The 138,659-nt window shown below is 60.9% G+C and overlaps 2 protein-coding genes across 5 annotated transcripts in view; one reads left to right on the top strand and one right to left on the bottom strand.

Moving 5' to 3' along the window:
- The window catches only part of MOB2 (MOB kinase activator 2), a 51,123-nt gene extending 4,995 nt beyond the window's left edge, over positions 1-46,128 (top strand). The window contains exons 1-5 of one of the 2 annotated variants that reach the window (XM_082627198.1): positions 4,043-4,408; positions 35,193-35,353; positions 36,102-36,195; positions 44,687-44,811; positions 45,287-46,128. In XM_082627198.1, the coding sequence (XP_082483324.1) occupies positions 36,179-36,195; positions 44,687-44,811; positions 45,287-45,591 (447 nt within the window). In that variant the 5' untranslated portion in view covers positions 4,043-4,408; positions 35,193-35,353; positions 36,102-36,178 and the 3' untranslated portion in view covers positions 45,592-46,128. Of the gene's footprint in view, positions 1-4,042; positions 4,409-35,192; positions 35,354-36,101; positions 36,196-44,686; positions 44,812-45,286 lie in introns of those variants that run through there. The other variant, XM_082627197.1, reaches the window with a different exon arrangement.
- A 5,032-nt stretch (positions 46,129-51,160) lies between these two features.
- BRSK2 (BR serine/threonine kinase 2) lies at positions 51,161-115,911 on the bottom strand (the record flags this gene model as incomplete). 3 transcript variants are annotated; one of them, XM_082627186.1, is made up of 21 exons in its annotated part: positions 51,161-53,684; positions 54,867-54,914; positions 57,202-57,291; positions 57,402-57,582; positions 58,931-59,054; positions 62,493-62,541; positions 63,260-63,836; positions 64,193-64,253; positions 66,193-66,258; positions 67,983-68,133; positions 68,209-68,306; positions 68,416-68,580; positions 68,894-68,925; positions 69,762-69,908; positions 69,998-70,066; positions 70,281-70,314; positions 71,044-71,160; positions 71,662-71,802; positions 74,296-74,381; positions 75,421-75,515; positions 115,818-115,911. In XM_082627186.1, 21 exons carry the CDS (start codon positions 115,909-115,911, stop codon positions 53,461-53,463), a joined length of 2,649 nt encoding a protein of 882 aa, XP_082483312.1. In that variant the 3' UTR covers positions 51,161-53,460. The 3 variants fall into 3 exon arrangements, with proteins under 3 accessions (XP_082483312.1, XP_082483313.1, XP_082483314.1); XM_082627187.1 differs by having other exon boundaries at positions 51,161-53,636; positions 63,260-63,467; XM_082627188.1 differs by lacking the exon at positions 66,193-66,258 and having other exon boundaries at positions 51,161-53,636; positions 63,260-63,467.
- Between the last annotated feature and the right edge of the window lie 22,748 nt (positions 115,912-138,659).

The raw sequence follows: 138,659 nt of genomic DNA, 5'->3' as shown, positions 1-138,659 counted from the left end.
CCCCAGGTGTCACTGTCTGCTGGGCTCACTGAGGCCTCTTCTCAGGATGCTGGGATAGCCGGGCGGCACTGGGGCGCTGGCTGCTGGACTTGTTGTCCAGAGCTCATGGTGTCCTGGGAGGGGTTCCCTCGAGGGGGTGCTGGAGGCTGCCTCTGTGGGGATGCCTCTGTCGATATTCTCGCTGTCCCAGCCTGTCCCACATTGTCCTTGCTGTGGTCCTGGAAACTTAGACGCACCCAAGCGCACGTTCTTGATTCTGTCGGGGACGGGCCTGCATGGCCTGGGAGGGAGGCCGAGCCCAGGCATAGGTGTGCTCGGCGGGGCACCCTCTTTGCCTGTGTTGGGTGCGTCGGCCCCGCAGTCTGGTCTGGGAGCTGGTCTCAGTGCCCAGCGGTGACTTCTGTGCGTGTCCCCCGCCAGCAGTGGCTGTGTCCGGAAGAGGCGGTGGCGCGGGCTGTTCCCAGCTGACTTGGCTGGAGGGCCTGCCGTTCTTTGTCTTCCTCGTGTTTGTTTTTCTTTCTGCACAGGATTTCTCCCGGCCCGGGTACCCCCGGCGGTGTGCAGGGCTGTTCTGTGAGATGGACCCTGGGGACATGGGACTAGGAACAGTTGGAACCGGAGGATAGAATGCGGATACTTAAGGAGAAGACGAGGAGGTCGTTGGTGGGTGACTGGGCCACGTGTGACCCATGGTCCTGTTTGAGCGGAGCCGTGTGGCTTTGGGCCGTGGCCACGTTCTCGTCGCCTGGTTTTCTTCTCTTTGAAGAAGTTTCCTTTGCCGGTGGGAGAGAGCTGCTGTGCACGGTCACCCGTGGTGGAACATGCGTGCGTCCTCCCTGCAGTGGTTTGCATGTGTGTCCCGGGGATGATGCCGCACGGAGGCGCGGAGCTCCCACGGAGGGATCCAGGCCATGCTGGGAAGCAGGGTGGAATCCGGTGGGCGGGTGCTCGAGAGCCATTTTAGTAGGGCTTCTGGAGCATCTTTGAAAAGGTGCCATTTGAGCTAAGACCTGGGGAGGTGAGAGATGGGAACAGGGCTCGGGGGCTGGATGGTTTGGGGTTTGTATCCCGACTACAGCTTCACGAGTCATCCTGTTTTACCTCGCCAAGCCTCAGTTTCATTGTCTGTGAAATGGGCATAGTAGTAACCTTCCCAGCGGGTGGTGGTGGGATTTTATGAGGTGTCCACCGTGGAGAAGGCCCTGTGTCCCCTCAGAGTGAGGTGGGGCTTACCTGGCAAGGCGGCGCCTGCATGAAAATTGAGTGCAAGGGCTCCGCACCCTGCGGCCCCCAGGCCACCTTGTCACTATCACCTCTGCCCTGCCCTTGGAGTGCTGCTGTGGCAAGGACCCAGCCCTGTGTCCCGATGCACGGCTGCCCTCAGCCCCGCAGCCCAGGCTTCTGCAGTAGGTCTGGCTCTCAGGGTGACTTGGGCAGAAGGCGAGGGGTCGAGGGGTCAGGGGCTTGGCCCCCTGGAGGCCGCTTGATCCCATTCCCTGCCGATGGCGCCTTCCATCTGTAACCTGCCCGCTCCCGGTCCCCTGGTGGTGCCACACCCACCTTCCCCCCGCCAGATGCCAGTGCTGAGTGTCGCTCTGGCGCTGATCCCGGGGTGGCGGGAAGGGCGTGGCCTGAACTGGCTCACCCGGTCCGCTCTCCCGCCCCCCGGGTGCTGCGGGAGCGCCCTGGCCACCCCTCGTGTCTCCTCTCCTGCCGGGATGGCGGAGCTCGGAATGGAAGGTAGAAGGTGCTGTGGTGGCCTGCTGTCGGTCCACGCCTGCTGCACTGAGAGTCTGTCCTGGGCTGCCAGAGGGCCATGTGCAGAGGGCGCGGGCCCTGCCAGGCTGGCTCTCCAGCAGCTGTGTCCTCCTCAGATCCCACACTCGGATCCCCGCGTTGGTGCGGTCCAGCTGTGGTCGTGACAGGCCTCTTTGGCCTGTTCCCTGGGTTCCTCAGGACTGAGGGTTGCAGAGGGGGCATAGAGGAAGCGGTTATCACCTGTCCCAGCTGCTCATTAGTGAGACGCTTCCAAAATAAATAGGCCTCTGGGCGGTGGCAGTTTTTATTCCACAGGGTGGGGCTGCCTCCCTCTTCCTGCCAGCCTGCAGGCTGATGGGAGCCACAGACCCCCGGGCAGAGCCTCTTCCTGCAGGCTTCTCAGAAGTGATGCTGGGCCCTATCTCCCACGGGGAGGGCGTTCTCGGGGCGCGCCGGGGGCTGCAGAGGAGGCCTCCACGCTGGGTTCTCTAGCTGAGTGTGGACTCCTCCTTCCCTACTTCCAGGCTGGCTCAGCAGGTGTCACGGCCCGAGCAGGTCCTCAGCGTGGCCCGGGGAACGCCCTCAGGGAGGAAGAGTGTCTGGAGGCGTGGGGCTGCGCCCACTCTGGCCCTCACCGCCTCAGCCAAGGCTTCTGAGTGGAAGGAAAATGTGGAAACCTTACGACAGGGGCTTCGGAGTGGCCGGGCTGCTCCCACAGGACGGGGCTCGCCGCGCCTCCAGAGTGCTCACTGCCTGCTCAGAGATCTTCGTGCTTTTCAGTGGTTTGGGTCAGGCCTCTCCTCGGGGCAGCTCTCCCTGTCGGGCCCTTTCTCTGCACCCCTATGGGCTGCTTAACCCGGCTTGGCTTCCTTGGCTGCTCATCAAAACAGACCCGTGACTTGTTTACAAGGACTCTTCTGATTCAACAGATGGAGATGCCGGCCCAGTGGCCCCCGGGCAGGGCGGGGGACGGAGGTGCCTGGAGGTGATGTTTACTGAGTGGGGTCCCCCCAGCCCAGCAGGCGGACGGGAGACAGCCGGACGCCCCCACCACTGCAGCTTTATCTCGGTGGGGCCTTCCTAACAGCTGCTGGGGGCTGGGAGCAGAGGCATGGGGAGTGGGGTGGGCAGGAGGACCCAGCTCGTGGCCTTCATAACATCCCTTACCCCGCCACCCACGCCCCGTAGGAGTGGGAGGGAGCCAGTTCCCTTGCCGGGGCGGGTGGAGGGCATGGTCCCACACGATCCAGAGGCCCCTGACGCAGGCTGGGGGGCCGCCAGTGAGGACCGGCGAGGTTGGCGTTCTTTGTATGTCCCCGTGTGCATTAGTGCTGGTAGGGACCGGAGGAGAGGTGGGCTTAGCGGGCACTCGGCCCCTGCACTCTGCTGGCCTCGGCGGGCGGGGGGAAGACGGCGCTCTCGGGGTGTCGTCAGCCCGCTGGAAACTGAGTCTCTGGCTGCTCAGAGAGGGGGACCTGAGGCGCTGAGTTCTCTTCTCAGACTGTTTCCTGTGGCCCCGCGTTGATGCCGCGAAGGGGCCCAGAGACACTGAGCCTGGCGGCACCGAGTTGCTTTCCTCGCCTACCGGGCTGTGCCTGTGAAGGGCCAGCGCTGACTCGTGCCCACTTTTGGCTCCAGGGACTGGTGCGTTGGCAGCTCGGGACCTGGTCCCTGCGTCAGGTGAGGGACCCTCCCGTTGCCGTCCCCACGAGCGGGCTGCGTGCTGGTGGGTCTCCACCTGGAGCGCTCTCACCTTCCAGGGACACTGGGCGGGACCTGGAGGTGTGGGGGGGCGTTGCTGCTGGCCCCTAGTGGGTGGGGGCCAGGGATGCTGCTCGGCATCCTGCAGTGCAGGTGAGGAAGGTGCGGGTTAGTCTGCGTCTCCTCGCGGGAGGGCTGGAGCGGGAGCTGCTCGTGTGCGCGGGCCGCCCGGGCTTCCCTAGTGCGTCGTCGGCCTGCTCTTGGCTCCGTGGTCTAGCTTCTTATGCCTGGGGTGAGTGCTTTCTACTTTAACGGTATTGAATCCCAGGTATTAAGATGATAGGACTTGTTCTTAAAGAGACAGCTAAGAGCAGAGAGAGGAACTGGGAGCTGCTGGAACCCGGGCAGGGGGTGCTGTCTCACCGGCCCCTCCTGGCCAGCTGTGCTTCCCTCGGGCATGAGTTCTGCTGGCAGACGAGGGGACGGTGGGTGCGGCTGTGCTGGGAACCTGACCAGGGAACACAGACGGGTCGGGGCTGTCTGTGCACCAGGAGGCCCGAGTGAGCCGTGGGACCGCGAGTTGCATGTGCGTGTGTCTGGGCCAGGAGAGCCCCGGGACCTGTGTGTGCGTCTCTGGGCTGTGGCCTGGGCAGGGCTGTAGGGACAGACCAGAGCTTGTGTGCCCTGCCCTTTTCCTTCCTGGCTGCGTGTGAGCCCACACACGTGCACACACACACACACACACACACACAGGCATGGGGACTGTGTGCGCCGTTTAGTTGATTCTGTTGGGAAAGAAATTCCATCCGTGCTGCCATCACGAAACGTTCAGGAGGCCCTTGCTGGTCGGGGCTGCGTGTGGTTGCCGAGGCCGTGGAGAAGATGGCAGGCAGTGGGCGCAGTGGTGACACGGAGAGCTTGGAGCAGTGTCGTCCTCCAAGGAGCCCAGGTGAGCTTGGGATGCCCCCAGGCCCCTCTCGGGAGCTCTGCACGTCAGGAGTTCAGGGCTGAGCCGTCCCGAGCCTGGCGTTCACCAACCCTGCAGAACACTCACGCGCGCCACCCTCTTCCCCGTCCCACTGCCCTTGTTCTCTCTTAGCTGTTGAAGGTGACGAATGAACAGAAAAGGAGTCAAAAGAAGAAAATCCAGGCCTTGGATCACCCCCTGGGCTGCCGTGCCTTTCACTCCTCCCCGGAGGGCTGGCGTCCTCTCAGAGGAACTTCTTGCTGAGAGTGTGGGGCGGGTCATGCTTGGTGACTTTCCTTCCGTGTCCTGGATGAGCTGCGTGGCATCCAGGGGCCGGAGGGGCTTCAGCGGGCGTGCAGGGCTGAGCCTACCCATCTTCCTGGGAATCACCGACACGGGGTGTGCACTGGGGACCGCTGGGGCCGCGGCTTTTTCACAGGACAGGGCTCGCTCTCTGCCATGAGAGGAGTGTTTTCTGTTGGCCGAGGGTCCTGTGCCCTGCTCGCCCGACGATACCTGTAGCAGGTGCTTCCCATTTCGGGTGTTCGTCTTCTCTCCCAGACCCACAGGTAGCCTCGCTCCCTCGGCACGGGAGCAGGCAGGCAGGCACCAGGGCACCCCGAGCCAGCCTGTGGGCAGCTGGCTGCGGGGCATCAGCCCTGCAGGGTCCGGTCCCAGGAGGGGGTGCCGGCCAGGAGGGCTGAGCGCCCACTCCGTGTGCCGTCTGCAGGTCAGGTGATCTTGGGGTCACGGTTGCTTTCCGAGCTCGGGCACCCGGATCAGGGGAGGGGGCTCCCAGCCCCTGCCCTGCAGACTGGTTTTGGCTGGGACATGTTTTCTGGGAGGTGCCTGCTATGTGGCAGGTGTTCTTGTGACCGCGGTCAGGCTTACTAGCTTCAGGGATGCAGACGTGCTCACGCCCCATGGAGCATTAAAAGCACCGAGTGCATATGCGCTGGTGGTCTCGCGGGTCGTGCCCGTCATCACGCAGGCTGTCCCTGCTGCCTCCCTGCCCGGCCTGCTGCCTGCCTCCGAAGCAGAGCGTCGGACTGGATCCGGGTTGCCACCTGCAGCGGGCCCTGGGTCTCAGGGTGCTGTTTGCAGAGCGCTGCACCGCCCCACATCCGCTCTGTGCTGTCCGAGTGAGACCCAGGCGCTTCTCTGGACGTGGGCACTGCAGCAGGGACTGAGAAATGCCTTGTGGTAAAAAACCCTTGTTTTCTAGTACATTCTCGTGTTCCCGCTGGAAGGCCTCCTACCTTTTTGGCTGAAGAAGTGCAGGGCTCAGCTGAGTTCTGTCAGGAGCTCCCGGCATTTATAATTCATGTGAAAATAAATGTGTCCTCTTGTCATGACCTTGCTGGCTTTCATGCACTCCCTCCCAGGCCAACCTAGTGCAGCCGGGTTTTAAGGATGCGTGATCGTCAGCCCCACGAGGCAGGAACGATCCGTACATCCTTGCTCGTGTGAAGCCGCGGCGGGGTTGGGGGAGCTGTGCTTCCTCTTGGGGCGCTTTGTTTTTTCTTGTGTGTCACCTCCTCATGGGACTTGTGGTTGTAGGTGGGAGCATTGGTCGTTTGCCGGCCCCTGAGTCTGAACTGTCACCAGGACGGCAGTGGGGCCTGTTGTTCACGGCAGATGTCCCCTCTCTCCTGAGATGGCTCCACGCCAGGGCGCAGCGCTGCCACCCTGATGGTGGAGCCTGTGCCCCTGGGGGCGTCAGTGGAGCTCATGTCCCACTCATGCAAGATCCAGGGCCTGCCCAGACACCAAGCTGGAGTCCCTCCCTGCCTCGCCCCACCGGGGCCCCGCGTGGCCATCCACACAGCACGGGGTTGGGGGGACGTGCATAACGCCGACCTGGAAGCAGGTCTGTGCCCCCTGGAAGCCCTCCCTTCTCTGCTCTGCTCGGGGACCGGGGCGATTCCAGTTTACCTCCCAGCTGGAGACCTCCCCAGGCTGCACGTGTGCTCCGTGGGACCTGCGTGGTCTTTTTCTGGATGGAGCAGCTCTGCTGTGTGCCGGGGGCGTGGGGTTGGAGTGGCAGGGGCCTGAGGGGTCTGCTGTCGGCATCCGCCCTGCCTCAGGTCCACCTCCTCCTGCGTGCAGATCCTCCCTGCTCCCATCAGCACAGGCAGGACCCGTGGGGACAGGGCTGGCCGAGGGCTGGTGTTGGTGGCAGTGCGTGTGGTGGTCAGAGACACTGCCTCTGCCATCTCACAGACTGGCCTCCGGTCCCCCGTCCACCACCAGCTGTGTGACCTTGGCTGCTGTGTCAGGTCTCCAAGCCTCAAGCACTCCCAATGTGTGGGGGCGTTGGCACCTCGCTGGCAGGCGGCGGTGTCCTGGTGTCTGTTCCTGTCATGCCTGCTGCGGTGACTGTGTGGTGGGAACAGGCACTGCTGTGAGGGATGTGGTGGCCACGTCTCCACGGTGCCCTCTCCCTGCGTTTACCCGCGGTGGGGGGATGTCAGGGCTGGGCGCACAGCTGTGCTTCCACGGCATACGTGGACCTTCAGGAATCAGCGCCTGTGGCGCTACAGGGGGGCGATGCCGGTGCTGGGCTTGGGCTGGCTGTCCCCAGGGGAGGGGGGCCATGGGACTGGACGGTGGGGTGGCGGTGTAGTGAGGGAGCTGCCCCGCCCTGTGACTCTTCCCAGAGCCGGGGAACTATGGGACCACAGGTCACTGGTCTTTGAGTCGGCTCTGATAGTTCAGGTGTAGGATCAGGACACTGCACCTGCATATGTCCCCAGCTTTCTGCTGATTCGCTGTAGTTGGGGTCACAGGATCCTCCTGGTCACACAGCAGATGGGAGAGCAGTGGTAATCACGGGCCCCTGCTGGCCTCCAGGAGCTGCGTGTACCTGCCAGGAGCAGTTCACAGGCAGCACGGCACTGCGCTTTTCCGTCTCTCATCCCTTTCCCGGAAGTCCGGGTCACTTGGTTTCTAACAAAAACAATAAAATGTCCCCTAAAATGACGTTTGGAGTGTCTGGGGTGGAGACTGCACTCTTTGGTCTGTGTGCCTGGGCCTAGAGCCTGACTGCTCACACACCCCACGGTCCTGGTCACAGGGCCTGATTCAGAAGCCAGTTGTGGGTGGTGTGACCACATGAGGGTCACAACTTCACTGTGCTCCCTCCAGGCAGGCCCATGGTTCCCTGGGCTGACCCAGCTCCCGGGCCACAGGCTCTTCTAGACCCGGGCACCCGTGGGTGGAGTTGGGGAGCGTGTCTTTGTCTTTGGCTCAGATCTTCCGCAAACCACCAGAGTACTGACCGTGTTGTACTCCTGCTTAAAAGACCCTCTGAGGCTTCCCTGGTGGCGCAGTGGTTGAGAGCCCACCTGCCGATGCAGGGGACGCGGGTTCGTGCCTCAGTCCAGGAGGATCCCACATGCCGCGGAGTGGCTGGGCCCGTGAGCCATGGCCGCTGAGCCTGCGCGTCCGGACCCTGTGCTCCGCAACAGGAGATGCCACAACAGTGAGAGGCCCACATACCTCAAAAAAAAAAAAAAGACCCTCTGGGGCTTCCCTGGTGGCGCAGTGGTTGAGAGTCTGCCTGCCGATGCAGGGGACACGGGTTCGTGCCCCGGTCCGCGAAGATCCCACGTGCCGCGGAGCAGCTGGGCCCGTGAGCCATGGCCGCTGAGCCTGAGCGTCCGGAGCCTGTGCTCCACAACAGGAGACGCCACAACAGTGAGAGGCCCGCGTACCGCAAAAAAACAAACAAAAAAGACCCTCTGGACCTCCTTGCCTAAGGGATGAAGTCCCCATTTCCCTCCATCCCTGACCCCCAACCCATGGGTGCCCGTTGCACTACAGCCTGGTCAGGCCTCTGATGTATCCTCTTCAGCCAAGACCCCTGGCCTGTGCTCACGCTGTCTCCTTGGCCTGGAGAGCCTGCCATCTGCCTGCCTGACTCCTGTGTGGCTTTCTGGCCATGGGCTCCTAGAACATTTGACCTCCAGCTTCAGGGCCCAGTCACAAATGGGGGCAAGAATGAAGCTTCCCACCTGTCTTCTTAAAGATGCTTGCCCTGTCTGTTAGAAAGAGAAATTAAGAAAATGATCGCATTTGCAATAACATCAAAAAGAATAAAATGTTTATGAATAAACTAAGCAGGTGAAAGATCTGTATGCTGAAAACTATAAGACATTGATGAAAGAAATTGAAGAAGACATAAAAGATATTCTGTGTTCATGGATTGGAAGAATTAATATTGTTAAAATGTCCACACTACTCAAAGCAGTCTACAGATTCGGTGTAATCACTATCAAAATTCCAATGGCATTTTTCACAGAAATATAAAAAATAATTCTAAAATTTGTATGGAGCCACAAAAGACCCCAAAGCAATCTTGAGAGAGAAGAACAAAATTGGAGGGATCACCGTCAGTTATTTCAAACTATATTATAAAGCTACAATAATCAAAACAGTATGGTATTGGCATAAAAACAGACATAAAGATCAATGGAACGGAAGACAGAGCCCAGAAATGAACCCATGTGTATATGGTCAACTAATTCACAACAAAGGAGCCAAGAATATACAGTGGGGAGAGGACAGTCTCTTTAATAAACGGTACTGGGAAAACTTGACATCCACATTGAAAAGAATTAAACTGGACCACTTTCTTATGCCACACACAAAAATGAACTCAAAATGGATTAGAGATTTGAACGTAAAACCTGAAACCATAAAACTTATAGAAGAAAACATAGGCAGTATGTTGACATTGGTCTTGGTGATGATTTTTTTGCATCTGACACCAAAAGTAAAGGCAACAAAAGCAAAAATAAACAAGTGGGACTACACGAAGCTAAAACCATCTGCATGGCAAAGGAGACCATCAGCAAATGAAAAGACAACCTAGGGAATGGGAGAAAATATTGGCAAACCACACATGTGATAAGAAAGTTAATATCCAAAATATACAAAGAGCTAAAATGTACAAAAGACCTAAATAGACGTTTCTCCAAAGAAGATACACAGATGGCCAAGAGGTATATGAAAAGATGCTCAACATCGCCAATCATCAGGAAAACACAAATCAAAACCACAAAGCGATACCACCTCACAGCTGTCAGAATGGCCATCATCAGAAAGAGAAGAGGCATCAAGAGTTGGCGTGGGTGTAGAGAGAGGGGAAGCCTCGTGCCCTGCTGGTGGGAGCGTAACTCGGTGCAGCCACTGTGGAGAACAGGATGGAGGCTCCTCAAGAAACTACAAATGGAATTACTGTATGATGCAGCAGTCTCACTTCTGGGAGTACATCTGAAGGAAATCATTACCTTGAAGAGATTTCTGTACTTCCACATGCACTGCAGCACTATTCACAATTGCCAAGGTATGGAAATAACCTAAGTGTCCATTGATGGATGAATGGATAAAGAAAACATGGTACGTGTGTATGTATATATAGATCCTTCAAGAGGGAAAAGGCCGGCCACCGGGGGACGCATAGTGCACACGTCAGTGACAGAAGGCGCATCCAGACCCTGTCAGATCACAGAGAAACGGGCAAGAGGCTCCGCGAACGGACACCTCACAGGAGAGGACACGCTCTTGCCCTGATCAGAGGAAGGGGCCCGGCCACGCTGCTCACCGCCATGGGCAAGGGGCTGCCCAGGGCTCAGGGTCGCCTGTCTCTGCTGACTTCACGTAACTGGACAACCAGACCTACGTAAATAGTCTTTCCTTTTAACCCTTTTACACTTAGTGTGCACACGTTTAGGTTCCACCCTTGCCGAGCTGTGGGCCGAAGCCCCACTCACGTCGAGGCACACGTGCACCTTCAGCTCCTGAGGCGCCGGGCAGTGTGGACAGAAGGGGGAGAACGCGGTGCCAGGAGAAGCCCGGCCGCTGCCTCTGGGGCCAGAGGCAGAGAAGCTGCAAAACAAGAGGGGCCCCAGACAAACGTCGGCTGCGTGACTGGCATGGCCCACGTCTCTTACTGAAGGATTTTGAAAGCAGCCTTTGTTCATGAAAATCAGTAAGATCCTTCCTTTTCATCTCGGCTGATTCTGGAGTATTTAGGGTGAAGTTGTCTAAAACAGAAGGCCCACTCTCCTCGCTCCTGTCTGCAGGCTCTGCCCTTGCTCCGTGTCGCTGGTCGGTCATGTCAGAGCCCCTTTGCCTGGCTGTGATGTCGGGGATGCCAGCATCCGCTGGGATTTCTGAACAGGCTTTGCTCCAGTGAGTGTCCTTCTCCATCAGACCTCACGTGAACACCTGGGCTCTGGTGGCCCTCCCGATAGAAATCTGCTCTGTGTCATGGTGGGGCCCACACTAGTGCCCATGGCATCCCCCTCACAGATTTCCAGAATGTGCTGGGCCCCACTGGTAGCTTCTCCCTCTGTTCTGTGTCCAGTGTCTTCTTGGTGCCACAGTCTGTCTGCTCCACTCCTCCACCGGGGTGGCTGGAGGCCGCCCAGAAAGGCCCCCATCCCCGGTCTCCTGTGCTACCGCGGTGTTCTGGCCTCCCTCCAGCCTCTGTTCCTTCTGTCGGCTCCCCTTGCTGGCCATCCCTTTGGAGGCAGGGCAGTGAGGTCTTGGGTCTGTGAACCAGGGTCTCTTGTGGTCGGCCTCGGGGTGGGGGTGCCCGGTGCCGCATGCATCTCGGTCCCCTCTGCTGGCATCTCCTGGCCTCTTGCTAGCATCCCAGAGAGGCGGCGGGGCCCTTCCTGCACGCCAGCCTGCCCGTGGCCAGAGTGCCCGGCAAGACAGGTCTGCCTGGCCATCTGCCTTGGAGGAGCCCCAGCAAGGCACCTTGTGAGGCGAGTAGCTGGACACCCAGCGCGAGCTTCCTGGGTCAGGTGTTAGAGGGGATCCCGAGGCTGCCTTCTTTGTGTATCCCGTGTGGCTGTAAGGACCCAGCACTGCAGAGCTTCTTGTGAGCCACTGGGGTCTGAGGGCATGAAAGCAGCCACTTTGTACAGGGGACCGTGGCATGTAGTGGGCACCATGGCAGCTCAGGACATTGCGACCTTGCCCCCTCTCGCTCGCTCATCCACCCTGGGTGACTGGGGATTCTGGGGAGAGGGAAATAAACCCTTAGCCCCATCAGAGCTGACGGACAGATGAGCAAGGCCCCGTGGGACAGCTGACCACTTCCTCTTGCGCTCCAAGCATCCTCTGGGCCCGCAGAGGGCCCATCCTCGCACATGGCCCATTCTCTGCCCACAGAGGTGATGGGAGAGAGGCGATGCCAGGCTCTCACAGTGGCCACAGGCAGGCCAGGAGCTTGGTCTAGAAGACATCTGACACAGACCTCTCTGTGTGCTGGCCAGGAAACCTCCCTTCTCAGAGCTCACAGTCTTTGTGTGGTCCCCACTCGCCTCCAAGGTCAGTGCTGGGCACTTACTTTTGTTTGCTTTGTGTCTCATTTTCTCCTCATTGGGTGAGAGGGAGAGAATAGGAAGATGTGAGCCTTCCCCTTTCTGAGGTGTAGACGCACTGGTGAAGGCTGCGTGCCAGTGTAACCCGTGGGAGTGTAGCAGAGTTTACCTGAGGTGGTTGTTTCCTGTGTGCTGGTCATAAACAGCGTGGTGGGTCCATCTCTCTTTGCTACTTGTTTTGTAGGAAGCCAGTTGGGGGCCCTCCCTTGATGCTACATCCTGTCACAGGCTTTCTGTTACCGGCTGCCTGCTGGGTGGCCCAGGCCCTGCCCTGGCTGGCGCTGTCTTTTATGGTCCTCCATTTGATGGGTGAAGTGTCAAGTCCACTCTCACCGTGTTTCTTCTTAGTGGGGCTGAGCCTATTTTGATGTCTTTTATTACCTTTTAAGAGCTTTCCTCTGTGAACTGCTCGGCACAGTCTCGGGATGCTGTTCAGGTCCGCGTGCTGTGCTCACTGCTGGGAAAGGGATTTTTTCTTGCCCGTGCTTCCCGCGCAGAGGGACTTCCCTCCGGTGCCAGGAGCTGGTGCCACACTCAAATGTAGTAAGACCTTGGAAGCAGCTGGGCTTGGCGCCTTCTCTTTGCACAGCAGGGAGATTTCACTTTTCTACCCGCAGACACGCTTGCCGGGGCTCTTCTTTCTCTCACCGCGTCAGTTCCATTCATTTGGAAAATGCTCCCTCCCATCGTGTGCCCGAGGCTCCCGTGCTCTCCTGGCCAGGCCCGGGGTGTCCAGGAGCCAGTCGGCCTCCGGCCCGAGCCCCACACTCTGCGAGTGGGGACACGCTGGACTGGTGGGCAGCTGTCATTTCACAGACGGAAGGAGGCACAGAGTTGGGCAGCTGCCCCGTCCGGAGGCCGGGAATTGACGGCCCCCTTTCTGCTCGGAGCCCACCGAGCCTGCTCTTGAGGCCTCTGGGCTGTGTCTAGGGCCCCCCAGGAGGCGGACCGACCCACCTCGCAGCCCTGGGTTCTCTCTCCAACACAGGCTCTGGGCCGGGGATGGGGGTGGGGGGCGGGGGGGGCACGTGGAGCGCTTTGCGGGACTTGCAGGAGGAGAGAGGGAGGCTCCGCAGGTTGAAAGCGCCGCTTTTTCTCCCCGCGTGTGGCTCCTGCGTCCACCAGAGGGCGCGCCGGGCGCGCCGGAGGCCGCCAGCGGGGCCTGGGGCCCGGGGCGGGGCTTGCGGCCACCGGCCACCGGGAGAGAGGAGAGGCGCGAGCTGGAGCGAGCTGGAGCGCGCAGGCGCTGAGTGGTCCCTCCTGCTACCGGCCGCCCCTCACGTCCGCGCGGGCTGCTGGCTGCTCCCGGTCCGCCGGGTGGCCCATATCATACGGCGGACCGGCAGCGGCCGGTGGGCTTGGCTGGAACCGCCCGATCGCCTGGGAAGGTGGGAGCCGCGGGCGGACGCTGGGCCTGCACGTGATTCCCACTCCCACCTGCGCGGGGGCGGTGGGCGCCCCGCCACATCCCCTCTGATGCTGGGCGGCCTCAGTGTTTCAGTCTCTGAGTGGAAGGTGAAACAGGTGTTTTGTTGTCTCAGGCGGTCCACTGCTGGCCTGTTCATTTTACCCTGCTTCCCGCTCCCCTGCCCCATGCTGGGATTTTGTTTCGGGGATTCTAGACCACCTGTGCCCACTCCGTCTGGTGGCACCCGTCAGGGTGACGGACCTCAGGGGAATGTGTCCATTTTGTGCCCGTGTTTGGTTCCCTGCTTAGCTCTGAGCTCTGGGGAGGCCCAGCTCCGGGCCCACCACCACTGTCTGGCTGTAATAGGTGCCAGTGTTTGAGCACCTTTCTAAGGGGCCACCAAGAGGAGAGTCTGCATTTTGCTGCTCACTGACCTTGAGTGAAGTGTTTACTTCTCAGGGTCCTCATGAAAACAGCAACCCAACACAGAGCTTACTGTCCACTTGGCCATTCTGTCGTGATGGCCTGAGGCCTGGGACAGGGGCACTGCCAGGACCAGGGACTCTGCCTGTGGCCCCAGCAGAGGGGGTGGGGACCTCTCTGAGACACACAGGCCTTTTCCAAGGAGTGTCAGAATCTCGAGAGAGGATAGGGTGTGGCTGGTGGCAGTGCGGTCCCACAAACGCGAGGTGCCGTGTGCACCGGGGCTCGCCAGGGGCCCCCCTTTCTGAGCAGGCCTCCCATATGCCGCGCCCTCCCTGTGCAGGCAGGAGCCTGGGTAGCAGCCTTGGCCGGGCTCCGGGTGGAGAGTCCAGTGGGCGACAGATGTGTCCTTTGTCCTTGATCTCTGGACACATCTCCACAGAGACAGTGGTGTCCGTTTGGAAGCCTTGGGCTGGGACTTGGGTTATATCCCATGGCCTTGGACAGGGTGCAACTCACTCTCAGGGTTGGGTCAACGGGTTTTCTTTATTTTATTTTATTTTTTTAAAGAGAAAGGTGAGGATATGATTCAATTTTTATTTTATTTATTTATTTATTTATTTATTTATTTATTTATTTATTTATTTATTTATGGCTGTATTGGGTCTTCATTTCTGTGCAAGGGCTTTCTCTAGTTGCGGCGAGCGGGGGCCACTCCTCATCGCGGTGCGCTCACTGTCGCGGTCTCTCCTGTTGCAGAGCACAAGCTCCAGACGCGCAGGCTCAGTAGTTGTGGCTCACGGACCCAGTTACTCCGCGGCATGTGTGATCCTCCCAGACCAGGGCTCGAACCCGTGTCCCCTGCATTAGCAGGCAGACTCTCAACCACTGCGCCACCAGGGAAGCCCCCAAGGGGTTTTCTGACTCCCTGGCATTGGAAGGTGGGGGATGAAGGGAGGGGTTATCCTGAGGTGCTGCCTGGGGCGGGGGGTTGGGCAGGGGCTGAGCTGTGCTGGGAGACTGTCTGGAAGAGGCCAGCCAGCCCCGCAGGCAGGGCAGGGCCTGCCTCTGTGAATCTGCCTTAGCTGGGTGGGAAGCCCTGCCCACAGACGGGCACAGGAGCTGTGGGCATCAATTGGTAGCCGAGTGTGGGGGCCGTCAGGAAGGGGAGAGCCCAGGGGGCCCTTGACGGAAGGGGAGCCGGGGGCCACCTGCCAGTATCCTGTGTTGCGGTTGGCCCTGATGCCTAAGTAGACTGGACTGGACTTGTGTGTGGAACCTAACCCCTGCCCAGGCCCACTGGTATGAGAGCTGAGAGTTCTGGAAAGGCAGAGACCCACGGGAACAAAGGTGGGAGACAACAGCAGACAGAGGAGGAAGTTGGAAAGCTGGTGAGCAAGTGGAACGCAGGCTTGAGGGAGCTGGAACCTGAGAGAGCTGGGACGTTTCTCCTGAGGAACCTCTGGATGGCTTCCGGATCTGTGGGCCCTCGGAGCCTCCGAAGGAGCCAGTTGGAGGTCTGGAGGTCTGGAGGTGTGCAGGAGAAGCAGCTGGACACCCTGCTCCCTCCCACCTACCTTGAATCTGAGGGTCACTGTCTGGAGAGCATGAGTCCCAGCACTGCACCAGGGCCAGCAGCATGCAGATCAAGCCTTGAGGACATCCCGCAGCCACAGTGGTGAGCTTCCCCAACCCAGTCTTGGACCCCAAGACCTGGCAACTGCAGTCCACTCTCCAGGTAGGAGAATGCCTGGAGTCTGACCCACCCAAGAGAAAAGACCTCCAGACACTGACAGTGGAGGGCCCGGCGGACATCACCCGTGCTACCTGCTATAGGGAGGCACACGGTCCCCCAGTGACATGCCCTGAGTGCCGCCCGCACACTCAGAAATGTCAGGGAGCTCTTCAGTGCCACCTTTAAGTATGAGTGGGTGGCCAGGGCCACCAGGTGTTTTGTGGAACGTGTGAACAGGAACGGCAGAGACCAAAACCAAAAGAAAAAGAGGGAGCAGACTCCGAACAACCAAGTAAAATGGGGCTGTCATTAGTTTCCTCAGAGACTTACAGACCATGGAGAACCCCGGCAGATAAGAACTGACTGGTACAAAGAAGGAACATCCAGAGAATTAAAAAGAACGCTTGCAGGTTAGAGGTGCGATAACAAATTAAAAACCTGATAAAGGGATAGGAGATAAAATGTGGGTGGATTTCCCAGCAAGTAGAACAGGTATGGACACCGGGAGTGCAGGAGTAAAGACATCAGAGCATCAGTGCAGGGGGCTCTGCGGCCACAGGGGAATTCCAGAAAGAGCAGGAAACAGAAAGAGGGAATTTTAAGCAACTCAAAAATTTTCCAGAATCACAGGAAGTGAGTTCACCCCATGCCCCACACACACAGTGAATGCTCCCTGTTCCCACAGCAGGGAACACGGTTGTGACATTTCAGAGCACAAGGGATAAAGAAAGGATTTCAGAAGCTTCCAGAGAGAGGAACAAAACAAAACAAACCAGGAATCCGAACAAAATTCCAACCCGGAAACTAAAAAATAATCATTAAGAGACTGTCAGAAAAGGACTTGCAACATGGACTTCTTTTCACATCAGCCAACCGTTAATCCTGTGTGAGGATAGAATAAAACTTGCATGTAAATTCTGAAAAAAATATTGCATCTCATCAGCCCCCTTTCAGGAAACCTCTGAGGAGACCCAGTGCCGAAGGGAGAGGAAGGGGGTCTTCGGCCGTGGGAGCGACAGCAGCCCCACAGAGGGCTGGGGAGCCGCCTGGTCAGAGCTGGTCACCTCCGGGGGTGCAGGGAGGGGCCGCAGCTGAAGAGCCCCGGCTGAGACTTCCATTCCGGGCTCCCCGTCAGGCAACCACTCAGAAAATACTGAGGGTGGCTCAGGTTACTTCCGAGGCATTGGATCCAATCGTATGTCTTGTTTGGGGCCTGTCCTTATACAGATCTCCCTCAGCCTGCCATGGGAATCACATCCTGACAAACCCATCCTAAGTTGAAAATATTGAAAGTTGAAAATGCATTCAATACACCTGACCTCCTTGCCTACCTTAAATGTGCTCAGAACACACAAATTAGCTTACAGTTGGGCCAGATCATCTCACACAAAGCCTGTCGTATAATAAAGTGTTGAATGTCTCGTGTGATTGGTTGAATATTGTACTGAAAGTGGAAACTAGATGGTTGTGTAGGTCCAGAATGGTTGTGGGTCAGGTTCACCCTTGTGACTGCGGGCTGACTGGGGGCTGCACTGCTGCCCCGCGTCACTGCTGGGAACAGGTCAAAATGCCACATTCCACGTACAGTGTCTACTGAACGCGTTTTGCCTTTGCACTGTCATAAAGTCAAAGAAAATCACAACTCGAACCATAAGTCAGGGATTCTTAATTTTCCCAATTAATAATTCCTGGCTTCAGTTTTTAGTCACACCACATTAAACCTAACTCCGTGTGGTCGGCGTGCCGTGCCTGGGGTGGCTGTCAGCTCGCAGACACGCGTGTCCACATTGCTCCCCCAGCATCTTTCTGTCCTTCCTCATCCGACGTGCAGTGCTTACTTTTTAAAGACATTTTTTGGAAAAGGTATGACCAGTGGAGGGAAGCTCACCCGTAATCCTGTATTTCATCGTGAAGTGAGTTCTGATAACGTCGGTCACCTGGACCCTGGGCGCAGGCATCCACCTTTGTGAACACCTTTGGGTTCACCTGGCGGGCGCAGGTCACAGGCTGGACATCCTCTAGGCCTGTCTTGGTAGCGATCAGCCCCGCTCTTGTCTCCGAAGTTACGGGATTGCATTGGAAAAGCGTGTGTGTGTGTGAGAGTGATATGAGTGGTGTTGAGGTGTAATTTACGTTCCACGGCGTCCTCCGAGATGAAGTGCGCCCCTCGATGAGATGGATTCTCGTGAGCAATGGCGTTCCCTTCGAGGCGCTGCCTCCCCACGCCCTCCTGCCGCTCCTCTGCTTTCTGGACTAGTTCTGCCTCTGGTCTGTGGTCACCGGCAGCCGTGCAGCAGTTCCTTCTCTTGATTGCAGAGCAGAGTCTGTTGTGTGGCGGGGCCAACTTGCAGTGGTGGGCGTTGCCGTCTGGACCCCTGTCCCGCAAGCGCCTCTTCCCTGCCGCTCCTCTGGCCTGAGCGCTGCCCTCCTGCCAGCCGGGCCTCCCCTGGAGGAATCTGAAGTCTGGGCTGCGGCATATCTCGCTCTGGCTTTCCTCTGACTTTCTGACACTCCCACGTCGGATGCCTTCCCTCTAATTTAGAGAAGAAAACAGATCTCCAGTCGGAGGCGAATATTGCCATGGGGACTGCTTGACTGCCGGCCTCCCTTTGACCTTGGTGAGCCGGGTGTCCAGAGGAAGAGTCTCTGCCTTCTCCTGCGTGACCGGCTGCGTCCCCTTGTTTCTCCCATATAAAACCCCCAGGTCCAGGCCTGATGGCCACAGTGGGAAGTGGACAACGCAGGACACCAGCCCGGCAGGGTGGCTGGAGCTCTTTGGTGATCGTTGACCCTCACGGCCTTCTGAGTGCCGTGACCCAGGTGTGGCCAGGTTTGTAACTGTGCCGTGAAGCTGCTCAGCTGGCTCAGCGCATCTTATGCACACGTGGGACGTGTGGACATCTTCAGGTCTGCAGCTCTGACAGTGGCCGCGAGTTCTCCCCAGACCCCCAACAGGTGGCGTTCCTGGTGGTGGTGAGGGAACAGCCTGGGGCCCGCAGGTGGGGGGCTGTGGGCAGAAACTCATTCTCCGCCTCCACTGGGCTCCTAGCCTGACCTCTCTTGGGGTCCTTCCCTCTCTGGAAACTTCCCTACAGCCCTTCCTCGTGCAGTGGACCTCTTCCATCTCTCTCTGACGTTTTTCTCAGGAAAGGCTGTTTCTTGACTGGATTTTAGTGTTTTGGGTGGGGGGAGGTTCCCAGTGTTGGGGCTGGAGTGCCTGCGGGGACAGGCCTGTGCTGGGACAGGCGCAGGCGGCTCCCTTCTGTGTGCACTCCAAGCCTCCTTCCTGTGGACTGAGCCGGGGCTAAATCTTGCCTCCGAGCTTTTTATACCAGCGGGGAGGGCGGGGCGACTTGGCAGGACCCACATCACCCTTTATCACCCTTTTCTTAGGCGGCCTGGGCTCCGTGCCAGCTTGGCTTGTGAAGACTGGGCGGGGGGGCAACAGTGTCCCAGTCCCTAGCCATGAGCTGGCCTCTCTGTGGGCGTGGAGCGCACTGGGGAGTGTTGCTCCTGGTGCCCCCAGGCCCTCGCTGGTCACCACCTGGCTCTGCATCTGCTCGTCTGGCAGCCAGAGCTGCAGGGGTCAGACGTGGCTACTGCGCGGTCTGGGCGCCCCTGTGGTCGGTGGTGGCCAGGGGCCCAGCAGACCGACTAGGCTCCACCAGCCACTCCCACTGGGTGGCATTTGGCTGGACTTGAACCTGAAATGCCACCATGACGTGTGGGGCATTTCTCTGCCTTGTAACTTTGTGCTGCTCTCCTGGCCCTGAGCCCGGCAGGGGTGCAGCCTGCCTCCCCCACTGCTTTTCCAGGCACTCTTCCTGCCTGGCCTCCACCCTGCTCCAGCATCTGGGCATTTCCACGCTCACCCTGGCATCTGGGCTCCAGGCCGGCGCTTGACCTCCACCCTGACCCCACAGGGTGCTGTGTATGGGCGTTGGACAGGTGTGTGAGCGATGTAGGGTGAGCCCTGGAGGGCGATGGGCTGGAGCCCAGCCCCGTTCTCCCCCAGCCCCAGCAGACCTGGTCGCGCTCAGGCTTGGAAGGGGCGAGCCCAGCAGGGGTTTCTCACACCAGAGAGGAGAAAGGTGCAGCACCCCTTTCTCCTCTCTGGTATGAGATGTGTTGGCAGTTTCCTGGGAGCGGTGGTGGATTCGGGGCTTCTAACTCCAGCCACTTCCTCTGCCAAGCAGCGCTGGGAGAGAGGCGGGGATCCGGCCCTTGCAAGTCGGACTCACCCACCTGCCTCCTGAGCAGCTGCCTGGGCTGTTTGTGACGAGCCGCCGAGGGCCCTGCGTTCTGCCGGGGCAGCTGAGCTTTAGCCAAGCATAGAAATAAGCTTCCTTCCCTTCCAAAGGTGCCTGTCCCCTCGGGGGAGGGGGTTGGTGTTAAGAGCAGAGGGTCTGGAGCAGGTGGCCTGTCTCGGCTGTGCCTCCATTTCCTCCACTGCAGGATGGGGACGTAAGGGTTCAAGTGAGTGAACACTGGGAAGTCATCGGAGCACTCGGGGAGGCCACAGGAATGGAGTTGGGGCACCGAGGCCCAGGAGTTGGGGTTCCGGGCGGTCATTTCCTGTCTGTCGTCGCTGGTGCACGTGCACGGGGCTCCCAGGCCAGCGCCGTCTCGGGAAGCAGAGCGAGGCTCTTGCCACCCGGCTCGGGATGTAGCAGGTCCACTCACGAGCCGGGGGAGGTGAGGAGCTGGCCTCAGCCCGCTGTGGGAGGGGCTTCTCCTTCCTCCTCTGTCCCCTGGGTGGTGTGGGATGGGGACCTCTGGCCTCAGGAGGCAGTTTCTGTCCCTGCACCAGAGGGTGTCGCTGCAGAAACCCTTCCACTCCTGCCTCTCCCACCACTGCCGCGTGTGTCCTGAGTGTTCTTCCCTTGATCCCAAGCTGGTTTCTTGGAGTGGAACTCTAGTTTTCCCCTCTGAGATCCAGCGTGGTTACCCCATGGAGTGGTGATGCCATGGGGTAGCATTGGCTGCGACATTGGCAAGGCGTCCCAGCACTTCTGACTGAAGTCACAGAAGCACCTTTTTCAGTCACTCCCGGGACCTTTCCATTCATGAGAATAGTGACTTTACCCCAGCAGTTTTCCCATACTCCAGGGCATGAGCTGGCTAGGCTGTTTGGGGCATCTGGATGTGGCCCCAGCGTGGGTGGGTGGCAGTGGGGGATGGGCTCAGGAGCCTGCAGGGGGAGGGGCGGACGCTGTCTGCGGGCCTGTGCGCTCCTGGTGCTGAGGAGAGAGGGCAGGCCCGTGAGAAGATAGCCTCTGTGTGGTCGTTCCAGTCCCCTAAAACCTTTGCCTACTTTTTCATTTTTGAAAACGTAGACGAAGCTATTTGTTACCGGGAAACGGATCAGTCCTACAAAAGGAGTTGAGAAAGTGGTGGTCAGCCTAGTAAGTGCCGTCCAGTGTAGAAATAAGGCATCCCAACGCACTTGTCTTCTTTTTCTTTCCTATATTTTTAAAGGGAATCGTTCACTGCAGCATAACACATGCAGAGAAAGCACGACTCCGAGTGCACGTGTGTGTGCAGGTCTCAGGTTAGCGCACCATGCCCTGCCCACGTCACAGAACTGGAAAGGAGGCAGCACGCAGAGGCCCTGCGACCCTCCTGTCCCCTCCTGACATCGGGCACCTGGTTGCCCTTGGGTGTTCTGTGAGTGGAATCCCGTGCCAGTGAACCTGTGGGCGGTGGCTTCTTTCACTCACGCAGGCCTGCGGGACTCCCTGCTGGCGCACCAGCAGGAGTTCCTGCCCTCTTGTCGGTGTGTTTGCCTCTGGTCAGCTTTTACAGAGGTGTGGTTTACATTCCACTGAATCTAAAGCGTGAATTCCAACAGAGGTGCCTAGCCTATGACCACCCACAGGGACAGTATAGAACGCTGGACGTCCCCTCAACACACCCTCGGGCCTTGGCAACCACTGACCTGTCGCCTGCCTTCTGCTCTGGCTGAACTCCACCTGGAGGATCCCCGAGGGTCTGGCGTGCGGGGTCTGCCGCTTCTGAGCCTGCTGCTTTGAGGCTCACCCAGGTGCCTGTGTGTGGCTGCACTTTCTTCCTTTTGTGGCTGAGAATTGGTCTCTTTCACAGATAAGGCAGTTGGCTCAGGCGGCACCAGCGGAGGCCGTTACCGCTGTCGCCCACGCGTTCACAGATCATGAATCGCACTGCCGTGGGCACTGACGGTGTGTTCGTGTGCCCGACGCCTTCATTCCTCCCGCAGAAAGGAGAAGAGTTGCTGGGTCGCTGGGGAAGGGCGTGTGTGGCTCTGGAAGACTTTTGCCCTGTCCTCTCCATCCCCTCCAGCGGCCCCGGTTTCTCCACGTCCTGCTCAGCCCTTGTTAGCCTCCACGGTCGGACTTTGGCCGTCCTGGTGGGTGTGGGGTGTAGTTTCTCTGGGGAAATGTCTATTACAGTCTCTTGGCCATTTTTCAGTTGTTGCGTTTTGAGAGTGCTTTGTCTGTTGGGGACAGAAGTCCTGTATCAGTGCGTGATTTGCAGATCTCCTCTCCCAGTCTGTGGCTTGTCTTTTCATTTTCTTACTGGTGTCTCTTGGGGCACAAACATTGTTACGGTCGACGATGTCCAGCTCCCCATCACCTTCCGTGGACTGTAAGTCGCCCTTGGCGACTTGCTCTGTTACGTGCAAGGACTGAGCGTTCGTTCCCGCTGCTTCCGAACAGAATTCCCAGTTTGGCACGTGGCCCTTTCTGCATGTCTGGGGCTGGCCTCCTGGAGGGGTCAGGGGCAGGCAGGCAGGGTGCCTGGGTGGACGTGAGCACCTGAGTCTGTGTCTGCGTCCTTTACCTGGACCTCAAGCATGTAAAAGAGGTGCAACTGGGAGGGCGAGGAGAGACGCATTCTGACACCAGCCATGTACCTGTGAAGCAGTGGGAGGGCCGTGGCCCCCGGCAGCATGAGCTCGTTCACAGTGCCGTCAGGGGCCGGCGGGGCAAGCCTGGGGTGGGGGGCAGGGGCACTGGGGGTGGCCAGGGGAGGAAGGGTGGGAAGAAAGGGCACCATTGCCCGGCAGCTGTACTCACAACTCACACGTGTGCTCATAAACACACACATACACTCACAACACAGACTTACCCACATAAATGCACATACCTCACACATACGCTTATAAGTACACACACACACTCACAACACACACTCGCATAGACACACAACTCACATTCATACACACTCGCATATACACACATATATACACGACTCACACGTACAAATACTCACATACATACACACACACCACTTTATTTTGTTTTTAAAAACCCTAGTTTTTCCCCCAATTTTTTTTTTTTTTAATTTATTTATTTATATTTTTTTGGCTGCGTTGGGTCTTCGTTGCTGTGCGCGGGCTTCTCATTGCCGGGGCTTCTCTTGTTGTGGAGCACGGGCTCTAGGTTCGTGGGCTTCAGTAGTTGTGGCGCACAGGCTTAGTTACTCCCCGGCATGTGGGATTTCCTGGACCAGGGCTCGAACCTGTGTCCCCTGCGTTGGCAGGCGGATTCTTAACCACTGCGCCACCAGGGACGTCCCCAGGGTACCTTTTGTCTCAGATATTTTAGTTTCCATATCTACAAGTTCCATTCAGATCTTCAAAAAAAAAAAACCACGTTTTTTTAAAATCTCCTTATCACATGTCCAGTGTTTCTCTTGTCTCTGGAACAGATGGGATACAGTCATAGTGACTTTCTAACACCATTGTCTTCTGTGTCATTGAGCCATTTTGGGGTCTTTTTTGATCGAGTGATTTGATTCCTAGTAATGGATTGTTTTCCTCCTTTCCTGAGGTTGGTGACTTCTGTTTGGATGCAAGGCCTTGGGAGCTTTGCCTTGTTTGGTGCTGGATATTTTTGTGTGTCTGTGTTCCTTGGACTCAGTTGGAAACGATTGAGTCTTTTCAGTTCTTGTGTGTGTTCTGTGTCGGTGGGGTTATGACGATGTTCCATTTCAGGCTGGATTTTCTCACCACTGACACAGAACCTCTGGAGGTCTCCACCTGGTGCCACGCTGGCTGGTGTGGAAGGAGCTCTTCTTGGGCCCATGCGAACCTTGACGAGGGTCCTGCAGATCCTTCTGGGTGGCTTGTCCCTCCCGCAGCAGTTCCTTGTACATGTGCCCTGTCCTGAGCTCAGCCAGGGACCCCACGGGGCCCCTCAGCACGTCTGCCGAGTTCTCTCTGCAGCTCTTTCCGCTCAGTGTCCTGTCCCCCTGGTGCGCTGCCCCCTGACCTCTGGCTGTTTGGCCTCTCAGACTCCCCGCTGAGATGCCTCAACTGACATCCCTCGGGGCCCTCCTGGGTCCCCTCCCCAGCGTGCCGATCCATCCAGGCGGGAGCAGGCCACTGCAGCGTCCCCTCGCCGGTTCCCGTCTTGCAGGAATCACCGCACTCTATTGCCTGACGTCCAGTGTCTTGAAAACTGTCATACATTTGTCCAGTGTCCTGTTGTTTGAAGCAGGAGGTAAAAACCGGTCCTCATTACTCCCTCTCGACCGGGAGTAGACGTCCCAACTGGCGGTTTTAAGGGCTTTCTGGTTTAAAAGGTGAACTTGCTGACAGTCACCGCACAGGCTACACCATGGATGAGCCTTGGGGACATTACGCTCAGTGAAATAAGCCAGAAACAAAAGGACAAATCCTGTCTGATTCCACTCACGTGAGGTCCCTAGAGGAGTCACATCCATAGAGACAGAAAGTAGACGGTGGGTGCCCAGGGCTGGGGGAGGGGAGGGGAGTGAGTATTTAATGGGGACAGAGTGTCCGTTTGGGAGGGTGAGAAGTTCTGGAGGTGGATGGGGGTGATGGTTGTACAGCAGTGAATATACTTTATGCCCCTGAGCCGTGTACCTGAAAATGGTTGCGATAGTAAATTTTATGTCGTGTATTTTGCTACAATAAAAAGAGTGTTTAGAAATGTTTGTTTTTTCAAGCAGCTGCCTTTGTGAAGCCCTCAGTCCCGCCGTCCTTTGGCTGTTGTCTCTTGGTTCCCTCACAGGAGCAGCACTGAAATTAGCTGGAAGCCCCTGCTGCTCCCCTTCCTCGTGCGTCTTCTGAGTTACGTCGTGTCTGGTGCTCCCGTCATGCAGGGTTGGCTCTCCAGGTGGGATGCGCTTGGTGCTCACACCGCCCTCAGCTGGTGTCCTTAGAGCGTCGCGCGTGTCAGGTTCGCCTGGAGAGCTGCTTCATCCACATCCCGGCTTTTCTGCAGAGTTCCCGGTCAGCTGGGCTGGTGAGCCTGAGAGCTGGCATTTCCGACAGGCTCCCAGGTGACGCAGGCGATGCTGGACCAGGAGCAGCTGGAGAAGCGGCCGTGTAACTGTGGGGAGGCCTCGTGGGCACGGGAGCACGGGAGCTGCACGCCCCTCGCGGAGCGTCTGCCACCTGCACGACACTGTCGATGCTGGGGCAGGACAGGTCTTTGGGTGGGGCCTCCACCCACAAGACACCAGGAGCACCCCCTCACTGGGAGAACTTCAGACATGCTTACACATGCTTCTTCAGAACATAGAGGAGGAAATACTACCTAACTAGTTCAGTGAGGCTAAAATAAGACAAGAACCTAACAAGAAAAGGACAGTTGCAGAGAACTGTCCTCCGCGAGCACAGGTGTAAAACTCCCTAAGGAAGTATTAGCAAAACACATCCGGCAATGTATAAAAAGGATAACAGGTCGTAACCCAGAGAGGGTTTTTTCCCAGCAATCTAAGCTTAGGTGACCTTTGAAAATCAGTCAGTATAATTCACCACGTTAACAGAATAAAGGAGAAAAAAAATCTCAATTAGATGTAGAAACAGTGCATGGCAAAATATTCACGTACACAATCAGCAAACCAGGAATAGAAGGGAATGTTCTCAAGTGGTAAAGGGCACCCGGAAAAAATCTAGAGCTCATATCAAATGCTCAACTGAAAGACTAGACTGAACATCTTGCCCTGCGATCAGGAACCAGGCAAGGATGCTCTCTCTCACTGCTTCTGTTCAGCTCTGTGCTGATGGTCTTAGCTGTGCCATGAGGCAAAAAAGAAGAAGAAGAAGAAAAAGAAATAAAAGGTATAAATATTGGAAAGGAAGAGGTAGTTTGGGAAATAACAGGGTCATATATACTTATAAAATTATAGGAAACTGCAAAAAGTCTGCTAGAGCTAAAGAAAAAGGTAAATTTAGCAACATCTCAGGATACGGGATACAAGCTGCCTGGGCTCACAACTCCTGTAGCTGTTCTTCTCCAACCTGTGGCCCTCAGCTCAGTGGTTGGCCAAAGACTTCATGGCCCTCTCTCCACATTTCTAGAGCCCCTCCTCTGGGAAGCGCCGTCCCTCTGCTTCCCTGCCCTGTGCATGTCAGCAGCCCCAGCTTCTGTTCTTGCATCCGCAGCGGCTGAGACTTTGGGGTTTGTGCAGGCTTTGCCCCCCTGCACCACAGTTTCCAGCGGGCACCATCCTGCATATTGTCCAGTGTCTGAAACCAGTTGCTTGTATGTTGTACCCAGTTTGAGGTTATTGATGGTGGAAGTCAAGTCTAGCATCAGTTATTCCATCGGGGAAGTGGAAAGCTTTTCATTTCTTTTTCATTAAAAAAATCCCCCTTCCCGGGCTTCCCTGCTGGCGCAGTGGTTGAGGGTCTGCCTGCAGATGCAGGGGACACAGGTTCGTGCCCCGGTCCGGGAAGATCCCACATGCCGTGGAGCGGCTGGGCCCGTGAGCCATGGCTGCTGAGCCTGCACATCCGGAGCCTGTGCTCCGCAACGGGAGAGGCCACAACAGTGAGAGGCCCACGTACCGCAAAAAAAAAAAAAAAAAAATTTCCCTTGCCATCTTCTGCTTCCCATGGCACTGCCTTGCTGTTTCTTCTAGTCAGACTTCTTTTCAGGAACTTTCATTTGTGGTTCTTACTTTGAGTTCTTTTTTCTCTCTTTTCAAATCTTTCTTTAAATCACTTTATTTCTGAGGTTTTCAAATTCCAATTTATCGAGGTACAGTTTTCATCTGTTTTGTGTGTGTCTTTTTGGAGTGTTTTAGTTATTACTCTACCTTACTCTTTTCTATTTTCATTGGACTCAACCTTGTAGCCTTTCCCACTTGCTCTTAAGTACACCAGATTTTCCTGCACCTTCAACTAGGGTTCTGGGCCCGATGGCTTTGCTGCCTTCACAGCACGGGAGCCTCTTCTTCTGTGGTTTCACAAAGCCACTCAGAACCTCCAGGTGTATCACCATCAGTGGGAGAGGTCGGAATGATCCCCGGGGGTTGGATCAGAGATGGAGGCATCAGGATGAACTCATGTCTAGCTTAATGTGGTTGCAGTGTACACACGTGAGTGGACATGTAAACGTATAGATTGGCATGCACACCCGTCTCCTTGCTCTGTCAGCTGAGAGGGTCTAGGAAAGTGACATCCCAGCAGCAGTGGGATGACCAGGTCAGGTTTCAGTCTTTATTTTTATTTATTCATTTTATTTTTTATTTTTTTAAATTTATTTATTTTTGGCTCTGTTGGGTCTTCATTGCTGTGCATGGGCTTTCTGTAGTTGCGGCGAGCGGGGGCTACTCTTTGTTGTGGTGCACCGGCTTCTCATTGCAGAGGCTTCTCTTTGTTGCAGGGTATGGGCTCTAGGCGCGCAGGCTTCAGTAGTTGTGGCACACGGGCTCAGTAGTTGTGGCTTGCGGGCTCTAGAACGCTGGCTCAGTAGTTGTGGCACACAGGCTTCGTTGCTCCGCGGCATGTGGGATCTTCCCAGACCAGGGCTCGAACCCGTGGTCCCCTGCATTGGCAGGCGAACTCTTAACCACTGCACCACCAGGGAAGTCCCAGGTCTCAGTCTTTAATTTTCTCAAATAGAGGGACCCAGGGCTCCTTGAAGAAGCGGCTGGTTGTGGGACCAGGGCAGGGAATATAACAAGATGAGCCTAGAGGCACCTTCTGCTCAGTTATTCCAACTGCCCAGAGGCTGTGTCCTCCCAACCCAGGGCCTCCAAGCCTCACTCGCTCACTGGGTGAGCACGGTGCCTGGGTTCCTGCCCTGGTCCTCACGTGCAGCCGGGGCTCTGTCGGCATCCCCAGCTTTGCCCGGGCAGTCAGCCTGCCCCACTGCACGTCAGGTATTCCTCTCGGTGGCTTTGGAGTTGCCACTGCACAGAGCTGGCCTGAGCCTGGACGGATGGTTGGCTGGGCCCTCTGTGGGACACGGCCTCGGGGACAGAGGGCTGAGCTGAGGCCGGGGTGCTGTGTTGTCGCTGGACGGGGCCTCTGGACAAGTGTGGCCGTGCTGCCCCGTCGGCAGCAAGCTGTCCCCGTGGTCAGCCGGAGATGAGGGCTGTGCAGAGCGTCGTCCTCTTTCACACGTTTGCTTCTTTAGTCCCTGGTGGTCTCCTGTGTGTGGCCCAGCTGTAAAGAAGGCCTCGGCCACGCAGCTTCCTGTGCCCCCTTGGGAGGCCTCTGGCCGTGTCCGTTGGGGTCTACCGTCCACTGCCTTATGCCGGCTCAGCTCCTGATCGGGGCGCCCTGGCCTTGTCTTCCCAAGGCTGTGGATGCAGACACCACACGCCCTCGTCTGTGCTCTGCAGGTGCACAGCCAGCCTTTCCTTGCAGCCCGGCCGGGGCGCCCGCCCAGCCCCGCCTGCTCAGAGAGCTTTCCTGGCCACATCGGAAGGGCCCTTGTGCCACGGCGGGGTGTCACTGACGGGTCCTCTCTGTGGGCTATGCCTGTCCCCTCGGCAGTGGCCTCGCCCCACGCTGCGCCCGCACGGCGCCACTTTGAAAAGGCGATTGAGACACTCCCTCGTGTAACCAGACTTGGCCGGGCTCCGCCTGTAAAAGGAGCAGCTGTTTGTCCCTGCCCGGCCAGAGCCCGTCTTCCTCCCCCGCTGTCCTCATTGGCTGGCGTGGCTGGCTCCAAGTCAGGGCGAGTCAGGGCTGCTTGGAGGGCAGGGCGGCGGGGAGCAGCACCGGTGCCGGGGCTCCCACTTTCCCAGCCTGCTTCCGCGCTGCGCGCTGCCCATCATGCTGGGAGACCACAGCAGTGTCCCCACAGACCGGGCTCTGCTCAGCCAGCCCCCGAAGACCGGGCTCAGCTGCAAGATGGTGCTTCAAGCAGTCGGCAAAGTGCTCAGGTGAACGTGGCAGGGACGGCGGGGCTGTGTGACTGTCCCTAGTCTCTGCCCCAGGGTTCAGTCTGGGGAGGAGTGGCCGTAGTTGTCCTCTGGGTCAGGTTGCCATGGTGTGCAGACCCCTCCGGTGGGACTGGGGGGTGATGGGCCCGGGGCAGACACGGCCCCACCTGTGGATGCCTGGGAACCAGCTGGACGCGGTCAGAACTTTGTTTGGAGTGAGGTTCTCCCTAGAGTCCTGTGCTTCCTGCTGTTTGGGGGGGGGGTGGACTGAAAAGGAAGTGTTTGGCCCAGAGGGTCTGGGTAAGAACAGGGGGCACCCATGACCAGTGTCCGCCTCTCTGATGAACCACGTCTCAGACCGAAGCAGACCTGCCTCGTGCCCTCCCGAGCCTGCTGGACAGAGCTTTCGCTGCCCCCGGTGTCTGGCCTCTGGTCCCCAGGCAGGATGACCAGAGTCTGTCCACCGGTGGCCTTATCTAGAGAACTGCCCTGGGCCTTGTCTGCTGTAGGGGCGTTACCAGAAAAGCAGGTTCTGACCTCTTTTCTCACCTCTTTTTCTGACCTGCTGCAGCAGAGCCTCCGGTGTCCCACACGAGGCGTTTGGAGAAACTCCAGCGCCTCTTCTGTCTCAGGGTGGAAGCGTCTGTTTCAGGCATTCGGGAGAGTGGGGGGGCCGGGGAGCAGGCCTTCCTGGCCTTCACAACGGTCAGGTCTGTTATATGCTGCGGGCCTGGGGGGCCCGGCTCAGCCCAGCAGGGAGGGGAGAGGGCCCAGGATAGGCTCCTGGCGGGGTCAGGAGCACTGTCCTTCCTCACCCAGGATGTGTCACAGTTTAAACTGAAATCAGGTTTCCTTCAATGTAATAATCTTGTATTTGCCTGTAATTTGCGTGGGTCGTAACTTTTAAGTGAAAGTATCTTTTGCTTTTCTAATCCTGTCTTTAATTGCAACCAAGCTAAGCAGCTTCTTGGTCAGGGTCAGGGGTGAGGGCCAAGTGTGGCTGGTGGTGGGAACAGCAGTGAGCTCTATGACCTGTGTCTCCGGCTTCCTATGGTTTGCACCCTCCTCTCCCACGGGGGCCGCCCTCTGCCACCCAGGGAGGACTCACGGGGTGTCTGCCCTGCAATGTAAAGGTGTGGGGCAAGCTGGCAGTGCCCCTCCAGGTCGTTGGTTCAGATGAGGAACGGTGACGTCCCCACAGCGAGTGGGGGCCGGTGCGTGCCTGTGTGCACATGGCATGGTGGGAGGGGCCCGGATGCCGAAACAGGCTCCACGGAGGACAGGAAGGCAGGGCCAGCCCTCTGAACTGTCTGCGAGAAGGAGGCCAAGGCCATCCCCCTGGGGGATCCGAGAAGACTTCCCAGTGAAGATGGCGGTCCAGCCAGGTGTTAGAAGAAGAACAGCTTATTACCTCATGGGTAGAGGAGGATGCGGGCTCTGAGCAGAGTGGCCGCCTCGTGGCTGCAGTTCTGGATGGAGCACTGCCCCGAGCACCTGATGTGCGTGGATGGTGGGTCTCGGGTGTCTGCAGCCCCCGCTCTGTCTGCCCCTGTGGCTTCCCTCTCAATGGGTCCCTTATTTTGTAGGGGACACAATGGCTTGTGAAAGTGTGCTTTGTTTGGGTGCTGACTGCCAGGCTGTTAAACCGAGAAGTGACCTGCGTGTCTCTCTCCACAGCGTCTGCCTCATGCAGCCCGTGGGGATTTGACAGGGGTTCCGTGGGGGTCTTCCCAGCCCTCGGCCTCCGAGTTTCTGCTCTGGGAAGGGGCTGGTCACCAGGGCCAGTTAGGACTGGTGAGAACATGGTCCAGGCAGCGGTGGGGGGATGTCTCTAAGTGTCAGAGTGCAGTTTTCCCAGTCCCACTGCATAGAACTTGGGGTCTTGGGAGGGTGGGCATCCCTGTCTGTGGGCTCCTCCTTTCTAAGACCACCTAGGGCACCGCCCAGTATTCCATGGGGCCTTCCTGTGGGACCTTCCCGGCACCTGTGTTTTCCTCTGAGTCCACGTTCACGCATCTGCAGGAGCCTCACAACCCCGCTCCCCACCCCAGACCTTCGACCCCCTCTGTCCCGCAAGGCTGACTCCAGGCCGCCCCACCTCCAGGCTTGCCCACCCTCCTTCAGGCCTCCAGGCTCCCTTGACTTCCTGCAGGTACCCCCTGCCGAATCTGCCCCGCATCCCCCTCCTGGTGAGAACCTTGGCCGCTCTGTCATCTGTGCCAGCATCTGGGGAGCACTACGGGCCAGGCGCTGGCTGGGGGAGCTGGGGGGGAGGACAGCAGTGTGGGCGGGGCTCTGAGGAGAGGGGGAGCCGCCCCCACCTGCCCGTCTCGTCCCCCAGTCCAGCGCCACCTCACTGGCTGCAGCCAAGCCGGCTCTGTACCTGGAGACCACCAGCCCCTTGCCCAGCACTAATGATGCCTGGAGGATTCATTTGTTTGTAAAACCCGGAAGCTGCTTGCTACTCCCTGGAGGGCAGGACTGTGCCAACCAAGGCATCCTTGTGGTGGCCCCCAGGGGTGGCCGTGCCTTGGGTCTGGGGGCTGGGCCAGCCGAGTTGCCTTTGGATGGAGACAGTGAACTGAGCTCGTGGCGTGGGCCTTCGGCGTTCGGTGGGTTCCCTTGGCCGCCGCCCACCCCAGCACTCGGGGCTGTGTGCAGGCGGGGCCCGCGGCGCATCCACGTTCCTTGGGCTGGACCCCTCCCACACGCTCCAGCCGGCAGGCTGCATGGCCGTCTGTGTCTGTGCCCAAGTCACACCGAGCTGCGGGGGCCATCCCAGGGGACTGGGCCAAGTGACCTTGGGCGGGGTCGTGTAGACAGGAATGTGCCAGGCCAGGCACGTTGGCGGAGGGACCTAGCTGGGTCCACGCCTCAGGTGTGGGGACCCTGCCTCCCCGCAGTAAAGGCCTCAGGAGCAGGGGAGGCTGAGGGGTGAGGCTGTGTGGGCGTCCACTGGGGAGACCGTCAGAAGGTGTTTCCTGCGGAGCCGCGGCCCCTCCCAGGTGTTTGGTGTCGGCCGGGTGGGCCTCGGCCACAGTAAGACAGGGGGTTCTCCGTGTGTGCCCGCAGCCGCGTTCTTTTCTCCCAGGAGGCGCAGCGGACCCTGGGTGGGCTGAGGCCTAGCGTGCACTCTCCTGCCCGCGGCCCAGGGGTTCCACAGTTGTCTCTTCACACCGGGGCCATGCCCAGCCTTCCCTTTCGCGGATTTGTGGGAGCCCCAGCTGGAAAGGGGGTGCCTGGGCCTAGGCTGGACACGGCCCGTTTAGGAGCCTGGTGCCTCTGGGCGGAGAGTCCCGTCTTCTCTGCCGACGCGGCCTCGGGGACTGAGGATGGGTGCCGCCGCTATGTCACACAGTAGCCTGTCCCACTTCCAAGGTCATCATGTGTCGTCTGAAACTCTGTGCTCTAAGGGGCCGCGCGTCTTGGCTAGGAGCCTTCACCTCTCTAGAAAGGACAGGACTTGGGGTGGTGGCACTCAGGTGTGGCAGGCTCTTCCACGTCCCCAGACTCGCCCCAGGCCGGCTTGTCACTCAGTCCTGCCACCACCTGGTCAATGGCTGTCGTCTCCTGGTGGAGGGTGTGAAGGGAGACTCGAGGACGGTGCAGAGAGGTCCGGGCCGGCTGACCTGGCAGGAGAGCCGTTCCCAGCCGTGCTGGGTCTGGGGGCCCCATACCAGCGCTGGGTGATGAGGCAGGGCCTGGGGGCCCCGGGGTGCTCCTACCTGTTGGTTGTAGGAGGGCAGGTGCGGACGGAGGAGTGAGGGGGGGCGAGGAGGTGGAGGCCTCTGACCACACAGATCATGGCCCAGAGCCCCCTATGCCTGTCGCACGGAGCAGAAACCCAGGTCCTCCTGGGGCTGCCTCCCCCGCCCCTCTGAGAACCAAACACGGAGGGTGCCCTCAGCCGGAGGGGCTCTCGGCCTTCCTGGAAGTGACGTGTGGGCATGAGGACACCACACCCTCAGCACAACGGCACCCCCGAGCAGGCCTGTGCCCGAGGCCCCGTGATGCCCCTCTGTGACGGCCACTTCCTGCTGCCGCTCTGCCCACGGTCGCTCATGTAAAGGCCACCTGGCCGCTGTTGCTGCCGTGTGTGCCCTGAGCGCGGGGCGAGGAGGCGGGTCTGGCAGTGGCTTCACAGCCCAGGCCCCCGCTCATTCCACCCTCACGTGTGGTGGCGGCAGCCTCCACACCCAGACACTGAGGCTCCGAGTGGATGGCTGGCCCGGGCCAGGTGTGCACTGTGGCGGGGGACGGGCAGGTACACGCTTGGAGCACAGGCGAGGGGGTCGGTTAAGCCTGGCTGGGCTCATAGCTGGGAGTCTGCCCAGCGGATGGACACTCAGGGGTGACCAGAGCAGAAGTTGGCTTGTGGTTGGAGGTGCATCCTGTGTGCCTGGGGCTGTGGACATGGGGACCTTCCAAGCGAGTGCAGGCTTTCTGACTGGTGGCGCATGGCTCAGCAGCACAGACCCAGGGTCAGGAAAGCACCCCACCCACCCATCTCCGGGGAACCCAGGGTGCCCTCAGCCCTTCTGGGGCCCTGTCCCCCTCTGTGTACACTGGGGGGCGGCTGCAGGGCCCCCTAAGGCCCGTGCCCACACTTGTCCCCAGTGAACAGCCCCACCTGCCCCCCCATGGGGACCCCCAGAGTGCCCCCTGCTTGTGGTTGTGTTTGTGCAGTGTTCACACCGTCACTCCAGCTCCAGCCCACCCGGGCCCATCCCCAGGACACTGTGGCCCCTGCCCAGCACTGGCCACTGCCGGCACTGCACCCAGAGGCCAAGCACACATTGCCTTTTAAGGCAAAGATCTGCTGTGAGAAGCTGAAGGGAAAACATTTCCCTGGCATTCAGGGAGCATTTTTCCTTCCTGTTTCTCTTAAATAAGCCACTAGCAACTTTTCAAAACAGAAGGGAAAAAACGGCAGGGTCAGGAGCTGCAGACCTTTCATCCCGTGTGACACCCCCCGCGCCACCAAATGTGGGCCTCAGCGGGGCTGGCGGGGGGCGGGAGGGACACAGAGCCCTTGGGACGGAGGACGGCAGTGTCTAGTTCGCGCCCCGTGCAGGGCCGCGGCGTGTTTTCACCCAGGCCCCGGAGGCAGCGACGGGAGCGCCTCTCCTAATGCGGGCGCTGGAGATCACGGGGGTATGAGCTGGTAGGACCCAGCCGCGAGCCCCAGCCCCCGGGCCCAGGTCCTCGGCCCGCCCACCGTCCCCTGCAAGGCAGCGTCCCTCCGGCCTGTGGTTGCCCCTTGGGGTGGGAGGCCGCACTGGGCTTTGTGCCTGCCCTCAGTCTCCCTCGACCATCCTCTGTCCCAGGTGATCCCTCCTTGAGAGTCTACAGCCGAAAGTGGCCTCTTCTGGTCAGTGAGACTCAGGACGGTTTGACTGATTTGCAGTTTGTTTTCTGGAAGTCGTGATGTCTGCCACTAAAGATTTCAGTCATTCAAGTAAAAGAAGCAAGAGACTAATCCGTGCTCTTAGGGGTTTTTTCCTTCAGTTTTTCAACCCACGCCGGCCCAAGAACCCAGTCTTAACCTTGAAACGTCGTGGGCCTACAGGTGCAGCAGAGAGCAGCCTTGCTCCACACTGGCCTACGTGGGGCAGCGGCGCCCGGAAGGCAGCCCCTCGGCACGCCGCTCACTTCGCCCAGCTCAGGCTCCGGCCTGTGGCAGAGATGGTGACTCGGGCTGGCGTCCCGGCCGCAGCCTCTGGGCCACTCTGTTGGGCAGTTTTCCTCCTTAGGGGATGTGCCATCTCCTTGGCCTGCCTGGGCTGCACACACTGTGGCCCCGGCTCCGGCCTTGGGGGCAGCTGGTGGGAGGCTGGTTCTGGGGCCGCCGCCTTCTCCGCCAAGGTGGGGCCGAGGCTCCCTCAGCCCCAAAGAGCTTTGGTTCACGGGTTAGGTACTGACGCTCGCTGTAGAAGAACAAAGACGTTGCAAAAATACGTATTCGTGCATGTAAAAATAGCCATAACAGACCCATTCTGTGTTCTATAACAGCATATTTTTAATGGAAAAGAACTATTTTCCTAACCAAGAAAAATCTTAGTGAAAAGTGACCATTTCGTCAAATCTCTGTAACATCTGCTCACGCCTACTCCTGTCTCTGCCTGGAACCTGCACCGTGCACTACTTGGGAGAGAGCGCGAGCCAGCGGGCAGGTGTCAGGCGGGTGAGCCATGAACTTGTGGTGACAGGAGGCCTCAGTGGGGTGGCCTGGGGCGTCGGCACACAGGGGGTGCTCGGCAAGGGCGGGCTGCTGGATCACCTGCGCAGCAGGACGCGTGGTGGGACCACGCAGAGGCTCAGGGCCTGGCCGAGTGGTGCGCATCCCTGTGTCCCTGCAGCGGGACGCCAGGCCCAGGTGGGGGCCAAGAGGGCTGCAGGGCCGCGGTGTCGCATGTGGCGGGTGAGCCGGCTGGTGTGGCCACCACCCCACCCTTCGGTGGGCCCGGAGCTCCCTGCCTGCCCTGGGTTCCAGGTGTGGGCCCCTGACGGCGGCAAGGGAGGGCACGGGCGCAGGGCAGCTTCCTCCCATGCCTGGGCCCACAGGAGCAGAAGCCCCCGAGGCATCCCCCGGCATTGCTCGTCTCCCGAGCCGGCCCGCGGCCTCCACACCTGCATCTGCCGTGACCCCGCGCTCCCTTGTCTCTGCAGGAAGTCCAAAGCCAAGCCCAACGGGAAGAAGCCCGTTGCCGAGGAGAAGAAGGTGTACCTGGAGCCGGAGTACACCAAGTCCAGGATCACCGACTTCGGGTTCAAGGAGCTGGTGGTGCTGCCCCGGGAGATCGACCTCAATGAGTGGCTGGCCAGCAACAGTGCGTGGGGCCGGGCTGGCAGGGCCAGGAGGGCAGCCCCCCCCCGTTTCCCGCAGGACCCCCCGGAGCTGGTGCTCAGCGACCCCCCCCAACCCACCCGCGTCAGCTGGAAGCCGAGGCCCGGGGTGGCCAGCCCTGCCGGGATTCAGGGTCTCCTCAGATGTGGGGACTCAGTGCGGGTCCTGGTCGCACCAGGGGACAGGACACCAGGGCCAGGGAGGCACCGTGGGACAGGAGCATGGCTGCAAGGCCGGCAGTGCTGTGGTGGCGGGAAGGCCATAGCCTATGGGAAGGGTGGCGGACTCACCCCCGCCTGCCAGACAGGCTCAGGGTTTGTGGGGTGCCCCACGCAGGGCAAGGCGCCAGCTCTCCTCCCGAGAGCGGTAGGCTTTGTGGCCGTGAGCTGGTGCTGCCGCCTGCTTTAGCAGTGTCCCTGATCAGCTGGTGACCGTAGAGCAGGGTGTGATCAAGGGGCTGGGGTGGGAGGTTTGCTGCCCCAGCCCTCGTGGAGGGGACTCTGTGTCAGTCCTCGGGCACCCTGCCCAACTCAGCACCATCTAGTCCGTGCCGCCCACTCCCGAGGATGCTGCCGCGCTGGGGCCTCGGTCTCTGGTCTGAGATAAGCACTAGCCCCCACAGGAGGGGCCCGAGGAGAGAGGCTCTGGTCCCCCTGGGCCTGCAGGATGCTGGAGACGCAGAGTGGCTCCACGGTGTGGTTTTCACGCCCGGCCTTTCTCTTCCCTTCCAGCCACGACATTCTTCCACCACGTCAACCTCCAGTACAGCACCATCTCAGAGTTCTGCACAGGGGAGGCGTGCCAGACGATGGCCGTGTGCAACACGTGAGTCGCTGCCCGATGCGGCCCTGCCCCAGGGGCTCGGGCAGGCTGTGGTCGTGGCCCTGGCCGCTGCACTCCGTCTTCTCAGACCCCACGCTCGCAGCCTCCACTCGAGGTCTCCCAGTGGCTCAGGGCCTTCCTCAGCAGGGTCCTCGCCAGGCTGCACCTCCTGTCCTCACGGGCCCAGGGCCTGGCAGGGCGACGGGAAGCAGAGCCCTGCGGAGGTTGGGACCCCGGCGGTGTGGGTCCCTCCAGGGCACAGGTGCTGGGAGCCGGCCAGGGGCTGACAGGACGCGTTCCTGGGGGCAAGGACATTTCCCCAGGACGTGCCCGCTGGGCTTCCTGAGACAGCAGGGTGTGTGTTTCTCTGCTGTGGCTCCCGGCCCCACCAGGTGATGCCTCTAACTCAGAGCTCCTGCTCTGCATGGAGGCCCTACTGCACCCCACCCACTGCTGGTCCGTGGAGCTGGTCCGTGGGGCTGGGATGCCTTGGCACCTTCCCATGAGGTGACGTCCTGCAGGCCTAGTGCAGGCTGTTCTCTTCTGGAAGCACGTGCCATTCGTTTCCTCAGTAAGCAGGCATCCCTGAGGGGCTCCAGGGTACCCCACTGCCTCTGTGGCAGCTCTTGGACGCCACGTGGATAGGAGAGCCACCGCATGGCCCTGGGCTTGCCACCGCCCCAAGTAGCAGAAGCCACAGAAGAGGCCACAGGCAAGAGGCCAGGTCTGCAGGGGCTCAGCCAGGCAGGGTGTGGCCTGGGGGCACAGAAGCTCCTTTCTGACGTCTCCTCTGCAGGCCAGGGGCTGATAGGAGCGCATGTGAGCAGGGGGCCTCCACTAGTGGACATGTCAGTGCTGCCATCCCGAGTTCACCCTGCCTGTAGGCTGCGGGCAGACCCAGCTCAGGCCCAGACATGTGGGCCCTCCTCTTGCTGAGAGCCCAGCCAAAGCCTCAGCACAGGCAGAGGGTAGGGTTCCCCTGCCCTTCAGAGGGCACAAGTGCAGAAGACAGCTGCTCTTCACCCCTTACTCACCCAGCGAGACCCATTGATGGTATGCTCAGGTGTCACGTGTGTCCCCAGATAGCCACCGCCAGGCATGGCCCAGGGAGGATGGGGCAGTGTTGGGTGGGTAGTGCTGGGAGCAGGCTTGAGGTGAGCTTGGGGCAGGAGAACATCAGCATGGGACAGAGTGGCCTCTGTAGAGCAAACATGGCCACAGCAGCTGGAAGTGGGCAAGGGCAGTGCTGCAGAGCCATGTGTGTGGCATGCTTGGAGGACGTTTGCCAGCTGTGTGCCTGACCAGGCAGCATCACAGGTGGCCTATGAGCTGGCGAGTGGGGAAGCCGGGGCCCCTCCATGGCGCCACATGCCCTTCCAGTATCGATGTGTTTGAGAAGAGGCTCCTTGAAAGAGCGTAGGATTTGGTGTCAGGCAGACGTGTGTCTAGATGCTGGCTCTGCCATGTAAAACTTGGAGATCTGGGGATCTTGAGAATTCTGCTGTTCATTCGTCTCATCTGTAACCTACTTTGTAGGGTTTTTGTAGATTTATATGCATTGATATGTATATAAATGCCTTCCTAGGAATCATTTGAGATCAAGGAATGGAAACACATGAATTAGTTTAATAGGAAAAGGGGGTCTGTCAGGGTCCACAGAGCCAGTTGCTCTCCCGGGACCATCCAGTCCACCCGGCGCCTGGAGTGGGGCTGAGGCCCAGGCCAGAGGCCCTCCTCCACCCTGCTGGTGCCTGGAGGACAGAAACCAAAGGGTAATGTTGGAGTCCCAAAAGAAGAGGAGAAAGGGCCATGCCGAAAACATATTTGAGGAAATATGGCTGAAAACTTACCAAATTTGGTCAAGACACAAACCTGCAGATTCAGGAAGCTTAATGAACTCCAAGCAGCATAAACCCAGTGAATCCACCGCAAACACATAATCAAACTGCTGAAGAGAACACACCTTAAGAGCATCAGAGCCAGCAGCCCTGCACCTGTGGGGACATGGTGCCGGTGGCTGTGCCTCTCCTTCCCCCCCGGGGGCCAGGAGGAGGCTCCATAACATCGTTCAGGTGCTGAAAGGAAAGAGCGGTCCCCCTGGGAGTTCCACGTAATGCTCCTCAAGAATGAAGGTAAAATAGAGACATTTCTCAGAGGAAGGGAGACTAAGAGGGTTAACTCGCAGCCAGCAGAGCTGCGCAGGGAGCTCTTCACACAGGAAGGAAGTGGTGCTAGAAGGGAACGCGGGACAGCAGGATTCGGGGAGAGCAAGAGACGGGAGATGTGATAGGCTGCTCCACTCTCCTTCACCTCTTTAAAGCGTGTCTGGTGGGTGAGCAAAGCCCATCACCCTGTCTGATGGGTCTTCAGTGTGTGTGGATGGAACACTGAGACGGTGGTAGTGTGCCGGGGCAGGCAGAGAGCCCTGTGTGCTGGTTGGCTCCGTGATTCCACTTGCGGAGGTGATACTTGGCTCCAGGTACAGCATGGAAAGGTCATGTGCGTTTTATAATCCTTTGAGCAATCTCTTTAAAAAGTTACATAAGTGACATAGTCAAAATCATAATAGATAAATTAAAAGGAAATACGAAAAATAACGCAAAAGAAGGCAGGAAATACATGGAGTGAAAAACAAAGGGAACAAATAGTAAATGATGGTAAACTTAAATTCAGACAGATCAGTAATTACAGTGAATGTCAATGGTGTGGACGTGCCAGTGACAAGACAGATCATAAGAATGGATTTCAGTGTATACAAGAAATTCACTTTTTTTTTTTTTTTTTTTGCTGTGCCACATGGCATGTGGGATCTTAGTTCCCCGACCAGGGGTTCAAACCTGCGCCCTCTGCAGTGGAAGTGTGGAGTCTTAACCACTGGACCGCCAGGGAAGTCGCAAGAAATTCACTTTAAATGCAATGACATTGGTAGGTTAAAAGTGAAAGAATGGGAAAATATATACCAACAAAGATATACCAAATCAGAAGAAAACTAAAGTGGCTATGTTAATACCAAAGTAAACTTCAGAGCAAAAAATAACTAGGGATAAAGAAGAAGATTGCATTATTTACAAAAGAGTCAATTCATCAAGAAGTACTGACCTTGAATGTGTACGTACCAAACAACAGAGCTTTTACACAAAGCAAATGGACATGTCGAACCAAAGGGAGAAACAGACAAAATCACATTATGGTTGGAGATTTCAACATTCCTCTCTTGGTAATAGACGGAACTAGTAGGCAGAAAGTCAGCAAGAATCTGGAACTAAATAACACCATCAGCCAACTGGACTGAATTGATATTTACACAACACTCCACCCTCGGCAGTAAAATGCACAGCCCTTTCAAGTGCACTGGGATTATTCATCAAAATAGTGTAGATCATATCCTGGCTCACAATACAGACCTTAGCGAACTTTAAAGAATCAGAGTGATACAGAGCAAATTTTCTGACCATAATTACATTAGAAATCAGTAACAGGAAAATCTCCAAACATTTAGAAATTAACATACTTTTAAATAATCCATGGGTCAGAGAGGAAGTCTCAAGGGAAATTAGAAAATGTTTTAAACTGAACACAAATGAGAATGCAACATATCTGAACTTGTAGGGTGCAGCTAAAGCAAGGCTTAGAGGAAAGTTTATAGGATTAAACCACTTGTTTTAGAAGAAGAAAGATCTCAATTCAATCTAAGCTTCCATATTAAGAACCTAGAAAAAAGAAGAGCAAAAAAAAAAAAAAAAAAAAAAAAACCCTAAATTGAGCAGAAGGAAAGAAATGGTAAAATAACAGAAATCACTGACATTGATTTCTGAAAACAGTAGGGAAAAATTAATGAAACCGGAAGCTGACTCCTTGAAAGGATTGGTAAAATTGAGAAACCTTTAGTAAAACTAACAAAGGTAAAGAGAGAAAAGGTACAAATTATCAATATAAGGAATGAAAGGGGAAATAATGATAAACCCAGGAGATAATAAAAGGATAATAAAGAAACATCACAAAAATCTCTGCATACATTAAATTTGACAGTTTAGATTAAATGGACCAATTCCTTGGAAAGCACAAAATATCACAATTTACCCAAGATAGGTAATGCGGTAAGGCAAGAAAAAGAAATAACAGTCTTTCAAATTGGAGAAGAAGAAAATAAAACTGTATTTGCATACAACATGATTGTCTATGTAGGAAAAAAAAAACCCAAGGATTCTAGCAAAAAGTCGAATGAATAAATTTAGCAAGGTCAGCACACAAAAATCATAGTTTGTATACTGGCAGTGTACAATTGGAACACGAAATTGATAAAATTATATCATTTACAGTAGCTCCAAACACAATGAAATACTTAAGTACAGACTTAAGGAAACATGCACAGGATATTTATGCTGGAAACTACAAAATGCTGATGAATGGAATCAAAGAGTGGCGTAAATGGAGAGACATACTGTGTTCATGGATGGGAAGACTCAGCACACCAGAAGTGTAAATTCATTTATTGCAATTTCAGTTAAGATCCTAGCAGAGTTTTTATTGATATAAACAAGCTGATTCTAAAATTTATATGGAATAGCAAAGTCACAGGAATAGCTACAATGATTTTGAAAAAAGAACAGTCAAGTTGGAAGAGTCCCACAGCCTATTTTTAAGATTTACTATAAAACTGTGGTCATCAGGACAGCGTGGTGGTGGTGAAGGAAGAGACACAGAGATCAGTGCAACAGAATAGAGTCCAGAAATGGACCCCCACAAACATGGCCCCTTGATGTTGGACAAAGATGCAAAAGGAATTCAATGGAGAAAGGACAGACTTTTCAACCAGAGCTGCATGTCCTCTTCTGCCGGAATTAACTTGAAGTGAATTCTAAATCTAAATCTAACACATGAAACTTTTAGAAGAAAACACGGGAGGAAACCTTCACGATAGCGTTAGGCGGAGAGTTCTCGGTCGTGACACGAGCCACAGTCCACAGGCGAGAAAGAATCTGTAAACTGGGCTCCATCAACATTTAGAACTTTTGCTCTGAGAAGGACGCTGTTAGGAGAAAGGGAAGACAGACTACAGAATAATCCCATATCCGAGAAAGGACTAGTGCGCGGAATGGATAAAGAGCCCTCACAGCTCATCAGTAAGAAAATCTGGTCACAAGTGCACAAAGGACTTGGACAGACCATGGAAGAGGACCCAAGCGGGGCAGATGAGCACCTGCGAGGCTCTGCCTCATGAGCAGGTGGAGAAATACGAATTCAGACCACGCTGCGGGAGCGCCTGATAAAACGCGCCGGGTGCCAGCGAGGGTGGAGGGGGTCCCGGCAGGATAGCCGCTCCGAGAACGTGTTGATGGTTTCTCAGGAAACAAGACATTCACCTACCATGGGCCCAGCTGTCCCGCTCCTGGGCGTCCACCCTAGAGAAACGAGAACTAGTGCTCATACAAACACCTGCCTGGGAGGGTTTTTTAACAGCCTGACCCATAATTGCCCCAAACAGGAGGCCACACAGGTGTCCTTCGGCAGGTGAATGTCTGGACAGACCGGCGCGTCCACAAGGTGTCAATCTCAGTGGCATGGATCGCAGAGCCTGGCCCAGGACATACATCACGTGGCGTTCCTGAGGACATGTCACTAGTGTGCTGGGGACTGACCAGCAGGCCGGGGGCCAGGGTGGGAGCTGTGCCCCATTGTGCGTCTTCTATTTGGGTTAAAATGCATAAGACTGCATGCCAAAACCAGTGAGCTTTACTGTGTGACAGTTCAAAAATAAAATGAAAACGAGAAAGGGGAACGTTGAAAGCAGAGTGTTGCAGCTGTCACGCAGGCAGGGCGACCACAGTGCCCCTAAGGGGCTGGTCTCTCCGGGCCTGACATCATGAAAACGTTTCCCATTTTCTAGCTCTGGTGTTTTTTTCTGACCGTGGCACCCGTGGCCAGGCGCATCCAGCACCAAGCAGGGGTGGGGAATCGCTGGGGCAGGTGTCTGACCTCTGGCTGGGGCCCCTCCCGAGCTGGTCCGAGGACCCCAGGGGCTGTTGTGAGGAGAGGGACGATTCCTTTGTCTCTTCACTGAGCATGTCCTCAGATGGTGCCGATGTCCGGGCAGGGGAAGGACGGTCAGCAGGGCCACCTTGTGGTGGGGAGGGCTCTGGATCCCTGCTGGGGGCCGGCAGGGAGCTCGGCAAGCTTCTTGGGGCTTTGTCTGGCCAGCTCGGGGGCCTTGTGGGGCAGCCTGGCCTCGCCGCGGGGTCGGCAGTGCCTGGGGCGGGCGTGGCGGGGTCGGCAGTGCCTGGGGCAGCCTGGGGCGGGCGTGGCGGGGTCGGCAGTGCCTGGGGCGGGCGTGGCGGGGTCGGCAGCGCCTGGGGGCAGCCTGGGGCGGGGTCGGCAGCGCCTGGGGGCGGGCGTGGCGGGGTCGGCAGTGCCTGGGGGCGGGCGTGGCGGGGTCGGCAGCGCCTGGGGGCGGGCGTGGCGGGGTCGGCAGCGCCTGGGGCGGGCGTGGCGGGGTCGGCAGCGCCTGGGGGCGGCCTGGGGCGGGCGTGGCGGGGTCGGCAGCGCCTGGGGCGGGCGTGGCGGGGTCGGCAGCGCCTGGGGGCGGCCTGGGGCGGGCGTGGCGGGGTCGGCAGTGCCTGGGGCAGCCTGGGGCGGGCGTGGCGGGGTCGGCAGTGCCTGGGGCGGGCGTGGCGGGGTCGGCAGCGCCTGGGGGCAGCCTGGGGCGGGGTCGGCAGTGCCTGGGGGCGGGCGTGGCGGGGTCGGCAGCGCCTGGGGGCGGGCGTGGCGGGGTCGGCAGTGCCTGGGGGCAGCCTGGGGCGGGGTCGGCAGCGCCTGGGGCGGGCGTGGCGGGGTCGGCAGCGCCTGGGGGCGGGCGTGGCGGGGTCGGCAGCGCCTGGGGGCGGGCGTGGCGGGGTCGGCAGTGCCTGGGGGCAGCCTGGGGCGGGGTCGGCAGCGCCTGGGGCGGGCGTGGCGGGGTCGGCAGCGCCTGGGGCGGGCGTGGCGGGGTCGGCAGTGCCTGGGGGCGGGCGTGGCGGGGTCGGCAGCGCCGGGGGCGGGCGTGGCGGGGTCGGCAGTGCCTGGGGGCGGCCTGGGGCGGGCGTGGCGGGGTCGGCAGCGCCGGGGGCGGGCGTGGCGGGGTCGGCAGCGCCGGGGGCGGGCGTGGCGGGGTCGGCAGCGCCGGGGGCGGGGAGGGCTCTGCTGAGGTGGTATTGCAGGTGTTGCCTGCCTGCTAGCGGGTGGGGGGGCAGGGGTGGCAGGCAGGGCTGCGTCCCCTTGTCCACTGAAGGTTGGCCTTTTTCCTGGTGGCCTGTCCATTTGTGTGGGGGCTGTTTTCCCTCTCTTGCAGCCTGACCCCCACCCAGCCCTGCCAGGGGCACAAATGAGCTAACCGGTCCTGGGGGCGGGGAAGAGCCTTGGTTCCTGCTAGAGGCAGTGGGGGTCGGGCGCAGCGGGCAGCAGGGCTGCCTTGAGGTCACGTGGGCAGGCCGTGCCTTTTTATTTTGGCTGGAGTCAGGCTGGCCACGAGAGATGGGGACCCCGCTGTCCTGACGACAGGCCTGGCAAGGTGGTGGAGGTGGGTGAGCCCACGTGGCTGTCACCCAGGGGTGCTTAGTGAGCTCAGGAAATCAGGGCAGGGTGCTCAGAGCCAGCCTGGGGTGCTGGCCTGGGATAAGGTGGGATGGTGAGGTGTTAGGGGAACCTGGTCTAAGCCAGTTCTGAAGCCAAGTAAAGTCAGCTAAATGGGGGCGGGGATGCCTGGCGGAGGTCTCCATGAAGCCCGTCTGGCTGGGGCAGGGGTGTGGCAGGGTTGGTGGCTAGGCCATGGAAGGGGGTGCTCTGGTCACTCGCTCGCTCACTGACAGATGCAGCCTGTGTCCCCCCAGCCCCCCTATGGGCTCCGGTGCAGCTCTTGGCGAGCCAGCCTGCAGGTGCAGGGCCTGCTGCTGAGAAGACTGGAGCCCTTGGTGGGAGGGATGCTGGTGGCTGCAGGGGGAGCCCACCAGGGGTTTGTGTTTGTTCCGCTGGAGGATAGGTCATGTTTACATGAGCTAGGATACGCGCTTGGTTTCACGGCTGGGCTTACGCAATGAGAAGAAAGCCCAGGTGTCCGCACCCCGAACACCCTGGCCCACTCCAGCCTGAGCACTGTCTGCCCCACACCCACCCTCGTGTACGGGGCAGGTTGGGGGCTTTGGGGGGCATCCAGGGGCCAGATTCCCGTGTACAGAGGCGTCCTCACCCCACCCGGCCCAGGGCAAAGGTTTGGCCTCTACTGGTGGCAGCAGGGATGCTACTGAGGGTCAAGGCCCGGCTGACAAGTCACAGCAGGGCCTCCGGGAAGGGATAGGCACAGAGCGTGGATACCTCTAAAACAGTGTGTAAAACAACACGCGTTCCCTTGAGAGAATGAGGCCTGAGGCCACGTGTAGAGCAGAAGGTGCGCGCTGGTTTCCTGGTGCCGCGCACAGCCAGCTCTCCTGGCCACGGGCGTCACCGCCCCCCTCTGTCCCCACAGACAGTACTACTGGTATGATGAGCGGGGCAAGAAGGTAAAGTGCACGGCCCCCCAGTACGTCGACTTCGTCATGAGCTCCGTGCAGAAGCTGGTGACCGACGAGGACGTGTTCCCCACAAAATATGGTGCGTGGCCCCTCCCACCCCAGGCTCTGGACCTGCGGCCTCCACTCCCACCCCTCCCCCCATGGCTGGGCCCCCGAGGTCCCCCTGCCGGGGAGGGGGGGCTTGCAGCTGTCGAGCAGCACCCACAGCTGTGCACAGCCCTGAGCGGGCCCGGCGGGGCCCCAGACCCATCCTGAGCTGCCGTGGGCGGCACCTGGCCGACAGGAGGTGCCCGTCTCCCGGGTCCCCCCTCCTCTGCGGCCCAGGCCCCAGAGAGCGCCCTGGGCGCCTGTCCTGGCTTTAGGCCACACGCGGCGGGGTCGCGGGCCCCGCATCACAGAGGCACCCAGTACAGCTCGGCGAGCTGCCCCCCTCGCGGCCCCGCCCAGGGGACCGGGTCACTCGGGTGTTGCGGTGGGCGGCTCGGTGAGGGCTGCGGGGTCGGGGGGCGGTGCGGTGGGGCCCGGGCGGGCTGACAGCAGCCCCCTCCCCGCAGGCCGCGAGTTCCCCAGCTCCTTCGAGTCCCTGGTGAAGAAGATCTGCAAGTACCTGTTCCACGTGCTGGCGCACATCTACTCGTCGCACTTCAAGGAGACCCTGGCGCTTGAGCTGCACGGACACTTGAACACGCTCTACGTGCACTTCATCCTCTTCGCCCGCGAGTTCAACCTGCTCGACCCCAAAGAGACGGCGGTCATGGACGACCTGACGGAGGTGCTGTGCGGCGGCGGCGGGGGCCGCGGGGGCGGGGACGGGGCGGGCGGGGCGGCGGGCGCACAGAACCACGTGAAGGAGAGGTGAGCCCGGCCGCCGCGTGCGGAGAGGCGGCGCGCGGAGTGTGGGCGCGGGCGCTCTGCGCCGCCGGTACCGAGAACTTTGGGACTCCGCTCGTCTGCTCAGCGGACACTTAGGGACCGCCCCCATCCAAGTCCCCTTCTGTGGGTCCGTCTCTCCCGGCCTTCCGCGCCCGCCCCGCCGCCCGGCTCGGCCTCCTGGGAGACACGCGACAGGCGGGGCTCCTTCCCCCGAGGCGGGGACCGCAGGCTTCGCTTCCACCACGTTTCAGTCTTGGTTCGGGCTGGGGGTGGCTTTCTCCTCCTCTCTCCCGCTTGGTCTGGACCTCGGCTATTGGTGGCTCAGGGCGGGTGGGGAGGGTGAGGCTGCAGAGCCCCGAGCCGCGGCCCTGTCTCCCTGCGCTACCCACGCCGCCCAGGAGGGGCCCCTGGGCTGGCCGGCTCGGATCCCGGTGCCCTGGTGGGCGGCCTGTGCAGAGACGCGGCCAGGGGCAGGGGGAGAGCCTGGCTTCCCTGTGCGGGTGTAATAAAAAGACTTCTCTCAGGTCAGCGCCTGCGTGTGTCCTCAGCGTCTTGGTGCCCTGCGTGGAGGGCGGTCTGGCCACACACCCCTCTCCTCTACCCTCCCCCGCCCCTCTGCGCCCCTGGGGCAGCGCCCTCCCCTGCAGTTCGGGCGGTGGAGCCCTCTCACTGGCCAAGGGCAGGTGCCACCCTTCCTGCGGGGGCCGTGCTTTGTGTCTCGAGTCTCCAGGGGCCCTTGACCACTCACTCTCTGTGCTATGCCCTCTCCACGCAGGCGGCAGGGACCCTAGAGTGTGGGCTGGAGTCCGCCGGGGGTGCTTCCCAGCCAGCCCGCCCGTCCCAGGGGCTCTGCTGCAGGGACCACCTCTGGACAGGGCAGCACTGCCTGAGGGGTGGGCATAGGGAGAGCTCGGGAGAGGGGTGTGTGCCTGCAGCGCAGGCTGGGCAGGGTGGCCGTGGCGCGAACAACCCTGGAGCTTGTCCAGCCCCCTGTGGGCAGAGGTGAGGGGCTTCTGTAGGGCCCTGTCCCCCGACCCTGATGTCGCGCCTGGTGACGCAGGGACAGCCTTCTCTGGTTCTTAATTCCTGTTGTGCTAAGCACGCACCCCGCCCCCCTCCAGCCCTTACACGGCAATGGTGGGACCCTGGGCCCTGGTCTCTGTCCTCCAGCTCACCGGGGCTCCTGCGCCTTCCTTGCCGGGTCCTGGGTTTCCTGCCCTCCTGACGCTGATCTGCTCCTCAAGCGCAGCTGTGGCCAACAGACCCTTTCTCTGCTTTCCTGGCACGTCACCAGCCCCTGGGGCCTAGCGGGGCCACCTGCTACCTCTGTCTCCCGGAGTGGTGGCTCCTGGCTGAGCACCGTGCTGTGTCCCCACACCCTGCTGCCAGGAGCCCTGCGCCTCTGGGGAGGCCACAGCCCCTCCCGGGCCATCCACCCGTCCGCTGTGCCTTCCTCCCCTCTGCCTTCAGGCCTCGCTGTGGACCCTTGGTCCACAGGCCACGTGGGCCCGTCCTCCAGGTGTGTCCCCCTCCTCTTCTTAAGTAGAGGCCTCAAGACACCCGTGGAACTTGACCATGGGCCGGGCCTGGGGCCCAGGGAGGACCCTCTGGGGGAAGCAAAAGGAAGGGCAGAGTGGAGCCGGGCTGCTGGGTCCTCCAGCTATACGTACAGCAGGACTTGTAAGCAGTCAACTGGGATATTTAGCTGAGGAGATCTCCAACCAAAGTGTTGAAGGTACAGCCTGCTTTCTTCTTGCTGTGTGAAGTAAAAGATGAGATGAAAGATAAATTGAGGGAAGAACTGTTAACAAAAGGGAGGGAAACACTTGATGATTTGAGAAATTCTCAGCCAAGCCAGATTGCAAAAGACGCTAAAATTAGGAGATTCGCTGTCGGGAAAATGTGCCCTAAAAAGAGAAAAAGTCAAGGGTAGCTGGACAGCCTTTTGTTAATACCTCAGAAAGATGAACAGGTCAGAGTATTCAGCCCCACAGAGGGTTCTTTGAAAAGACCTCAGTCCTCTCAGCAAAAGCCAGAAACAGGAAAGCTTTTCTTGGAAGGGTCTGGAGGAGCCTCTTGTCTTATGGAGTGAACCCCCATGACATACACAAGGGACCCACGTGGTTCTTGAGAATTTAGTTCCATCAGAAACCCTGCCAGCTTGGGCTGAAAGGCACAGAAGATCTGGTGAAAGGCTGTTGGACTCAAAATTCTCTGGGCAGGAAACAGACTGATGAAACCTCAGCTGAGGACACTTGCTACCTTTCTTAAAAAGAAAGGATGGGGCTTCCCTCGTGGCGCAGTGGTTGAGAGTCTGCCTGCCGATACAGGGGACACGGGTTCGTGCCCCGGTCCGGGAGGATCCCACATGCCGCAGAGCAGCTGGGCCCGTGAGCCATGGCTGCTGAGCCTGTGCGTCCGGAGCCTGTGCTCCGCAACGGGAGAGGCCGCAACAGTGAGAGGCCCGCGTACCGCAAAAAAAAAAAAAAAGAAAAAAAAAGAAAGGATGAAGGTGGAGCTGTGAGTCCTCAGGGCAGAGCCTTGGAGCCACAGAGGACGATTCCCAGGCCTTGATGGGCACCTAATGGGGCTTTTGCCCAGCTGGATTCTGAAATTGTCCACCACCTTCCATTTTCTCCTTTTGGATGGAACTATCTGTACCTGGCATCTTATGCCTGTTCTACCATTGTATTTTGGAAGTAGATAACTTTCCTAGGTTCACAGGTTCAATATGGAAAGGAATTTTGTGCTAGGATGGGTCGTACTCAGTCTCACTTTTACCTGATTCAGATGATTTAGATGAGATCTGGGGTTTGACTTGAAACCGTAATGGGTTGAGACTTTTGGAGACCTCAGGAATGGGGTGTGTTTTACACGTGAGGTAGATGTGGGACTTGCTAGAGGGCAGGCTGCGGTAGGCAGGATAATGCCCACCTCCCCCACCCAAAAGAAAAAGAGTCCACACCCTAATGCCTGGAAACTGTCAACATGTTACCTTCCATAGCAAAGGGGAAGTAAAGCTGCAGGTGGAATTAAGGTCACTAATCAGCCGAACTTGAGATGGAGAGATTATCTGGGCCCAGTATAATCACCAGATTCCTCAAAACTGGAAGGGGGGCGGCAGAAGAGGGAGGAGCAGAGAGATGGCAGTGTGAGAAGGGCTCCGTCTGACGTGGCTTTGAAGACCGGGGAAGGGGCTGCGAGCCAGGGGCGCAGGCGGCCTCGAGAAGCTGGAAAAGACAAGGAAATGGATTTCCCCCAGCGCCTCCAGAAGGAACGCAGCCCTGCCGGCACCTTGATTATAGCCAGTGAGACCCATTTCAGTGAGACCCAGTTCTTGACCTCCAGATCTTAAGATGGCACATTTGTGTGGTTTTAAGCCACTTGGTTTTTGGTAACTTGTTACAGCAGCAATAGGAAACTCATACATCCGTGAGATGGGCCATGGAACTCTCATAGGGTCATTTTGAGGGCCCACAGAGATGATCCACTTCACCCAGGGCCTGACTCCAAGGATGAGTGTGACAGACAGCAGTGCTTGGGCTTGTGACTAACAGCACAGACCCCATAACCCCACCTGGGGCCCCAGGGCCGGCACTTGGCTCCCCTCCCTTGTGTGTGTCTGTCTCTGCTGCCCTCCTCCTCCGCAGACTTCCCTGCCTGGAAGCTCACACAGGTTTTCTCTCCTCCTGGTCCTGGCCACTGTCTGCTCCCTGCTGACCTCCACCCCTTGCTGAGTCACACCGAGGACCTGGGCTGGTGGTGGGGAGTGGCGTGGGCCCAGGAAAGGGAAAGTGTGACGGGGACTGGAGTGGACCTGGTGGCCTGGGGTGAGGGCAGGAGGAGTGGGCACTGACCCACGGGGAGAGGGCAGGGCGGGACGAGGGCCAGCCCACCTCCCGCAGCGTGCTCCCTGGCTGCTGCAGCACCCTCCCTGAAGCGGCCTCAGAACACCAGGAACCGCTCCATCTCACAGCCTAGGAGCCTGGGGGGTCCTCTGCCCTACCCGTCAACGGAGAGCATGGACAGAGTCTAGGGCAGGCTCCTGGCAGAGCAGAATGAGGGCCGGGCTGCTGCTTACACATCCCCTCGCTCGTGTGTGCCCCCGCCCACTCTGGCTCTGCCACCCGGTAGCACTCAGAGCCCCTGTGGGGACACGGGTCAGACGGTCTCCCCCCACCCCCATCCATGATTGCTGTGGCGAGCACACCACGTTGTTTGTTCACCAGGAACCCAGCTCCCAGGCCAGTCGGGCTGGCTACCTGAGAGTGGGGCCTGAGAAGTCATCCTCTCACCAGGTGCTGGACCCACCACCACATCCTTTTTGGTTTTCACAAGTACCCATTTAAACTTCTACTTCATAGCAATGGTGTGAGGACCATTTGGCTTAATGCTCAGTGTAAAGTGCCCAGAAGGTGTCTGGCACATGGTAAGTCCTTCTGTGTTGGTTTTTATTTTATATTAGTAAATACTGACACTAACAGTTTTTGAGCTTGCTTTGGTTTCAGAAGTGGGATTGCAGGAAAGTGGCCCCTTCCCACTACAGGAGTGCGGTGGTGGGCATACGGAAAGCTGGCCGTCTGCTGGGTGCACTGTGGTATTTTCTTTTGGGGACTCCATCATGTGCCCACTAAGGTTGACACATCAGACTGCAAACATTGAGAGGGCCAAGTGGGACAAGAGGAGGAGGCCTGTGTGTGTCAGCTGCCCTTTCAGTAAAGCACATGCAGAACCACAGGTCAGGGAAACTCTGGTGGCTGGCCAGGAGCCACATAACCACGTTCCCTGCCGAGACGTAGCAACCAAATCCCCTCCTTCAACTTGGTTTTTAAGCTAAAGTTAATGGGACACCGTGCAGTCCAGAGATAGCAACAGAACCTGGTCCCAGAGTACCTTCTGAGGCCTCCCTCAAAGGTGGGGTGCTGTGTCCGGGGCTGGGCAAAAGAGGGCACCAGCTCCACGTTAGCAGCCCTCCTTTGTGTCCTGGGCCTTGTGCCCTTCCAGCAGAGCCCCCGAGCTCACAACTAAGCCAGTGAAGCATGGCACGCTCCTGGCGCTCTCCAGCAAGGGGGTGGGGGAGGCAAGAGCGTGAACCCTTTAGGGCTGATTCTGTCCGCCCTCAGGGGCGGATGGCAAGGTTGGGAACAGTTTGTCACATGGGGCTGGGAGGCTGCTACTGGCATCTAGTGGGTAGAGGCCAGGGATGATGCTGACATTCTCCCATGGGCAGGACGGTCCCCACCACAGAGAACCACGCAGCCCCGAGGTTGGGAGTGCTGCAGTGGTGTAGACAGCTGGCTGCAGAGTGGCCAGGCCACACCTGATCCCCTCCACACGTCGGGGAGAAGGTGCATGCGTGAGAGGCTCGGGGAGGCCTCCAAGGGCATTGTGGTCTCTGCTGGGACCCCTCGTCGGGCTGCTCCTCGTCCCTCCTCAAGGCTGTACGGTGACTCCCAGGTGCTGCCCTCGAGACGTGGGCCTGGGTGGTCCGTGGCGCTCGGGAGGCTGGACCTGTCCTTGACGCTGCAGCAGCAGAGGGGGTGGCTCCCTGGTGCGTGGTCATGGTGCCTCCGTCCCTGGCTGGCGGGCGTGGTGGGCATGGCTGCGACCACACTGCCCTGCGAGCCGCCATCCCCAGGGGCTGCCCACCAGCCTTGGCCCATCACTTGCAGGGCTGGGCCACGCTCCCCATCTGCCTCTTCCCGTGGAAGGAGTGGAAAGAAGGTTCGTCCTCCAGGAAGAAGCGCAGGTGCTGGTCTTGGGGTGAGGCCTCAGCGACCGGGCAGGGGGCCGTACACGCCAGGCACCCCATCCCCAGCAGAGCTCTGCGTCAGCCTCTGGTGGTGCTTCCCTGTGCTCTCTGCTTCCCACCTGGCCCAGCCCATGTGATGCCCGCACAGACCCGCGGCACAGGGCCTGTCCTCTGGCTGGGGCGGAAGTAGCACCACGCACACCTGGCAGGGTCGGTCCCAGGTGGTCCCACATCCCCGCCCACCCGCCCGCCCGCCCGCCCGCATGGAGACCGGCGTGGGTGTCTTTGCTGAAGGAATTTATTGTTCGGAACTAACGTTGCTCACAGTTACTTGACAGGGGATACACGGGGCGGGGCTTGTCCGTTGCCGTGACGTCTGTGTGCGTCCGGAGTACAAAAGAGGAAGGCTAACGAGAGGTATTGCTTTCTGGTCCTCCGTCTCCGGAGAAGCCCTCCCGCTTGTACCACGGCTTTTGCCGTTAGAGGTGTTTCATTTTTTGTTGTGTATTGAAATCCCAGCCTGTGGTAGGGGGTCAAGGGAACAGAAGCATTAAAATCTATCCACGACGGGAGAGACAGCAGGGGGGGCGGGAGAGACGCCGGACGCGAAGTGGACTCGTCACAGCGAGGGCGTGCAGCCACACGTGCCTCGCGGCCCCTCCGGGGACAGAGGACACGCTGCCGAGGACGCTGCTCCCGTTCTCTCTGTCCTTTGTTGCTTTTTGTTTTAACTTTTTGTCATTTTAGTAAAAAAAAAACCCTGCAGTGGCCCTGCCATCTTGCATGTTGTGTATAGGCAGCCGGCTCGGGCCTTCCTCCCGCCCCACACTCGGACACAAAACCAAGATGGCCCCCAGCCCGGGCCTGGCGGACGGGCCCTGGCCATGCCCGGCCCCCACAGGACTGGAGTCGCTTCTCCACGGTAACGGCACAGAACCGGGGACGGAGTGAACCGCGCCGTTCTCTAAATATATTTATATGCGTGTGTATAGAAAGAACCGAACTCAAAGCCTAGCCCTGCCCCGTGGTCCCCCCGGCCAACGCCCTTCTCCAAAAACAACCAAGAAAAAAAGTTTATAAAAATATCTTGCAGGAATTCTTTAAAGTTTACAGTAGCTTGCCGGCGCTGCATCGGCCGGCTGCCCCCGCGGCCCCAGCACCCCGACCGCTCTGTCCACGGGGCACCTTGGCCCAGACCCCACCCTGCCCAAGACACACACACAGACAGACAGACGGCAGGACGGCGCTGCTGCTGCCCCTTCCCTGAACGGAGAAGTAAAGAAACTCAGTAAGTTAAAACAGCAAGTAAATGATACTGATCTCGGCCTGCCCTGGGGCGGGCGGGTGGGCGGGTGGGCAGGTGGGCAGGTGCTGCGGGGCCCCCGGGGTTGCTTTCCACCTGCAGCCCCGGGGAGCTGGGGGGTGGGATGCGGCGAGGCAGGTGGGCGGCGCTGAGGTGCATGGACGTGGACGAGGAGGGAGCAGCAAGGAGGGGACGTGCCGAGGAGAGGCCGTGGCGGCCGGGCCAGACGGCTGCTTCGCCCCCTTGGGCCTGCCCCAGAGGCCGGCCGGACCCGCCGGGGGCACTGGTCGCCGCGCGTCCAGTCGGGTGGGCCCGAGGCGGCTTCCCCTCGGGGCCGGGTCCTCCTCCCCGTGGCCATGCGGAGCTGAAACTGGGCAGAGCTGGCGGGCGGGCAGGACCTCACTGCCCAGTGGGCGGCAGCAGCAGGAGAGGAGAGAGGGCAGGTCCACGGCAGCTGCCTTCGGTCAGCCGGTGTCCGGTGCAGAGCACGGAGGACGGCCTCGTGGAGATGACATGTTAACTTTTCGGGATAATTCCTGGTATCAGAGCGGAAACAGTGGCGTTGTCAGAGACAGGCAGAGAGAGAGACAGCGAGAGAAAGAGAGAGCGGGCGCGGACGGCCCAGCCGCGGCTGTGGCCCCCGGTGCCCCCTTTCCTTTCCTCCCCGGCTTCGCAACAGTCTAGACGGACAGACGGGCGCGGCCCCGGGTCCACACCGGGCGGGCGGCGGGCGGGCGAGCGGGCGGCGAGGCGGCCTGGGGGCCACTGTCGGGGCCGTGCAGGGGGAGGGGGCTATGTGTCTAAGGCTGCTCTCGGCGGGCGGCGGGCGGCCCCGTCCTGGCCGTGTCCTTGCCCGCTGGGTACTCGGCGTCCCCTCCAGGGCCGGGGCCAGCGGCCGCGGAGTCCCCGAGTGGGCCGTGGGCACTCCGCTTGGCGGGCGTGCTGGGGGCCTGGGCCGCCTGCCCGTTCTTCTCGTCTGAAAAAAGTTGTTTAATTACGTCAAAGAAGTTACTCAATGGGCTGCCTGGGTGCACAGAACAGAAGACAAAAGAAAAAAAGAAAAGAGAGAAAAGGAGGGAGGGAGGGAAGAGAGAGAACAACAGACGAATGAACGACAGGCCTGTGAGGGGGTCCGAGCGGGTGAGCGGGGCCGCGGCAGCAAGCAGGGCAGGGGGCCGGTGGGGGCTCGAGGCCTCTGGGCTGCGGGGCGGAACCTGGGGCCGGTGGGCACCCTCCTCCCTCGCCAGGCCTCCCGAAGGACCGGCCCTCCCTCCACCTCAGCCTCGGCCTCCCAGTCAGCCCTGCAGCCTGGCCAGCGGGCCGGCCCAGCTCTGGAGACATACGCGTAAAGGCCGGGGCCGAGCAGGACCCTGGGGCTGGCAGCCGGGGAGGCTGGAGCCAGCCGGCCTGCCACACTCCTCCCAGGAGGCCTGGAGCCCGGCCCCCAGCCAGCCCGGGTGGCACAGCGTGGACACAGAGGTCAGCAGCGGACAGACGGATGGATGGGTGGGTGGACAGGCATGGAGCTTGGGTGTAGGGGGGCTGGGCAGGCAGCCACAGTGGGGGCCCTGGTCCCAGAGGGCATGTTCAGAGGGCAAGGAGGAGGGAACAGAAGCAGGGCCCCGCCCTACCCGGGGGCCCTGTGCTCACAGTCCAGGTGCGCGACTGGGGTCACCTCAGTTCTACCTCCTAAACCTGGCCCCCACCTGAGCAAGAATGGGCAGGGCCCTCTCCCCGCCGGCTGCGGCAGGGCGGCCGGCACACCTGCGGCCAGGCAGCTCAGGGCCTGGGCAGGAGCCACTCCCCGCCCCCCTCCAGTGGGCAGAGAGGGCCTGACGCCACCCTGACCCCCGGCCAGGGCCCAGACATGGGACCCTTGCTGGCCTTGGGGCCTGGGCACCCCTTCATGCTCTGAGCCTTGGGGTCCCTCCGTGGCCTGCCCTGATCCTAGGGCGAGGCCTGTGCCCACCCTGGAGGGTGACCGACGCTGCTCGTGGCAGGGGCTGGGGGGCTGGGCACAGCTGGGCGCCTTGGGGGCCAACAAGGCCACATGTGCATGTCCGGGCCCCTCGTGTACACAGGGATCCCAGGACAGCCCCGGGGGTGGTGGGGCAGCACCCGGCCAGGAGCAGGCTGCAGGGGGTGCAGGGGTGAGCGGTGGGGGTGACAGGCTGGGGGGGCCCAGGTGAGCGTGAGGGGTTCTTACCACATTTGGAAAGCCTCCCCGTCATCATTTCCATACAGTTAGTGGTGTCTGGAGCACAGAACGGAGAGAGGGGGGGAGACGTGTGAAAAAGGCTTCCAGCTCAGACCTCAAGCTGGATGCTGCCTGCAGCCTTGGGCCAGGCCCTGGGGGAGGGGCGGAGCCTGGAGTGGGGTTGAGGGGCTGTGGCCAAGGGGTGGGGCTCAGGTGGGTAGAGCCTGGAGTGGGGGGCTCAGAGAGGAGGGGCTCAGCAGAGGGCCAGCCTGGAGTGGGGCCCCTCTCCTGGGCACTGGAGGGCCCTGCCTGGCCCCCCCTCCCTTCTGCCCTCTGGGCCCAGCACACACGCTTTGGAGCTGAGAGGTCCAGGTCTCTGGCTGTGGTCTACACTGGCCACCTCCGTGTCCTCACCCTGCCGCTCTGTGACTCACGTGGCCGCAAGGCTCCCATTCACCCCTCGACTCACGGTGGCACCCCCTTCCCTGACCCCCTCCCACTCTCTGCTGGGCTGGGCAGTGTTAGGGCTGGGCGTAGGGAAGGCAGCAGAGCCTGGGGTGGAGGGCGGCTGCCTCACGGCCCTCACTGGGGCCTCCCCTCCCTGGGCTGGGTAGGGGCCCTATTGGAGTGGCCACCAGCTCTCTCGGCCTGGTGCCCGAGGGGCCCCAGCTTCTGCCCCCTCCTCCAGTGGCTGTAGGACTGAGCTTGCTGGACAAGAGTGTCCAGTATGGGGCGGAGGGTGTTGGGAAAGGCTGACCCCTCGGGGAGGCCTGGGGACGGGGCCAAGGGATGGGCTGGGGTCCCGGAGTGGGCTCCCTAGGCCCAGGGCTCCCTGAAGGAAGGCAGGGGAGACGGGCTTGGCCCAGGGCAGGCACCCAACAGTCTCCAGGGACGTGGGTTTGGGCCCAGGGCTAAAACGGGGATGGGGCCCTGCAGAAGGGCCGTGTCCATCCTGCTTCCTGCTGGGCCTGGGACCTAGAGCAGGGCACGTTCGCCGACAGACAGAATGGTACTCCTTAGGGTGGGACTCTGCCTGGCCAGGAGCAAAGAGGGACCATGGCGCTGGGCGGTGGGTGCAGGCACGGCTGTCCCCTGGGCGGCACACCAGGCCCCTTGCTTGCCTCCCTGGACAAGCTCTGTCCTTCCCCAGCCTCGGTTTTCCCCTCTGAGCACTGCCCTGCTCCGACGTGGAGGCCTTAAAGGCACCGGCCCCCAGGCCAGCCTGGCTCCCAGGGCCAGGGTGTCGGGGCCCCTCCAGCCCCAACCCACCAGTAGGGCAGTGAGGCACACGCTGGGGGAGAAAAGGGGGGCAGGTGAAACACAGACGATGGAATGAGGATGGCAGGGGCGGGGTGGACGGTGGGGCCGGTCTGGCCTCTAGGACCCTACACAGAAGCACAGACAGCTGGCCACAGAGGGCTCTGAGAGGTGGAGCTGGGCTGGACCCTGTGCTCCCCAGACCCCCACACCCCGACACGGGTCTCGTGGCGAGCTGGCAGCTCCCGCTCAGCGCACGCGCGCCGCTCGCCCTCCCTGACAGCTCATGCACGTGCCCCCGGGGCTCACCCACACCCACAGGGCTGCAGCCGCTCCCCGCCAGGTGCCAAGTGGCACAGACCCTCAGGCCCCCGGGCCCCTGGCGCCTGCAGGCCTGGGCAGACCTGCTGCTGTGTGGCCCCCTCTAGGCCCAGCTGGGGAGCCCCTGCTTTGACTGGACCTCAGGGCCCCTGTGTCCTGCCCACCACGGGGAGGGTGGGTGGCAGACAGCCCCTCACGTGCCAGCCAGTGTGGGTACCAGGCCCACAGCCCTGGAGAGTGCTACATGGGGGACCCTTGAGGGCGGCAGGGCTCCCGGCAGCACCTTGGTCACTGCCCTCCCAGAGCCTGCTCTCACTGGCCTGGCTGCCCCTGTGTCCAGCCGTTCGGCTGGGTGCTGGGCCTGCGGGGCCTGTCCAGGGCCGGGAGGTGGCCGCTGGACACGTGGGTGGGCACAGGGTGCCTCCTCGGGGCCAGTCTGGCTCTCGCAGAGGACCTGCCCGCAGCCCCTCCCTGCCCCAGCGGCGGGGCTGGACACCTTACCTGCCAGCGTCAGAGGCTACTCTCGTAGCTGGTGGCCACCTTCTGGCCCTTAAGCCCAGCACCCCAGCTTAGTCCCGGAGCTGGCGGGGGGGGGTCTACAGTGGACAAGAGGCGCCTTTCAGTGTGGCGTGCTGGGCCTACCCCCCTTGGTGTGCAGAGACGGCCGGCTACTGCGCCGGGAGGGCCCTGCTCCCGGGGGTGCCCGCGGAGGGGCCGCACCCCATCGCCAGCCCTCAGGGCGGCCCGAGCTGAGCCCCTCCCTCACCTGACAAGTGCTGGGCAGAAGGCTGCTCGTGTGTGCTCAGCAGCTGGGTCTGAATGGTCTCCACGACCCTCTTGAAGCGGCGGCTCGGGCCTGGGGGTGATGGGGGGTGGGTGAGGCAGGGGCAGGGCTGGCCCGGAGCCCCGCCCCCAGGAGCCCCCGCCCCCGGGAGCCCCCGCCCTCGGCCTCTGCCAGCAGCTCACCTGACAGGAGCGTGAACGTGACGGAGTAGACGCCGTTCTCCTTCTGCGCTGCCCCGCCCTCGGTGTAGGTGATGTCCACCTGGAACTTGACCGGCTTCTGGAACACCGCCGGGCCCCCCGTCGCCTTGTGCTCGGCCCGGAAGCTCGTCTGGGAGATGACGCTGTGGCTGAGGCTGGGGATCTGCGGGCAGTGGGTGGCGTGAGCGTGGCCTCGTCTGGAGTCGCCAGAGGAAACCCCCGAGGGAAGGGAGCCAGCCGCCGCCAGAGGCCCCAGCGGCACTGGCTCCCCAAGAGCCTCAGCCGGACAGAGCTCCACACGGGTCGCAGATGGATCGCGACACAGCAGCAGAAAGCAGGGCTCTCAGCGGCGGGCGGGGAGGCCAGCGGGCAGCTGGAGGCCCGGGGCTAGAGCCCGTGCCCCGTATTGAGACAGAGCCCCCGGGGTCAAGGCCCCCGGCACCGCTGACGACAGCGCCCGCTGCTCTGCTGGCTCCGGGGTCTGCGGCCCCGGGCGCAGGCGAGGGGCCTCTGCGTGATTGGGCTGCACGGTGGCCAGGGAAATGTCCGGCAAAACGAACCCAGGAGGCGGCCTTGCCTCAGAGGGGTCGCCCCCAGGACAGGGCTCTGTTGCTTGGGAGAGCACAGTGCTGGCTCGCCGGCTACAAGGGGCTGAGTCCACGTCACGGGGGAAATCTTGGTGTCCCAGGAGAGGCCTGGGGGGCTCCAGGGAAGGCCCAAGACCCGGGGCCCGGAGGAGAAGAGGCTGCAGTGGCGGAGCTCGGGGGGACTCAGTGGGGCCAGGGTGCCCACACCTGGCACGAGGCCGAAGTCCCCGCCTGGTGCTGAGCTCTCCCGTTCCTGGAGACTTCTGGGAGGAGTGCCACGCTGTGCCCCAAGCCCTAATGGAAACCTGGCTGCGCCCAGGAAGGCAGGGTGGCCAAGTGTGTGGGGGGGGGGGGCTGAGGCTGCCACCCCGGCAGGCCCCGCCCATACCAAGGCGGGAGCCCGGGCTTGGGCTGTGGGGATGCCGAAGAACCCCAAACCTGTGATCCCGGGGGGCCCAGCACAAGGCAGGCCCCATGCAGGGCAGGGCGGGTGAGGCCTCCTGACACGAGTGACTCTGGAAGACACTCTTCAGGGTTTTCTGCCCCACGCGCCCAAAGATCCCAGCAAAGATAGATGGAACCCACCCAAGGCCCAAGCACAGCCCACCTCAAAAGCCACCAGTGGGAGGCCAGGGACTGCAGGAGGCCGGCAGCATGTGGGAGTGGGCAGGGGCACACAGGACACGGAGCCCGCCCCCCGGGGCCATTCTTGAGGCCGCAGGCGCACCCACCAGACCCAGCAGAGGCCCCTCCCCTCTGTGTCAAGGCCTCAAGTTCCCTCCTCAGAGCCGCCTCGCAGCCGCCCGTGCTTCACCCCCGTCTCAGCGAGGCGCCCCCCGAGGCCCGCCCCCGCCCCGGGCCTGTGCACAGCCCGCGTCTCCCGGCCACAGTGTGCCTGCTGCCCTCGCACGGCGCGAGGCTCACCGACAGGAAGGCGTGGACGATGTCGGCTTTGATGGAGCTCAGCGGCTTATCCTTGATGACCGCGAAGACCTGTTCCTCCTTCTCCAGGCTGATGAAGTTCCCAAACCAGGACCTTTTGGCGAGCCTGGGGGCGGGGCGGAGGGCTGGGCAGGTCAGGGCATGCCAGCCGAGCCCCGAGCCTCCCCTCTGGGCTGCGGGCCAGCTTGCTGTCCCAGCCAGACCCTGCCCTGGCCCTGACTCCCCACCCTGACCCGCCATCCTGACCCTGACCACCCTCCGCCCTGCCCTGACCCTCACCCGACAGCCCTCATGCGAATCGCAGAGCCCTCGGCCTCACACCTCACCCCAAACACCCCTGCCTGCTCGGGCCTGGGCTGCGCCCACCGGAACCCCACCAGGAAAGAAAGGAGGGTGGGGGTAGGGTGCCCTGCCCTTGAGCCCACCCTGACCCCCAGCCTTGCTCCTCTCTGTTGAAGCCACCATGTTTCGGGGTAACTCGCTAAGCCGCGATCCTGCAGCTTCCTGGAGAGAAGTGCCCCGCCTGGGGCTATGTGGGGGGCAGGAGTTGGGGGCGGGCGGCAGGCCGGGGACCCCTGCACAGGTATGTACAGGAGAGACAGGGGTGACATGGTGCAGAGGACCGGGGCTGGGGGCCCCGGGTGCTACCTGCCCCTCCCCCAGCGGACCACCCTCTGTCCTTGGGGACTGGTAGCCACCTGGCCACCTGCAGCCCCGCTGCCCCAGCCCAGGTCACTCTGTGGAACACAGTGGTCGCTTCGACCCCTGGGGGCCCAGCTGCTGTACGGGGCAGGGCAGGGGCCACGCCAGGGGCCCCAAGGCTGGCAGTGCCCTCCCGCACGAGACCCCTCATCTCACAGGCATCACGTGTGCGCCTCCCTGCCCTCCACGCCGTCATCCTCCGGTCTGGTCACTCTGCCCTGCTTCTGGGGCCCCCTTCTCTGCAGCGGGGCCCTGCCCTAGGGCGCACACCAGTATGGGGGAGACCCCTTGCCAGCCCCACCATCCTGCCTCCGGGGTTCAGCCTGTGCGGGCCCCTCACTCGTGTGGACGAGGCCCGGGACTTGCTCCTGACCAGGAGAACGGGAGGCAGGGGAGAAGGTGACGGGGGCCACGTGCGAGCTCAGCCTCTAAAAGGCTGGAGTTCCGTCTGGCGAGCGGGTCTCCACCTCTTTTTGACGAAGCCGACGGACACAGCGGGGACGGACGGATGTGACAGTGAGGCCCACGTGGCCAAGACCCTGAATCCTGCCCGCGACCCCACGAGCTCAGCAGAGGATCCTGCCCCAGCTGGGCCTTGAGATGACCACCGCTGGCTGACACCCTGAAGCAGGGCCCAGCTGGGCCGTGCACGGGGCCTGACCCCAAGCCACGTGCCATTGGGAGCGACGGCTGACTATCACGCTCACCCAGGCAGCTGTAGCGCGGACACGGCCAGGGCCCCACTGGCAGACGCGCCCAACTCAGGCTACACTGGGGCCAGCGCAGGCCCGCTCGGGCCCAGTGTCTTGCTCCGGCGGCGCTGGCAGCGTGAGCCGTGGGGGTCTGAGGCTCGGCTGCTGTTTCCTGCTGTGCGCCTTCCCTTTTCCTGCCTGTTTCCAGAGCCGGCTCTCCAGCCCGTGGCGATGTGGCGGCAGCAGGCAGCTTGCCGCCAGAAGCCGTCCGCTCCTGCGGCTGGAGCCGCACAGACCTGACGGAGGCAGAGCCGCGGGGACACCTCCGTCCCGGCGCCACGCCGTCCTTGGCCACCTTCACCTCCTTCCCCACATCCTGCCGTCTCTGTGGCCGCGGGCGTGCTCAGAGCTCTGGGGTGCAGGCCGCCCGCGCTGCTCACCCCAGCACCACACTGGGGCCTGAGCCCAGGACGTGGGCCGGGAGGCGGTTCTGAAGCCCACGGTGGGGGCTGCTGCCCCTCCTCCCTCGATGCAGACACAGAGCAACAGGAAAGCTCCGTGTTGTACTTTGGTGCCTGGTTGGCAAGCAGCCTGGACGAGCCGGGAAGGCCTGTGACAGGTAATTAAGTCTGGGCGTCAACTGGGCCCGTTTGGTAAAAGGTTGGGTGTGCTTCTTGAGAGCAACTTTGAGACACGGTGACGAGCAGACTCTGGACGTGGCGGGCCTTGTCCTCTCGGCGGAAGGTCCTGAGAGCAAAGGCTGAGGCTCCTGGAGGGGAAGGCATTCTCAGCACTGAGATGGAGAAGCCGCCCGGATTCCCGCCTGCGAAGCCTTCAGTCCCCAGACTCGCCAGCCCCACGATCGCACGGGCCGGTTCTGGAACACGTGGATGCACACGCTCCATGGACACGAGGCTGCTGGCCGCTGGTGGAGGGGACGTCCTCGGGAGGAGTGGGTGCTGGGGGTGCAGCGGCCCTCCAGGGCCACCCGTCTGCTCCTTCCCGTCAGCCACATGCACCGGGCGGCGACGCTGGCCAGGGCCCTCGGGAGGGGGACGAGGCCTCCAGGACTCGAGAATGGGCAGGGGAGGCTGCAGGCCACCTGCACGGCGGTGTCAGCTGCTCTGGGTGGCTTTTTTTTTTTTTTGAGTTTTCCGATAAACCTAACAATTCTGTTACAAATATGGTTGCGAGAGCTTCTGACGACAGCAGGAAACCGTGACCGAAGGGAGACCAACGGTGGCTCACGGAGATGCCGAAACCCCACACTTCAGACTGGCTGTCCTCCAGCTCGGCCCCCGCCCGCTCCCGCTGCGTCCACAGGCCCCACGCGGGGTCACGATGACAGGGTAACGGCAGCTTCTCCTGCCGAGCCGAAGGCTGCCGGTGAGGCCACAACAGGGCCCTGCCCTGTGCCCACTCCGCACTTCACATTCACACGAGGTGGTGGGGAGCGAAGGCTGGCACCTCTCTGGGGTCTTCACCCCAGACACATGGACTCGCGTCCAGACATCTGGCTGGGCTGCAGTGCTGCCCCCCCGTCGCCTCAAGGCCCTGCTTCCTGCCCTTGCAGGACGGTGAGCCGGGGGCTTGACCTGTCCTGACCTTGGCCAAGGCCACCCGGCCCTGGACACGTGTTCCCGCCGGCCATCCCTCCTCCTCACCTCCTCCCTGAGACCCTCCATCCCTAGGAGCCACCAGGTGTCCGGCCACACTCTAGGCTGGGCTCACCCTGGGAAGCCCCAGTCAGCACTGCCCAGCGCCCCTCCCTGGTGGAGGCCCCCCCTGCAGGCACCGCATCCCCGGTCACCAAGGGCTGGGGACCCACACACTCCCCCATGTGGAGGCCAGGGCTCTCAGCAGGTGTAGACGGTCACCCTGAGGCGTGGCTGTGCTCTCCCCTGCCACCCCCAGTCCCAGGCACCCCCAGGCTGTGGCTTCTGAGCACATCTGGGAAGAGCAGCTCCCTCACCGCCCAGGTCCTGCCCCCCTGGCCTGGCATTCAAGGTGGAGACACAGAGACCCCAGCACTGAGGGGCCCCAAAGCCCTCAGTGGATCCCCCGGCCTGATACATGGGAGGGTCCGTCACAGACCCCCACGCACTAAGAAGGCGGCGGCAGGTCACTTGACCTCGGGCAGGGCCACTTACTCTGGGGACGACTCCGGGGTCAGGTTGGACATCTCCTCGGGCGTCGGAACTGCACACAGGAAGGACAGGGAGAGCCTGGTGACCACTCCACCCTTCCCCCAGCAGGGCGCCTGCGCCGCGGGTGGGGTCTTGGGAGCCACGGCACTGTCTCCAGCGCCCATGGGCACGGGTCAGCTCCCGGCTCCTGCCCGCCGCGACCGCAGGAGCCTCGGGCCACAGGGAGCTGTCCTGCCTTCTGGTGCTGAAACCGGGCCTCACCGTCTCTGGCCTCCAACCAGCCCTGCTGTCCCGGGATAGACGGCACCGCCTGTCGACCACACTGGGTGGCTGGTGGGGCCTGGTGGCCTGGAGGTACCAGTTGACCCTCGGCACCCAGCACACAGGGGCAGGCTGCCTACCACTGCCCCGGCCCCGTGGGCTTCCTCACCACACCCACCCATGCCCGCCCACTGGCCCGCTCTCCTCTGTGGGGCTCAGGCAGCCTGGCCTGCGCAGGCCACTGGGCCAAAGGGAAACAATGGAGCCCGGAGGGGTCCCCAGGCCGCACCCACCGGGTGTGTGTCCTTGACACACAGGCTTGGGGACACGTGGACACTGGGGGTACCTCCCGCCAGCACTTTCGGGAGGATAAACCACCAAGGGGGAGGGGAAGACCCTCTGAAGCTGGCTCCTGCCTGCCCCGCTCACCAGGACGGTCAGTGATCCCCTGGACCCCCGCCACCAGCCCCCCCGAGCCCCGCCCACTCCACGTGTCCCGCCACACTCACCTTGCAGTTTCCGGCGGTGGAAGCGGGGTGACCCCAGGAAGCTGTTCTTGATGGAGTTGAGCCGTGTCCTCCAGGGCACCCCTCCCACGCTGGGGCTGGACGGTGGCGTGGGGTTGGGCGTGCCGGCTGGGCTCTCCTTGGGCGTGTGCACAGGCGTCCCCTTGGGGGTAGGGAGGGGACTGCCCCTCGGAGAGGGGTGAGGGGTCACCTGTATGGTGGGGACAGATTTGGTGTTTGCTTCAGTCCCGGTGGGTGGGAGCCGGGCAGGGGCCGGCAGGGTGGGTGAGCCCGGGGTCAGGGCCAGCTGGGGGCTGAGGCCTCCCACAACAAGGGGCCGGGCCTGGGTGCCAGCCGGGAGTGGGTTGGACTTGGTGCCCTGCAGCGGCTTGTCGGTCAGCTTGGCCTTGCTCGGCAAGGTCTGGGTCTTGGGGTTGGGCCGCGGGGCGGCCTGTGGAGGGAGGACGTGTCCGGGCCGCGAGGCACTCCGGCCAGCTTCGGGCTCCACGGAGGTGGCCGGGGGGCAGGCCACAAAGGGGAGCTCGGGGGGCGGGGGAGGCAAGACAAACTTCCTAGCAGGCTACAGGGCAGCGCCGAGGGCGGGAGGGAGAGCGCGCGGGCCCCCGAGAGCCACGCGGCCCCAGTGCGTGCCCCGCCCGCCCCGCATGCACACACAGCACCCGGGGACCCCAAGGCAGGACCGGTGGGGGGCAGGCAGGCATGGGGGTGGGAGCATTCGCCACAAAAGAAAAGAACACACGAGAAAACAAACAAAACAAAACAAAAAACGTGCAGTTAGCGAAGGCAGCCGAAGCCCACAGAGCAGCAGCTGCCACCACGCGGGCGGCCCCAGCAGCAGGCGGGGTTGGGGGGCCCCACCGAGCCACCCCCAACCCGGGTGCACGCTGGCGACAGAGCTGGGGCGGGGTCACTTACCCGGGGGCTGCTGAGTGGGCTGGTGGAGAGGCCTGAGGAAGCGCCGCTGATGGACCTAGACCTGGGGACACAGGTGCAGAGGGCGGCTCAGACCAGGAAGGGGCCTCCGGCTCTCGGCTTCTCTCTCCCCTCAGGTGGACCCTCCAGGAGGCCTGGGGCCCTGGTTGAGAGCCCCGAGGCTGCCCCAGTCTGCAGCACACCTGGCCGTGCCTGGGGCTGTCCTGCTGTCCCCACCCCGCCTCTCACCAGGCCCAGGAGAGCCCACCGCCCCTTGGGGGTCCCATCAGAGCCCCAGTGGTGCAGCTGGAGACCGTGAGACTCCTCTTCCCCCACGCAGAAGGTGCCCTATGTCCAAGGCCTGAGGCCCCAGGTCCAGGATGGCACGGAGAAGCCCTCGGCAAGGATCTCTCGGGGCCCAGGATGAGAGGACACAGGGCTTCCCGTGAGCCGACGCCAGCCCCGGTGCCCTGAGGCAGCCCAGCTGAAGCCCGAGGCTGAGCTGTCACAGGCCCCGAGTCCTGCACTCGGCCCGGCGCCTCACACCCGGCCGTGGGCGCCACCAGCTGGCACCAGCCCAGCCCCTCCACGCTCGCGGCCCTCCCCTTGCTCACACCACGAGCACCTGGGACGGGCGTCAGCAGGGACGCGGACTCAGCCCACCCCGGCCCCATCTGGCCTGCAGACCTGGCCTAGGCCTGGCCGGAGAGAGGCCACCAGCGCAGCGTGCCCAGCGGAGACACGCGTGCAGCCGCCGCCCCCTCAGGGCAGGAACTGGACACCTCTCGGGGCGGGGCGGGGCCAGGCCTGCGGGGCCTCGCCCCACCACCCCGCGTGGCCTCGAGGGAAAGGAAACGCCCGCTCACCCCTGGGCACCAGCACCTGCCATCCTTAGAGCAAGGAAACCGGAGGGGTCGAGGCAGCCACAGGAAGAGGAGGACAGAAGAGTGAAGGGTGTCCACACCGCCCACCCGCCAGCGCGGCCACACCGCCCACCCCGCAACTGGCCCCTGGGCCTCGGGCCGGAGCTAAGCCCACGCTGGCCGGTCCCCCGGCACCTGTGGACTGGGGCCCCGTGGCGATGACCCTCCGACTCCCGCCCCGCGAGCTGACACAGCCCGGAGCCGGGGGCAGCGCTGACCCTGCTCTTGGCACCCCCGACCCAGCCTGCCCGAGCCCAGGACTGCACTCGGAGCCAGGCCCGGGCCTGAAGCTTCCAGATGCTGAGAACGGGGCTGGGGGGCTGGTCGGTGCCAGCTGGTGCCCACCCCAGCAGCCACAAGCCAGCCATGAGCTTGCTGCTCGGCACGAGGAAAGCGGAGAAGCAGCAGCGGGAGAGAGAGGGGAGCCGCGTGCACGCCCTCCTGTCTAACCAGGCGGTCCCTGGAAACTGAGCTGCGGAAGGACGGCGCCAGCACGAGAGCAGCCAGGGCGCGGAGCAGGGCAGGTGCAGGGGGAGTCAGAGGGGGCCCGGGGGCGAGCGAGGCCCCGCCACTGTCACCGCCAGGCAGGAAGCCCTGCAGGGGCGGGGCTGGGGGCTCCGGAAGGCCAGACCCTGTGCAGAGACCCCTGGGACCGCACACCTCCTGCCCCTTCCTAGGGAGCCTGCAGCCGCCTGGGGCTGCCACGTCTACTCCGGCCCTTACGGGACATGAGCCAGCGTGGGATGGGGGAGGGGAGCTTAACGAGGGCCACGGAGGCCCACTGACCACAAGGCGAGGGCCGGCCGGAAGGGACCTCACGGCCTGCAGCCCAGGGGCCCAGGGCAGGGAGAGTCTCTGGGTCTCCCGGCCCCTCTCGGGGCCGGCCGTGGGCCTCGTCCCAGCAGCCCCGCTCCTCCTCCTGGGCCTCAGCCTAGCCTGACCCGGGCCCTTCCCCGGCTCGCTGGAAGGTTCCCTTGCCAAAGGGGAGAGGGCCAGATGCACCTCAGGCCCAGCCCTGCCACCAGGCCCGCCGCTGTCTTTGGGGCTGGGGGGCGGGGGATGGGTGGGCAGGGTGTATACCTGTCTTCTTTGCTGTATTGGGGGTGGGCTTCAGCGATATCCAGGCTTTTACTGAACATTGCTTTACTACAGCGGGAACAAAGCGAGAAAACAGAGTTACTGACGCAGCCCCACCAGGCGGTCCAGGAGGCCAGACCTCCACACAGCTCCGAGCTGGGCACCACCCACCTGGCCCCAGGCCAGGGCGCACAGACGTGAGGGGGGGGTCAGGCAGGAGAGCACCAGGGCCGTAGCACACCCGGCCCCAGTGACTTGTTCGGCAGAGTGGCCTGGCCAGGGCTTGGAGGATGCCTAGCACTGCCGCCAGCCCCGGGACCCCTCCAGCCCCAGCGGGTGTGGCCTGTTGTGGTAACGAGTGGCCAAGCCAGAGAGGATAGAGCCTGAGAAGCAGCAGCGGGTGGGGAAGTGCCAGGGAAAGGACGGCTCACACCTGACCCCACCCCACCACCCCCGGGCACCCCCAGCTCCCGAGGTGTCCAGGCCTGGAAGGCAAAGCAGAAGCCACGACGGGGGGCCTCCCACGCCCAGCCCCTGCCCCTGCGCCTGCGCCTGCCCCAGGCAGCTGCGGTGTGCGGGTGTGTGGGTGGCTGGTGCGGGGAGGGCTGGCGAGCCTTCAAGCTGCCCTGCAGGTGTTGGACCGGAAGCCAGGACAAGGCTCGGGAAAGGTGGGCTGGGGAGAGGTGACCTCTCACCTGGGCCGCTGGAGGGGGCCGTTTCCCTGGGGCCCCGCCGGGAGAGGTGCACTCCCAGCGAGCGGGACACAAGGCACAATCAGGGCAGGACCGCGGCCAGCAGGGACCTTCCTGCTGCTCGTCCCCCCACCCAGTGCACGAGCCCGCAGCGGGTGGGCCACGCGGCCTGGAAGGAAGCCCCAGAGGCCAGGAGCCCAGGTCAGAGGCTGAGCCAGCCTGCTTCCCCGGGGAGGGCCTGGCACCACCATGGGGCTGTGGCCTGTGAGCTGAGCAGCCAGTTGAATCCTGATGGTGGCCCAGTAGCCCTGCGGGTCCTCGGAGGCCTGGCCGAAGGGGCTGTCCCCAGATGGCTGAAGCCCCTGCCTGGGCAGGAAAGCTTGGTCTCGCCAAGCCAGCCCCGAATCAGCAGAGGCTCTGCAGGACCTGGACACCCTTCCCTCCTCCAGGGGGCGCTCTGTTTGGATGCCCAGACCTGCTCCTCACCTACCGCCCTGCCCCCAAATTCCACGTCCCTGACCCCTGCACTGCCACAGGTGACCCAAACGTGGGCTCAGCATCAATCAGGGATAAGCCTACTGGGCTGCAGCTCTGAACACAGCTTGATCTCTGAGAAGCCCAGCTCAGCCCACTTAAGTCCAGCTCAGCTAAACTCAGCTTAGATCTGCTCAGTCTAATCTACTCCAGCCCAGCCCAGCCCAGTCCTGTCCAGGATGGCCTGACCCAGCCCAGTTTAACCCAGGCCAACAAAGCAAAGCCCTGCCCAGCTCAGTCCAGCCCAGCCCAGTGTACTCCAGTCCAGCTCAGCTCAGCCAGTCCAGCCCAGCTCAGTCCAGCCCAGCCCAGCCCAGATCAACCTACTTCAGCTCAGTCCAGCCCAGTCCAGATCTGCCCTGCCCAGGGCAGCCTAGCCCAGCTCAGCTCAATGCAGCCAGTGCAGCCCATGCAGTCAAGCCCTGCCCAGTGGCCTTAGCCCAGCCCCAGGGCCAGGGGCGCAGAGAAGAGCCAGGCCAGGCCCAGCACAGCCCGTGAGGGGCCCCGTCGCTGACTGGGCCGGAGCACCAGGAGGCAGAACGCTGGATCCTCCCAGAAGGCACGCACCTCTGGCCGTGCTGGGCCATCTCGATGGCCCGCCGCGCAGGCACCGGGGAGCCGCCGTCCGTCACGCTCAGCACCTCCATGGACTTGCGCTCAGGCCGCCGCTTGCCGTGCCGGTTCAGCATTGGGGAGTCCACGCGCTTCCGGGGAGGGTCTGCGTGCAGATGGGGGTCAGGGCCAGGCAGCCTGGAGGGGGCAGCATGGGCCAGGCCACCCTGAGACCTTGTACCTATCTCGTTCCTGGGCGGCAGGTCCTCGTCCTCGTGGCTCGGATACCTTTCTTTCCGGTCCAGGAGGAGGAAATAAATCATCTTCTCCTGGTTTTCCCTGCAGCGGGCGAGAGGCGCCAGGAAGGGTGGATGCGGGTTCCCGGAGGGCGGTGTTCCCACCCACAGACTCCACCACGGCCCCGCCCCGGCGCGGCTCCCAGACGCACTCCTCGGACAGCAGGTCCTGCAGCAGCTTGTTGCGGTCCCGGAAGCAGCCCAGCGAGTGCATGCTGTCCAGCACGTCGGGGTCGATGTCCTCCAGGCTGGGCAGCGAGCGGATCTGCACCTTGCGGGGGATGGGCTGCTCCGGCTCAGGCTCGTTCTTGCCTCCTCTGTGGGTGACAGGGCACCACCGCCACCAGTCACTCACCTCTGGCCCAGCCCGAGGCTTCCCCCGCCCCTCCCCTTCCTGGGGCCCCGAATCCTGCTGCTCTCCCTGTGCCCAGCCCCTGCACACCTCCTGCGTCTTGCATGTGCCCAGCGCAGGCCGGCCCAGGGGCCCCCGAGAGCTGGCCGGGTGTCCCGAGGCTGGAGGCAAGCCTGCGCTGGGCCCCCTGCCCCCCCCCGCCCCCCGCCTTCCCTAGCAGGCCCTCCAGGCCACAGCAGCAGGAAAAGCAGGCGATGAGGGGAGAAAAAGCTACTTACATATACCAAATGTGTTTCTGAATGTGCTCTAGCTACAAGGAAAGAGAAACAGGGAGTTAGTACGAGGAAGGTGCACAGACCACGTTAGGAGGCCAGAAGGAGCGGGGAGGCGGGGGCCTGAGTGTGGAGAGAGCAGGAGAATGGGGGAGGGGAGGAGGGGAGGAGGAGGACCCAGAGGGGCAGGGGGAGCCTGGGGGAGGGGGAGGGGTTGGGGGAGCATGGAGAGTGGGGAGAGCGCGGGGCTCCAGGCTAGCACCTCTGACCCTGCCTATCTCAAGTGGAAGAGAAAACGCCACCCTAGAGACAGCAGAGCGCTGGGGAGAGTGGGGGCTGCAGGCACGGCCGAGGGAGCGGGTGGGGGGTGGGAAGCAGGAGCCCCCGAGGCTCAGGGCGGGAGGCCTGAGGGAGGACAGCAGAGGGAAGCAGCCAGGGCTCAGCCCACCTGTGCCGGAGGGGCTGGGTGCAGGTGTGAGCAGGAGGCTCGGGGCTAGCCCCACCCTCCACCCTGACCTGGGGGGCTTGCTTGGGGAGGGCGGCCTCTTGGGCAGTCCTGCTGCCCCTTCCCCGGCACGAGCCGAGCCCAGAAGAGGCCAGAGACGCTGGCGGGGGCTTCCCTCAGACCCTGGCCACCCCCTGGCCACTGGAGTCGGTCATGAGGAACTATTCGCGCGTACAGGACAGGCCCCGGACAGCCGGAGAGGCTCCGCGCTCCTGGACCGCGCTCGCGCGCGGACGGCCCCGGGCGCGCGCACCCACCACCTGCGCACGGTCACGCCGGGCACGCGCCCATGCCTGTGCCCTCGCGCGCCCGCGGCCTCCGCCCCGTGCCTGTGCGCCCAGGGACGAGCTCTGGGGGAGGAGGACGCACCGTGAGGCGCCGCGTGGCGTCCACCTCGATCATGCCGCGCAGCAGGCTCTGGCAGTCGGGCGGGATGAAGTGCGGCATGTGGAACACGCCCCGCTTCACCTTCTCCAGCAGCTGCCGCAGGTTGTCGTCGTCGAAGGGCAGCGCCCCCTGCCGGCGGGACCGGGTCACCGCGGGGGCGGACCGACGGCGGGGGCGGGATGGGGGCGGGATGGGGGCGGGGGCGGGGGAAGTCTCACCACAAGCAGGGCGAACAGAATCACGCCGCAGCTCCACACGTCTGCCTTGCGGCCATCGTACTTCTCTCCCTGCGGACAGCACTGGGGTTGGTGCGGGCGCAGGGCCGGGGTCTTTGCGGGGACCGAGGGGCCCAAGGGGAGCGTCTGGGAGGAGCTGGCCCCGTGGGCGCCGCCAAGGACAGGCGGCCAGGCCCCGGCCTGGGGGTCCACGATCTCCGGGGCAGGGAGGCCCCCTAGGCGGGACAGGGACCAGGTGGGGGCGCGTGGTGGGTTGGCTACTTACCCGGATCACCTCCGGGCAGGCATAGTGGGGGGACCTGAAGGCAAAGGCAGCAATCAGGGCAGGAGACTCAGGACCCACTGTGCACGCAGCCGTCCCGCCCCCTGGGCTTCTGGACTGTCCCCAGGGCCGCAGCAGGTGGAGACGGAGGGAGGGGCCCTCCCCGCTCCCCCCCCCCAACCGCAAACTCTGCCTGGGACGGATGCCCCACTGTGGGATGCTCAGGCCCACCAGGAGGCCTCAGGGCTTTGGTGCCGATTCCCTCACAACCTAATCACCCCCCCTGCATGCTCCTGGGGGAGGCCCAGGCCTGGGACCTAGGGGCCCACTCTGCTCCAGGCTGTCTGCCCACCTGCCCTGCCCAAGGAGATGGTCACCAGAGGCTGGACCGTGAGGCACGTCCAGGGTTCCAGCCTCAGCACCCCCATGAGAGTGCATGGAGCCAGGAAGCTGGCATGCCACCCTCACTCCCAAGCAGGGCAGGGAGCTCCCAGGGCAAGACCGGCCTTTCCGAGCCTGGCCACAGAGCCGAGGGATGTAATGGGCCAGGCGGGTCGCCTGCAGCCCCTCACTGCACTGGGGAGACGGTGCCAGGAGCAGAGCCGGGGCCCTGCCTCCAGCCCAGGCTGTGGGGTGCTGGGGGGCCCTGGGGCTGCGGGGCCACCTGGCTGGGCAGCCGCGGGGCCAGGCTGTGGGCGGGGCAGCAGCCCCTGGCCACTGTTCCTGGCCTATGGAGAACCGGCAGCCGGTCCAGGGCACAGCTCACCCGCAGCTAGTCTCCAGCAGGCTGTCGCCAACCTGCAGCGACGCCATGCCGAAGTCTGCGATCCTGATGTTATTCTTCTCGTCCAGCAGAAGGTTTTCTGGTTTCAGATCCCTGTGGCTGGGAAGGAAGGCGGGACTGAGGCTGACAGGGGTGGGAGCTGCCGCCCCTCCCGAAACCCCGCCCTCACAACATGAGGCCAACGGCAGCGCTGCCTGGTGATGTCACCAGCAGCCAATCGGAAGTCTCCTACGGGGCGGACGGCTTCAGGGTGGCCGGAGGGAAGGACAGGGACTCTGCCAGCAACGGGCAAACTCGGCTTTGCTCCCTGGGGACCCGTTCCCCTTCGCTGCTTCCCCCACCACACCTACTCTGGGCCGAGGCCAACCTGGGGCCCCCAGACCGAGGGTGCCGTGACCCCAGGACCCCTGAAAAAACCAAGGAGACTTGGGTGGGCACCTGGCAGAAACCTTTCTGATGCCCCTGGGCTGGGAGGCCAGTAGAGGATATACTGCCTGATCCAGGGGGAACGGGGGGAGTGCAAGAGTGGGGGGAGGCACACCTGCAGGGACGGGGGCTACCTGGTGGGGGACAGGGCACCTGGAGGGGCGGGGGACGCACCATATGGAGTGACTGTGGCAGAAGTCTAGCGCAGAGATGATCTGCCGGAAGAACTTTCTAGCCTCTTTGGGGGTCAGCCTCCCCTTCTTGACAAGGTAGTCGAAGAGCTCCCCACCAGACACGTGTTCTAGCACCAGGTATCTGCGGGGGACGGGCGGGCGTCGGGTGGGCGCACCCAGCCAGGGCACCGCTGGCCAGAGGCGGTGGACCACCACCCCATCCCAGCGCCATCCTCCACCACGTCCCGGCACTGGGCACCCTCACCCGCCTCCAGGGAAGCAGGTTCAGAGGAGCAGGGCCACCTTGTGCCCCAAGGCGAGAGGGGCACCGCAGTTGCTACCTTCTTGCGAGCCTGAGGCTTGGCCCTTCCAGGCCCTCCCTGGCCACCCCGGGCTGGGCTCCCAGAGGAGGTGGGGACACATCAGCCACTCAGGCCCTCAGGGAGCCCTGGCCAGCAGGGCGGACCTCAAAAAGGCATGGGTGGGGGACAGGGCACAGCTGGTCTCGGAAGATATGGGGGCAGGGGTGGGACGAGGGACTGGGTGGGTGTGGCCAGAAGGCAGGTGGTGAATGCCCCCAGCTTGGCTCAACACTGCTGGGGTGATGCCAAAGGGTAGGGGTGAGCTGCTGGAGGGGTGGGCTTCCCATGGTGCCCCGGGTTCCATGGGGACCCCACGCCCCTCTGCGGTGAGCAGTGGGTTGTGTCCAAGCTGAGCCTCCCTGGGGTGGAACCTGAGGGGCTGGTTCCTAGGGTGGGGTGGGGGGGTGGTCCAAGACACATGGACACGGATGCCTGCAGGCCTCAGGGGAGCTGGGCCTGGAGGGTTGAGCACAGGCCCGAGGAGCCCCTGGTGGGAGCCAGGGAGGGGTGGTTCTGGTGGGCTGTGGTGGCTTGGGGAGGGGAGGTGGGTGACAGGAGACGTGCGGGACCAGGGCTGGCAAGGATGAGGGTGTGGGCCTCGGGGGGCTGGTATCAGGAGCTGGTCTTGCAGGAATGGAGGGGCTGCAGCGGGTGGGGGGGCAGCCTGTCTGCAGAGAGGAGGGGTTGGGGGGAGGAAACGGCTGGAGACACAGGGTGGGGACACTGGGTGGGGTTCGAGCAGAGGCGGGGCCAGTCCCAGGGGACCTGCCCTTCTCCTGAGTGGGAGGCCACAGCACAGGCCCAGCGGTGCCCCAACCTCGGTGGCAGAGGTCCCCTGCCTGCTCCCCTGCCTCCAGGCTCCCTGGGCCGCCTTAGGACCCCCGGGAGGGCGCTGGGCCCAGCAGCACCAAGGCCGGCCTCTGTCCACCATGCTCCCGGCATCCTGTTCCTGTCACCCCGCCTCTGCTCGGCTGCACCCCCGCCTGGCCTGCTGTCTGGGCCCCTCCCTGCTTCCTGCCCCTCCTGGGAGCCTCTCCCCCTGCCTGGCACCCCCACAAGTAGCTGAACAGAAGGAGGCAGTGTGACCAGTCTCCTGTGTGCAGAGGTGGGCAAGGCCTACCCAGCACCCGCCCGTACCCCAAACTCATGGATGTCATCAGAACACTGCCAGGTGGGTCCCCACGTGGGCCTGTGGCCCTCACGGCAGTTCCGATGGCGGCTTCAGCTCACCAGTGTCGGGGGCCCAGGACCACCACCTGCCTCCCACCCCCAATCCCGTGGTAACCGGTGCCCTGCTCTTCTCAGGGCCCCCATGGGGGGTGGCTCTTGTCATCCCATCTGCAGTTAAACACTCAGAGTTGGGCATTTGTGCAGCGCTGGGTCCGCGGCTGGCACAGGAAGAGAGGGAGGCCCGAGAGCGGGCGCTGCTTGTCGGAGGGGCTGGGGCCGAACCCGGGCCCCCTGCTCCCCCCAGGGCCACTTCCTGCCCCCACCTCCCCTGCCCAAGACAGCGCTGCAGGGGCTAAGGCCAGCCTGCATCAGGGACCCAGTCAGGGCTGGGCTCGAGGCCTTGAGGGCCCCTGGGGCAGTGGGCCTGTGGGGACCGTGCCAGGCCAGCCCCCTGCCCACACCCCCGCACTCAGCTGCCCATCCCAAGGAACGCTCTGGCAGAACCCCTCCCTGAGGGACGCGGCCCCGCAGCCAGGCCTTTCCTACGGCCACACACGGGGCAGCGGCAGAGCTGACTCCCCTGAGGGGACCCTGTGAGCGGCCGCCCACACCCTCAGGGGAGCTCGCTGAGGCCACACAGCGGGGGACGTGGGGGGCTGCCCACGCGGGGAGACGTCCGCCAGCCTCAGTGGCCTCGGTGGTGACAGGAGGTCAGCCACGCTCAGCATCCCGACAGCAGCCTGGGTGAGGGGCCTGGGTGGCGACAGTGCGGTCGGCCGGCCTGGGGTCCCCACCCACATGAGGGAGCACACGGGGGCTCCAAGGGGCTTGGCAAGGGGTCCGTGGCAGCCCCCGGCAGAGCGGCGGGTTCCTGAGGCTCACTGGGGCCTGGAGAAAGGGCCTGAGCTGCTCCTGCCCCTCGACCCCCCCCCCAAGTCCACTCCCCACGAAGGCCCCATCCTCAAGCCAGTGGCTCTGCAAGTCCCCGCTGACCAGCCCTGGACCTGGGCAAGGAGCAGTGACCGCCATGGCCTGTCCTTCAGACCCCCTCCTGGGACAGCCCCCCCTCTGCCCCCCAGCTCTCCAGACCCAGCAATACCTACAAATATTTTTTGTTTTCATAGACGTCATGCAGCTTGAGGACATGGGGGTGCTCGATCAGCTTCAGGATGGCGATCTCCCGCTCCACCTGCGGGGAAGGGGGCACCGTCACGGCAGGCTGGGCTCATCCCCCACCCGTGCACCGCCTACCCACCCGTCCAGGCTGTGGGGTCACAGAGCCCCCGGGATGCTGGGCTCCTGGGGGCAGCACTGGGCCCTGGGGCAGGTCCAGCCTCGCACTGGCATCTCTACCCCTTGGGCCGCCTCCCTGCCCCTCCCCCAGCTGCGCTCGGTCCCTGCCAGGCCTCCGGGGCGGGGGGGCCCAGTTACACCCCCAGGTCCACTTCCACTGAGATAGCTCCTGTCTCCCCACTCAGATATCTTGTGGCATCTTGACCTTAGCGCCCCAAACTGACGTGTAAGACCCCGCCCCCAAGCCGGGCGCTGGCCAAGGCAGGATGGGAATCTGCCAAGCCGCCACCAGCACTGCCCACACCCCATCCAAATGACCACCACCTCCCCTTAAAACCAGCCCGTGGCGCATCCCCCAAGGTTCCCCAGCTGGGCCCACCCGGTCCCCCCCGCCCCCACTCCCCGGCCAGAGGGGTCCTCACTGTGTCACTGGCCGGCCCCCACCACGGCCCTCCTGCTTTGCTGCCCCCGTGTGCCTGGAGAGCAAGGCCCGCTCCCCCTCTGCCCCTCAGCCCTGCCCGCTGAGTTGACAGCCGTTTGGACAGATGAGCACAGACAGATGGGGAACACAGCCTGGGCAGCCCCTCCCCGCTGAGTGTCTGGTCCCACCCAGGAGTCCTCCAGTCACGTGGGGTCTGCTTCAGTCCCTAAGGGGACCAGACTCCACCAGGGCTGGGGGGGCGGTGCTGAGGTGGGGGGAGCGGGGAGGAGGAGGGGCTGCGAGGCCTCCTGGGACCCGGCACTTCCTCTTCTCCCTCAGAGACAGGGGTCTCCTCCTGATTCTAAAGGGGGAAACTGAGGCCAGCCAGCCCTCTCAACAGATGGGACAGCAGGACCCAGCAGGAACCCCCCTTCCCAGGCTGGCTCGCCTGCAGCCTGGCTCCACCCCGCCCACTGGGCGCTCCCCACCTGCCCCTGCCCGCCCCCATGCTCACCTTCATCAGTACAGACTCGCTGAGCTTCTCCCGGTTGACGATCTTGACAGCCACCTTCTGGCACGTGACACAGTGAATCCCCAGCTTCACGAGGCCTGGGGACGAGGGGAGCCCTCAGACCCCGTCCGGCCACCACCCAGGCCTGACCAGCAGGGCCCCTCCCGCACCCAACCCCGGCCCCTCACTCAGCACCGGGATCCTGTGCCCCTGCCACCACCACCCCGCCCCGCCTGTCTTGGGCCAACCCCAGGCCACTGTCTCTCCCAGCAGCTGCGGCCCCGCGGCCCGCCTCCCTGCATCTCCCACGGGACAGGACACTCCGCCGATTCACCTCTGCTGTCATCACCACGCTGCAGGCAGCCGCAGTCCTGGTCACTGCCCCCTGGCCTCCTGCCCTCCACTGGACCCTCTGTGGCCTCAGACTGAGATGCCCTGCACTCTCCCCTCCCAAGCCTGGGCCCGACCTGGACGTTCCCGAGGTGGCCTGTGTCCCCCAATGGGCACGGAGGTGACCACCATAGTTTGGGCCGCCTCTGGCATTCAGGCGCCTGGATGCAGCGTAGGCCGACCTGCTCCCCACGGCACTGCAGCCTGTCCACGACCTGTGCTGGGTTTTGAGGGATGTGGAGCGCTGGACGCCCCTCGGTTTCATTCACACTTTGCCGACTCTGTTGCTGCTGCTTTAGTTATGACCTTGACACAGTCTCACGGTTCCGACCACTCGGGTTTGCACTTGCCCCTTTTTACGCTGCTGAGGGGTGGCTCTTACCAATTTGCAAAGCCCTTTGCTTTGTATGGGAAATGAATTCTTTGTCATATGCATTGAAAACATGTTCCCCTAAGGGGCGCATCTCTTTATCAGGCCTTGTGGGTCACGAGCAGTCACACCCTCCCAGCAGTGTCGCGTCCTCCTCCTTCCTGCTCCCCGTGGGCAGTGAGCCCGCTGGCGGCCGGGAGATGACCTGTGCCCCCCAGAGGCAGGAGCAGCGGCAGGCGGGGCTGGACGAGGGGCGGGGGACGAGGCCCGGTGGAACCCCCGAGCCCTGAGCCTGGGGGCCCGAAGCTCCTCGGCTCAGGGAAGGACAGAGGTCCCGCAGGGGGGCCCGCTGAGCCCCGGCTCCCACCCGGGAAGGGCTGCGGGCTCCTGGGGGCTCTCCCCAGCTGCCTTTGATCCGGAGCCCGAGCCCTGCGATTGCAGGTCAGGAGCCGAGCACAGAGAACAGGCCCCGGGCAGCAGGAAGAGTGTCACCGGCATCTGTAATTCAGAGCCGTGGCCCAGGACGGCCTCCAGGACAGGAACCGGGCCTGGCACTGACCCCTCCACCCCGGCTCCAGGCAGGTCCGGGCCCAGACGCAGAAACGGAGCGGGAGCCAGCCTGAGTGAGAAGCAGGCTTCTGCCTGGCGGGGCCCCCAGACAAGATGCACAGGCCTCGAGGAGCTGCAGCAACGGCGGCCAGGCTGCTCCCCGGGGGCACAAGTCCCTCCAAGTCCCTAATGCCCAGGACAGATGGCCCAGAAACGCCCCACAGATAAGCCTCACACCTGTGCACACACACCCCTACACGCGTGTCCTCAGGAGGCAGGGGTCACGGGCACATGGGGAAAAAAGGGAAGTGACCTTCAACTCAAAAGGGGAGCTGGACAGGGACGCAGGCGACCCTCCGGAAGTGGAAAACTAAGTGGCCGCTGCCACCACCCCCATCACTGACCACCACAGCAGCCAGTCTGCTGACAGAGCGTTGGGGCCGTGTGACATCGGGGACCTCACTTCACAGATGAGAAACTCCATCACCAGCTGGTGCACAGAAAGGCCAGGAGGACAAAGGACCCAGTGGACAAGGTGCCCTGGACGAGCCCCATGCCATCAGGGCGTGAGCCTTACCCACCCTCACAGCTGCTAGCGGGCCTGCGGGCTGGGCCCCCAGCCAGGATACGTGGCTGGGGTGCAAGGGGCTGCCCTGGGCCGCGTCCTAGAACTCTGGTGGCTATCTCCCTGCCTTCACCTTCCTCCGCTTGCTGCCTCTTTCCCCGAAAGTCCTCTGCCCACAGACTCCTACACACCCCTCAAAGCCCAGCATGGAGGTGCCCCTCCTGGGTGAAGCTTCCAGGCCGCCCTGGCTGTGCTGGTCTCCTGCAGCCCCGGGGTCCTCTGGGGTGGGAGGTTCGGGTTCCAAGCAGTCCTGCCACTTCCCTGGAGGCAGGGAGCAGAGTGCACCCTCAGGAGGGCCTGCTAGGGAAGCCCAAGACCGCCCTAATTACCCCGCCCTCCAACAGCTCAGGCTCATTTTCCAATTGTGATTTCACCTCTAATTATTGCCTTTGCAGCAAATACGGCGCACGTCAAGAGAAGGAAAGTACAGAGCGACACAGATAATTGCGGGAGTGACAGAAGCAATCCCGCCCGGCGGGGGCCTGAGGGTGCTGTGCCGTCTGGGCCCTGCTGCAGGAAGGGGCTCCTCAAGGGCATCCTGAGGACCCCAGGCCCACCACGAGCTCCCCACCACACCCCAGGCTCAGGCACAAGGACGCGTGTGCACGAACACGGGCCCCCACCTCCCGGGGCTCCTGAGCATGGCTGGGAGAGTCAAGGGGATCCAGGAGCCGCTAGCTGAGAGCAGACCCCGCCCCAGGGCGCCCAAGTGTACGGGACCTCCCCGCACCTGGGCCAAGGGCGCAGGGCAGCAGGACGGCCTTCTCGGGCACCCCGGCCCCTCCACTCACCTACTATGGCTCGAGGGCCAAGAGGCGGCCCCAGTGCTGGGGGCAGGGAGCTCTCCAGGCCTGGCTCAGTGCCCTCTGCAGCCCCCGCTGGCCCCCGGCTAGCCGTCAAACCCAGGGCACCAGTCTGGTCGGAGGAAGGAGGCCAGGGCCCCGGGCGGCCCGGGAGCGGTGGGGAGCGGGAAGGTGCAGCCCTCGGGGCTCTCAGACCTGCAGGGGTCCAGCATGGGAGGTGGCTGCACAGGCCTGTGGGGTCAGAGGTCAGGCAGGGGTGGTCCTGAGCAGATGCCTCACCCTACGGCTCTCTGGTCATCCTTGGCCTCCCTATTCTTCTTGGTCAGGTACCTTCAGGGAAAAACCCTGCTGGAGGGCCCTGCACCCAGGGGGCTGCCAGCTCGTAGGAGTGAACAGAGCACGAGGGACCACCGCCCAGTGGGGAGCTGCCAGAGGGGGGCCCAGACTCCACTGCCCAGAGACTGCCATTGGGGCTGGACAGGGGTCCAGGCCAGGTGACAGTGCTGCATCTGGGGCGGGGGGCAGGGAAGGGGACCCTCTGCACCTCAGGCTCAGCCCTGTAGCCCAACAGGGCAGTCAACACTGGGGGTGTCAGCGGGGCCGCCTGAGAACTTCCCTCCCTACAGACACAGTGGGGTCACTCCCTCTAACTGCATGCCAGTCTCTAGCGCTGTTTCCACCCCCAAGTAATGAGCCTCTGTGGGTGCCTGGGAGGGGAAGGCCCTGGTCTAGTGCAGGCGGCATCAGGCTCCCCTCTCGACCTCTCAGGGTGGCCCGGCCAAGGCCTGCTGCCCCAGCCCTGCAGCCGCAACCCTGCAGCCCCCAGCCCCGCAGGCCCCAGACCTGTGGCCCCAGCCCCGCTGCCCCCAGCCCCGCAGCTCCAGCCCTGCAGCCCCAACCCCGCAGCCCCCAGCCCTGCTGCCTGCAGCCCTGCTGCCCCCAGCCCTGCAGCCCCCAGCCCCGCTGCCCCCAGCCCAGCAGCCCCCAGCCCTGCAGTCCCAGCCCTGCAGCCCCCAGCCCCGCAAGCCCCAGCCCCGCAGGCCCCAGACCTGCAGGCCCCAGCCCTGCAGCCCCAACCCCGCAGCCCCCAGCCCTGCAGCCCCCAGCCCCGCAGCCCCAGCCCTGCTGCCTGCAGCCCCGCAGCCCCCAGCCCCGCAGCCCTGCAGCCCCAGCCCCGCGGCCCCCAGCCCTGCGGCCCCAGCCCCGCAGCCCCCAGCCCTGCAGTCCCTGTGGGCAGACAGTGCGGCTCCCAGGGGCCTGCTCCTCCGCCCTTCGTCCTGAGCTCGGAGCCGCCCCAGGCCCTCGGCTGTCTGTCTCCTCTCCAGGTGCCAGGCCACTGCACGGCCTCCTTCAGGGCATGCTTGGAGCACCTCCCAGAGGGCCCTTCCCCCCGCCCCAGGGCCCCTCGCTCCTCTGCCTGTGGCCATCAGGTCCTGAGACCCCAGCTGGCCCCACCCCACCCCTTGGGGGCCCAGTGAGCGTCCTGCACCCAGGGCTTTCCTGGCCACCCCCAAGCGGCGGCTGCAGGGGGGTCAGGACCAGAGGGAGGTCCCACTCCTGTCAGTGACATTCCTCTGTCAGTTTCCATCTGATTACCATCCCCCCACCCACCCAGCCCACGCGCTGCCCACCTCATCTGAACCCCCAGATGGCAATGGGGGCACCGTGGCTCAGTCTGTCAGCCCCCCACCACACGGCACTGTGTCCACCCTCCCGGGGGGGCGGCGTCTTGTGGGCGGGAGCCTCCCTCCCAGGATTGGGGTGCCTTTCCTACACTTATGGCCCCTGAAGATGGCCTGTGGGTTCCCGTCACCCAGGGCCTTCCCAGCACCCTCTTTAACAGGTCGGGAGGGAGATTCTCGGGGCCTGGGGGCCACGCTCAGCCGGTGTCTGTGGCAGGAGAGCTTCGTGACCTTCTCCCCCGCAGCTGACCTGTGTCCCACCCACCGCACGACAACACAGGAGTGTGACCTCGCGCCTCCTCTCCTGGCTTGAGCTCCACGCTGCCAGCCAGCGCTCGCCGGCCGTGTCCTCTGCACACGGGAGCCAGGGCACGAGAGGGGTGTGCGCAAGCTAGCGCACACACACGTACGTGGGTCCCGTGCGTGGTTGCCCCCGCCCACGCCTCCACACCGCCGACTGGCCGTGTGACCTCGGTGACACAAATCCCACGGGCTCTGCACAGCAGCCGGGTCTGCCCCAGGCCCTGCTGGCAGAGTCCTGCGAAGTGACACACATGCAGGGTGCATGCGGCTCCCACACAGACGGGAAAGCAAAGAGAGAAGAGACTGTTTTTGCCGTTTCTCGTTTAAATCACCAAATCTAGATCATTCTGCCACCGTGAGCACCCATCCCTGGGGCACGGAGCCAGCTGAAGGAAGAGAGAAGGCCCCTCCACCCCGTGGGCCGGGCTGTCCCCTGCGTGGGCCCCTCCCTCGGTGGCGTCAGCTCTGCAGGGCCCTGGAGTTTTTGCCTAAAAGGCCCTTCTTCCCGCTGCCCCGCCGTCTCCATACTGCCAGACGCACTGAGCCGTAGCTTCACAGGTTCAGGGGTCCCTCCTGCCGGCCCCAGCCCACGGGGGAGTCCCCTGCCTCAGGGGCCAACCCCCAGACCCCTGCTGTGGCTTCTGCCTCGCGCCCCCCAGAAGAGGGCGACGGTTCAGATAAAGGGTGGGGGTCAGCCTGTCTCCCCGGAAGCGGGCCCCAGGCTCTGGCGGAGGGGGGAGGGGCGCCAGTCCGGAGTCGGCACGTTTCTCGGTTACTTCCGCGTGAGCCAGCGGGAGGCGGCCTGGAAACCAGAACCCGCTCTGCCGCAGCGCAGAGCCAGCTGCTGTCCGTGGTGCTGACAGAGCCGGGCCGCAGCCTCCGATGAGCCCAGGCCTTCAGGGGACAAGAAACAGACCCTGAGGGGAAGGGACGGGACACACCCGCTCCTGCGAAGCCCCCGTCCGTGTGCCCACACTGGCCTCCTCGCGCTGGGGACGCGGGCACGGGTGATCAGACGGGGTGGAGGGCAGGATGCGCCAGAGCCCAGCTCGGGTCACCTGGCACCTCCAGTCCCCCGTCAGGCTTCTGCTGAGCCCGGAGGAGGACAGGGCAGCCTGCCTGGACCCCCCAGAGCCCCTCTGAGCACCCTGGGAGACACCAACATCCAGCCGCTAATGCTCACAGGACCACCGATCACCACTAACGCCCAGGGCGGTGACCGGCCCTCCTCGCGCATCACTCCCCACTGTGCCTCTGGACCACGTGGCCAGCTAACGTGGTGCCAGGGCCACGAGCACAGCTAACGGCGACCCACTTTCCGCCCACCGCGGGGGCGTCGGGGGATACCGTTTTCCTGGGGTGGACAGGATGGAGCAGCCCTGTCACCCCTCCCGCCCAGGCTCTCGTTGGACGATGGGGAGGCGGCTCCACACTGGTTCTTGGGAAGAGTCAGCAAAGCTGGTCACCCTGCTGCCCGGCCTGCTGCCCGCCCTGCTGCCCAGCCCTTCTGCTCGACCTGCTGCCGGCCCTGCTGCCCGCAGCTGGCACCAGGGGAGACTTAGAGAGTGGTCGGGGCGAGACGGGCTCGGCTGCCCTGAGACAGGGCAAGAGCAGGAATGGGGCTGAGTCCCCAGCCTGGGAGGGGACGCATCTTCTGGCATCAGTGCAGTGGCGCCTGGCCTCCCGGTGCAGGTCCTTCCTGTCACCTAGGTGCTGGCTGCTCCGCCCGCCTCGGTGGACTGCAGCCCCACGAGGACCCCTGGTGACTCGTACCTCCTGGAAACCGGCCCCCGGGCAGTGTGGTCGCCCCCACGCTGCACCAGGGCTGGTCTTTGTGGCCAACGGAACGTGGCAGAACGGATGGCTTCCTGTCTCCAAGGTCAGATGCTAACAAGAGCACAGCTTCCTTTGGGGTCCCTGGGGTCTTGCTCGGGTGGAGACGGCTGCCTTGTCTCTAGGCAGTGCCCCTCGGAGACGGCCACATGGCCTCCAGGAGACAGCAGGGGCGGGGGGAGCCTCCAGTCCAGCCCACACCTGGCACCTCGTGAGACCCCTGAGCCCCACGCACCCAGCTCAGTTGCCCTGGATGCCAGCCCCTCAGGGGTGGTGAGAGAACGTTTGCTGTCTCAAGACACTAGGTTTTGGGGGCAGCTTGTTATACAGCAACAGAGATCAAAGAAATACACTCAGCCCTACAACCGCCAGGCCTCAGAGGAACGCCCAGGACGGTGCCCAGTGTGAGCTGAGCACACGTGGGGGACAGCCTCACAGACAAGACACATGGCCTCAGCGGCAGTCGAGCCTGGTGGTCCCGGCCGGCGCTCTCAGATAAGGTCCCGAACCGCCCCAGGCCTGAGTGTCCTCACCTGAGGAAGCAGGAAAAATAATCCCCCAACAGGCCCCCGGCTGGCCCAGCCCAGCCCCATCAGACAGCAGGAGGTGCCTGTGAAACCCTGGGACCGGAAGAGGGGCGGCCTCTCCCCCTAGGCAGCCTACCCAGAGGGCGTCCCAGGGCCAGAGCCTCAACCCTGGTCTGTCCCGACCCCCAGCCAGCTGGCCGGCTCCCGCCATCGCTGGGGAAGAGCAAAGGCCTGCCCGGCTCCCAGGACTAAGTCCTCCCAGGCCCGGCCGGGTTGGGAGCCCTAGGGACGGCGAGTCGCACGGATGCTGGTGGTGGGTTGAGGATGATGCACGGCCCTCCCCACTCCTGGGGGGGGGGCGGTGGAGGGGGCTGTATCCTAGTCTTTTAAACCTCGGGGAAACTCCTGCCACCAGGTGGCCGCTGAGAAAAGGGGACTCCTCGGCCCGTCCTCTGTCTCCTACACTGACCCCGTCTCTTCCCCGGCACAGCCCACTCCGCTGTCTGCCTGCGTGGGTGGGGGATCCTGACGGGGGGCAGGAGGCCACCCCACTAGGGTGACGGTTAACCCCACCTGGCTCTCCTCCCATCACCCCCCCACTCGGGGTACCCAGCTGTGGGGGAGGAGCCCTGGTGGCACCCGGGTCCAGGCTTCCAGGAAGAGCATCCACTCCCTCATCCTGCAGGACCAGGGACGGCTAGGCGACAGCCAGGTGACAGCCAGGTGACAGCCAAGGGCTCCCGGCAGCAGCCAAGCAGCTCTTGAGCCCACGGGCAGGGAGCGACAGTGCAAAACTCGAATCCACTTGGGGCCCCAAACCCAGTGTGCAGGGGTTGAATGGTGGCCCCAAGAAGATGTGTCCACGTCCTAATGCCCAGAACCCATGAGTGTGAGCATGTTTGGGAAAAGGGCCTTTACAGAGGTACTTCAGTTATAGATCTCAAGAGGAGACCACCCTGCATGGAGGATAGGTGGGCCCTAAATCCAATGACAAAAGTTCTTATAAGAGAAAGACAGAGGGAGATTAGACACAGGTGCACGTGAAGATGGAGGAAGAACCCGCGGGGATGCTTCTAGAAGAGCCAGCAAACCACCGGAAGCCGGGGGAGGGGCCTGGAACCATCCTCCCTCAGAGCCTCAGGAGAACCACCGCAGACTTCCGGCTCCTGGAGTTGAGGATAAGATTCTGTTGTTCTAGTGACCAGGGTTGTGGCAGTCGTGTGGGGCCCCAGGGAACTGTGCAGGGTCCCTTCAGCTCACACGGTATTTACCTGAGTCTCCTCTCACCCCAAACCTCCTGGTACGTTTCAGAAGGGTTTCCGCTCACTCCAGAGGCCTCTATGTAAGCACGCACCTTCACGTCACTCAGTGTAACGGGAGCCCCTCCCCAGGCCCACACACACGCGGCAAACACCTCTGTGCCCGCCACAATGGGTAGCTGCCAACAGTGCTCGAGCACCCAGGGGCCCTGGAGAGGTTAAGGTCAGGACTGGGGGTGGGCTGTCAGGTTCTGCTGTCTCTGCGAGTGCTGAGCAGCTCTCACGGCAAGCCTGGCCGGCACCGGCGACATCTGGGGCACGGGCCCTGGGGGCTGCAGACCTGGTCAGCCTGGCACCACGGCTGCGACCCTCGGGCGGGCAGGCTCTGGGCAGTGGTCAGGCCTGGGTGTGGCCCCCGCTCCAGCCACTGTCGGGTCAGGACGAAGGCTCCCGACTATGTCCCACTTGAACCCTGATCCTTGCAGTGGCTCCTCCCTTTCTCCGAAGGGGGCACAAGGCTGGGTGAGGCCTGCAGGACCCCAAGGTCCATTCACTGCCACTGCCCAGGGAGTCAGGGTGAAACTGCCCCACGGCCAGCCCCGGAGGCGGGGCTTCCCCAGCTGGTGTAGACACAAGTTCCATCCCCATCACCCCCTCATTACAGACTTGGGGAGTCGAAGGTGTGCTGGGCAAAGAGGTGGGGGAAAAACATATGCTGGAAAGAATGCCTGCAGCTGCCCGGGGCTGCAGGAGGGGCAGGCGGTAGGCGGTGGGCGGTGGCACGTGAAGCCCCTTTCAGCACCACGGACAGGAGCCGGCGCACCCTCCAGGCCGGCTGAGCAGCGGGATGGCCCCGTCCCCGCCCAGGGACAGCAGGCGACTTACTCCAGACCACACTGGAGCTGGGGGACACCAGAACCAGGGTGCCCTTGGAAGACAGCTGGCGATCCTGGGGCACCTCCGCCGGCCACAGCCCTGGCTCTCCCCTGCACCGAGCAGGAGGCCTGCCTGCACCACAGCCTGGGGACATGGCACTGCTGTGGCCTGTAAACTCAGGACACCAGGGGCACGCACACCCTTCTGCACAGCCCCATGTGCATCAGCCCCAACCTCAGGAGATGCCGCCCGCCCCCCCAGGTTCCAGCGCCTGGACACGCAGCCCCACCCAGGCCCCCCACAGGGTCTCCCACTGCTCAGGCCCACTGAAGGGTCCTTGGAGTCCAGGATAACACCCCCCTCCAACCGTGGGGTGGGGAGGTGCTACAGGAGCTCCCACCCCTCGGAGGGAGTGCACCAAGGCAGGGCCCGGAGTTGGGCCGGGCAGAGGATGGAGCTTGGTGGCCCAGGGCCCAGGTGGAGCCCTGGGAGAGGTGGGGGCAGGGCCCAGGCGGCTCCACCCGGGGAGGGACCCTCGTCCCCTCCAAGTCTCTGAAGCCCGTGCTCAGGAAGGTCCAAAACGCCCCCCCACCACCACAGCAGGGACTGGGGGAACTGCCTTCGCCACCTCCAAGGCCCGAGGGGGAGACCTTGCTGGGAGAGGGTTCACGTTGCTCTGGGCCGGCGAGGGTGGGAGGTGGGGGGATCGCGCTGAGGCCAAGCCCCCCCACACCTGCAGCCCCCCCCGCCCCCCCAGCGGCCCGGGCACCCAGCTGCCAGCGCTCTCTCAATCCTGCCTGACTTCTGTTCCCACCCGACCACCAGGGGCCCCATGGCTGGGCTGGGGAAGTTCGGGGCCTGCAGGCTCGGCCTGCAGTGGGCCAGATGAATAAACGAAGAATGGCCACAGAGAGGCCAGCAGCGTGGCGGGTCTCTTCCTGCGTCCCCTGCCGCGGCCCCACTAATCGCTCCTACTGGACGGGAGACCCGGCCTTGGAGGACGTCTGGGGGCGCTCCCCGCAGCCGCCCCCTCTTCCTCCCTCACGTCTGCTCCTCCAGGAGCAGCGCGGGGAGGGAGGAGCACTGGACCCGGGAGCGCCACGACCTGCCCCGGCCCCCGGGTCCCCGCCCAGAGGGTGCCCACGCCCAGGGGGCGCACTTCAAACACGCGCCGCCTGCGCGCCTCGGGCCTCCGAGGACTCAGACCTGCGCGGTAGGGGGCGGCCTCGTTGAAGTTGCCGCCAGACATCAAAGCGCGCACGTTCCCTCATTACTGGTCCCGCCTGGTTCTTCCCGCGCCCCCCACCCCGCGCCTCCCTCCTTTCCCCGCCCACCCGCGCACACTCAGCCCCAGCTCTCGGTGGGCTGATAAGGCGCCCCGGTTCTCTCGGCCTCTCCTCCTGGGGTCGGAGCTCCCCAACCTCCTCCTCTCCCTCCGGCCTTCTCCTCCCCCCTTCCGGTTGGCGGGGATGCCGGGATCGCGCGCCCCAGCTTTGCGCTGCATCCGCCCCCGGTGCGCCCACGCTTCCGGGCTCCCGGTGACACCCCGACACCCCTCACCGCGCTCCCGGGGGGACGGGGGGGGGACGGGGGGGGTGGCACACTCTCAATATAGATTCCGCTGTTTCCTTCGCCCACCAGCGCCAGGCAGGCGGGAGGGGGAGGAGGTGGCGGCGTCTCTTGGGAGACAACTGTTCACGCTCCGAAAAGGAACCTCTCAAATTAAATTAATTAAGCCCTGACATATTTCACACGCACTGAAGCCACTCAGCCGCCTCCGCTGGGCTCCCTGCCTGCCCCGCCCACAGCACCCAAACACAAGGGCACTGCTGCCCCCTCCGTGGGACAGGCCAGAAGCCCCAGGGCAGCCCTTGACCCACGGGCGGAAAGGGACATGGGGGCCGCTCCCCACCCATCCCCAAGAGCCCTTCCCACCTCCACGGCCATTCTGCGCCCCTGACGAAGCTCGGGGGGCTATTCTGGTACCTGAAGGCCCTTCCCCCGCTGAGCCAGCCATATTTGGCCAGCAGTGGGCACAACGGCTGTGGTCAGGGCCGAGGCTTTGAAGCCTGGTTCCCCATCTCCACCCGGAGTGGGGACTTGGGTGGCCCCTCCAGCCACAGGGGTGTGCTAACACCCTCTCCTGATGCCAGTAGAGATTAAATGAGAAAACACCCCAACGCTCTCTCACACACACACCTCAGTCCTAAGCATCCTACACTTCCTCCCTCCCCCTCCCAGAGGCATCTGGGATTGCACCCACGAAAACGTACAGCTGAGGGTTCTAACCCTCAGCACAGCCAGGGGGTCTCCAGGGTGGGGCCAGGCACCCTTGCCCCACAGCCCAACGCAGCCCTCAGGGCCTTGGAATGCTTTCAGGCCCAGAACCGCTGAAAAAAGATGATCAGCCATGCCTGCCCACACCCCCTCCCTGCAAAAAAAGAAACAAAACAAGCTCCCTGCAGCTCTGTGCCCAGTGGGAAACTGCTGACAGGAACCACCAACTGAAGCCCTGGGATGAAGAACTTCATTTGCCAGGACCCAGCTGGAGGGTTGGGGGTGGGTGCCGCAGTGATCCTGGGGACACAGACCCTCCTCCCCCAAGAGACACTCAGGCCAGGCTCCCAAGGTCAAAGCTGAGAAGGGGCGAGATGCTGGGCACCTGCTGGACGTGAAGGGGATGCCAAACATCCAGGCCTCTAGGCTCAGTAAGGGGGCTCTGGAAGCAGCTAGGAATAGGAACATGCCCTGTGGCCGGGAGGTGCCCGGAGGCACTTCCTAAGCTGGCCACACTGAGGCGTGTGCTCAGAAGCATCTCCACTGGAGACGGATGGGGAGTCAGAAGACAGAGCTGGAGGGAGGAGGGCTGAGCCCAGAGGACTCTGCTGGCCCAGGTGATGGAGGAGAGGGCAGAGTTGGGTGGAGTTCTGGGGAGGAGGGGCCGGGACAGATGCTTGCCGGGAGACCCTAGGAGGAGTCTGGGCTGGGGGCCAGGACCTGGAGAGGTTGCCAGGGCCCTGCTGGCCAGACAGACCCAGGTCCCTTGCAGTTGCTTCCTACTGACCCCACCCTCTGGTGGTGGAAAGGAGAGCTCTCAAAACATTCCAGAAACCTCTTGAAGAAGGAAGACAGGGGGCAGGTGATGGGGGACAGGGCAGGGGCCGGGCCGGCCGGCCTCCAGGGTGCCCTAGAGAGACTCCAGGTGCCAGCATCAGCCAGGAGCAGAGGGCAGGCCTGGGATGGGACTGCAAAAACAGATGGGCACGTATCAAGGGCATAGATGTGGGGAGAGCCCGGGTCAGCATCCCCTCCCTCCAGGCAAAGACTGAGGCACAACCAGGGACAAAGCCCAGGACCACAGGGGCCAGGAGGCTGCCCTGCTCGTCCTTGTTCTCACACGCTGAATGCTCAGCCCCTGCCATCAGCATGCCCCCACCAGACACCCCACACTCTGAACTCCAGGCAGGAGACCCCCTGAGGAGAGACCCAGGCAAGAAAATATTCCTGCTTCTCACACAGAAGGTAAACAGCCGACCACAGCACTAGAGGAAGTCTGAGAAAGAAACAGCACTGACTTGGTAGAAAGAGACATTTAAAAATTATTTTACTGTTTATTGCATTGACTTGCCAGGATTTAATCAGTTGCTACACCTATAAAACAAGAAATTTACAGAAAGGATGAGAAAACAAGAAAGAGCCCTAAGATATAACAGTAACGGCTAGAGAAAGAAACTGCTGAAATAAGGACTAAAAACATGAGAAAATGCCCAATGAGGTGGAGCAAAAAGCAAAAAGAAAAGGTGAAACAATAAGAGATGGTCAATCCAGGATGCCCAATGTTTGTCCAAAGGGAGTAGCTAAGAGTGAACAGAAATAATGCCCTGGAGCAGATGGACGTGCCAGAGCAAAAGGCCCTTGGTCGGCCCAGGCCCTGGCTGCAAGCTGACCCACACCCAGGCACGGCCTCTCGAAGGTGAGATCCCGGGAGCCTGCTTCATTCTTTCACTCATTCACTTGACAAGTATTCACTGGGCTTCTCCAGGGACAGGCATTCAAAACAACAGCGACAAAAAGAGGTTCCACACCATGGAGCTCACACCCTTGAGACACTTGGCTAGAGATGAAGAGAAACTCGCTGAAGTATCCACTTAGTCCTGACCCAGAGAAAGTCCTACCACCCTACATGCCTGACAGAGGGAAAGGCAAGCCCTTTCTGGAGAAGCCTTACCCACTGTGCTGATCTTTTCAATAAATAATGCCTGGCACACAATAAAGATGATGACATACACAAAGAAGTAGGAAAAGTGACCTACCCTCAAGAGAAAAAATAGCCAACAGAAGCAGGCTGCAGCTGACCCAAACAGTAGAATTTTCTGAAAAGGATTTCGCAATAATATTTATATATCTATATCTATCTATGTATATTTTTTAATTAGACGAAAAGATGCACAAAAAGAATTCACTGAATGGACTTAACAGCAGACTAGACACAACAGAAGAAAGGACTAGTGAAATCTAAGACGGGTCAATATAAACCATCCAAGCTGAAGTATGGAGCAAAAGAACAAACAGACAAACCAAACAGCACGAGAGACCTGGGGGACAGCACCCAACAGTCTAACATATTTGTAATTGGAGTCCCAGAAAAAGAGAAGGGGGGGTCGGGGGACAGGGTGGAGGACATATTTTAAGAGATAACAGCCACGCATTTCCCCAAATTATTAGATATTTCAGCCCACAGGTCCTTGAGGCCCACTGAACCAAAAGTATGACAGAAACACAGAAAACCACACTAAGGCATATCACTGCTAAACTGATAAAACTGAGAGGAAGAGAAAATCTTAAGAGCAGCCAGACAAACAATGCACGTCACATCACGGGGAGTATCAGTGGTGCCTGACTTCTCACCAGAAACAGTGCGGCCAGGAGGCAACGGCTTAACACATCCTTGGTGCTGAAAGAAAACCTAAAGTTCTATAACCAGTAAAAATATCCTTCAAAGCTAAGACAAAATAAAGACATTCGCAGTTAGGCAAAAGCTGAGAGGATGTGTTGTGAACACTATAAAAGCACTAAAGGAAACTCTTCAGGTTGAGGGAGCCCCAATCCACAGGCAGGAAAGGGTGCACCAAGCAGGGGACACATGAGGAAACTGGAACACCCTCCCTGGAAAGGGCATCTCTTAAAGAGTCGACTCTGCAGATGCCGCAGCGAAGTACTGTGGGGTTAGCACCAGGCAGAAGCCAGACACAACAGGGGCCCAGAAATGAGGGACTGTGTCAGGAAGCCGCTCCCCTCTGCAATGTGGGGCAGTGCCAACTCCATGAGGACTGTGACAGCCAGGCATGCTGCAACCCCTAAATCAGAAAGTCTCAGCCTTTGTGGCCTCATGATCCCCAGATACTCATAAAAGTTACTGAGGACACCAAAGAACCTTTATGTATGTGGTTATATCTACTGATATTTATTGGATTAGAAATTAAAACTGAGAAATTTTACAAATATTTATTAACTCGTTAAATATAATAAACCCAGGACTTCCCGGTGGTGCAGTGGTTACGACTCCAGGCTCCCAACGCAGGGGGCCTGGGTTCGATTCCTGCATAGGGAACTAGATCTCACATGCATGCTGCAACTGAGAGTTCGCATGCCACAACTAAGGAGCCCACCTGTCGCAACTAAGACCCGGTGCAAATACATAAATAAATAAACAAATAAATATTTTTAAAATGTGTATATAATAAACCCAGTATACACAAACATAAATAATTTTTATTAAAAATAACCATTTTTTTCAAAGCTAAAAAGAGCTAGTGAGAAGAGTGGCACTGTTTTACATCTTTGCAGACCTCTTTAACATCTGCCTTCAAAGAAGACACATGGGGAACCTCCAGAAATTTCTCTGTGTTGAGGCAAATACTATCGTATAATGATATCCTATAATGTATGAAAACAGTTTGGGCCTCATGGACCACCCCCCACAAGGATCTCCCCAAGGGGTCCCTGGTCTAAGACTTTGAGAACTACTCTAGAGTAACGTTAAAGAAATAATAAAAGAGGTGTAGCGAAAACACTAAAAGAGGAAAGAAAGTGGGATGACTAAAAAAATACCTGGTTGACACAAAAAAAGCCAGGAAAGGAAGGAAAATGTACAAAGAACAGATGAGACAAATAGAAAACAAATAGAAAGATAGTAGACTTAAACCAAAGCATGTCAGTAATTATACCAAATGTAATTGATCTAAACACTCCAACTAAAAGAGGCTCAGGGGAAAAAGGCAACTCAAACCCAAGTACATGTGGTTTACAAGTGACACTTCAACTGAAAGGACACACACGGGTTGAAAGTAAGAGGATGATAAAAATGGGCCATGCAAACCCTAAGCATGCAGGAATGGACAAGGCCACCTGGGGTGACCATCAGCAGAGAAAGGCCAAGCTGACCGGGGGCACTCCAATTTTCAGGCTGGCAAGATGAGGACGGTCCAAGAGTAGTGGAATGGGGAGGAGGGGAAAAAAAAGAGCAAACGTGGGGTTTCATAAGTTAAGTGAAGGAGGATGTCCAACTGCCTCTGATGCTGCTGACGGGCCAGGGACTGCCAAGTGACCACTGATTTGGCACTGTAAGGGTCATGCATGCAGCAGGGTGGCCAGGTCAGGAGGTAGAGGGAAAAGATGTGGGTTCAACAGGAATAACACTTTCGAGGAGCTCTGGTATAAATGGGGGCAAAGAAAAAGGCAGGTAAGTCAGACTGGCATCTAATCTCCCATCAGCACTTGAGGTCGGGAGCTAATGGGAGGAGCATGAGTCCGCAGAGAAGGTGCCTCCGTGTCACTTTTCCTGGAAGTCACCTGACAAAAGGAGGTGGTAGACCAGAAGGAAGTTAAGATCCCATCCAGAGAGGAGTCCTGGGAACTCCAGGAAAATCAAAGGACTCTTCAAGAAAGTCATGGTGACGCAAGTGGAATGTGTCAAGAACACAAACATTCATGGGGTCTCAGAAAAGAGATTCCGCTGATGGACTCCAAACCCCTGATTTCCCCAACTCCTTAAAGACCAGGCTGGTGCACAGGCACAGCTTCCTTCAAGCGGGTCACATGACCAAGACAGGGGATCCCGGCACACTACCTAGCCCAGCACTGACCAACAATTCCCGAGTGACATCTAAGAAAACCCTCTTTACGGTTTTTTACTTTTGAGAGTCAACCAACAGTCAATCCCACAAGGCATGGGTGAGGCTGAAGGACAGAGATACTGTTCTTCAGGAAAAAAAAAAAAAAAAGGTAAAAGTAGCTGCTAGAAAGGAGGATGGGAGGGAAAGAGAGGCAAGGACAGCAGTATGCTCATCTCGCAGGGAAAAGAGAAGAGATACGGCTGCAGCTAATGGACAAGATAGGCGTTTACTGCGGTATTTGCAAGTACAGGGAAACCCAAGGATGCCCCGGGAAGAGCCACAGGTATCCACCTCGGGGGGTTGGGGGGAGATGCAGGGGTCACTGGGGATTGCCTAACTTGACCCGTCAAGCCCCTGAGGTGTGAGTTCACCCCCAAAGCAGTGCAACTGGAAACGGTTCAAAGAGGTAGCCTTCGGGGCAGCGCTCAGCAAGCCATCTGCGCCCGGGCCCCTGAGCGGCCAGTGGACCAGGGTGCAGTCTCGTTCCCACCACAACATCCAGACACTTTCGCAGCAACTGGACCAAATAATCTCATGTCTGGTGAACCTAGTAAATGGTAAAGTACACGGCCTTGTGCTGCACAACGTTTGGGGTTTTTTTCCTCACTTTGTTTTCTTGCATTTCACTCCCACGGACACGTCCACGCACCACTGGGCCCCACCCCAGCCAGAACACAGCCCTCGATGGTGTGGCCTCTCTCCCTCCCCTGCAGCCTGGCTTCCCAGCCGCACCCCCTCCCCAGCCCCTCGGAGGCCACACTGCCCTGTCTACTGGGAGGTGCCCCATGCCCTGGACAAAGCCCAGGGCTACCACGGGAACCAGTGGTAAACTGTCCATCGTGTTGCTCTGGGTCCCAGCTGGCAACAGACTTCAAACTCTCGACTTGTCCAAATCTGTAAAAACTAAGACACAGAACAGAACCACTGAGAGCTCAAGGCTGGGCGCTCAGGGCTCCCACAGCCGCCTTCCCAAGTGACAGTGGCCGAGGGGAGCCGTGGCCACCATGGAGCCCGGTACAACAGGCAGGCAGCAGCCCAGGGAGCCCCCACCAGGACCAGGACCACCTGTGAGCATCACACAGATGTAGGCGAGTCACACCCTCCCTCTGAGCCAATAAATTCTGCAAAGGAAGAGAGGACAGTAGTAGGGTGGGCAGTGGGGGCCACCCAACGGGTGGGGGGAGGCAATGGGGGGGCCCTGTCTATGGAGACATTAACAGCAAAAATAAACTGACTAAAATTGGGTCTATCAGAAAGCAGTCTGGCCGTTCTTCAAAAAATTAAACCTAAGGGTTACCATTCCTAGGTGTGTCCCCAAAAGAACCAAAAGCAGGGACTCAAACACACCCACAGCAACCAAAGGTGGAAACAACCCAAGTGCCCATCGACAGATGAATGGAAAAAAAAATGTGGTCCGGTGGTTAGGACTCGGCGCTTCCACTGCTGGGGCCTGAGTTCAGTCCCTGGTGAGGGAACTAAGATCCCACAAGCTGCGTGGCTCGGCCAAAAAAAAAAAAAAAAAAAAAAAAATGTGGTCCATCCACACAAAGGAATATTATTCAGCCTTAAAGAGGAACACAGGTTGACACAGCTACAACCTGGATGAACCTTGGGATTTTCTGCTACATGAAAGCAGGCAGACACAAAAGGCCACATATGCATGATTCTATTTCTATGAAATACCTACAATAATACATAAACCCACAGAAACAGAAAGCAGCTTAGTGGTTGCCAGGGCTGGGGACGGGGCATCAGGCGCCACTCCTTACGGGCACCGGGTTCCTTTGCGGGATGAGACTGTTCTGGAAGCAGGGGTGGTGACTGCACCACACTGAACACGCAGAACGCTGCAGAACTGTGCATTTTAAAATGGTCCATTTTATGTTATGTGAATTTCATCTCAACTTTTTTACAAAGAAAGACACGGGTCTACTTTCTGCCACCACGCACCGATGCCAAACGTCAGCGATAAAATAAACACCCGTTTCCCCCAAACGCAGTCCGTCACCCTCCCAGTTCCAGACAATCGCTGCTCACAGGTGGGTCTCTGTCCCGTGTGCGGAGGCGGCGACAGATGCTGCATCTACACGGAGGATGAGTCCTCGAATCCCGACACACGCCACCTTCTGCAGGAGGCAAGTTCTGGCTGCCACTCGGAGGCCCCCACCCGCCCCAGAGCCTCCCCTGCGCTCACGGCTCAAAGCAATGACACGGGGTGAACCTCAGGGTGTGATGTCTTTGGAAGGTGCAAACCTTGGTTCATACACGAAATACTTTAGTATCTTTGAGTCTGAAAGTAAAGTCTTCTTTTTAAATGAATTAAATTAATTAATGAGAATCGTTTTAGATCCAAAGAACGAATCAAGAAAACAGTTATCACTGACTGTCACTGATTATTACCAAACACACTTTTGTCGTAAGAACCGTTCAGCTACGGCCTGCTCTGGATGTCAGGATGCGAGGGGGCACCGACCCCCAGGGAGGGGCCATTCTCCAAGGGGGTCCAGCAGGGGTGGGGCAGGCTGCCGCGTGTCCCCACAGGTCACCAGGAGGTGCCACACTCAGGGGCAGCCCCACTCACATCCCAGGCCCTGCAGATGAGCCTCTGGCCCCCGAGGGCGGCCCTTGTCCTCTGCCCTGCCGTGCTGGCCACTGGCTAGGGCTGCCCTTGGCCTTGGTGTCCCTAAGCCCACCCCAGGTGGTCACCTCCTTCTCTCTGCCTGCAGCCAAGGCTGGGACCAGTGGCCAGGGCACCTGCCCAGGAGTCACAGCTGCCCTGCCCCTCGAGCACCCCAAAGACACTGTGAGGTGGAGGGAGGGGTAAGGCAGGTTCCGCTGACCCCGGGGCTCAGGTCAGGGCCCCTCTTCCTGGCTCCCACCTGCTTCGCCCAGGAAGGCACCACCTGGACTCGTGGGGGACAGGGGAACAGTGCAGGGATCCCCCAAGACAGGGCTCAGCTTCCGCACCACAGGCCCTAGACGCCCTGTGCCCACTCCCTTCCTGACGGGGGGCTCTGCTGGGGAGCAGGGGGCTGGGCACTGGGCTGGAGGCAGACAGCAGCACACCTGCAGGTGAGGGACAGGGCTGAGGGTGCCGCTGGCGGGGCAGGACGGCCACAGGGCCCAGTGTCTCACGCCTCCTGCAGCTGCACCGCAGTCCCCTGGCATCTGCCTGGCACCCGCCCAGCCAGGCTGCCCTGCGTCACGTCATTCAGCAGCCTCACCCCAAACTTGGGCTGGCTCTGGCCTGCCCCTCCCCCACCTTCCAGGAACAGTTCTCTTAAACTGAAAACAGTCCAATTAAGTCCCCCCAGAAAAGGCATGCATTTTACCAAACGAGCCACAAAATTCTCTGGCTTCCCTGCTGGCAGGCAGCTGCCCTTGGTCTCCAGTCACTTCCCCAAGGGCAGGGGCGTTGCAGATGCTGCCCTGACTCTGGAAACAGCCCCGGGGAAAGGGCTGGTGAGCTGCGCCCACACCGGGGCCTGGGCTGACCCAGGGGTCCTTTCCCCCCCTCCCCCCAGTGGCCTGCAGGAGGCAGTGCCAGGGGCCAAGCTTAACGCGCACAGAGGAGCAGCACACCCACTCTCACCCCAGGCCTTGCTGCCCTGGGACTCCGGCACAGTCTCCCCGGGGGTGGGGGGCTGGGGGCACAGGGCAGAGAGAAGAGGGGCCCCCACCAGCTGGCTCTCTGAGCCACTCCCCACCCTGGGGACAGGTCACTGTGTCTGCCCTGGAAGCTGCCTGGGCTACACTGCCCCTCCCCACTGCCCTACCCACCCTCCACCCCTCCCTCTTCTGGTTAGTGCCAGGCAGGAGTCGGGAGGTGCCTGAGAGCCCACCTTCATGGAAAGACACACACACACACACACACACACACGTGTGGCTTTGACATCCCCACCCATCACCACACACCTCATTCCCCCAGAAAGGTCAGGAGTCAGCCTGCAGCCTGGGCCCCCCGGACCCTCTGCAGTGAGGGGACCTCGACCCAGGCCCCAGGCCTCCTGCTGTCCGGGCCCTGAAGGAGACCCAGGCTTCCCAAGGTTGGGGGGGGGGTCAGTCTCCCCCGAGGGCCTACCCAGGCCCTTGACAAGTCCTGAGAGGGGGGTCCCTGGAGGGTCTCCGGGGATCAGCGCTGGGGCCTGGGGCTGCAGAGGTGGGGTCCCCCGGACTGTTGAGAGTGGGTGGTGGGGTCAAGGCAGAGAGCCAGGGCAAGCTCCGTGGAGGCACTGAGCTGAGACTGCAGGGGGACATGGCCGGATGCTGGTGATGGGTCGGGGCCCCAGGGGTGCTCGCAGGGCGCTGGGGCACACCTGGCGTGCCGACCTGCTCGGCCGGAGACCCTGGCCTAGGCCTGAGCCCTGGGAGCCATGAGAGGTCTCAGAGAAAGGGGCCCCAGAGCCCTCCAGCCAATCTTCGCGAGGAGGCTGGGTGTGGCAGCTGGTCCTGGGCGTGGCCACAAGCCTGCAAAAGCAGCAGGAGCCCTGTGGGCGGGATAGGAGGAGGGGCCCTGTCCCCACCCCCCATCCCATCCGAGCTGTGCTGTGTTGGGGCTCGGGGCCGATGCAGGGCCTCCGATGCCAGACTGGGTTGGGGAGCCCGCCCTGCAGTGGCCCAGGCAGTGGTCTCCAAACCTCAGCAGGTGACCGGCAGCTTCCTCACCCATGGGGTGGGCGGCACCAGGCCAAAGACTCAGCTCAGTGTGCACTCTGCCCTGGGAACCCACAGCTGGGGCTCAGCTGGGCCTGATGGACGTGCACAGGGCCCTTCCCCCCGTGGTGAGGCCAGGACCCCCTCTCACGCTCACACACGGCCTCACACTCACGCTCCTGGGGAACAACCAGGGCCGAGTTCGGACTGGGCCTGCAGGTCGGGAGGCTGTGCAGGAAGCGCCTGCCTGGCCTTGGGGAGAAGCCAGCAGGCGCAGTGGAAGGGAGGGAGCCAGGTGCAGGGGTGGCGGTAAGGGGCCTGCTCAGGTGATCACCCCAGAAAGCCTGAGCCCCTTCCCTCCCCCCTCTCCACAGGCAGAGGGAGGCTGGCCAAGTGGAGGGGTCGAAGCACAGGGCTGGCTGGGACTCGGTCCTCCTGGGATGGTGCCCCGTGGCGGTCGCCCCTGCAGTGGGTGGCAGTACAGGGTTGAGGCTCCAGTGCTCCAGCCCGGCCTTCTCCCCATCCCGAGGGCCGGGGGCAGAGCCGGGCCCACTGCCCAGCTGCAGCCCCCCCACACACAACTTTGCCCGCTGACCCAGGCTTGTGGGGTGTCCAGGTGGGGGCACTGGTCTCTTTCTGATTTGCAGCCCTGGTCCAGGAACCAGGGGAGAGAGAGAGGGAGGTGCGAGCAAGGAGGGCCAGGCGGCCACTGTGAGCCGGGGTGGGGCTGGCACTCCAGAGGAAGGAAGCGCAGACCCGGGTTTCAGTCTAAAACCTGCCCTGTGAACGGGGGCTGCGCTGGGGGCCCAGGGGAGGAGCTTGCTCAGCCCCGTCGCCAGAGCCCCGCCCTGTCCCTGAAGGATCCCAGCTGGTCTCCAAATCCCGAGCCTCCTCACGCAAAGCCCTCCCCCTCCTCTCTCCTGCCAAACCACCATCTGTTGCCATGACAACGGGAGCAGAAAGGCAGGGGCACTGAGCGCTCTCCCCCACCCGCTTCCTTCCTTCTCCCTTCAGCTGGGCCCTGGACTCAGAGCAAGCCACTGGCTGCAGCCCTCACCGGCCTCAGAGACCCCTGCCCCCAGCTAGTGGGCATGGCCTCAGCCACGCTAACACCCGCCTCCTGCACAAAAAGGCCAGGCGAAGGGCCCCCACTCCAGCTCCCAGCGCCCCCACCACCACCACCCCTTCCCCCTGCCCTGCCATGGTGCCAACTCTGCCCAGGGCAGGACCTGTCTCGCACTAGGGAATGGCTGGTGCCCTGTCTGGTCCCTGACCCATCTCCCATGCTGTGCTCCCACCAGCAGGGCCCTGGCCTGCTGCAGGCCCAACCCAAGGAGCATCCCCAGGAGGCCAGCCTTCCCCCTACCCCACCACGAGGCAGGCTCGGACTCCGGGAGTCCTGGCTGCCCAGCGGGCGGTGCCCAGCAGATGACCAAGCCAGGGAGATACAGCAGGCAGCCCCGCCTACACATGCTGCCCAGATAAACTCCAGGTAGACCAAGGAGACCACCGAGAAGGAAAGCACCGCGCACGCTCTGCGGCCGGGGCACAGCCATCACGGTGACAAGAAGGCACACGGCTGCAGACACGTCACACCACACCTCTGCCAGGCGGACACCATGACTGCCCCTCTCACAAGGGCCCCGGACTCAGAGAGGTTCAGTGACTTTCCCAGAAGCGCCCAGCCTGAGCCCAGGCGGAGTTCAGGGTTTTCCTTTTCCTTGTGTTTGTTGAGCCCTGGTTTGCTTCCTAAAACCTGCTTCCCCAGCAGTCTCCCCTTCTCAGCAGCTCCTTGGAGGTGTCAGTGACGCGCACACTTAAAGAGTGTTTCTCCCTGGGTCCTGCGGAAGGGCGTCCCGGCGCCCCCGTCACCCCACCCTCCGCAGCAGCCTGGTCAGTGTGCACAGCCCACCTTCCCCGGGATTTCGTGTCAACGGAACCACTGGTAGAACCACAGCCAGAAGTGACTCAGAGCGTCCCACCCGCAGACAGAGGGAAAGGCCCAGTGAACCCGGCCCTCGGATGTGAAGAGCTCCTTTAGAAACCCGCCAGTGCGGCTGCTTCAGAGGAGCCAAGGATGGGACCGGTGATTCCCAAGAGAAACACAAACGCCCAACACACCAAAACAGGGGCTGCAGCCAGGCTGGCCGGGCCTGAGCCGGACGCACCCTTGAACAGGCCCGGGGCGGGCTGAGACGCTCCCAGTGCAGTCACAGCCCCCCAGGCTCAGGCACAGGCCCCGGCAACGGGGGAGCCAGGCCGGGCTCGAGGCAGAGTCATGGGGGCCACAGGAGCAAGAGGGCCCCGGCCCTCCCCAGACTGTCCCGCTCTTTCTGCCCAGCGGCCCCCGGGGGCCTGGGAGGCGGGGGCGGGAGGGAGCGGGGACAGCCCGAGGCTGCAGTGTGAGACCCCCCTGCCCCGTGATACCACGTACACCCCGGCTCCTTCCAAGGGCAGCTGCCCTGGCACCCGCCCACCGTGGTGTGGCCAGGACGGGGCTCCTTCCCACCACAGTGGGGACTCGCTCGGGGCTGTGGAAGGAACACGGTCAAGGCGGGCGGAGTGTGGGCCGCACACAGGGCTGCAGGGACAGACCCGGGGAGGCCCCGGCCGCGCACCGAGGGCCACCCCAGGTCCCCACATCCCCGGGCTGCTGGGAGAGGGCAGGGGGGCCGTGGCTTCCTTCCTGAGCTGAGGGCCCAGCCAGCAGGGCACCCTCTCCCCAGAGTCAGTGCCCCAACCTCAGCAGCCCGGTGCTTGCCATGGCGACCACAACAGGCCTCCCCTCCCCCGCTTCCTCCGACCCCAGGGCCAACTCCCCACCCCCGCCAGGAACCCCCCCAGTCCCACCCGCAGAAGCCGGGGCACAAGGGTGGACGCTTCTCCCTCAGCCAAGGTACCCTGGCCGACACCCAGAGCGTGGAAATCATCACCCCTACCTCCAGGCCGGGTCTCCCCCAGATGCACCAGGGCCCCCCAGGACATCCCTCAGCCACGCCACAGAAAGCCCACCCACGCAGCCAGTGTCCCCAAGGGGCGTCCACCTACTGTGTGCTCAGCAGCACGTCCTGAGAGCCCCAGATACTCGGAGGCCTGACCTGTGCGCCCCGGGCCCCCTCTGCGGGGAGAGGTGGAGGGAGAGGCCGGCACCTGGGCCCCTCGGCCCTCTGACTGCACCCTCGGGGCGGGATGTCCAGGGGGACCCGGCGGCCTTGTCTGGGGGGCACGAGTGCTGGGAAACCATCAGTTCTGGGGTGCGCTGGGGGAAGCCTTCCTGCCCTGCCTGCCCACACTTCCGCCCGCTCTCGCTTTGAGAGCCTCTGGGAGGAGCAGGGCTTCCCAGAGGCCGGCGAGCGGGCCCCGCATCTCCGCTTCCCATGGTGGCAGGCGACCACGTGAGCTTTTTATTAACTGCTTTATCAGTTCAACGCTGTAAAATTAGCCCAATGAAACATTTTGATTGAATTCAGTAACTATTCAGTAATTCAATCTGGGAAATTGTTGTCGTTGTTCTAAGCTGGTGCCCTAGTTTCAGAAGCCTTAGGACTGGGGGCTGATGCTGGGGTCGCCTGCCAAGGGCCTGCAGGAAGGAGGGTGACTGCCCCAAGGGACCTAGGAAGGGGAGGGGTCGGAGGCTTGTGGGGAGCAGGTGGCAGGGGACGCAGCTGCTGTGAAGACGAGGTGCCGGGTCCCGCACTCGAGGAGCCAGCCGTACGAGGAGGCTGGACTCCAGGGGGCCGAGGTCACACGTGCAGCGTGGACGCCATGCTGTGACGCGAGCATGCACCCCCAGCAGCTGTCCAGCCCTCCAGGGACGTGTTGGGGGGGGAGTGGAGGGACAGAGCCATGGTGACCGGCAGGAGTGCTTCAAGGTCAGTGACCCAGTGCCTGGGACGGGGGAAGAGAAGGGGTCGCCAGGACAGGAAGGCTGCCTACAGGCCAGGCCCCAGGGGGCTTCAGCAGCAGACGCGGACCGCCCCCCCCCCACCCAGCACCAGGCCTTCCCTCCTTACTGCTCCACCCCCTCCAGGCCCCAGGGATGGTGATGCGGTTGCCTTGGTGACGAGGCCGGGATGCCTGCCCCGGGAGGCCCAGGCACACACACCAACAGCCTCTCTGGTAGCTGATGCAATGCCACACGACCCCACTCACACCTGCCAGGCGTGGGGGGCCCTCCGGGATGGAGCCAGGCCCAGAGCCGCTCACAGCTAAGCCAGGCGTGGAAATACCTCCCAGAAGCCCCTGGGCCTCCCCTCAGCCCCCACCCCGAGGGGCAGGAGCTGCAGGTGACCAGACCCCAGAGGTTGGCCGCCCTCCACCCCGTCCGCTTCCCAGCTCCCACCGGCCCCCTGGCCACGCCTCCAGGCCCCAACACAGGACACAGCGAAGCCCTGTGCAGGGAAGGTGCCCCTCATCTGCGGGCCGGCCTGTGGTCAAGCGGAGGAAGGCAGAGCCCGCCCGCCTGTGGCCACCAGGCACCCCCGGCAGCCCCCTCGCCTGGCACACCTGGGAGGGCTGCCAGGGTTGGCCTGGGAAGCCACATGGGCTCCCGCGGTCCAGCGGGCAGGGGAAAAAGGAACAGGAGGGCAGGGCGGGGGGCTGGCGGCGGGGCAGACAAGCCCTCTCTGGTCTATGGCTGAGATTCCTTGTCCCCACGTGGGAGTGGATGGGGGCCAGAGGACCACTCTGCAGTGTCAAATCTGGATTTATCATTAAAAAAAAAAACCCAATCCACATTTTAAAAACTATCTGCTGAGTTAGTTGGTTTCCCCAGCCACGAGGTAGGTCTGGTGTCCCACCCTCCCCCGGGCCAAGAAGCCTGTGTCCCCACCCTGCTTACGGGTCGGGGAGCTGCAGTCCCCACCCTAGACTTGTCTCAGGAGCCAGCCGTCCGATGCCCCTGGGTCAGGGCGCCCAGGCAGGACGGGAAGGCGCTGGCACCACAGCACCTGCCCCGACCATGGAGCTTCGAGACCGCTCGTGGCGGGTGCCTGACCTGGGGGAGCTGGGGGCTGAGGCAGCTGCTGGCTGCCCAGGGGCCCAGCCAGTGCTGAGCACGAGATGGACACCGAGGCGCTGGGCCAGGCAGGCCGTGTGCAGGCTGCTCCCACCTGACCCAGACAAGTTCCCTGCCCAGGTCCCTCGGACGGACGGACAGACAGATGCACACCCTGCCTGCGGTACCAGCAGGAAGTGGGAAACAGGCCTGTGGCCCGAGCTCCGCCCCCGCCCAGCGGGGATCAGGTGCCAGGAGAGCCTGCCCATCCCCGGAAGGGCACCGGCAGATGTAACCTCCAGCGTGGGGTAATAATAGAAGCTGCTTGGCGGTCAGCGGGCAGCTTCTCCGAAGGACAGAGAGGAGGAGAGAGGCAGAGACCCGCCTGCCCACAGCTGCCACCTCATCCTCCCAAACATCAGCTCAGTCCCTGAGCGCCTCTGACTGTTTCCAGGAGGCCCGCCTGCCTGGAGCTGTCCATGGTCACGGAGCCTGGGCAGGACGCCCACCTCTGCCGCCTCCTCCTCCCCGGGGCTGGCACTTGCGGAGCAGCCAGAAGGGCCGGGCAGTGGGACCTGCCACTCAAAGGCGCAAATGGGCACGAGGTGTCAGGACAGGAGCCCAGCCCAGAGGGGATGCAGAGCAGCCCTGCCCTGGTACGCCATCCACAGGGCCCTGCTCAGTGTCCCCTGGGCCTCTGCCCTGACCCCCCAACCCGGGCAGCAGAGACTGTCCTGCACGCTTCCCCCCGGCACATCCCCCCAGGGACGGGCAGGCAAGGTGCTCAATTACGTATACATCTTTGCACCTGCAAACTTCAGGTTGGCCTCGGCGCTGGCCACGGAGCGCAGGCCTGGTTTATGAAGTCCCCGACCCAACACCTCCAGGAGACCGCCTGTCCTGAGGTGCACTCATCAGAGAACCTCACCTGGTCCTGCCAGCACGGGGTCCCCAGGATCTCACTCTGCTGACCCTGCTGACTGACCTGTCCCCACCTGCCCTGGCCCCTCGAGCAACGGGAAGCGGAGGAGCACGTGTGCCCCCCCGCCCCAACCACTCCATCAACACCCACTATGAGCCTCCCGGAGCTGACGGCCCCCCGCACGCCCACGCTGTTTCTGGGGGCCGCTCCCCCAGGGTACAGGCCACTTGGTGTCCAAGAGAAGAGGCACCCCCATGGGGATGGGTGCTGGCCTGCAGCCCCCCAGGCTCGGCAGAACTCACCCAAGTGGTGAGCTCCCGAGGCCCAGCGATGGACTGCAGAGCCCCCAAGACGGTGCCTGGGGCACGTGCCCACGGCCACCACGCCTGAGATCCTGTGCAGGGCCAGAGAGGCTCCCCAGGGGCCATCTTTCCTCCCCAAGGCCCACTGCAACAGGCGTGGGGCGGCAGCCCGGGGCCCCAGACCCAGCCTGGACTGGCATGGACAGGCCCAGGAGCTGGCCTCCCCCGAACCCTGGCTGCCCAGTGGGTCGCTCTGCCCAGGACAGGACTGTCCCCAGCACAGAGCCTGGCCAGCTTCCCAGAGGTGCCCCCAGGTGTCCACCGGCCAGAGGCCAGCACCTCCCCCAGCAGCACCAAGAGGGCTGCCCACCAGGCTTTGGTCAGTGCAGGACCCCATGCACACCACCCGGCACGGGGGGACTCGGGATGCCATAGCCCCCGGGCAGAAGGGGCAGAGTAAGCCTGTGGGGTTAGAGGCCCCGGCTGGCCGCCCAGCCCCTGCCAGGCCCTGAGCACCTCTGGAGGCCCACAGCACTGACCAGCCCAGGCTGGCCGCCCAGAGCCAGCTCTCCTGCCCCACCAGCCTGGACCCTGACGGGGGCATCACCAGCAGCACCCCGACAGAGAGCCGGTCCCCGCACCCCTTCTACAGACACCAGGGCAGCGCACAGATGCCCACAGGAGGGTGTGCGTTGCACATAGGGTGGCGGGAAGCAGGGTCCCCAAGGTCAGAGGCCCTACGGCTAGCTGACTCCAAAGACAGGCTGTGGGACAGGGGTCTGAGCACCCCTCAGGCAGAGGGACCCAGGAGGGGGAGGTACGGACGTGGGTGGCACTGAGGGCAGCGGCCAGCTCTCTGAGGATGCCGAGGACACCGTGTGCCCCGCCAGGGCCGGCAGCGAAGCTAGAAGTGAATCTGGGAACCCGGCCCACAGACCCTGGGCCACTGGGCGTCACCCAGAGGGGCCCCTGTAGCCCCCACCAAGCCCCCGACATGGCTGCCCTGATTCCCAGGCCGACGCAGCCCACGACCGCCCACAGATGCCCTCAGTCGCCCCGCGGCATCTGCTGGAGGGTGTCCTATCTGTGCCACTTTATGATTAGTTATAAATCCCTTGGGATTTGGGGTTTAGAGTCAGCAAACCTCCAATCAGAGACGAGCTCTTGCCCCTAGAGCTAAGCCAGCATCTACCCTTTCCCATCTGCCCGGTCCAGCCCCACCCCCTCACACACAGGAAACAGTCCCTCCACCTCCAAGGCCTCGGTCCTTCCCAAACGTCTCCTGTCTCCAGTCCCCCCGCCGAGCTAGCCCAGGATGCTGGTTAGGATGCCGGGGTTTAGTGGGGGTTGGAGCTGAGGGCTTGCCTTCCTGAGTCCAGGCTCAATTCCCCCCAGTGCCCAGGCCTGGGGAGGGGGCTGCAGGCATGGACTTGGAGGTCAGAGGACCCTCCTTGTGTGCATGGGGAGCCCCACAGATCAGCGCAAGGCAGAACCAGCGGGAGGGTAACACCCGCACCTTCACACCCACCACAGCTCTGTCCCCCTGGGTAGGGGCTCAGGTGGGCAGAACCCTGACACAGAGGGTCGGTGCACAGCCCGGGCCCCAGCTGGTCTCCCCTCTCGGCCGCCCCAAGGCCATCACTGATGTCCCAGCGTGCTGCAGAAACTCCTGCATTTCATCCACCCTTGGGCCACAAGACCCTTGAAATAAGGGGACCCAGGAGATGCAACTGGCTGGTGTGCACCAGAGCCTCTCACCGTGTGCCTGCCCCTCCCTGGGGAGCCCAGGCGACGCAGGGCACCCACAGCCTACAGAGCACGGGGCCAGGTGGCCGAGGCCTCCCAGGCTGCTGTGTGCCCCCAACAGCACCCACACCCGGGCGATGGGGGTCTCCAAGGGCTTCTGGATGGGAGGGTTCACTGCAGCAGCTCCTGCCACCTTGGAGACACCAAGTGAACGTCAGGGATGCCAGGGACTGCCCTGGAGAGTCACCTTGAATCAACCCCAGAGCCACAGAAGGTGCCGGCAGCCTTGGAGGGCGAGCAGTACTCATGTTCACGCTCTGTGGGGCCCTGGCCTTCCCCCCGCCCCGGCAGGTGAGCAGCAGCCCCAAGAGAACTGGCCACCAGCTCCTCCTGACCGAGGAGGGGCGTGGGGGCCGGGGTCTCCCCTGGGAGCACACCAGGCAGCCTCCCCCTGCCCACCTCCTCAGCACAGAGCCCAAGTGCCACACTAGGGAGACAGGTGCAGGAGCTCACCAAAGACCCACAGACCCTCCCACAGGTCTGCTCAGCTGCAAAGGAGGGCTGAGGACAAACTGCTAACCGCAGCCTCCCTCCTGGGCCGCGGAAGCTGCAGACTTCAGCACTGCCGCGCTGGACAGCTCCCACAGGCAGGCCCAGGGAGAGGGCCTGGCCCCAGGCTGCAGGGCCAACTCAGGCCCCTCGGCGCCCCCTCAGGAACAGGGTGCAGCCAGCGAGCTGCCCCAGCCTCATCCCCACAAGCCGCCCCACAAGCAGAGTGCAGCAGAGATGGGGCACCACCTGAGGGCTTTGCCGCTGCTCTCCTTAGAGACTTAGGGAAGGGAGAGCGGGGGTCCTAGGCTGCCTGCACACTGCTCATGGGTAGCTGGCCCCTGGACGCAGGGTCTCCTGGCAGCCCACGCCGTGTACGAACACGCTGGCCTTGAAGAGCAATTCTCCCAGGTGACCAGGGCCCACGGCTTCGCACAGAAGCAGGCGGGTTTGAGGAAAGCACGGTGCCCCCAGCGTGAGTCCCGCTGCAGGAGGAGCGCGTGCCCAGCCTCAAGCAGCCCTAACACCAAGCGGGAAGCCCCAAACCCCAGAGAGCACAAGGGGTTCGAGCTCAGCGTCTCCCGTGTGAGGTCACATGTCGGAGCCACAGGCCGGGCGTGGTGGCAGAGGGCCTGGGGGAAGAGCTGGAGGCGTGGGCCGGGCGTGGGCAAGCTGACTGTCCACCCTAGGCTGTGAGTGCTCAAACTGGCCCTCCGTGACAGGGCCACTGCAGCCAAGAGGGTGAGGCTGCACACGGAGACGGGCCCAGCAAGACGTAAGGAGACCAGGCGCCTGGCGGAAGCTGCTCCAAGCTCCCCAGGAGGGCCTCCTTCAGGCCCCCACGGAGCCTGTTCCCTCACCTACACGCCCCGCCCAGGGCTGCAGCGGCTCGGGGCCGAGGGACCAGAGAGTGACCGGCCAGCCGTCCTCACCTGCCTTAGGTCCACCCCCACAGGACAGAACCCAAACGGGGCACTCCTCACGTGCCATGTCCCCCACTGGGCCTGCACCTCTGTGCAGTGACGGCAGAGAAGCTTCTGGGCTGGGTGGACCCACTGCTCCCAGGCAAGGCCAGGCCTGTATTTCGCTGCTCACTGCACGCCGGCACCAATGACCATCACGTCAGGGTCGGGGCGGGAGTGAGGGTGGGACAGGCCACAACCACGCACGGTTTCCTGTCCAAGTGGGGCCCCGCCAGCATCAGCACCCCCAGAAAGTCAGAAAAGCGCAGATCCTGAGGTTGAGGACCCCGGGAGCAGCTCCGGTGCCGAGGCCCCAAGGTCTCCAGACGCCGCACGCAGGGGGCCACGGGGACTCAGGTTCCAGGAAACAGCCCTTACCCTCTAAAAATGCAGCGTTTGACTGTATTTCTGCCAGTTTGGGAAATCAGGGTTAACTTCCCAGGGTACTAAATGGTATGGTGCTTCTTTTAAAGAGTCTCTATCTTTTAGACCCAGCCCGAAAATATTTACATTTCAGGGAAGTCTGGGGGTGGGGTGAAGCAAACTGACCCCGTGTCTGTGTCGCTGAGGCTGGGGTGGGCTCGCGGGGTCCAGGGTGCTCTTTTCTCTACCTCCACATCTGGAAATGCCCGTTTGCAGAGGGAAACGAGAAGCCGGTTCCCACGGCGGCCCAGGAACATGGGGCCTCCACTCCGGGTGGGCCCCCAGAACAGAGGCATCTGCCGGCCAGAATGCAGCAGGTTGGGCGCGAGAGGTCAGCGGGGCAGGGCCACAGGCAGGGCAGGCCGCGTCGCAGGGCACCGTGTGGCAGAGGGAAGGGATAAGGCAAGCCCCTCCCCAGCCCAGACTGTGACCCCACTGCCGGGTCCCTCAGCCCCGCACAGCTGGCGGCCCAGCTCTGCCACAGTCTGCATCCACTCTCCCCACTCGCTGCCCCATAAACAAGCGATGCACGTAAATACCACATCCGCGGGGATAAGCAAACACGATGCCCATCTGTCCACCCTCGTCCTGTTTCCCCCTCGACCCCCTGGGCCCGGGCTGGACGTGAAGGCTGAGTCCACTCTCAGGCCCACGGCCCAAGGGTGACACGGGCTGCCAGCCCCCTACCTGGCCCCAAGCAAACACGTTCCCTTGCAGTGTCGCTCACCCTCACACCTGAGCCACAACGGGGACACGGGGGCCTGCAGATGCCGACTTTCCCACCCAGTCTGGGCTGGGGGCCCTGCCCCGGGGGCTCTGCACGCAGGCTGACCCCAGAGACCCTGGATGACCCCAAATGCTCCGGGCCATCTGGCTGACTCCTGGGGGCAGCCAGAGTGAGCCCGGGACGGAGCAGCCCATCCAGCTCCTTCCTGGCTCCACGGGGCCAGCCAAAGGACTTTCTCTGAATGGTCTCGGAGGACCCTGAGTCCCTCACACACGCTCCAGGCACACCCCTCTCCACAGGCATTGGGGATCCCCACGTCCCTGTAGCTGCCCACCGAGCACCAGCCCCTCACCCTTCAGAGAAGAAACTGGCCCCACGAGGCTGCCTGGGCTCCACTGCAGGCCCCTGCCCGACGACTGAGTAGGGAGTCGAGTCTGGGAGGGGCGGCGGGGAGTCTGGGAGGGGCAGCAGAGGCTGCAGCTCCCGCCCCGGGCAGGGGCTCCTCCCAGCCTCTGCAGACCCGGGCTCCCCACCGCCCTGCCGGCCCGTGCCCCGGACTCCAGCTTGGGCCCAGCGTCAACACCTGTGGAAGCTGGACCCGCACGCCTCATACACCGCTGGACCCGACTCAGAACTAGGCGCAGGAAGCACCTGGCCTCGGGGCCCGCGCCCTGCCCTTCCCTGGGGCTGCTCTGGCCTCGTGGCCTGTGATCCAGGCCGAGGTCGGCCACGGGGAGGGACCCGTCAGGTTCCCAGGCGGCCACCCCCCAACACGTAGGCCCCCCATTTATCCTGCTCCTCCACCCAGGCCAGCGGCTGCCAGCAACTCTAGAGTCGCCCGGGGCACCACGGCCAAGGCCCCCCCACAGATGCCACATTCCTGGCCGGGCAGCCTCCTGCCGCCCCCGAAAACCACCCACGGCCCTGAGACGGAGCAGCAGCCTGCCATGTCCCCAGCCCCAGCTACGTCACTCAGGCCACGCAGGCGGCCACTCAGGCTGCCCTCCCACCTCTGCCCTGGGGCCAGGAAGGCCAGCCCCGGGACCCAGTCTGAGCCCAGAGTGAGCAGCAATGGCGCAAGTGCCCCGCGGTCCTCCTCCACCCCCCAGCCCAGAACCACAGGCCCCAGAATCTTCCATCCACCCTCGGCCAGGCCTGTGGGCACGGTGTGCGGGAGGCCCAAGTGGGGGCGGCCAGCCCTGGGGCCCCGTGTAGACGAGGATGTTACAGCAGCTGGGGAAGCTCCCCTGTCCTCACAGGTCAGCACCCCAGCCAGGGTGTGTGTTCCCGGGACGCCGTGTCAGCGCTCAACAGGCACCGACCTCAGTGGCCCCTGAAATCCACCCGGAGGCGCTGTCACCCCAGGGCACAGGGAAGAAACCAAGGCCCAGCAGCAGCCTCCCTGGGCCCTGAGGGATGAAAGCAGACGCACAGGAAGAAAACCAGCAGAAGAGAAGGGCCGTTTTCTCATCCTGGGGTTGGGGGGCGGTGCTCCCAGCTGCCCAGCTCCAGAACACTGGGCCCTCAGAGGCTGCAGAACAAGGCCTGGGCCGCCTCTCAGGGCCCAGCCCGCACAATCCCTGCTTTGTCCCTGCGGCCTCTGCCCCAACCCAGCCTCCATCCCGTCCGGAGTCTGAGGCAGCTTGCTCAGGGCAGCCCCGCTTGGCAGCCGGCACCCCTGTCTGGGGTGAAACCTCGGGCAGGCGGGCGGGCAGCTCGGCCATCCCTGGCCAGGACCCAGGGCTCTGGGCAGGCTCATGGAGGCCCACCCGGGGCCCACCACCCAGTGCTGTGTGGCCTGGACAGGTCAACCGGCCCACAGGGGACAGCGGGGCTGGCCGGGCCTGGCACCGGGGAGAGCTCCGTTGGAGCAGCTGTCCGAAGGCCCCAGCTTGCCCCATGTCCGAGAGGACTTCCTGCAGAATCCAGGGCAACGCAAGGTACCACCCACAGGGAAGGGGGTCCTTCCCCTCCCCCGAGACCCTAGATGGGCCCTGACAGATGCTGGCCTCCTGCTGGGCACCGAGCACAGCAGACGTGCCCCTGACATTGTTCCCGTCCATCAGGGCCTCACAGAAGCACTCCTGCCGTCGGGGGGCCTGAGGCTCAAAGCCCCTCAGCTACCGAGCACCAGAGCCTAGGGGGCTGTCCCTGGCTGCACCTCCGGAACCAGGGGCACAGAACCACCCCATTAGGGTCCAAGGTGGCCTCGGGGGCCTGGGGGCCCTGGCTGTACCGCTGGGGAAGGCCACGTGGGCAGCACACAGGGCCACAGGCAGGCGGTGAGGCCTCTCAACCACCTCAAGCACCCTGCCACGTGTGTGCCGCCACCGTGCTCCCTCTCTGCGTGGCAGCAGGCCCTGGGGAGCGCCAGCGTGCCCCACTCCAAGGAGCCCAGACTGTGCAGGGGGACACAGGCAGGCAGGGCCCCGGGCCCGGGCAGCTCCAGGCGCAGCCTGTGGGCGCGGGCAGACGGGGGACACAGCCTCCTCTGTGGGCACCGCCGCCCGGCCAGGCCCCCACAGACACCGGTTCTGTGTCCACTGGCCTCAAAGGCACAGGTGCTCTCCAAACCAGAGCACTAGGTGACCAGGAAGTCGCCCTCACGCTCCTCATGAGCACCAGCCACGCACCCTCCCACTGCACCGCTGACTCGGGAGCACGGCCGACGTGGGCCATCCTCAGCGCGGGCCTCTGACCTGGCAGGACCTGTCTGCTCCGGGCACACGCAAGGTGCCAGGCACCAAGCAGGGCTCATGCACAGGCAGAGAGGATGCCGTCAGTGCTGCTGCCCAGCCCACCTGCCTCTCAGATGCCGGCCTCCTCTCCCTTCCCTGACGTTTTCAGGCCCAGTGGTTACCCCACAGATAAGCCCTAGCGATGAACACCAGGGGAGGAAGTAGCCAGAAAAAGGCGCGTGTGGGCAGGGGAAGCACACGCTCGCTCGGGCCCCCGTCCAGGCGCAGGCGCAGGCCCAGGGCGGTGCCGGTCAGCCGCTGCCGTGGGCAGCAGGGGACCCTGCATCCTGCGGCAGAGCCCTCGGCGGCCCCACACAGCTCTCGAGGCTGGTTGGGATGGGCCAGGAGGCAGGGGGAGCAAGCCCCAGAGGCCCCAGTCCACACACGCCCCCAGTACGCACAGCCAAGCCTGCCTGTCACCAGCAAGGCTCAGGTACCCCTGACCACCCTCCAGCAGACCAGGGTTGGGGGCACCTGGAGCCTTCTGAGTCTGAGACCTCTCTGCTCCTCTGCCCTGAGCACAGCGCAGACGGCTGTATATCCAGCAGGGTCCCCCCGGATCTGCTGGAGACAGGTTCTGCTGGAACCTCGGGGCCGTGGCTGGCACTGGCCTGGCTTCTTCCAGAAAGAGCCAGGCCTGGCCTTGCCCCCAAAACCCGCTCCGAACAGACGGCTCTGGGGACAACAGCTGGCACGTGGTGGACAGAGGCTGGCCACAGGTGACGTACTCTTTCCGCATCATGCTGGGGGCCCTGCAGGCGGGGGCCTACAGGCCTTGATGCCCCCTGTGGAAAACCCCCAGCGCAGAGGAACCCACGGCCAGAGCTGCACTGGGCAGCAGCCGGCTCTGCAAAGAGCATCTCTCACCTCTGTACCCTCGCCCGGGCTGTGCCCTCTGCCCCACATGCCCTCCCTGGTACAAACACCCCTCCCACCATCCCTGCAGAGCCACAGCCAGTGGTGAGGCAGGCAGGACACGTGAAAACTCAGAGGTGCTCAGAGCCACAGGGGACCACGGTGGGTACGGGACACTCTGGGACCAGGGTTCTAGGGCTCTGTCCACCCCAGGACCCTCCCAGCCCTACCTTCAGGAAAATGCCTATCCTTTGACGCAAGACCCCCATCACCCCAGGAAGCCCCGTGCAGAGCTGCCCTCCATCAACAAGGACAGCATACCCAGGGCCAGCTCTCAGCTCGGGGAAGCGGTTTTCCTGGGGGAGGGTCTGTGCCTCGGGAGGATGGCTGAGCAGCCTCTGTCCCACCCAAAGTCACTGATGGGTTGCTGAGCCTTCCTAACCACTCCAGTGGGGCAGGGAGACAGGTGGGGGATCCCCACTGCCCCCCAAGGTCTGCCCACAACTATTTGAGAATATGGTCCTAACGTTTAACCAGGCTCGTGCAGTGAGCATCTGTGGGCTTTCCTACCATCCCCAGGAGCAACTGCCCTGGACCAAGTTCAGGTTCTGAGCCCGTTCCCTCACTTATAAAACAGGTTAGATGGACTGAGGCCAGCCTGAGGCACAGAGGGGGAGGCTCTGGACTCAGCAAAGGGCAATGTGGCCTGCGGCCGTTCTGACCATCAGGCACAACAGGCGGTCCACATGCGACCAGTGGAGGCCCACCCCACTCATCCTGCTCTGTCCACCTTCACTGTGCACCCCAAGTCCAGTGCCTCCACCAACATGGGGAGGCCCACTCCTTCTCTGGGCCTCAGCCCTCCATGGCACCCCAGGCCGGTTCCTGGGCCAGCCCCTGCCCGCCCCATCCCCAGAGCCGACGCACTGCGGCCTCTCGTTGGCTCAAAGCTGCCTCCGGACTTCCCTGGTGGTGCAGCGGTTAAGAATCCGCCTGCCAATGCAGGGGACACAGGTTCGAGCCCTGGTCTGGGAAGATCCCACATGCCGCGGAGCAACTAAGCCCGTGCGCCACAACTACTGAGCCTGCACGCCACAACTACTGAAGCCCAAGTACCTAGAGCCCACGCTCCACCACAAGAGAAGCCGCCGCAATGAGAAGCCCACACACCGCAACAAAGAGTAGCCCCCGCTCGCCACAACTAGGGAAAGCCCGCGTGCAGCAACGAGGACCCAATGCGGCCAAAAATAAATAAATATTTTTAAAAATTAAAAAAAAAAAAAGCTGCCTCCTTCTGCTCAACCTTCTAAAACTGATGTGGTCTCCCACGGCCCAGGTGCCTCCCCGCCCACCTCAGCCGCCGGCTCTGCCTCCCCCTTCCTGCTCTGAGCTGGGCTCCCTCCAGCTCTGGGCCATGGGTCACCCCAGGGTCTGCCAGACTCTCCCTCCAGCTCACCTGTCTCCCTCTCACACCTGTCTCTCCTCCCAGCTCACCCGTCTCTCCTGCTCACACCTGTCTCTCCTCCCAGCTCACCTGTCTCCCTCCAGCTCACCTGTCTCCCTCTCACGCCTGTCTCTCCTCCCAGCTCACCTGTCTCCCTCCAGCTCACCTGTCTCTCCCTCCAGCTCACCTGTGTCTCCCTCGCTCACCTGCCCCATCCCACCCAAGGAGTCCTCTTCAGCCTGCCTGCCACCAGCACTCACATTAATTCTCCTGAGGGTCCCTCGAGAGCCTGGAGGGGCTCTCCCCCTGCCCACCCACCAACCTGCGAGCTCAGCCAGATGAGCAGCAGGGAGGCCCCTCACCGCCCCCTTCTCTCTTTAGCTGGACCAACCCCTTGCCTGAAAGCCCTGTCTCAGTGCTGCCCTCCGCCCCCATCTCCTGCCCACTGGAGAAGGGTTTCCAAGGGTGGGCCCCACATCTTACCGTGGACCTTGGCTCCAGGAAAGGCTCCCAGAGCCCACCATCCTCCCCATCGAGCCCCGGGGTCCTCCCGGCCTATGGGCGCCGAGCCCCACTTGGGCTTGCTGCGCCCTGGCTTGGGCAGGGCCGGGGGCACTGCTCCGTTTCCTGATGGGGCTGGAGGGGTGAAGACAGCACAGCCCACACCACTCACCTCCTGGGCCTACTCGGTCCCCACTGGACCCTCAGGGGGTGTCCTCCCCACCCCCCCAGCTGAAGAAGCCTCTCCTGGATGAGGGAGGGGCCAGGCGGAGCCTCGGCACTGAACACCACAGGGCACAGTGACACCTGCCCCAGCAGGCCCGGAAGGTCCCGTCCCTTGACCAGAAACCACATCGCAGCCAAGGCGGAGGCACCCTCCCCAGGCTGCTTGCAGAGGTGACGCCAGGCCGTCAAGGACAGCTGGGCAGAGGAGATGACTTCTCAACCACGGCCTCGCCAGCCCTGACGGGGAGGCCCAACCCAGCAGGGGTGACGGACCCGCTCCCTGAGCCCAATGCCAAACAAGCAAAACAGAACCACCAGGGGTTAAAAAGATGCAACAGAAGTGTGAGCCGGACCCTGCCAGCCCCAGCCGGGTGGAAGGGGCGGCTCTGCCCACACCTGCACTCTGCACCTGGCGGCATCCCCCATCCCACATCTGACTCCCCAAAGGCGGCATTTTGGGGGAGAGCAGCGGGCCCGCCTCCCAACAGGCCCCCGCTCGGGACACGCAGCCGGAGTGCCCGGATCAGCTGGGTTGAGAGGCCCAGCTGCCCCACGCGGCCGGCCGATGTCTACTCTCCTCAGTTCCCCCTTTACAGGACTTGGGCAGAGGGCTGGCAAAGAGCAGGGAGAACAGAGGTGCCCGTGAGACGAGCAGGGCTGGGCTGGAGTCAAGGGACAAACCGCGGGCCCCACCACACACTGTGCCTGGGGGCTGCACGGCTCCGGGGGAGCAGCTCCCAGCAGCACTAACGGCTGGGGAGGGAGGCGGCACACTTCCACCGAGGTGTCCTGGCAAGAAGCCTGGCCCCCAGAGAAGGTCAGGTGTTTATCTCGGGAGCGAAAGGACAGGCCTGGGAAATCACAGCTTTCTTAGCATTTGGTGCCAAAGAGCAGCCAGCAAGCCAAGCAGCCAGGCCCAGCACACACACACCGTGAGGCCCCTACGTCCACCAAACTCCAGATGACCCTGCCACAGAAAGGACGGAGAGACGGGCGCCAACAGGACAGCCTCCTCCCCAACCTTCCTGGGAAGCAGGTGCTCCAACCATCAGGATCTCGAGTGGCAGCTCCAAGCACTCAGGGAGGCCAGAAGAACAGAGGACGGACAGACCCCCAGAGAGGGGGGCCTCAACTAGAGACGTGATCCCACTCACCAGGGAAAGGCCTGAGGAGAGAGGCTGCTGGATGCAGGGGCCACTCAGAGCTGCTTCTAAACATCACACGGCCAGTTGTTCACACACTGTACATCCTTTTGTGTTCGTTACTGTTAATTACAGTAGAACCCTCCTGTAATTAACTGTAGAACAGAATAACTCAATGAAGAGTACGGAGACCAGCCCCTACCCTTGGAGACCTGCGTATAATTCACGGCTGTCATCGCTTGCACGCCGATGTTTCCCTATAATAACATTTTATTGGTAAGATAATTAGATTATTTCACTGCCTCCTGCATTCTGCTGCCCCAAGCCCCTCCCCCACTGAGAATTTCACCAACTACAGTTGTTCCTCCCAGGAAACATGCACATTTTGAACTCAGCTGATCACGGGCTGTCTGCCACCTCCTCTTCGAACCCGGCCCGCCACCCCGACTTCCAACAGCACTGCACTACTGCCCCGGGCCCCACGGTGCGAGGGCTGCCCGCCCAGCAGGGGGCGGGGGGGGCTCCCACTGCCTCTAGCCCAGACGCCTTCACAGGCTCTGCCTTAGTTACATCACAGCCCCTGCCCCCCACCCCAGCCCGGGGCTTGGCCCACTTTCCTTCCACCTCCAGGCTCCGCCTCTGGGCTACCCTGGGGGGCTCGGGGAAGGCCTGCAGCATGCCTGGCTAGAGCGCTCCCTCCTGGGCCCCAGCCCTGCACCAGTGGGGTGGGCCCAGGCCTGCCGCACCCTCCTCCTCCCTTGCTCCGCTTGCCTGCCTGCTCTAGGTCTAAGGAACTTCCCAGAGAGGCAGGGAGAAGGAGGCAGTGCCAATCGGACCTCTGGGCCGCCAAGAGAGGCCCATCCAGGGAGAAGAAAGAAAATGGCTGAGCCCAGTGTCCCATAAAGCGACTCTGCGAACGCCCGGCCAGCCAGATGAGGGCACTGGCCTTGGGGCTGCGATCTAACCCGATCGCCAGAAGACGGCTGTCCAGGACCAGCCGGGAAGCCCCCTCCTCCCATAGGCTGGGGTCTGCTCCACCGCCGGTGTGGGATCCGTGGCCCAGGATCCGCGGTCGGGCCCAGTACCGGTCTCCCTCTCCCGCCCCTGGAGGAGTGCAGTGTCGCAGACATCCTGACAGGTTGGGAGAAGAGAGGCGCTGTCCAGCCCTCTGAGTGGCCCGGGCACTCTCCCACTCCCACCGGGGAGGGAGGTCCCGGCCTGGCTAAAGTGGCCCGGTCCCTGCAGGACGCGCATGGCGGCCTCGCTGATCGCCGGCCGCGGGAGTTGGGGGTCGTGGCCGGGGTCGCGCGGCCCGGGGCGCAGCTGCTCGGGCAGCACGCCTATTAGCGCGGCCGCGGCAGACGGCAGATGGGCGCCCGCTCGGCCCCCTCCTCCCGCGGCACAATGGGCCCGGTCGCTCGGGCGCACAATGCGGCGGGGGCCGCGCACCTGCAGCCTGCAGCCGGGCCGAGGGGCGCTGGCCGGGCCAGTGCGCCGCCGTCCGCGCCGAGTGTCCTTGGGCCGCGCCCGGCCGACCGCAGCCGCGCGGCCTGCGGGGCTCCGCGGCGGGACCGGGCGCCCGGCCTCCCATTGTTCGCGGCCGCGGGCCGGAGACGTGGGCCGGGCCTGCAGCACCCCGCTCCGGGCGGCCTCCTTCCCGGGCCCCCGCTCGGCGCGCCGGCGCCGGCCTCCCCGGCGGCGGGCCTGTGCGCCCCCGGCCCTCCCGGTCCCCCGGCGCCCCCGGCCCCCATCGGTGTCCTCGGCCCTCTGGGCCCTCCGTGTGCACGGTCTCCCCGGCCCGGCCCCCGCCGGCCCGCACGCACCTGTCTGCCCCTTGCCCAGCGTCTTCTCCAGCCGGTAGGGCCCCACATACTGCGCGTGCTGCGCCCCGCCGCCGTCCTTCCCCGTCGATGTCATCGCTCCCGGGCCCGGCGCCGGCGAGGTGGGCGCCCCGGGCGGGCGGCGGCAGGGAGGGGCCGCGTCCGTGCGCGTCCGTCAGTCCGCTGGGCCGGGTCGGCGGCGCCCGGCGGGCCGCGCTCGCTCAGCGCCCCCCGCGCCTCCCCCGCGCCGCCGCCCCCCGCGCCTGCGCCCGCTCTGCTGCGGCCGGCCCGCGCTGCCTCCGCCTCTCCGAGACGACCGGGCGGGCGGGGACACAAGGCTTCCGCCGCCGTCGCCGCCGCCGCCGCCGCCGCCGCCGAGGCCCGCGCCCCGCGCCCTGCGCCCCGCGCCCCCCGCGCACGCCCGTCAGTCCGTCCGCGGTCGCGCAGCCGAGCTGAGCCGAGCCGCCGAGCTGAGCCGAGCTGCCGAGCCGAGCCGAGCCGAGCCGAGCTGAGCCGCCGAGCCCAGCCGAGCTGCCGAGCCGAACCCGTACGAGCGCAGCCGGATGCAGCGGCGGCAGCGAGTGGCTCTCGCGCCGGCCAATCAGCGGCATCGGCCAATCAGCGGCGCCTTCTGCCGGCCCCGCCCCCCACCTCGCTCCACCCCGCCGCGGAGAGCGCTCCTGGGAGCTGGTCTCCGGGAGGCGAGGCCAGGGCGGGGTCCGGGCGGGGTCCGGGCGAGGCCCGGGCGGGGTCGCGGCCTGGGCGTCTCGAGCCCCTCGCCCATCGCCCACCGCCCCTGGTCCCCTGACCCCGCCCGGATGCCGAGCTGCGGCGGCCCTCCCGTAAAGCGCCTCCCGGGACGGTGCAGGCGGCGGGCTGTGGGGATGGGCAGTCAGCTGCCTCGGCTCCCGGCGCCGTCCCTCTTGGCCGCGACCACCGGGGTGGAAAGGAGTTACTAGCCCCTCCCCACCCCCATCCCGGGGGCGGCGGCGCTGCGTGGCTCTTGGCCCAGCCGTGACCTTGTGCGTCCCAAGGCCGTGCCCGAGTCGCTGCCCTCCTCCGCTCCGTTTTCCCGGGTACACAACTGTGACCAGCACAGTGGGGTCAGGAACTCAACCCAGGCCACACAGCAGGCCTTTGTGCCGGCCCACCTTCTTCCTCGATTGGGCCGAAGGTGCACCTGCACCGACGGCTCTAGGGCTCGGGAGAGGCGTCTGCAGTGGAGCCAGACCTGGAGGGCCCCTGTTCCTTGCGGAAAACACGTGCTGCCTAAGCCAGTGCTGCAGAGGTGGTGAGAGAAGAGAGGTGAGGGCCGGGAGCAGGGAGCCCCGAACCCTGCACGTGAGGGTCCCACACCCTTTGAGCCGCTGGGTGCCCTGCCGTGGCTCGGATCTGCCGCCAAGTCCTGGGTGGCCGAGTTTCACCTGAAGGTTTTCTGCGGGCTCCCAGGGCTCCACAGCTAGCCCTCACTCCCGTCAGGCTAATCCCCTGCTCCTGCCCGCCCTGGGGGGAGGACTGAGAGAACTCTGGAAACTCGCAGGTCTTCCCAGCACCCCTCCTGGAAGGGCCTGTTTGCATTTCTATCTCCCCTATCTGAACTCAGTATACCTGTCTGCTCCACTCAGCCGTTGCAGGTCCCCCCCTTGCTTCCCACTCGTTTCTTAAAAGGTTGCAGATTAAGAGTCTTTAGGTGCCTCCAAAGGTGTGCAGTGCAGGTCAGGGGAACACTGCCGCAGACAGCGCCAGGCTTCAGCGGGGTGGTGCAGTTTAAACTGGATAGATATAAGGAGAGTTTGGGACCTTGGACTAGAGAAATTTTCCAGGGGCTAAAGGCAGACTGGGAGTCGTCAGGTCAAAAGTGGGCAAGAGATGGGCTAGGGCCGTGGGCAAGCAGAGGAGGGGTGGCATCCCAGTACCTGGAGGAGGGTCACCTGCCAGGGAAGGACATGCCCCTGGCCTCCCCATCTTCCTCTGCTGGAGCTGTGCCTTCCACAATCACCTGGGCCTCCCCAGCCTGCAGGACTTACCAGACGCATCGTTCTTGTACCCTCAGCAGCACTGGCCCAGCTGACCATTCTTTTTTTTTTTAATATAAATTTATTCATTTATTTATTTATTTTTGGCTGCATTGGGTCTTTGTTGCTGTGCACGGGCTTTCTTTAGTTGTGGCGAGTGGGGGCTACTCTTTGTTTCGGTGTTCAGGCTTCTCATTGCAGTGGCTTCTCTTTGTTGTGGAGTATGGGCTCTAAGCATGCGAGCTTCAGTAGTTGTGGCTCGCAGGCTCAGTAGTTGTGGCTCACGGGCTCTAGAACGCAGGCTCGGTAGTTGTGGCACATGGGCTTAGTTGCTCCACGGCATGTGGGATCTTCCTGCACCAGGGCTCGAACCTGTGTCCCCTGCATTGGCAGGTAAATACTTAACCACTGTACCACCAGAGAAGTCCCAGCTGACCATTCTTATCTGGATACTCTTGGGCTAAAATTCCTGGCTTTCAAGATTCCCACGTCCCCACCCCCACCTCACCCTGTGCTCCTGGGGTCTTCTTCCCTCTCTGGCCACTTCTCGATTCTCTGTGTCCGTGCAGCCCATACCCATCATCATTTCTCAGGGCTCCGTGGGGAACCCCTGTACTGGCCTCTCCATGTTCTCCAGGTGACCACATCCTCTCCCATCTCATTCCTGAATCAGCACTGCCAGCCCCCCTCACTCCAGGGCTGTGGGGCAGCCTCCCTCCTGCGTTCCTCCTGGTGTTCGTTGCACAAACTCTCAAACTTAGTGCATGCACAACAGAATAGCTCATCTCCCCATCTTTGTGGGGGTCAAGAGCATGACCCCTCGTGGTCAGGCTTCCATCTGCCTGCTCCAGTGCTGGCCTTGGTGCAGAGAATGTCAAGATGGGAGGCCTCGCTGGAGGATTACAGCAGACCCTTAAAGGAGAAATAACACGGTCACTACAGAAGTGCTTTCAGAACACGGAGGAGGAGGGCACACCCGCTAACTCTTCACGGGAGTCCATCTTAACCCTGGTACCAAATCCAGATAAGGAAATGACATGAAAAGGAAATTAAAGTCCAATATACTTCATGAGTCCAGAAAAAATCCTTAACAATATTAGCAAGTTGATTCCAGCAATATATTAAAACAATAATACATATGACCAAGAAGGGCTCATTCCAAGAATGTAAAGTTCCTTTAACATTTCAAAATTGATGCAATTCACAATGTGATTGGTCTGAAACAGAAAAACCACACAATCATTTCAATAGATGCCAAAAAAAAAGCATGACAAAATTCACCCATTTATGGTTTAAACACACACACACATACAACACACACACATAAACAGGTCAGTAAACTAGGACTAAAAGGGAGCTCCTTCAGTTGATAAAGGGGATCTTCAAAAACCCACAGTGACATCGTACTTGATGGTGAAAGACTGAGTGGGAATGAGGCAAAAGCATCCACTATCACCACTTTACTAGAGAACCTAGCCTATGTAATAAGGCAAGGAAAACAAGTTATACCTTATATTTTTATATGATTGGAAAGGAAAAATTGAAACAATCTTGATCCACAGATGACATTTTTGTCTGCAGAAAATCCTAAACTACAAAATACTCATAGAACTAACAAGTGAGTTTGGCAAAGTCACAGGATACAAAGTCAAAATATAAAAATCCTATCTCTGTGTCCTAACAAGGGACAATTAGAATTTGAAATTACAAACACAGTACAATTTATAAATAGAATTAAAGAACATGAATTACTTAGAGGTAAATTTAACAAAATATGTGTGAGATACATACCCAGAAAACTATAAAATACCACTGAGAGACTAAAAAAGACCTAAGTAAATGGAGAGTCATACTGTGTTTGTTACCAAACCAAACTTGGGTCCACTCACCCCAATGTGCAGCAAAGCCAATCTGCTAACACTGGGTTGTGGTGAAGGAAAGTGCAGTTTATTGCAGGGCCAACGAAAGAGAATGGGCAGCTTCTGTTCAAAAGACCCAAACTCCCCCATGGCTTTCAGGAAAGGGTCTTTAAAGACACTGTGAAGGAGAGGGTCAGAGGGTGGGTGATTAGCTTTTGCATAATTCTCTGATTGGTTGATGGTGATGTTTCAGGAATCTCAATCATCGACTTTCCTCTTCCAGCTGATCTGGGGTCTCCATGCTGGTGGTCAGCATGCAGTTAACTTCTTCCACCTGGTGGAGGTTTCAGTATCTGCAAAACAACTCAAGGATATGGCTCAGGATATTATCTATAGCCCTTGAGAAGGAAACTTGACTTAGTTTTATGGCTAAACTATTATTATTTTGTCTTGCTTGACTACTTTCCTATGTTTCTGCATTTTCTCACTTCTCTGATTAAATTTCCTCTTCAGAACTCGGGGAAGGCCTAGAAGACTGAAGCCTCTCTGCAAACAAGAGGTGTGGGACTTGGAGGGGGTCTGTCCCTGAAGCCCCTGCAGGGTCCTGCTCGGTTTCATGTTCATGGATTCCAAGACTGAATATTGTTAAGATGTTGATTCTCCCCAAATTGATCTATAGGTTCAATGTGATTTCAAGCAAAGCTACCCAGTTTTTAAAAAGACATTGACAAGCTGATTCTAAAATTTATAAAGAAATGAAAAGAGCAAAGGAAATTCCAAACAATGATAAGGAAGAAGGAAGTTGGGAGACTTACACCACCTGATTTCAAGACTTAAAAAGCTACAGCAGTCAAGACAGAACAGTGTTGGCTTAAAGATAGACACATAAATCAAAGAATGAGGCTAGAGTTCAGAAATCAATCCTTGCATTTATGACAATAGGTTTTCAACAAAGGTGCAGAGGTCATTTAATGGAGAAAGGACAGTCATTTCAGCAAAAGGTACTGAAATAATTAGACATCATATGTTAATAAAGAACCTTAAAGCTTACACTATCTATAAATATCAACTAGATTAATATTTATTAATATTAACAAACAATAATACAGGCATAAATATAAGAACTATAAATATGAACCTACTAGAAGAAAACACAGGAGAAAATCTTTGTGTCCTTGAGTTATGCAAAGATTTTTCTAGATGAGATGCGAAAAGCACAAACCATAAAATTTTTAAAATAATAATTGGGTCTCATCAAAATTAAAAAATTTTTGCTTTGGGGACTTCCCTGGTGGTCCAGTGGTTAAGAATCCATCTTGCAATGCAGGGGATGCCAGTTCGATCCCTGGTCAGGGATCTAAGATCCCACATGCCGTGGGGCAACTAAGCTCATGTGCCACAACTAGAGAGAAGTCCGTGCACCACAAGGAAGAGCCCACACACTGCAACTAAGACCTGATGCAACCAATAAATAAATAAATATTTTTTTAAATCTGTGCTTCAAAAGACACTGTAAAGAAAATGAAAAGCCACAAATTGGTAGAAAATATTTGCAAAACACATCCTCGGTAACAGATTTGTATTTTGAGTACAGAAAGAACTCTTGCAACTCAATAAGAAGAAAACTTGATTTAAAACTCGGGCAAAACACTTCAACCAAGAAGAGAAATGGATGGCAAATAAGCACCTGGAAAAAAATGATCAAAGTGATTAGTCATGTGATCCAGGAAAAGTAAAACCACAACTACAGACCTATTAAAACACATAAAACTCCCAATGCTGACAACACCTACTGGAGAGAATTTGGAGCGCCTGGAGCTCTCGCATGTTGCTGATGGGAATGTAAATATACAGCCACTTTGGAAATCAGTTTGGCAATAATCTACAAAGTTCAACATTCACTTACCACACAATCCAACAATCCCACTCATAGGTATTTTCCCCCCAAAATGAAAACTTAGTCTACATGAACCAGCATACCAATGTTCATAGCAGCTTTATTTGTAATAGCCAAAAATTGGAAGCAACACAAATGTCCTCCAGTGGGTGACTGGATGGACAAGCTGTGGTCCATCCACACAGTGGACAACTGCTCCACAGTAAATAGGATGCCTTTCAGGACTCAGGTGAACCTCAAAAACATCACGCAGAGAATCTGGTCTCAAGAAATAGTGTCCTGTGTGATTTTATGTATGACGTTTTAGAAGAGGCAAGACTGCAGTTACAGAAAGCAGACTGGGGTTACCAGGTGCGGGTTGGGGGAAGGAGATTGCTGGCAAATGGCGGAGGGAGCCTTGAGGGGTGCTGGAAATGCTCTAGGGCCCAATTGTGCTTACGCCACAGTGGCTTTTGTCAACCTCATTGAATTACAGGTCGATTTTTTAAAAAAATAAATTTATTTATTTATTTATTATTTTTATTTTTGGCTACGTTGGGTCTTCGTTACTGTGCGCGTGCTTTCTCTAGTTGCTGCGAGCGGGGGCTACTCTTCGTTGCGGTGGGTGGGCTTCTCATTGCGGTGGCTCCTCTTGTTGCAGAGCACAGGCTCTAGGCGCGCGGGCTTCAGTAGTTGTAGCACGTGGGCTCAGTAGTTGTGGCACATGGGCTCTAGAGCGCAGGCTCAGTAGTTGAGGCGCTCGGGCTTTGTTCCTCCGTGCCATGTGGGATCTTCCTGGACCAGGGCTCGAACCCGTGTCCCCTGCATTGGCCGTCAGATTATTAACCACTGTGCCACCTGGGAAGCCCTACAGGTCGATTTTACCGCACGTGAATTTTACTTTAGTAAAACTGACTGGCACAAATGGGATCCACCCTGCGGGGCCAAGATCCAGGTGCGTAGAGAAAGCCCATGACCTCTGCCCGTTTTCAGCACCCCCCGGCTGTGGGCATGTGAGTGGGAGAGGGCTTCCTGGAGTAGGCGGGCTTGGGCTGCCTGAGTACCTGAGTGCACAGCAGTGAGGGCAAGGATACTCAACTGTCACTGGGTCGTCCCAACTCCACTGCAGCCTAAAGTTTCCTTGAGGCAGGGCCGATGCTGCCAGTTCCCAGCTGCCACAGCCCCAAGCAAGGGCCCTCAGGAGGACGAGCTGGAAAGAGAAGGCTCGCTCGGCCCCCGTGAGACACACAGGGCAGCAACCAGCTGTGGCCACAGGTTGGGGTTGGGGCACAGGGCACAGTAGCTCCGCCAGGAGGCACTCCAGGTGCCACGCGGTGCGTCTGGCCGGGCTGTGACTGCTGCAGGGGTGCTCTCTCCCCCTCCCACCGTCCTGCCCACTGGCGTCCCCAGACCCAGGGACACCCGCCCTGGCTCCAGGACTCCAGCACTTGTTTACTGAGGCTAAGGGCAGACAGCGTCATCATTCATTCATTCATTCATTCATTCCACATTGCCTGAGGTTCATGGCCACAGTGTGGCAGCCCCTTCCCCAGCTGGTGACCCTCTGCCCTGGAGAGAGAATCACACAAATAAATGATTACAAAACCTGGGTGGGGGACTTCCCTGGTGGTCCAGTGCTAAGACTCTGTGCTCCTAATGCACGGGGCCTGGGTTCAATCCCTGGTCAGGGAACTAGATCCCACATGCTGCAACTAAAAGATCCCGCATGCCACAATGAAGATCCCGTGTGCCACAACTAAGACACGGCACAGCCAAATAAATAAATGTGAAAAAAGGAAAAAAAAAAAAAAGACGTGGGTGGACCACATAAGTGAGCCAGGGAGACATTCACAGCCCTGAGTCACCCCCATGGAGGTAAGTGATGCTGGGTGTGAGTGAGGCCCCCCAAGGAAGGTGTGCAGCTCTGAAGACAGGCCACAGGGACACAGAGAGATGGCACGGTAGGCGGGCCTACAGAGGAGATGGAGGACAAACGATGGACCCAGGATGGGAGGGGCGGGAGGAGGGGCAGGAGGAGTCTGCAGCTGAGCTTTGGAGGGAGGGGTGTGGAGGGAGGCGTGGGACCAATGTGTTCTAAAGGCTCTGTTGGGAAAATGATGCCAACGTGACTCGATTACCAAGGAATGTGTGCTCACTGAGAGCATTTCAGAGCACAAGTGTTGTGCTTCTTTCATTAAATTTATTCCGAAGTATTTTATTCTTTATGATGTTATTATAAATGTAAGTGTTTTCTTAATTTCATTTTCAGATTGCTCTTGCTAACATATAGAAATACACATTTTTTTTGCACTGCATCCTGCAAATTTGCTAAACTTATTAGTTCTGGTAGCTTTTAGTAGATTCCTTACGTTTCCTATATTCAAGCTCATGCCATCTGCATATAGAGACAGCTTTACTTCTTCCTTTCCAATCTGGATGCCTTTATTTCTTTTTCTTGCCTTATTACCCTGTCCAGAACCTTCAGGACAGGGTTGAATAGAAGTGGTAATGGGCAGACATCCTTGTCTTGTTCCTGATGTCAGGAGGAAAGCACCTAGTCTTCTGTTGTTAATATGGTGTGAGCTGTGGGTTTTTTCTAAATACCTTTTATCAAGTGGTAGGAGTTCACTTCAATTCCTAATTTGTTAAATGTTTTTAATCATGCAAGGGTATCAGATTTGGTCAAATGCTTTTGCCAAGTCTATTGAGATGATATGGCTTTTCAAAAGCCAATTGATGAGGTGTATTACATTAATTGATTTTCGAACACTAAACCAACTTTGCATTCTTGGGATCAATACTACTTGGTCTTGGTACATAACGTTGATGGATTCAGTCTGCTAACGTTTTGCTGAGGATTTTTGTATCTATATTCATAAGGTAATTGGTCGGTAGTTTTCTTTTCTTGTGATGTCTTGGTCTGGTTTTGCTATCAGGGTGGTTCTGGCCTCATAGAATGAGTTGGGATGTGTTCTCCCCTCTTCTTGGAAGGGTTTGTGAAGGATTGGTATTAATTCTTCACTAGTGTTTGGTCAGATTCACCAGAGAAGCCATCTGGGTGAGGGTTTGTCCTTGTGGGAATCTAAATTATTAATTCAATCTCTTTACTTGTTACAAGTCTATTCAGAGTTTCTATTTCTCCTGGAGTCAGTTTTGGTTGTTGTGCCTTTCCAGGAACTTGTCCATCTCACCTAAGTTATGTAGTTAGTTGGAGCACATGTATATTCATAGTCGAGTCCTTTGCTGTCTTTGGTTTTCCCCTTGGCCTCTCAGGGGCTAAGACTGGGAGTCAGATCCCACCCCTCCTCTGCTCACACCCTTCCCTGGGTCCCTGTCACCCAGCTTAGAAGGCGAGGTGGGCTTCCCTCACCCCCCCTCTCGGGGCTCCTCTCCCACCAGAGGCCTGCTTCTCACTGCTCCTCCCACCATGGCCCCTCGCTGGCGCTGGGTGCCAGGCACACTCGTCCTCACAGCCTGGAAGGGCTTGCAACTTTTTCATCAAGTGTCAGGGTATTTGCTTGCCAGGGAGGCCATAAGAGGTGCCACAGCTGGGGCGGCTTAAACAACAGGATTTATTGTCCCCAGTCCTGGAGGCTAGAATCTGAGTTCCAGGTGTGGGCAGGGCTGGTCCTCCTGAGGCCTCTCTCCTCAGCGTGTAGACGGCCGTCTCCTCCCTGTGTCCTCACAGGGTCGTCCCTCTGTGTGTGTCTGTGTCCTGATCTCCTCTTCCTATAAGGACCCCAGTCCTATGGGATTGCGGCCCACCCTCGTGACCTCACTTTACCTTCATCACCTCTTTAAAGGCCCAACTCCAGACACAGCCATGCTCTGAGGTGCTGGGGTTAAACAGGTGAATTTGGGGACACAATTCAGCCCATAACATGAGGCCCACTGTGGCACGCCTCTGGAAACTGGCAACTTTTCCTTCCAAAGACTCCACATCCTTCTCACCTGCTCACCATTTCTTTTTCCATGGCAGGTACCAACTTCTGAGGTCCATTCTACATTACCTTTGGCCCGTCTCTCCCTCTGGAACTTAGCCCCGTGAGGCAGGGTCCTTGTTTTGTTTCTGGATGGATCTCAGGAGCCAGAGCCCAGCCTGGCACATGGCGGGCGCTCGGCCAATGAGCCACTTTCCTCCTCACAGCTTCTTTTGTAGCATTAGCTTCAGGGGCTGCAGTAGGTACAGGCACTGTAACTCTGAGTGTTAGCTGGGGTCTCCAGGGGACAGAACCAAACAGGAGATCTGTGCATCCTCTCTCTTTCTCTTTGTATCTCTATCTCCATCCCATCTCTCTCCCCTGTCAGCGGGCTGGAGATTCAGGGGACCGGGCAGTGCAGTTCCAGTCCAAAGGCAAAAGAAGACCGATGTTCCAGCTCAAGCAGCTGGGCAGGAGGAGTTCCCTCTTACTTGGGGAGGTTCAGCCTTCAGGCCTTCAACTGATTGGATGAGGCCCACCCACATTGGGGAGGACCATCTGCTTTACCGAGTCCACTGATTCAGATGTTCTTCTCATCCAGAAACACCCAGACTCTTGTTCAACCAAATGTCTGGGCCCCCTATAGCCCAGCCAGGTTGACATATAAAATTCACCCTCACACTGTATAAGATGTATAATGCCTCCATTTACAAACAAAGATGCTGGTCTGGCCCATCTGCACTTGCATGTTTCATGTGCCTCTCTGATGACTTTCCTACAGTGAATTTCCCAGCGCAGGGTGGTTAGGGCAGTGGATACTGCATTTTACACGCCTTCTATCCACCCCCAGCACGGCCCTGTCTCTAGAACAGTTGTGTTGATTTACTGCCCTCTCTCCTCCTCTTCATCCCTCATCATCCATATGTTAATGAACCACCTTCGTCCACCCTCACAGAACTGGGTCATGTTTTGACACCCGGCGGTTCGGATGCAGGGCAACCACCCTCTTCATTCGCGGGGACGGTTCCGGTCACTGGTGAGGCTGGACGTATTCTTTCTTGCATTTAGTCACCATTTGCATTTTTCTTTTGTGAATGACTTCTACATGTCTTTTGCCTACTTTTCTTTCGAGGCGTTCAGGTTTCTCTCACTGATTTGCAAGAGACCTTTTAGTATTTTTTTTTTTAATAAATTTATTTATTTATTTTTGGCTGCGTTGGGTCTTCATTGCTGCGCACGGGCTTTCTCTAGTTGCGACGAGGAGTGGCTACTCTTCATTGCAGTGCGCGGGCCTCTCACTGCGGTGGCTTCTCTTGTTGCAGAGCACAGGCTCTAGACACGCGGGCTTCAGTAGTTTTGGCACATGAGCTCAGTAATTGTGGCTCGCGGGCTCTAGAGCACAGGCTCAGTAGTTGTGGCAATTGGGCTTAGTTGCTCCGCAGCATGTGGGATCTTCCCGGACCAGGGATCGAACCCGTGTCCCCTGCATTGGCAGGCGGATTCTTAACCACTGCACCACCAGGGAAGTCCCCCTTTTAGTATTGAAGACATGAACATTCCCTCTAGCGTGCTTGCTGCAAATGTTTTTTTCCATGCTTGTGCTTTGACTCTCAATCTTGGTTACAGTGTTTTGCAGGCTAAGTGCATTTTCAATGTCTGTGTCGTCAGGTATTGTAATCTTCCCCTTTACAGTTCTGGCAAAGTGGAGACCTCTGGGCTGTCACTCCAGATTAGGGTCCTTCTGCTGTCAATGGCCTTAACCTCGGAGTTGGATCTGTTGGTGCCCTGCGACATCAGCCGTGGCTCATTGGACCAGGATGCCCAGCTGCCCACGTGGGGCCAACTGGGGTCTCCCTCCTGACCATTTGGGTCTGGGATCCAGAGGTGCTTACCAGACACTGCTGCCCATTCCACCTGAGGACACAGAAACCTGGGAACTGTGAGGGTAGGACGACCCCCAGGGGCCCTGAGATGCTGGAAAAGTCAGATCACAGAGAGAGGGGGAGGAAGAGAGGGCTGCAGAGGTGAGTGAGAGGGCTGGGATGGGAGAGGCACAAGCAGACGGGATGGAGAGCTCCCCGGACCTTGAAGGCTCCCCAGGCCTGGGCCATGGCTTAGGAGACTGGCCTGTGTCCCTGGGGCATCTCCTGCTTCTTAGCTGGGTGGGTCACTTGCCCTAGCAAAGCCTTGACCAAGCCCTGCAGGGACTGGATGCCAATGCTCCGGGTGTGTCTGGCAGCGTTATGATCTGCTGTCCTCCTGGAAATGAAGACCTTTGTGAGCAGGCAAGCCCTCCCACCTGTGCCCTCCCCAGCTTGCCCTGGGGAGACCCCAAGGGAGAACTTCACTCTTCCTGGCTGGGCTGGCTGCAAGTCACTACTTCCTGGGGTCACCACTCTTTCCCATGAGCTCGGGGTAGGGAGTAGGGAGAGATGACAAAGGCGAGGGGCTTGGAGCAGGTGACCCGGTGGCCCCAGGGCCAATCCCAGGTGCCTCCCTGGCTACACCACACAGATACACCGAGGTTCCCAGTGTTTGGCCCTTGGAGCGTTTGGCCCTGGGGGTCTCAGTGGCAACTCCTGCGTTCAGCCCCCGCCCCCATACTTCTGTCTGCTGGGGGAGGGGCCGAGCCCCTGCAGCCTCAGGACAGTGGCTCCTCCAGGCCCCCGTCCAGCCTTCTGCTGCACACAAGCGCCTTCCCCCTCTTTGGGCACCTGAAGACAGCTGAAGAGGGAGCCAAGGAGCAAGGAGGGCTCAGGACTCTGTGGGTGCCTCTGATCATTGGGGGCTGACCCAGGAAAAATGGGGGGGCCTGTTCCTGAGTGACCCCAAGGCCCCAAGGGGTACAGGTTCCAGCGACAAGGATCTGGCCTGAGGACACAGAAAGACTTTCTAGTAATTCAGAGGTGGGCGGGCCGCCCTGGGTCGCAGGAGGCTCTGAGCCCCACCCCCAGCTTGGTGGGGGGTCCACCCACAGGTGGGAGGGGGTGGAGGAGCCTCCAGAGTGTAGGGACCTCTTTTGCTGCAGGGTCAAGATCCAGGCACCCCTGGCTTTGCTCCCCATCTGGGGTGGGGGGTTGGGGGTGAAGGGCGGGGGGGTTCCACTCTCCCCACGAGTGTATTTCCATCATTATTTGAATAAGAAATGGAGAGTTAAAAAGGAAGCGGTTGGAGCTGGTTGCAGGACAATGTGAAGGTACTTGACACCGCTGAACTGCACGCTTAAAAATGCTTAAGAAGTGGGCTTCCCTGGTGGCGCAGTGGTTGAGAGTCCGCCTGCCGATGCAGGGGACACGGGTTCGTGCCCCGATCCCGGAAGATCCCACATGCCGCGGAGCGGCTGGGCCCGCGAGCCATGGCCGCGGAGCCTGTGTGTCCGGAGCCTGTGCTCCGCAACGGGAGAGGCCACAGCAGTGAGAGGCCCGCGTACAGCAAAAAAAAAAAAAAAAAAAAAAAAAAAAATGCTTAAGAAGTTACATTATATATATATATATATATTTTTTTTTTTTTTGGTACGCGGGCCTCTCACTGTTGTGGCCTCTCCCGTTGCGGAGCACAGGCTCCGGACGCACAGGCTCCGCTGCCATGGCTCACGGGCCCAGCTGCTCCGCGGCATGTGGGATCTTCCCGGACCGGGGCACGAACCCGTGTCCCCTGCATCGGCAGGCGGACTCTCAACCACTGCGCCACCAGGGAGGCCCCATTTTATTTATTTTTTTAAACACAATTAAAAACGTAAAAGAACAGGCCGGAAAAAAGATGGGAGTCATATTCTTAAAAGTACGGCTTTGTTTCTTTCCCCTCCCTCCGCGGGACTTCTTGGGGGTGGGGGCGGGGTGGGCAGTGTGCGGCGAGTCAGACGCGCAGGTGCGGCAGGACAGCGTAGGGAGCCTGGCCTCTTGGACCCAATACGGGCGCTGGGTGCGGGGGGGAGGGAGAGGGGACGGAGGGCGTTTCCAAGCCGGCTCTCCCTGCACTGGCCGCCTATTTTTGGAGCATTAATCCCATTCCTCGAGAGACTGCCCAGCCACACGCCCCCTCCTCCCTCGCTCGCCGGGTGAACCGACGCGGAGCGCGCAGGAGACGCTGCGCGGAGACGGTGCGCGGAGTCGGTGCGCCCGCGCCACCACCGAGGAAGGAGGAAGCAGGCCACGCTGGAAATTACACTTATTAGGCAAGCGCAATAAATGCAGGTGCTGCGGTTGCCAGGGTGCGTGCGCATTTCCTTCTCCCTCGTTCTTTCTCGAGCTGGCCGCGAAGAGTAGAAAGAAACCGTGCCCGAGCGCCAGGACAGAAAACGCTCCGCGCGCGGAGTCCCCACCTGATTGATAACCGGACAGACTGATAAAACGTAATGACGCTTATAATCCGGCGAACTGTGGCTTAATAGTCGATGCATTTTCAGTAAGACTGTCTTTGTATTTACTTGTTTAATGACATGGGGCTCCAGAGACCCTGGAGAGGTCCCAGCCCCGGAAGTGCTACGGGAGACAGGGAGCTGCCCCAACCCAGCTTCCCCTCCTGTCTGCTCCTGGCTCGTAATGGGGCCATTTATTTATGTTTTCAATTTGGTTATTATTATTATTATTCGCTCTTACAGAATTAGGAGTACATCAAACATCCTCTCGCCCCCAGAACCGGGTCACATGTCTCCAAAGTGCAGGCAAAAGCTTCCCTCAGATGTAAGCAGAAGAAAAATATCTAATAATTATGTTGAATGTTAATAATTACAGTTAATATAACTCAGTGGATTGAGTCCCTCTTTCTTGGAGTTTGCCCGTCTCATCATGAGGTAAGCCTGTGCATCAATTCTCTGTACGTGAATAGCTGGCAGATTTGCATTTTTGCAATATTAGTGTTTCCCATGAAATTGGTGTTTAATGTGGGATTTTTCTCTTGTTTTTTCAGGACCCTTTCAACACCGTGATCAGTCACTTGGTCTTCACCTGACCCGTTTCCTGAGTTCCACATGAGGGGTGAGGCTGCTTGTGTTTGGCACCTTGGTCATCTGCTGACTCCACCCCATCACACGCCCATCGGAAAAACTCCCGTCCTGTCCCACGGAGCCACATGCCAGAAATTCAGGAAGCAACTCACTGCAGTAAGAGCCCCATGCGGGGAGCTCGGACCACAGGTTAGGATTTGGAATTCATTTTGGTCACCTGAAGGTAGAGCCTTTCAGGGTTGGGTGTGGCTGTTGGAGACCCTTGTAAAGTCCCGGAGACCACTTTCTTGGGTACAGGAATTGTTTCCCTTCTCTGTGTTGGTCAAGGGTCTACCAGCTGCCAGGGTGTCTGCTGACCCCGAGAATGTGGGGAGTGGAGAGTCCATGGCCAGAAGGAGAACTGAGTGGGCAGCTTAGGTGTCCAGGCAGCAGCTGTGGTGGGTGTGCCTGGCAAGGCGAGGGTGGGGCTGGGGAATATGCACACAACTGTCCCTTGCCAGTTCTCAGCGCATCCTAGCAGGGATGCCACCCTTTCCTTCCTGTTTATACCACCTCTCTCCCCGCATGAGCCCAGTAGCCACTACCCCCCCCATCCTTTTGTTTCTTCCCCCACTATCCATCCCCAGCAGGATAATTCAACGTGTACTTCTGTGTCCACCCTATACACCCCTGGTAGTCTCCTCAAGGCTGGAGTCTCATCTGCCTTTTCCATGGAGGCCTCAGTAATGCTTTCTGGATGCACACAGTTTTGTTCATTTGCTTTTTATTTTTTCAAAATTTTAAATTTGTGGTAAAATACACATAACATAAAATTTGCCATTTTAACCATTTTTAGGTGTACGATTCAGTGGCACTCAGTGCATTCACAAATGTTATGCAGCCGTCTCTGCTATCCTCTATGGTTCTTAATTGGTGAATTTTAGATATTATTCACTAACTTCTGTTATGTTAGATGAGGATTAGCTCTGTTATTACCCCTCACCTGTCCTTCCTCATGTACTCAATATAGAGAGAACTTTTAAATTTGAATCAATGGTCAATGTTTACAACATCATGTCTAAATATCATCCCCTCTAGTAGGTAGTGTAATTTCATTTCCTTCTTTGTACAGCCTATTGTTTTTCCTGGAGTTTGTTATTGCCGCATATTCCACTTGCATCCATTGCTGTCCTTTTGTCTTTAATTCTTTCCAATTGCTCTGCCCTACTGTAGAGCTGTCTACTGCTGCTGCACCAAATTGCCACAAATTTAGTGGAGAACACCTTGAGAGACATGACTAATGAAAGTTCTAGAAACGTCCTGTCTAGTTGGAGCAGGTCCTGCCAGAGTGGATAGAGGTCCTCCCATGAGCACAGGGCCAGGCCAGGGGCCAAGCGTAAGGAAAGAAGGGTGTGCAGCGGCTCCTGTCCAGACCTGGAGACAGTGCCCACCTGGGAGGAGGAGTTGGCAGCAGCAGGTGGCATCTGGCAGATACACGACCTTAGGGCAAAGGCCCAGAACCAGGAGCTGCTCCCCGGGAGATCCCCCTCCTCAGCCACGCCCTCCACTGAGGGCAGGACCGTCCGCCATCGCTCACCGTTCTGCTCCAGCGCCCAGCAGGCCCTCAGACAAGCAGCTGCCCCAAGACTGACTAAGTTCTGGATGGAATGCTCGCCTGCACGGGACCAGATGTTTCTGGAGAAGGCCAGACTTGGGCGATCCTGGAGAGGGGGATGTGCATTCCTGCAGAGAGGGAGGGGTCCCAGGAGGTGGAGGGCAGATGAGCCAGGGCTGGACGGCAAGGACAGCCAGCACAGGGGGTGTGGCCAAGGGGATGGCTGGGGTCAGTGACGGAGGGGTGCTCGCCCTGGGGAAGGACGCAAATCTGATGGGCCAGGCCCCCCAGGATGACATGTGGGTAGGCAGGGGCTGGGTGTTAAGATGGGGGTGGTCAGCTGAGACAACCCAGGTGAAGCCAGAGATGGCAGGAGGAGGGGCCACCAGAAGGTTCTAGAAGCCAGTGGGGCACCAGCCCATGTTTGGGCCAGAGCCTGGGCTGTATGGACATGGGGGTTCCAGGCAGGACATTCTCTACCTGAAGGGCTGTCCAGCCCAGCGCCCGGTCGGTTCCCATGGCCACAGCCAGGCCCTGGCCGCCCCACAGGCCTGTGGGATTGGAGCCTACTGCCCGGGTCTCGGAGGAGGGAGGAAGGACAAAGACAACAAAGGCGGCAGCCGGCACTGAGCCCGTCAGAGTCAGGCCACATGGAGCAGGTGGGCCTCGGGGCCAGGCCCGGGCCTTTGTGCTCTGGGCCCAGAGACCGCCACAAGCCATCCATCAAATGGAAGGTCCCATTGAAATTCTAATAGGAAAGGGGCGGGAGGCAGGGACTTCCCTGGGGCTGCCCTCCTGGCTCAGAGCGCCCACAACAGGGTCACAGGGCCCTGGGAGGGGCACACAGAAGTGAGGTCACTCCCCCAGGAAACTCAGAGCACGTGCTTTTGGTGGCTTTCCCAGGGATCCCAAGGAAGACTGCAAACTGCCCCCAACACCGGCGGGAGTCTGAGCAGAGGACTCTGCTGTGGACAGGCGGACGTCCCACTGCGAGGCTGGATTTTCGGAGGGGCTCCCGGTGCAGCCGGCGTTTTGTCTGCATGAGTCATAGATGCCCCTTCCCTGGGAGGCAGGATGTGGCTCTCCCCGCGGCGCCCCACGCTCTGCACAGGTATCCACTCAGGACACCCTGCCTGGCTTCAAGTGCTCAGTACTTCTTCTTAGTTTTCATTCAATTCAGAATGTGGGTTGGGAGAGAGGTGCCAGCGATTGAAGCCTCACACCCCCACGTGCGTCCAGTGAGCAGGAAGGGGCCCCGAGGCCAGCAGGCTGGGGAAGGGTGGCATGAACCAAGGGGGGGCCGGTTGCAGAGAGGCAAGGCGAGGCAAGGACTTGGACTTCTGTTCCAGAGGGACATCCAACTAATCTCCAGCCAGAGACGCACAATTCAGACCATGTCACCCTCTTGCTGGACCTCCTCCCACCAGGAGGGGGACTGCTGGCCCTGTGCCCCTTCTTTGGGCCCTGCCGCCCCAGATGCACAGAGAAATGACCCTGCCCAGCTCCTGTGAGGCAGGGTGACCACACCCCACCCACCACTGCTGATCCACCGCCAGAAAACGAAGTGCGAGGGCCCTCGAACCTGCTGCCGATGGTGCGACCTGGGATGGAGGTGGACGAGGACTCGCAGGCGTGGGGGCAGCTGGTGCCCACGGACCCCAAGGAATAGTGGTCAGTGCCGGACAGAGAGGGGCAAACCCACGGAGTGTCCACGGGGAGAGCTCACGGGGGAGGAAGCCACACCCGCATCCTGACAGCAGTGAGCAGTGAGGGTGCCACGGGGGTGAGCATGGGCAGGGGTCGCTGGAGGAAGGCAGGCTGGTGAAGGCTCTCTGAGAAGCAGCAGACCCCTAGGCCCCACCCCCCTGCACCCTGGGACCCCTGCAGGTGCCTTCGGGTTTATTCCCCTGGAGGGTAGCGGGGAGACTCCGGGCGCAGCTTGGGGTAGGTGGGGGGCGGGGAATCCCTGGCCCAGGAAACACCGGGACCCCGGGTGACAGAAGCCCAGCACTCTCAGTGGGCAGCCGGCGACGGTGCCACCGCTAAGACCAGGCGTGGAGTTGGCAGTTTGTGGGGCTCCTGGGGGTGCTGACAGGAGGGTCCCCTGGAGAAGCTCAGGGAGAGAAGATAGGGGGTGTGGGGAGGGGCCAGGGCTGCTGGCGCTGAACGGGCCCTGAGGACGGGGCTCAGCCGACCACGTGGGGGTGCTCAGGAGCACCCTCGCCCGGGGAGAGGGCTTTAGACCTGGGTCACAGCAGGCGGTGGGGTCCTCCCCTGCTGTCCCCTCCTTGCTCCACTTCCTGGGGGAAGCAGCTGCCACGTGCTGAGCTGCCCTCAGGGGGACGGGGGGAGGGGCCCTCACGGCAATGGCTGGATGTCCCGTAGTAACTGCCAGCAAAGGAAGTCCTCCAGGAAGTGAACCCGCCAGCACCCACGGAGGAGCTCGAGGCAGGGCCTCCCCAGGGCAGCCTTCAGGGGAGACCACGGCCCTGGGGGACCCAGACGAGCCCCTCCCGGATCCTGACCCTCAGAAGCAGGGAGGTGGTGAAATGCGTGTTGGTTCCAGCCGTGACGTCTGTGGGTAACTTGCTACACAGCAGCCGATGCAATAGGTCACGGAATAAAGAATGTAGCAGCGGGGCTGGACCCGCTGTGAGTGTCGGAGGTTCTAGGGAAGGAGGGCCTGGGGGTGGCTGCCCTCGCCTCCCCCGCAGCTGGGTCCGGACTCGCGCAGCCCCGGCTGCTGCCCCCCTCGCTGTTGCCTCCACCAGTCCACAGCCAAGCGCCCGACAACACCTGGGGTCCCTGTGGGGCAGCGGGGTCCCATCGGAAAGAGGGCTCGGGGCAGGAAAAGTGGAGACACCTGGAAAGTGCCAGCCCTGTGTCTGCCTCACTGCCTATGACCACCGTGACCTTAAGAGCGTTGTGACTTGTGTCCCCACAAGAAGTGAAAGCAGTCTCGGAGAGACACGTGCTCACCCGTGTTCACGACATCATCATTCACAGCGCCTGAAGGTGGATGCAGCCCACACCCGTCAACAGGAGAACAGACAGGCAAACTGTGGTCCATGCACACAGTGGGGCATTACCCAGCCTTGAAAAGGAAGGAAATCCTGACACAGGCTACCACAGGATGGACCCGGGAGGATGTTATGCTAAGTGAAAAAAATCCAGACACAGAAGGACAAACCCTGTCTAATTTCACCCACGTGAGGTCCCTGAAGGAGTCAGATCCATAGAGACAGACAGGAGATGGTGGGGTCCGGGGCTGGGGGAGGGGAGGGGAGTGTTTAATGGGGGCAGAGTGTCCATTTGGGAAGACGGAACGTTCTGGGGGTGATGGTAGGGAAGGTAACACAAGCATGTGAATGTGCTTCATGCCCGAACATGTACACCTAGAAATGGCTGAGATGGTAAATTTTATGTTGTGTGTTTGTTACCACAACCTAAAATAAATGAATAGTATTTTTAAAAAAGAACACAGTGGCTGCTGAGTTTTGTTCCTCTCCCAAGTCCCGCCAGCTCCTCTCTGGCCGACTGTGTCCTGAAGACACTCATGGCCCTGATTCAGCTGAGTTGACACAAACCACTGCCTGGGGCCTCACACCCACCCTGGACTGAACCATGGCGGGGGACTGTTTTCAGTTTGAGGCGTCTCTGGAGAGCTGGCTGTTTGGAGAGGCCACAGCCTTGGAGTCAAGAATCCAGGCTCCAGGCCCCGATGCCCGAGCACCAAGCCAGCCTTGCACATTTCTACCTGCAAGGCTTTAGAGAGGTTCTGGTGGGGGACCTGCTGTCCTCTTCTCTCATAAAAACCAGGGTCAGGGCAAGCCAGCCTCATGAGGTGCTTGAGAGAGCTGAGTGAGTCAATACGTGTAAAATCTTTTAAAAGTACCTGTTACTATCAGACGGTATAGAAGTGTTAGCTCTTGTTGTATCGTTGAAGCATAATTGTGTGTTGAGTTTGGGAGTATATTTATGATGTCATCACAGAATCTCTGATGGCCTGTTCCAGACAACATGGCCGGACACAATAAGCTTGGGAAATAGGAGGGAAATAATGCATTTACACCTTGGACGGGGTATGAGTTTGCTCAGGCTGCTGTAACAAACATCACAGACCAGGGGGCTTAAACAGCGGACATTATTGTCCCCAGTCCTGGAGGCTGGAATCCCAGATCCAGGTGTGGACAGGGCTGGGTCCTCCCGAGGCCTCTCTTCTCGGCGTGTAGGCGGCCGTCTCCTCCCTGTGTCCTCACAGGGTCGTCCCTCTGTGTGTGTCTGTGTCCTGACCTCCTCTTCTTATAAGGACATCAGTCATTGGACTAGGGTCACAGTCTTATGACTTCATTTACCTTAATCACCTCTTTAAAGACCCCACCTCCAAACACAGTCACATTCTGAGGTCCTGGGGTTTAGGTCTGCTACACAGGAATTTTAAGGGGACATGACTCAGCCCATCACAGATGGAGAATGGCACTGGAATTAAGTATGGTTCTAACCGCTTCAGAACCTTCTAGAGGTAAAGGCTACACTGCCTCCCAAAGGCCCCAGGAGGTTGGGGACCAGAGGTCGGGGTCTCTGTGGACGGCCCTGGGAGGGGGCTCATTCATCCACCACAGGCTTTTTGTTTAGGAGACAAGAGGTGGTGGATGTGTCCCTCCGCCCTGATGGCTCTTCCCGTAGATTGGGGAGGGGGCCCTGCTTATTGGAGAGCTAAGGGGAGGGGCAGGGCAGGGGTCCCCACTCCTCCCTGGGAACCAACCTGCTCAAGCCTCTTCCCTGCTGTTCCAGCCTCCGGGGTTTCCAGCATCAGGCTCTACCCTTAGGGAAGGACAGGGACAACTGTGCCTGGGGGGCAAGTCTGAGGGTCGTTGTTAAAAAGACCCCTTAGCTCATATTCTCCAACAGCAGCTTTACCGGTAATAAACAGAATGTTGGTCCCCAAAACCTCACTCTTTTATTTCTCAACTGGTGCAGAGCTCCACGGGGAGACGTGTTACTTAGTGAACCTCCTCAAACCCTATCAGAACGAGTCCAGAATTCCTGGAATCTGAAGAACCAGATGAGAATTCTGTGGCCATGCCATTTTTCTCCTGGCCCTGGAAGAAAACAAAACTCATCTACAAGGAAGATTATCAGGCTCGTTTCTGAATTTTCCACAGGAACATTCCATGCCAGGAGCAATGTCTACAGGGACCTCAGAGAAAGAGAGTGTAATCCAGTAATTCTATAACCAGCTAAATTCTTGTGCAAGGAAAGGCCACAGACTTTTGAAATGGGAAATTTTTGAATTTTTCAAATTTTGTAATTGGAAGCTTTGTTGTGATGTAATTTATACACAACAAATTATAAATTTATACACAAATTATAAATTCATAATTTATTGGAGGATAAAATGCTCTCATGTAAACTGTCCAGTTCAATGAGTTGTAAAAAAAGATGTACACCCCTTTGTAACTACCTTCCCGGTCCAGATCCAGAGCATTTCCATCAGCCTGGAAAGTTTCTTTGTGCTCCTTTGCCGTAAATCCCTGCTGCCCCATCCCCAGTGCTGCTGACCATTGATCTGACTTCCATCAATAGATCAGTTTTGCCTGTTCTAGGACGTTGTGATAGTGAAATCAAATGGCCTGTTCTTTGTGTGTCCATTTTCACTCATTATCGTATCTGTGACATTTGACCCTTTTGTAGCATCGCAGACAACATTTTCAAACATCTCAAGAACAGGAGCCTCCCGGAGACGCTGTGGTGCTTCCTCCACTTGTTTAGAGCCCCCTGGCTAGGGAGGACCCTATTATGTGCATCACTTTATATCCAGCCCCTCAGGTAGGGCCCCAGCATCCGTTGTGTAAATGAATGATGAAATAAAAGGAGATGCTGATGTAAAATGAGTGAGGTTGACCCTGAATCAACTTAAATGTAGAATGACTAAACAAAGCAAAGGAGAACACAGACATATCAACCTTGACGATTTAGAAATAATAATATGACCAACTGGAATTGGGGAGTCGAAGGGTGAAGTGGGGAAGAGTTTGGCAGTGCTTCTAGGATGACTGAGTGAGGAGCTTGGTAAGTCTTCTCCCCACAGCTGCGATGATAGAACAGGGCAAAATGGTCAAAGACGACCGTTTAAAAACCCTAGGAATTGTCCAAATGCATGCAACAAATTGAGACATGTTATTTTTGTTTGTTTTGATAAATTTATTTATTTATTTTTTGGCTGCGTTGGGTCTTCGTTGCTGCGCGTGGGCTTTCTCTAGTTGCGGTGAGTGGGGCTACTCTTCGTTGTGGTGTGTGGGCTTCTCATTGCCGTGGCTTCTCTTGTTGCAGAGCATGGGCTCTAGGTGCGTGAGCTTCAGTAGTTGTGGCACGCAGGCTCAGTAGTTGTGGCTCGCGGGCTCTAGAGCACAGGCTCAGTAGTTGTGGCGCACGGGCTTAGTTGCTCTGCGGTATGTGGGATCTTCCCGGACCAGGGCTCGAACCTGTTTCACCTGCATTGGCAGGCGGATTCTTAACCACTGCGCCACCAGGGAAGTCCCTTGAGACATGTTTATCCAGGGAAATCTGCTGAATCTTGGTAGGAACCGTGAGAGTTTGTGGCATCTTAGCCAGGGGCTGCTCCTCTCCTTCCCC

The sequence above is a fragment of the Mesoplodon mirus genome, assembly GCF_964341445.2.
Source record: "Mesoplodon mirus genome assembly, chromosome: 7".
NCBI classification, from domain to species: Eukaryota; Metazoa; Chordata; class Mammalia; order Artiodactyla; family Ziphiidae; genus Mesoplodon; species Mesoplodon mirus.
Note: the sequence above shows the minus strand (reverse complement) of the source record. Positions and strands in the feature narration are given on the sequence as shown.